Raw genomic sequence first — 144,179 nt, forward strand, 5'->3', positions numbered from 1 at the left:
AGCCTGGATAAAGGAATATCATAAGACAGTCTGCCATATTGTTACTGTGGGCAAAATAAGTATCATAGATGCCTTCACTACAACTTGTGTTGCTTCTTCTAGGCACCATGACCACTGAAATATGGAGAACATTAAACAAATTTGTATGTGTGTGTTGTGATAAACTATGTTAGAAAAAAATAACTAAAGTTATATACTTACTGGTCTTTAACTAATTTAAACTCCGAGCAACATCTGTAGATTATGTATACTAACTTTTTCAGATGCCATGAATATAAACTCTATTTTCTGAAGATTTTTTAAAATCCTTACCGTATTCCTTCTCTCACCTAACACTAAAACCCATCGTCTGGCTCCTGTGAGGCTCTGGGAATGTGGGCCTGAGCTCCAAGTGGCCGCTGCGTGCAGGTGTCCTCCAGAGTGAAGCGCAACCTCTGGCTCTACTCAGCCAGCGACACTCAGCCCCATCACCTGCTGGCCTCTGGAGGCATTTGGGTTCTGCAGACGCTATGTTCTACTAACTCAAAAGAGATATTAAAAATGTTTAATAACCAACAAGGTATGGGAGATAGAGTGAGGACCTAGAGGTCTCATGCAATGAGACCTTAACCAATGGGTTAATGTGAGGCATTAACCCATTGGTTTCTGTACTTGTGACAAAGACGCGAGGGTACAGGGACATGGGGACAGAGGGAGGTCAGCACAGTCATTACCCATGTTATAGAAATATCAATAATCAATATCTGAACAACCTGGATGGTCATACAGATCCAGGTGTGCACTTTAGGTGAAGAAAGTGTGTGTGTGTGTGTGTGTGTGTGTGTGTGTGTGTGTGTTCCTACCCACCCACCCCCCCAAAAAAAACAACCAAGGAAATCCAGTAGAGTTTAGAAAGAATATTGTGTCTAAGCTTTGAGCTATATAAAATGCTAGACCTACAAAACAAAGACCTCTGTTTTAAAATGGATAAAAAAAAGCAATGACTCTCTGAGCCTGGTCCCTGGTATTGAAGGCCTGAACTAGAGCAACAGGAACCTCTGTCAGATCCCTTATCCACTAATCCATCTCCTTCTACTGGTGTGAGAGTTTCTTTTGTCTTTGTATCTTCCATAGATAAGACAGTACCTGACACATAATGTGCCTCGTCCCACTCCCTTCCAACTTCAAGCCATTGGGGAAATGGGGGATCACAATCTGCAAACTAGAATCTCAGAGGGGCTCTGGGTTCCAGGGGAGGGATTGGTCTGAAGCCAAACAAATTTGCTGAAAATGTAAAGGGAAGAGGTATGCAAGTAAAATTCTCCTCGCTCCACGTCCCTCACTGCTGACATTTGCAAACCACCTGGGGAACTAAGGTAGCTGATGTATCAAATGGCCCATCATACTGGCCCAGTGAAAATATCACGAGTGACCAGTCATTTTATCCTTTGGGTCTCAAGTTTTTTCTTCTTCAAAATGAGGACATGTAGTGAGTAATTTAAAGTATCTTCCAGTTTTATCATTTCTTAAGAATGTATGTGTAAGTTATCTATGTATTTTTTGTCAGCACTAGAATAGTGAAAATGAAGCTAAACATCCACAAGATGGCACTCTAAGTCCAATTCTATATAGAGATGTGGCTTTTTTCTTTTTAATTCTCCTAGTTTTGCTGGCAGAAATTACAAAACATAAAGAACAATGGAAATACTTTGAGGAAAAGTTCAGGAGGACAAGTATCACCCAGAGACCAGGCTTAGCTCTCCCCAATCTTCAAGCATTTACTATATTTCTCCAACGGCATGCGAATTGCATGGCCACAAGTCATAGCAGCCTGAGTGTTGAAGTATTTTCACAACAACAATCAGAAAGCCATACTTCTCTGGTTTGGATCTCCACTGCCAATGTGGGAAGTTCAGTCAGCTGCCCACTACTGTACCCCACAAGCTATTCTGAGATCCCTGGGGCGTGTGTCAACCAAATCTGTTAGCACGTTCATTTCTGTACCTGTCGGCTATGACAGAAACGCTAGGGCCAGTCTTTTAATTCATGTTTTATTCATTCATGGAACAAATAACTAGTGAGTGCTTACTATCTGCCTGACTCCACACCAGACACTGAGTACACAGCCAGGAACAATACTACATACACCGAAATATGTCTATGCCCAGATTGTCTCTGGAAGTAATCACAGCAAACTCACAACAGGGATTGACTGCAAATGGAGTGGGCCATCATGGCATTGGGTGGCAATGAGATGTACCTTGTCCTATGTTCAGTTTTATACTCTTTAACGTGTATCTGATGCATGGATAAGCATGCACGTGGTAAATATGGATAGCCAGTTTAAATTGGTCAGTGAGGATGAACATTTTCAGAATTAGCTCAATGGATGTATGTCTTGGAATAGAAATGACTGTCTTCCAAGTGTTCACGAAGTGCTCACTCATTACAGCAGGTGGCAGTACTGTACATGATTTTGGAGGCTCTGGAGAAATGTGGAAGGTTGGTAGTTCAACACATTCTGAAAAGAGCTGGAAACTGAGGCTCTGTGCCTTGTTGTTCATGCTTGAAACAGGTGTAAATGTATACTTGGTTCTTAGAATTTTAAACTGAAAGGGACCTTAGTGATCATTTAATCCAATATCCTTGCTTTATTCTCAAAGAAGATAAGGGAATTAGCCTAGTATCTAGCAGGTGCTGTCTAGCAAAGCCAGGCAGAGCACAGACCACCTGAATGTTTTGTGGTAAGGAGGTGGTATGACTGAGGAAGGCAATCAAGCTTATCATTCTTACTTTTACATTTGAGAGTCCATCAGTCTGATGTTTAAAATGTAGGCTTGGACCACATCCGTGTTTTCAAACTGACACAAATTCGAGCATTGCCTAGGGCTCTTTTTAAAAATACAGATTCTGAAGTCTCTCCCTTCAAGATTCTTATTCATAAAATCTGGAGTGGAGCTAAAATTTTGTATTTTTAACAAGAGATCATCAATGGTTCTTATTATCTGGAAAATGTCAGATGATTTTTTAAAAATACTCCAAACCCTTAAATTCTATGATAATTTTCTTCTTTTGCGATTGTTCTCATTAAACATTGTCCTTCCTCTACATCAGTGATTTGCATCAGAATCACGAGTCCATGTTATTCCCCATCTCTAACTAAATATCACTGGCTGATGAATAGCATCTGTTTGTCAATACTATTGCTAAGCAAGGGGTTTCCCATTTGCCCCTTCATATCCACTCTCCACTGTTATCCACCTGATCTCTGCTGTTGGAGGTAAACTTTATTGACCACTTCAATGGGCTCCTTTGCCTTCTGACTTTCAATTGGGTTTATCCAATGGGAGGATTCAACAGGAGAGTAGAGAATGGGAGAACAACATTAGAGGTATTTTTATCCTGGCCTCTAATCCTTCCTACTTACCCATGGCCTATTTTTACCCTGGCCTCTAATCCTTACTACTAACCTATAAGTTAGCTGTGTCTCTCTATTGAAAGCTATAGCCATCTCAGGGCGTCCTCTTATAGTTAAAGTAGACCTTTGGGGTACCTTCTGGCCGCGGGTTGGTAATATAGTTACTAAAGTACCTTTCAGATACTCCTTAACCTTTCCCAAGCCTTTGTAAATAATCCCTTTGTTCTTTGTTAAAACTTCCTCAATTACTCTTGAGTATGCATCTCTGCTGCCAGGACTTGGACACAGACAATGATTTATCTTTATCTCTTTCATATGTGCTGTTTACAAAATAGAGGTTTTCTTGTTCTTTATTAGAAATAAGATCACCAAGCTGGCATGGCTCAGTGGTTGAGCGACGACCCATGAACCAGGAGGTGATGGTTTGATTCCAGGGCAGGGAGCTCGATCCCAAGTAGGGGGCATGTAGGAGGCACCCGGTCAATGATTCTCTCTCATCATTGATGTTTCTATCTTTCTCTCTTTCTCTCCTCTCCTCGCTCTGAAATAAATAAATAAGAGAAATGATAGAATTTAGGAGGAAAAAGAAAAGAATTCTAGAATTCAAATGGGCTTTAACATATATATTCTAGCTTACCACTAAATGCTAGAATCCTACATGAAATAGGTCTGCTTCGTCCTGTTCATTATAACTTTTCAAATATTTCCTGGGAATTATCATTTTCTCCTCTAGGTTAAATATTATCAGTCTCTTCAATCGTTTTTCATGTAATGTGGTTTCTAGATCCTTCTCCATCCTGGCCATTGAAGATGTTCCATTTGGGTGCATCCTGTTTGTCAGTGCTTATTGCTTCATGTTTACAGAAACATTTGCAAAGTAAGCCAGATGTGGACAGAGTCTCACCCACAGCTGAAGAACCCAGACCTCCCTATCTGAGAGGCATACTTGGATGAACAAATACAGACCAAAGGCTCTGCTATCAGACGGAGCTTCTGACTGAACCCGGATGTGTGGGTGGAGGCAGGAGTCCCCGCTGAAGGGGACATACACATTACCACCACGTTCCTCGCAAGTCATGGTTCCACTTTAGAATTTATACCTCACTTTTTCTTTCGTACTTTACTTTCCATGAAGGAGGGAACAGTAATGGAATTCTAGTCAGGCCAAGAGCTAAAATAAGAAATAGGAGCACTTTAAATTCCCATGGTCTGGAATTCCTCAGTTTCCTTAACCCAGACCAATCCAGATGTGTTTTGTAGGCACCTAGTTTTCTGGCCCAGAGGTAACTAGGTCATTTGTGTGAAATGGCATAGAGTCTGCAGCAAAAGAGATTTTCTTGAGTGTTGAGCCTCTCATTTCCTTGTTCAGACTCTGAGGACCTCAAAGTCACAGAATGTATTGCTGCCATGAACCTTAGGTTATCAAATTTAGGCAAATTGGAAGATCCAGAGGGTAGAATCTTTGTCCAAAATTACAGAGCAATTTACTGGTAGAGCCATGAATAGAACCCAACTTTCTTTCCTCTCCATCATTCTGTCTCTCTTTTCAGTTAATTTACTCCATTCTTTTACCAGATTACAAAACCGAAATGAGGAAATTAATACAAGTACCCAGAGCCTCCAAGTCTGACAGAGGCAGCATTTGAATTGCACAATTGCCTTGGAAATATTGGGGAAAGACAGCTATGTGCACATTATATTTGACACAACTTCAGGGGTGAAGCAAACCGTCATTTTATTTTGAGAGCTCAACGACCTAGCCTTTGCATCTGAGTCTAAACTTTCAAGAATATAAATGCGGACAAAAAGGGGCCTGACTAACTTATGGAAGGCTTACATGGCAGCCTTGCACACCACAAAGGATGGTCTGAAATTAAAACAATTTTAATTAAGAAGCAGTCTATGGTGGATAGTCATGTCCTAGGCCAGTATTTTCTCTGACAAAGATCAACTTTGATCTTAACTGAGTCTATTGTCTTTTTGCATCTATGATTACATACCTTTGGAATGTCAGGGTATCTTGTAACTTCCCTTTTTCCGGATTCCTCAGGGCACAACCAGTGGTCAGGGCACCAGGGCAGAGACCACAAATTCCCTCACTGTTATTGTTGTGTTAATTGTTGACTGTCAACTATCCTGTACCCACTTATGTAAAAGAAGCATGTGCCTATTATTTTATTTTTTACCCAACCCCAGAGGTTTCCCTGCTTTGCTTTCTCCCACCTCCCTAATCTATCACCTGTGGATTTCATTTAACCCACTTACCTCTCCTCCTTTGCTAGTAATTTATAAAATTAGGTGGAAAAACCGCCATTCTCTGGAGCATTAACTCAATACATTGAGATTCTACTTCCCGGTAATTGTCGACAGTTTGGGTCAAATAAAGTCACAAAAATTCTTTACAGGTTTGAATGTTTCTTACATTAACGTGAATCTTTTCAATCAACTGAATCAAGGCACTGAAAATTGGGCTCCCATAGTTAGTCCTGACTTTAAATCTCCAGTCTCCCACCAACTTAGAGCTGTATCATTTAAAACTTCAGAGGACTTCAGGGACAGCCTGGTTCAAAGAAACTTAGACCCAGAAAGGATGTGTTTTACAAACTTACAAAGAAGAATAAGAATTTGACTCTTAATCCTATGGTCTTTTGCATGCACTCTGGTTATTTCCTGTATGACTGTGCCTTCTGTGTTTAATTTTCTTTAGAACAGGGCACCAGATATTTCGTTAGAGCATTTAATAAACTTCATCACAAGAGTCAAAGTAAATATTTTCTTTATTAAATGAGAAGGGGAGGTGAGTGACATAAATGTTATTTTAGAAGCCTATTACTTACTAATCATAAAGAATGCCTAGCAAAAATAGGCATTCTGGAGGACATAACAAACAAATATTTAGAGAAATATTTATGACTTCGCACAGCTGATAGGAAAATGTAGTCAGGTTTGAAATGCCCTAACAAAAGTTGATGTTTCCCCACTATTCTGAGCTAAACTGTACTCTATGAGAGAGTCTGACACTAGAACTCTTAGTAGAAACTTATAGGAAATGACTGCATAGGAAAAAGGAGCCACTTCTGAACAAGACTGCGTTTCAAGACTCAATAGGGAAAAAGAAATCAAAGTTATAGCAGATGCTGTTGAAAGTGCCTCAGATGATCCCAAACTGAGCAAGCTCATGCAACTCCAGGTGGCTGAATGCCTCCCAAGGGCAAATCACTGTAATATCTGCAAGAAAGGGAAGAAGAATTTATAAGTCAGCCTCACCCCCAGGAGAGCCTTTTCTGCTCAAAAAGACATACTTCAGGCAGAAGATACCTTCTCCTCTCTCCTATTCATTGTCCAGGTGACTGGGAAGTTATCTAAAATGGCCCTGAGACCCAGAGGATCAGACCAATTGCTTAATTAATCCTTTGAGGGCTCCTATGGCCCCAGAACACACTCCTCCAGATATCTTTGTTGGCTCTATTCTGCATCTTCTTTTGGGCAAGTGACCCAAGGCTTTTGACTGGGGCTACCTTGTAGGGGTACATCTCACTGATCACCCAAGACCTCCCCAAAGCACAACCACTAAGGAGGGACCAGAAGTAGAATTCTAGTCAGGTCAAGGGTTAAAATGAGAAACAAGAGCGCTTTAAACACCCATGGTCTGGAAACCCATAGCCTCCTGACTCCCTACCAATCCAGGTGGGTTCCTTGGGCTTCTCTGACTTATTCCTCAGCTCCTTTACATTTTGAAATGCCTACATCCAACTCATATTGAGAAGTGATTTCAAGGGATCCTCTAATCCAGTCCCTTGAATCCAGAAATAAATTATTATTGTCCCCAGGTCACCGAGAAGCTGGTAGATACCCAGAAAGAGTAAACATCTAGCAAAAAATTGCACATTTGCAGAAATGGGACTAGAACCAAATCAAAGGCTTCAACCTTCTTCTAGTGTAAATCTCTTTCTATTATTCCAAATATGTTAGCAGAGTTAAAGATATCTTCCAGAGTGGATTTACTAGTCTTAAATATATCTGTTCAAAATATAGAAGCAGTTGATTTAGGAAAATAACACATGAGCTCTATAAAGTGGCTATAAAATTTATTTGAGATTCCAGAAGTAACATTTAATTGCAAAAAGCAAGTACACTGAGAATTGCCTGGTAAGGACACTCATTGCTATGAATACCAGCATTTATCAAAAGTGTATTGGAGATCTAGATGGTTTGATTCAGTGGATAGAGCATCAGCCTGTGGACTGAAGGGTCCCCGGTTTGCTTCTGGTCAAGGGCACATGCCCTTGTGGGCTCAATCCCCAGTGGGGAGCATGTAGGAAACATCCAATTGATGTTTCATCATTGATGTTTCTCTCTCTCTCCCACCCCCTTCCTCTCTGAAATCAATATATATATATATATATATTAGAAGCCCAGTGCACAAAATTAGTTCATGGGGAGGTGGACATGTCCCTCAGCCTGGCCTGTACCCTCTCACAATCTGGGACCACTGGCTCCTAAGCACTTGCCAGCCTGCCTGCCTGATTGCCCCTAACCGCTTCTGCCTTCAGCCTGATCTCCCCCTAACCGCTCCCCTGCTGGCCTGATTGATGCCTAACTGCTCCCCTGATGCCCACAACTACCCTCCCCTGCCACGGCCTGCCTTCTCCACTGGGACCGGCCTCCTCTGTGTTGCATGGAGCTGCGGGACCCCCCAGGCCTCACCACGCAGAGCAGCCACTGGGCCCCACCTCCACTGTGCACAGAGCCATCTTGTGGTGGCCATCTTGTGACAATGTCGTGCACAAGGACCACCTAGGCTTTTATTAGTGTAGATTTTTTTAAAACAGTGTATTGGATGAACCCAGGTCAGTGTAGCTCAGTGGGTTGGAGCATCATCTTGTGTACCAAAAGCTTACAGGTTCCCAGTCAGGGCACATATCCAGGTTATAGGTTCGATTCCTGATCTGGGCTCGTATAGGAGGCAACCAGCAACCCATTGATGTTTCTCTCTCACATTGATATTCTCTCTCTCTCTCTCTCTCTCTCTCAAATCAATAAAAAACAACAACAACAACAACAAAAAAAAACATGTCCTCCAATGAGGATTAAACAAAAAGTGTATTGGATGAGTTGAAAACTCATGTCTACACAAATACCTGCCCAAGGATGTCTATATCTGCTTTATTTATAATTGTCAAATCTTGGAAGCAACCAGGATGTCTTTCAATAGGATAAATAAACTGTGATACAACCATGCAGTGAAATATTATTCAGTGATAAAAAGAAATGTGTTATCAGCCATTTAAAGACATGGAGGAACCTTAAGTGAAAGAATACTTCTAACTGCAAGAAGTCTGGAAAAGCTACATACTGTATGTCTCTAATTATATGACAATCTGGAAAAGGCAAACCTATGAAGACAGTAAAAAGATTATTGGTTGTTAGGCGTATTTGGGGGGTGGGGATAAACAGAGCACAGGGGACTTGGGGGACAGTGAAACTCTTCTGTATGAACCTGTAATGTTACATATGTGGCATTGCGCATTTTTCAAAGCCTAAAGAACTGGACAGCAACACGGAGACTGAATCCTATTGTAAGCTATGGACTTTAGTTAATAATAATGTGTCGCTATTGATTCATCAATTGTAACAAATGCAAGTCATTAAGAATAAGAAAAACTATGTACAGGGGAGGAGGGGAGCAGAGGGTGTGTATAGGAACTCTGTACTTTCTACTTAAATTTCCTGTAAATCTCAAACTGCTCTAAAAAATAAAGCCTATTAATTTTTTTAAAAGAATAGGCAGTAATTTGCATTCATTATTCAATGAATAAAAACGCTAGGCAATGAAAAAAAATATTGCATTGTATACTTTCAGTGTGTGGGGCCCTGTTCTGGGTGCCAGAGAATGTGTGAAAAGAGGAAGCAGTTGAGGGAGTGGTTGGCCTGCCAGAGTAGAAATGCTCTCCGGGCCCCACCCTCGTTTCCAGTACCTCACTTGTGGCCTCTGATTGTCACTTAATTCCGCTGTGTCTCAGCTTTCTCTTCCGAAAAATAAAGAAGCTGGTCTAGACTAACTGAGAATCTTTGTAACAAGTCTGCAATTCACCATTACAGTCTCTCAATAGTTGTTGAACAAGACAAGAGAATTCATTAAACAAACATGGGGCCTAACCTGATTTCTTTCAGAGTGTTTGCCTCTTGGCACACACATTCTAACTACTACTTAGGAGATCAAAAATAAAACCCCGCATTTTTCGGTCTTCAAAGGAACTGCTGCCTTAGATTTTTCGGGTAACTTTCAACTGGCCTGAAGCAGATAAGAAGATGCAACTTCAAGTGTAATGTCCTCACTTTAGTCTCTGAATGGCTCACCTGTTCCCAGCCCTTCCATGCCTGGAATGTCATCTCCAAACCTATGGAAAAAATAAAAATTAGCTGAGATCAGAACAAAAGGGTCCTGGAATGACTCATGTGGAAAGTTTCCTAACTCAAGGAGGGAAGAAGAGGCTTAAGCTTTTATATTTGAAAAACTTCTTATGTTTGCATTGAATTAAGGTAAAGAAAATAATACTCAGGCAGGTTTTAAACAGTGTGTCTCATGGAGAGATATTTCCCCAGGGTAAAAAATTAACCTGAAACAATCAAGGGCCAGAAAGAATGATCAGTGGGGCAATTTTAGCCAAGCCTCACTTTTAAAAATAGAAATTGGAATGAAAAAAAGCAATATGAAAGGAATTAAACTGATTAATTTATTCATTTGTTTAGTTACCCGAAAGTATCGTATTAGGCATCTTCTATGTGCCAGACACTGTGTTAGGCTCAGGGAGGAGAGAGAAAAAATAAATAATTTTCTCTGAGTGAGCTCTGTCTCAAGAAACAAATGAAAACAAATAAATGTAATACAAAATAATAAACATTATGATAGCTGAATGTACAAAAGGCAAGCAAGGAATTAATGATAACATTTGTCTAAGTCAGTAACAGCTTCAAAAAGAAATTAACTTATGAGTGTGTGTTGAAAAATAAGACATTGCGAAGGAGAGAAAGAGAAAAACAAAGAACTTAAGACATAAGATTGAAGCCATAAAAATAAAGTGTGATTTCTGGAAATGGCCAGTGGTTCTGTAACCCTAATGAAAACATGGGGTATATTGGTGAAAGGGAGTGGTCAAGAAGAAAAGCCAGGGAGGTCAAGTCAAAGGTCATTGTGAATGGCTCCATTTGCCATGTTATATTTGGCCTTAGACCTGAGAGCTGAGAGAGAAAGTATTCCAGGGCTAAAAGTGTGACTCAGCAAAGATTGTGGCAGAGAGGAAAATAGAAGATGGGGTGGAAATTTTTGTAAGTTTGCTTAATATGGTGAGCATTAAATCTCAAAAGTAGATGTGGCACATATACACCATGGACTACTACTCAGCCATAAAAAAAGATGAGATCCTGCCATTTTGAGACAACACAGATAGACCTTGAAGATATTATGCAAAGTGAAATAAGCTTGGAAGAAAAGGCTAAGAACCATATGATTTCACTCATAAAACTGAAACTCATGGACACAGACATCAGTGTGGTGGTTGCCAAGGGAAGGGGTGGGAGGATGGGCGGAAAAGAGGGCCTAATATAGGGTGACAGGAGAAGATTTGACTTGGGTGGTGAGCACACAGTGCAATATACTTGAGACCTATATGATCCTGTTATCCAGTCACCCAATAAATTTAATTTAAAACAACAACAACAAAGTAGTCTTATGGGAGAAAAGGAACAATAGGAAGTCTTATTTTTCATCCTTGTCTTACCCTTTCACACCTTTCTTAGGAGGCTTGCTCTTGAATTGGCGAGTCTGCCTCTGCTTGAATTTTGGGGGCCCTTTGCGTGGGGTGGTGGGACCCTGGTTTGAAGCTGGAGGAACCAAAGTAGTATTGTCACTCATTCTTATGGTCCTTTGGTGGCCGATGTTTCTTCTTCAGGCCCCTTAAACTGTGAGAGAAGAAAAGACCCTTCAAGGTATGAAGACAGTTGCTTAGTAGACGTTTGCTGTAAACTGGGAAAGAAAAAACACCGTGATAAAGAAGCTTAAGTATTTTGTGTTGGCCCAATAGGGGAGAAGTTATCATCTTTTAAAGATATTTTAAATAAATCACAGTATAAATTGATGGAGACACTCAATATAGTGGAATACAAATTGACAACCAATAGATTTCAAGAATCTAGGTAGATACGTTGTTCTAGTAAATCAGCCACTAGCTTTCCATGTGATTTTCTGGAATGGCCTACTGCCGCTCTGCGATCACCAGTCTCATTATATGTAAAGGGAGGAGAATGGACTAAATGATATCTACAGTCTTTACAGCCCTGACATATTATCATATTATTTAAGCTTTACACATTTTTCCACCCAGCTGCAAAATAATCAGACTCTAAATGTTTGCTGACCCATTGTTATGGCCTTTGTTCTTTATAGTCTTTACTTTATTTAATCCTCACGTGATCTAGAGACTTCTCTCCTAGTTCAGAGCTGGCAGGGAGGAGGCAGCGATGGTGTGGAAATGTAATTGTCTGGACAGGTGTAGCTCTGAATCAGGGTTACCAATGCCCATGAAAGTATGCAATACATCCCAACACACACACACACACACACCACACACACACACACACACACACACACGAAAATCGATGCAGAGTAATTAAGTAGTAAGTTTGTGATTTAACTTCATATCCAGACATGAGGTTCTTCAGCTACACATTTCTCAGAAATTTTTGACATTTTTTCCTATCCAAATCATGGGCCTATCTAATATGGTTTTCCCAGACTTTCATTTTAGCTGTAGAAATGTGCATTGTCACTCTTCAAGTATAAATCAAAGAACATGATTAACAAAGGTATATTTAAAAAACAAATGTGCTAAGCTAAAATAATTTTTCTTTTCCATCAAAAAAGTTGATAATATTTACCTTAGGAAGGAAGATCCTAAAAAGCTCCAAAGAACTCCCAAATAGCCTTAATCCCTCATCTTGAGCCAACCCCTTTCATAATCCACTACCTGGAAGCTTTGTTTTCATTGAATTCTTTGTTTCACCCATTATAGATTTATGCTAATATCCTTAGCTTCAATTCTCCTGGACAATCTTTGGCTTGTGCTAGCCTTTTATTTCTCTTTCTACCACACTGCACATCCCTCAAATATTATGTTGTATAACTTCATCAACTTTTTCTTATTACTTTCAAAATCATTTTAAATCCTTACCACCAAGATATTTTTTTTCCAACTTACTACTTTCATCCTGTCCTGCCAATTTTCAAGTTGTTCAAAGAAACACATTGACTAGTTTGTGAGCTGGAACCAGAGATGGTGAACCTGGCCAGACCCCTGGATGACCTACTCATGACAAGGATTTTGTCTTAATCCCCCTTTGGAATATGGGCTGCTTTTCCAGTTTTTGTTGATTTCTGTGATCCCAGAACCGACAACAGTACCTGGCCTTTACTACGTATGCCATGTATATTTGTCAAATGAGTAAATAAACAAATGAAGAAATTGGACTAAAACCCTGAATTGGACTAAAACTCTGCCCCCACAGAGTCTGACCCTGTGACCTTCTGCATCAAACCATAGAGAAGGCATCAGCGGATCTTCACTTTACAAAGCCCCCAGTGGCTTAGGAAGTGCCCTCCCAGCTCCTCTGCTCACTGAATCCAATTCTTGTGCTGTGGGCACTCCCCTGCCCCAGCAAACAGGCAATGTCGGTGCCTCTCCGAAGTGTGGTTCAGGCCATGGGAATCACCAGTGGCATCAGAGTGTGCCACCAGCAACTGGCACATCCCAGTTCTGCCAAAGCCATGGAGATAAACTAGAGAATTTCTGGCAGATCAGGCTTTTATGACTTCCCAATTCTTTCACAATAGTCAGAAACCACAAACTTTCTTTTCTCTCATCTGGGGAACCTACTAAAATTAGGATTGCCAGGTTTAGCAAGTGAAAATATAGGGCACTCAGTTAAATTTAAATTTCAGATAAACAACAAATAATTTTGGGGTATAACTATGTACCATTAAATATTTGGGATATGCATATACTTAAGATGTTGTTGTTTATCTGAGATTCAAATTTAACTGCGAATCTTCTATTTCATCTGACAATGCTAACTAGGATCCTACTATGTTAGATCCAGAGCCTGTAATGTGAGGGCCTAAGATAAACCAAATTAGTCAAATTAACCTTTGGGGGCAATATAGTGTAAACAGTAGGTGCTTTAGAATCAAATAAACACAGCTTCAAATTCCTGCTCTACAAAACTGGCAAAGTGACCTTGAATAAGTTGCATAACTTCTCTGAGCTTAAGTCTATCTGTAAAATGAATTAAATAATACCTTCTTTTTTGGGTCATAGAGAAAATTAAATGAGATAATGTAAATGGAGTATTTGGTGAAAAGTACCAAAAAAAGAGTAACTAGATACGAGACCTTCTGGGAGTCGAGGAAGCCGTGCAAACAAATCTATGGTTGCGACACAGGTTCAGCTTTTCTTGGGCCACAGGCTGAAGAGCCCTGGTCATGCACCCAAGAGGAGATTGTCATCTGCTCTTACTGAGCGATCCTCTGTGTCCCTCAAATGCCCCAACTAGTAACTTATTCCTGGTTTCTATCTTAGAAGAAATTCTGCCCTCCTTGGATACTTTTGAGCCCCCTAACGTTAATGCCAAAGAATTTTAAAACGGCACTTGACTTCTACTTCCCCCTGATTACACTTATTTTTTCTTCTAAGTTTCTTTTGCATGTTTATATAATTTTGAAGTTGCAACTCTAAGCTTGGACAGAGTTCATGTCTTACTCAAAGTGTGATGCATTATATAAAGAACTAGAGGCTTGGAGTACAAATTCGGGCATGGGGAACAAGGGGAGGGATAGGGGAATCGGGGGAGGTTGGCCAGCTGAGGGAGGTTGGCTGTGAGAGCACATTGACCAGCAGGAGGCAGTTCCGGCATTGAGCATCTGCCCCCTGGTGGTCAGTGAGCATCATAGCGACTGGTTGACCGATCATTCTGGCTTTTAGATAGATATATTCTCACAAAAAGTTACATCACAGTTGCCTGGTTAATCCCTGGATCTTCATAGCCCTAAGGATTTGCACAATGGATCATAATTGTCATTGTGTTTATTGTGTGTGCCTCGTGTCCAATATTTCTTTTAAGTACCTAGGACAATCACAACCCCTAGAGTGTTTCTGTTTGATATCTGCCCTCCAGCTCTCCCTGTAGAACCTTTGGGAGGGACAGAACAAATATGACCATTTCCTATATAGGAAGTCACTCCTGCCTGTCACAGGTATCACGGAAGGCTGAACTTATCCCGACCATGCTTTGCTATGAATTCCAAGGGCATCCCTGGAGCTAAATGACCCTGAATCTAGTATCAGACTTGATTTTGACAATAAGAGGACATTTCACATTTTTGCCTCTAAAAGTATCAAACAATCCATTCCTATGTGAAGCAGAATATATTCCTGTTTTTTAAGCAATGTTTGCCCTCCCACATTTGAAGCTTAAAAACTACTCTTCTGCAGAAATAAGTGAATGGAATGATGTAATATTTCAAGGCAAAATTTTGTAGGGAAGCAGCTGGGATTAGACCAAGGCAGCAGGAAGCTGCAGGAAGCTACAGAGGATGGTCCTCCATAAATTCCAGCTAAGGGAAAACAGTTCCAGAGGCTTCTTGGGTCAACTTTCTGATGCTGCTATTATCACCCCAGACTTCCAGTTTCCTCAGCAAAGGTATGGGCAGATAGGCAATTTCACTGTTGATGGAGTAAGAGATAGGGGGGAAGCAGTAGGTACAGGAGTACTGTTTCCTCCAGGGGAGTTGGGCCCATAAATGTCACCCAGGGTCCTGCTGAAGCAGAGAGAATCAAATAATTTGAGAAATAAGGAAACCCAACCAAAGCCATGAAAAAACAAAAACAAAAATCCATCAAGTACCTTGCTTCACATTGGAACACACAAACACTTTGACCTCAGAGGGAGCAGGGTAAGCCACCCACACTGCACTGCGGTCAGTCATGCCCATGATGGCTCTGGCTCCTTCTCTCCAGCCTCTGGGTGCCTGAGCCAAGTTTTCAAGCACATCCTGGGAGTCAAGACCTGTTTGCTCTGTGGTCATTTAGTGCTCAGATCACTCCTTTCCCAGAAAACTGTTTTCTATGGAGCCACACACACACACACACACACACACACACACACACACACACAAAGGGGGGGCGATTCTTCTAAATAAATTTTGTAATCAAGGTTTGCAGGGACCTTGCAATACTCAAGTTTCTTTTATTAGCTTATCACATGGCATTATGAGGAAGTTTGGGTGCATTTCCGTAACGTTTTCTTCCGTTTTCATTCCCAGGGCCAATCCAGGCCCAGGGGTTCAGGGTGTTCTCTTCTTCCATTCTTTGTTTTAGAGCCCTATCCACCCCCACCCCACTCCCAAAGCCCTTTGATCGTACACCATGCTTACACTTACCAGAAGTTGAGCTGGATGTTGCTCCGAGATGCGGCCCAGTTGCCTTCTTCACAGTAGATGAATAAAGGATCTTTGCATCCTGATTTACTCTCTGTAATACCCTCAGGCCATCTAATCCCACCTTCATCAGATTAGAGCCCCAGCCCAGATGCAAAGAAATGGGGTGAGATGGGGAGAGGCTTACGAGTTCTCTGGTCATTGGATACTCTTACAAAACTGACTTGGGCTCTCTCTCTCCTCAATAAATAGGTATCAAGTTCACAAACACACACAGTGTTATATCCAAGAGTGGATTTGCAATTTATGCTTCAATATCTTTTGGCCATCTCCAGTCCCACCTTTAGTCCTTGCTCCTCTCCATGCCTTCCCTTTCCTGACACGCACTCACCCATGTACAAGGTGGGGCAAAAGTAGGTTTATGCTGGTTCGTATGGAAAATAATACAATAATGAATAAATAATAAAAGAGTAAACTCTATGTTCTGCATAATACTTTTGCCCCACCTTGTATATAATCTCTCTCTCTCTCTCTCTCTCTCTCTCTCACACACACACACACACCATGACATAATTTTATGAGACTTTACTGAAAAGAAGGGAGTGAACCACAGTGCCCCCTACTGTAGTAGAGACACTGAACAAGTGAGCAGTGACACTGAGAAATATACAGTATCTTTTCCTAATTGGTATTGTATGCATTTCCTCAGAGAGGCAGGACCACCAAGCAGAAATAACATAAAACTCAGTAATACTTGACAGAGAAAGAGCCCAACTGATAGCTGGGAACTCGTCACTGTCGACACATATTGGAGAATTGATTGCTGCATGTTCATACCCAAAGGCTTCAGAGTGTGAGGCTCAGGTTATAATCCAGGTCAGTGGAACCCTGGCTTCAGTCCTTCAATTGCATTAAGTCACTAGTATTAATTTGTACATCACTTTGTGTAGTTTTTAAAGGGACCTAGCCCATATGCCAGTATCATTAATGTCTGAAAATTTTGTCATACAGAAATTAAGTGACTTATTCAAGACTGCATATCAAGTTAATAGGAGAGCTAGAAGCAAGGCCTAAGACTGGAAACACCTTTCTACTCTACAACAGCTAAGCAGACATGGACCAAGAAGCATGTGTTGTTGGCCACTCTGATGCCTTGCCAGTGACCTGCAGTGTGCCTTCTCTGAATTGTTACTACTCCTTCCTGGGCAGGAAAAGATTCTTAAGGTGCAGCCCCAACAAGATTACATGGGCAGCTAAAGAGCTTACCGGGTTGTTGTTTTTATACACTTTCCCCATTGGTCCTTAGCAAATTTATGGTAGTTTTGAAGGCAGAGTCTGCAGAGTGTTTTGTCTCTGGATGGGTCCTTTCATGTCCTCCTCTGTGTCTCCATTCCCATTCCCATCTTCCTCTGCTCCTTTCTACACACCAGGCATATGGATATTTACATGCTTACCTGTCAAATCCTCACACACTCTTCATCCCTTTGAGAATGAAGGACTGCAATTCACAAAGGCAGTGGAAACAACAACAATGTTACATTCAAAGTGTAATGGCATCGGCACCACCTGGGCACTGGTAAGAAATTCAGGCTCTCAGACCCTCCTCCAGACTTACTGCATCAGAATCTGCATTTTCATAAGGTACCAAGGTGATTTGTTTGCACATTGATATTTGAGAAGTGCTATTCTAAACCCTTGTGTAGGCTTGGTTTGACCACCTCTCTGGTCTGTGAAAACATTGCCACCTCTTTGAGTCTCAGTCTCCTCATATGTAAGATGAATGATTTAGCATGCCAGCATTCTCAATTTTTTTTTGCTGTTCTGACACTCCTGAGAGACATAAACCACATTTATTTGTAACAGGATTTGTAGCCCAGTGATTCTCAGTTGGGGGGGGGGGGGGGCGGGTGGAGGTGGCAGTACTTTGTCATAGCTCTTGTTCCTCCAAGGGAGATCTAGGAGCGTGGAGAGTGAGGGGTAGCCGGTGTATGAAAAGGTCAAGAATTTCATTTGAAAAACTATCCTAAAGTGAATGATACACAAAGTTCTTGAAATAGTAAGGAAATGATAACAGAAGGAATTTTTGAACATCTAGAAACCAAGAATAGTGGATAGAGCAAAAGTATGAGGTACAAGGGGAAGTATGAAAGCAGGAACTCAACCACCCTCAGTAGGGCTTTGTGGAGAATGAAACATTGCTCAAACCACTGTGAAGTTCTAAAGATCTGGTCATCTTGTACCTTCAGGGAATGCAACCACTGTTCCCAGTTCCAAGTGGCTGCTCATTCTGACACTACTTAGAGGATTTGAGTAGGCTGGCCAATCAGCAGTCACTTTACACTGCCCCTGTTAGACAGAGCTCTTCTACCATTTGTTGCTGGCTAGTAGGTGCCTGGCTTTTGGTCAGTTGTCTATCTTCAATCTCATCAACCAAGTAATGTGGTCATATTGCTCTAAACAAGGTGATGAATCACCAAGGAACTTCTCTGGTAAAACTTTGGGTGTGCTGGACACAAAGATTTCACAGACATGAGAAATAAGCTTGCTCAGAAAACTTGCTGATCCAAAAAGGAAAAAAAAAAGAAGAAAAATAAATTGATAGATATAATGACATAGATGAATATTAAACAGATTTTATTAAGTGAAAGAATCCAGTCAAAAGTCTCTATACTGTCTGTTTTCATTTATGACCTTTGGAAAAAGCAAAACGATAGGGTTAGAGAACAGATCAGTGGTGGCCGGGGTTGACTATAAAGGGAAAATACAAGGGATTTTTGAAGGGTGATGGAACTATTTGGTATCTTGATTGTAGTGGCTGATATACAACTCTATGCATTTGTCAAAACTCAAAGAATGGTATACCACAGAAGAGTGCATTTTACTGTTTGTAAAATTTGAAACTAAATATAAATGCTTTTTTTTAAAAAAGAAATCTATATTCCTTAGCTCTATAATCCTTGGTTTTTGATCCCTTCTGGCAGATGGGAAAGTATTATTAGTTATATACAGGAAAAGAGTTAAAAGGCGGGTACTAAGTAACTAGAACGTGATTAAAACTTTAGCTGTCCTATAAGCTGCTTACCCAAGAGCTAATCTCTAATCTCTCTTTAGTGTTGCTTAAAATACCAGTGAGGGGAAAGATACACATCAAAGTCACATTTCCTCTACATTTGGAACCTCCTAAACTGAGCTTCCAACTCTTACTAAAGCACAGTGGACTCCAGAGGGGAAGGCACTAATGTGAAGAAACAATGCACAAGGCTGGCCCCTCTTCCCCTTCATATGCTACTGTGGTAATGGATGCTCCAGAGCAAATTGTGAATCTTGAAAAAATAACATAAATTAAAAATATGATCTTCTCTTTGAGAATATAGAGAGGAGGGAGGATTTCCTAACTCATTTCATGAGGTCGGTTTTAACAACACGGAAATTTTTGACACCAAAACAAGACAAAGATTGTAATAATACTCTACAGTATTGCACATTTGAAAGTTGCTATGAGAATAGAACTTAAAAGTTTTCATAACAAGAAAAAAATTGTATGTATGGTGACAGATGGTAACTAGGTTTATTGTGGTGATCATTTTGCAATATATGCAAATATTGAGTCATTAATGATGCTGTATACCTGAAATTCATATAATGTTATAATGTCAATTATACCTCAGTTTTTTAAAAAATGAAAGAAAAAGATGATTGAAATGGGCAAATAACCTCCACATATGACAAGTTTGAAGGGGAAACATTTGTTCTCATGTGTAAATAAATTCTAATATATCCTTTTTAAATTAAAAATAACAATAATAAAAGTAGTGCCATTTATAATTGCTCTAAATAAAATAAAATACTTAGGTGTAAATCTAACAGAACATGTACAGGATTTATATTATTAAAAACTACAAAGAGATGATTAAAGAGATCAAAGAAGACCTAAATAATTGGAGAGCTATACCATATTTATTGATTAGAAGACTCTACATACTAAAGATACCAATTCTCTTTTATTGCAATTTCTTATAAAATTTTCAGCAGACTTTTTGCAAAGATAAGTTTATTCTAAAATTTATATGAAAACAGAAACTGTAGAAATAGCCAAAAGAAAAAAGTATAGTGGGAAGGAATTATTCTTCCTAATACTAAGGCTTTCTATATAGCTACAGTAGTCAGGACAGTGTAGTACTGACATAGGGTAGACACACAAGCAATGAAACAGAATAGAGAACCTAGGTATAGACCCACACAAATGTGCCCGGTTAATTTTTGACAAAGGTATAAAATAAATTGAGGGGACACTGACAGCCTGTTCAACAACTGGAGCTGGAGAATGAACAACGAAGTCTCACACTTCATGCACCTAAAACTCCACACCTAAATCTCACACCTTGCATAAGAGCTAGCTCAAAATGTATCAGACTTCTATGGAAAATGTGAAACTATAACCTTTTAGAAACAATAAGAGAAAATCTCCAGGGCCTTGAACTAACCAAAGAAGTCTTAGATTTGCCAGTGAGAGTACAACTTGTAACAGGAAAAAGCGAATATTTTTGGCTTCATCAAAATTCAAAACTTTTGCTATCTAAAAAACTCATAAGAGAATAAAATGACAAATTACATACTGGAAGAAAATATTTGCAAGTTACACACCCAACAGGAGATTTGTATTGAGAAATGAACCTTTATGCCAAGGCTATGAAAACTTGCATGATGTAGTTTAATATGTCATCTATATGAAAAGTAAAGTTGGTGTCAGTAACCCCTGCAAACACATGACCATACTTCTTCTTCCCCAAGGCAACGGTATCACCAGAGGAACGAGGTGGAGGGGGAGGGGAAGAAGGAAGAATGCAGGCAGAAGAATTTTACTCAAAGTCTGGCAGGATTCAGTCAAGGCACTCCCAGGAATTCAAGGTATGTAAGACACAGCCCTTTCCTCATGGGCTTTATATTTGTGTGAACACATAAGCCTAATAATAATTACCTAATAATACAAGGCAGTGTTTACTAAAGCACTAAATTACATTGTATAAACAATGAACACTCTAGGAGTTCAGAAAAAACACACACTCTTTTTTAATCAGCCAAGGGAAGCTTCAAAGAAGGAGGAAGCAATATTTGAGATTTATGCCGGCTGATTGTGAGTGCTTCAATGAAAACAACTCTTCTTTTTCAGTTTATTATTTATGTATTTTTAAAGTTAAATTTATGAGGGTGACATTGATTAATGAGAATACCTAAGTTTCAACTTATTGTAACACAGCATCTGTATATTGTACTGTCGGCTGATCACCCAAAGTTTAGTCTCCTTCCGTCACCATATATTTAACCCTCTTTACCCTCTTCAATCTCTCCCCAGCCCCCTTTCCATATGGTAACCATTTTACCTGGTACTGTTATCTGTATCAATGAGGTTTTTTTTTGTTTGTTTGTTGCGGTTTTTTGTTGTTGTTGCTTTCTGGAAAACAGCTCTTTTCTAGTCGTGCTAAGAGTTGCTCTGCAGAAATAAGGAACAAAATGTGCTGAGAAAAATCATGAAATAATAATGGTGGGAATGATTTTCTTAGCCTGGGCCATTTATTAAGCCTTTGCTCTGAGGTCAGAACTCTGTCAGATGCTTTCTCATACGTTATTTCCAACCTTCCAGCAACGCTACAGGCTGATGCCATTCCTCTTTTGCAGATGTAAAAACTGAGGCTCAGAAATGGAAAAGCACTGGCCCAGGGGCACACTGACAACGACAGAGCCGGGAGGCCGGGATGCCTGCCTGAACTGCAGCTCCTCCCTCCAGCCCAGGCTGCTGTCTGTGCCGCCGCACACATGTCAGAACAGACAGCTTGCAAGGCAGAAGGTCTTCTCTAAACGTTTACTGTCTGCACTTGCAGCTTGCAAGAAATACAGCCGTGCAGAAAGGGGAAGACTCAGGAGTCCGCAGCCCATGTCACTTTTTCAGGCTCACGGCCAAGGAACACCCCATAAAAGATCCGCCTAGAATTTACCTTACTGTGGTATCCTTATAACAGCAAAGAAAAGCTGAAAAAATACGTCAAAGGTTTGATTATTTTTCTGGAAATTCCTATGCAGATTTCCAACTTCTGGTTATTTGCATTTGGTATTAGAAGGCTAAGTAAGTCCTTCCTACCCTTCTTACTACCATGACAAGCATGTTCATGGCATATTGCAGAAGCTGGGCATGGGCAAGGGAGCCCCAGTCCACAGTGCACCTCAGTCAGGATGAGCTGGAAGAGGAGTGTCTGCCATTTAATCTTCTTTAAGGAGCTTCTTAATCTGTTATCCCTCCTGACAAATCCATGTGAACAATGAACCACAGCAGAAGAAAATGAGAAATGGCGATTTCCTGAGAAATGGCAGGTAATCCCTGCCTGGACTGTGATGCTAGTAGATATTTTAGGAGAACGGGGCAGTCGTCCTCCAACATACTGAACCTCCATTGCTGCATCAGGAAGAGGCTCTGAATTAGCAATCCTGAATCCTTTCAAGGTCCTGGGCCCCTTTAAGAACTTAGTGAGAGTTATAAATGCTCTCTTCTCCCCCAATAAACACACACTCCACATGTACATTCTGATTCTGTAGGCATTTTAGGGGCTTCTGTACCTTCCAACGTTTGTGCCAAAAGCACTGGATTAAGAAAAATTGTGAGGAGGATGGTGATTACCTGAGGGAAAGGGGGTGGGGGAGGTTGAAGAGGATAAAGCAGGGATAACTGGTGATGGAAGGAGACTTGACTTGGGGTTGGTGAACACACAATCCAATGTACCGATGATATATTACAGAATTGTACACCTGAAACCTATATAAGTTTAACCAGCGTCACCCCAATAAATTAAACTTTTTAAAGTAATTGTTAAAAAAAGAAAAATTGTGAGGACATATTGGGCTTAGCAAAAACATTAAAAAATACTCCTGTTTAACTTTGTGAGACCTTTTCCCCTAATCACATGGAAAATGACAGGAGAAGCAGCACATAGGTCACAAATCGCATTCCAATTTTTAAATCTCTCTTGTTTCGAATACTTTATTCCACCTGTGCTATTTGTTCACGTCTGTCTCCTTCCACAAGAGCACAGAGATTTTGTGTGTCGTCCACGGCTGTGTCACTGGTGCCGAGAACAGCAGTACCTGGGAGGAAAGAGGAGCTCAGCCAGTGCTACCGGAAGAAGAAACGTGTCTCCTCTTGAGAGTCCTGAGCTGCAAAATTGACTGTCTTCTGTGTAAGCTTAGGTTTGCTTTGATCTATAATACAGTAGTCAAATGCTTCCTTTCAAGGGCTATCTCCCACCTATACCACTTTGAAATGTATTACTAAATTTGCATTTGCTTTTCAATGCTTTTACTGATTTTACTTACATACTGTTTTCCTTTTTATATTTTTATAGATTAATCACCTTCCTCCCACCCAATGACCACCTTCTCCTTGATTGTTTCTGTTCCATTGACTACAGATAAAGTATGTCTGGGGGCATCAATTTATAAAGCCAAGTGAACAAAATGCAATGCATTTAAATGACAACAAAACAAATGTCAGTCTCTCCAAATATACCTGCTTAACTAGTCAGCTTTAAACGTATTGAAACGATGCAAATACTGAATACTGAGATATTAGCATGAATAAGAATTTATCAATGGTGGCTGCTATGAAAATGTGTGGAGTCAATGTGATTTGGGTGTTTAAACCCTGCTTGCTCCCTCCCATGGTTTAAATATGGCCCCTGCAACGTCTTCTCACTTAAATCACTTCACAAACCATTTCCTCAAATATGGTACAAAGTCAATTTTAGAACTTGTGAAATTCTCACAAATTCTGGGTTAGAGAAGTATGAATTAAAGACGTTTCACTTTACTTTGTCATCTGCATTCCTAGGTTTAATCAAAAGCAGTGCTTTAGCATTTTTTTTTATTTAAAGGAAAAATATAGTGAAAACGACAACAAATGACATTTGGTTGCCCTGCAATACAGAGCTACATCTTGAAACTATGTCCAACAAACCTCTAAAAATCTGTTTGAGGACACATTTTAAAATGTAGGGCCAAATATATGCAGTTAACGTTCATAACTTCCTAGCACCCTACATTCGCTGCCAGCAGACTCTCAACAAATCTGGCTGATATAAAGGAGCTGGCAGAGACCCCGCAGGAACAGACGTTAGTGATACAGAGTGAAGCCTGTGGGAATTATTGCTGCTGGTTTTAGACCAGGAGCCTCAGTAAGCGCCTGCACTGAAATGACTTGATTTGTAGCCGCATCGCTCAATTATTCATAGCACTCCCGGCTGCAGCCTCCACACCCTTGCATGAACATTCATGCATATCCATGTTCACATGGGCGGTCATGCTCCCACATGTGCCATTAAGGGACAAGAATGCTGCTCAGAGTTCGCTGATCAAGAGATATGCCGTGCAGAACAGGATTTGAGACAGCCCAGGGTTTCCTCTACTAGTAGGTTTAAAACATTTTTTTTTTTCTCAGTAACTTCCTTCCTGTTCTAACTGCCAGTGCTCAGAAGTCAGAGTTGAGAGACAGAGGCACCCCGGACAGAGACGTGAAGCACATTGAATGTAAGTTGAAATACTGGGGGATTGGGGGGGCTCCAGGTGGGCACAGAGAACAGGCTACAGCCCTTTCCAGTGTATTCTCTTTTTAGAGGGGCAGTTCCTCTTTAAAACAAACTTTATGATAAGAATGTACTAAGGAGGCTGCTGGAACAGTTCTGCAGAGAAGGGGAAGTCAGAGCCAGGAATGGTAGCAATGACTCAGGAGGGACAGCGCGGTGAGGGAGGAGAGAGTGCGTGCAGCCCAGGAGACCAAATCCTGAATGTCCTGGACAAGGGCTGCGTGTACAACCCCTGGGGAGTGTCCGGAGGGGTTTCCACCAGGTGGGAGCAGGCATCTGGCCAGGCTCAGAGGCAAAAAGACTATAGATCCAAACTGAAACGGATGGTGCTGGAGGATGGCGGGGTGGTGCCGGGGTGGAGATGTGTGGTTTCCTGTTTTTAAGTAGACTTAAAGAGACTGGTTGAAAAGGGGGAAAAAAGTGGCTCAAAGCTGTCAAACATTAAACTGCCTTCCACTAAAGAATGTTCTGGGGATACAAGAGAAATGCATAGGGAAAGCCTCCCTTAGCGCCTACAAGGGGATCTAACTATAAGGAGGAAGCACGGTGGATAGAATGCACAGTTATTTACTCGTCAGTCCTACAGGCATAGGATTTCTACCACGCCCAAGCACCTCTTGTTAAATTCCTGTGGTGAAATGGGTAGAACGAAAGGTTATTGCTATTGTTGCCAAAAATAAATAAAATCTTTATATCTGAGAGAAACATTGAATAGTAAGAGCTAGATTCTAGAAAAATCCAAGTGGACCCAGCTAGGACACCAGGTCCATGGGCTTTCAAAATGAACTGGTCTGAGCTTGGCCGCCATTAGAAGTGCTTGAGGCATGCCCTGAAATACTGGCTTCCTTTTTCAAGGATGTCCCCACCGGCATGTTTTCTAAACAGAGTCTGTAATTAAACTCTAGCTGTAGGGTAACTTGTGGGATGATGGGATGGATAAACCCTGAGCTGGTCTCCTGCTCAAGGTGGGGGGAAGGCGGGCTGTTCTCACATGGAGTTCCTATAGTCACCCCTTCCCACAGAGCCCAAGAGCCCCTGAAATCAGGGCTAGCCTGTTGGGTTCTCACGGCAGGAATGACCACGCAAGGGGCATCGAGGGGTCAGTCACAGGCAGGTATCATTCTTGTTTGCCATTGCTTTGCTTTGTTCAATTTACAAGAAAATATCCCTCCCGATCCAGCTATGACACCAACACAGGAAGGAGATCATCTTACCCTTTGGTGAGATGTGTGAAATTCTCAGAGGACGGTGCAGTCTCCATCCGTGCTACACAGGCCAATATATGGGAAATGACCGTGTCACAGCCAAGCCAAACCCGGCTGGCATCTTCCTGGCACTGAAATTGGTCTCTTCCTTGTTTGGGGGAGCATGCGTTTGCTCTTAGGGAAGCATGCTCTGAGCAACATCAAGGTTCTGCTCTCAGTGGAAGCTCGGACGGGCAAAGTCAATGTAGCAGAAAAATTTGGGCCAGTTTGTGGGAGCACAGGACGAGAGCGGCCCTGGGGAGGAACAAATATGCCCACTGAGAAACAGAGCCAACCTGTGTGGAGTGCCTTCCATGAGTCGGGCCTGGCGTTAGAAATTTTACATTTGAATCCTGGACACAGGGAGGACAGCAAGCCTCGGAAGTGTTTCGTGATTCGACTAAAGTCACGTACTGGTATGTGTAGGGGTTGGGGGTGGCGGCACAGCTACAGTGCCTCCGAAGGACATTTGAGGAAATGTCCCATGGGAGCAATTTCCTTTAACCCCACATTCGGAGCATCCTGTTCCTGGGTCAGTGGTATCACCTCCCAGGATTCTAGATTGGAGTCCACACTGGCAAACCCAGAGATGGGTCTGCTGTTGCTACTAAAACTTCGACATCGATTCATTCAATAAGCACTCGATTGCTCTGTGCTGTGTTCCACTCTCTGGTTTCCACAGCCAGAGCTGGTAAAAATTCACGTGGGTTTTCTTAAAGGGACATATTCTAAGCGCAAGTGGTCATTTAAAAAAAAAAAAAGGCTTTACTTCTGTCTACTTTTTCATGCTTCATTTAAAACGGTAAATGTGTTGAGATACTACAGTATAGTCTTTTGCCTAATAATGGCTTCCTTAATGCAGTTTTCTTTAAAGATTACTTAAAATAAATATCTGTGAAAATGCCTAGCACAGTGACTTCACACGGTAGACACGGAGAAAAGTTTAAGGAGGATTCAGTTCTCCCTCCTTTTGCATATGAATCTGGGTCAGAAGAGTATATATTACTCTGAATGCACGGACAAGAAATAATGTACTGTTTCCCCCACCAAAGGAAATGTTAAAGAATTCTGTTTCCAGTAATTTGGACCCTCCTCGGGATTGATTGTAGTGTTCGTTGTATCTAACCAGGCCTTGTCCTCTCAGGCGCTGGATTGGTTCTTTTCACACAGCTTTGCAGTTTCAGATGTTCTTCCTGGAGCTGAGATGGTAGAGAGCAGCCCTGAGGACCCCAGAAAGCAGCGATTCCTCCATATCACTAGGTTCCTCCATGTCACTAGGGAATACAGAGACTCCAGGGAGGACTCCAAAGCGCAGAAACTCTGAGGTCCCAAGGGTAGACTTGGATGTCCTGAATAAGCCCAATCACCAAGCAGGCAGCAAAGCAGACCAAATCCCTGACTGGCTCTTAAATGTTGGCAGTCCTTCAGAGGTGGCCCGACCCTCCACGCCCTGCTCCAGAGCTGCAGCCCCAGATATGGGGAAAGTAGGGCTGAATCAGTCATCCAGTCATCAGGGAGTAGAGATGATGGGGGGTGGGGGGGCGGGGGGTGGGGAGGGGGATTGGAGAATGCTGATGCTTACTTCCCTAGGTCCTTCTCCGATGGAAATCCCCTCTGTCTGGTACTTCCACATTTCTCCCCCACCTCCTTGTCTCTACCTCTTTTATCTAATATCTGTGGTCTGTGCTTCTAGATGCACGATCTGGCAACTTTGGGACACGAGTCAAGTCCCCACAGTGTTTTGCTCCAGAGTCAGAGGGAATTCTCTCCATTAGCTGTGCCTTTCTCATCCTTGCAGAGTGACCTCTGGCTTCAATTATGATAGGGAGCAAAAAATAGAATCTAAAATTAAATTGTTCATGTGGAAGCTTTTTTAAAGAAATAAAATAGTGACAGTCCCATGTTAAGGTTGATTCCGTTAATAAACAATCTTTGTAATTCCCAGGACTTCATGTCTCTTCTGTACTCCTCAAAGAAACAAAATCTATTTTTAAGGAGGAAGGAGTGGACAGGGTCAACACTGCAGATAGAAGGGAAAGCATTTGGTGCCTGGGCAGTCAGTTACCTCTTCATCGGAGCTGAGCAACAAAACAGACAGCATTGCAGGGGAGGGAGGAGCGGAAGGGAATGGATAGTTATTGGACATCTACTATTGGTCAGTATTGTCCTAGAACTTTTCATATATTTTCTCCTACTCTTCCACCCCATAAAGAAAGATGAGTACTCCCATTTACTGATGGTAAAACTTGGGCTCAGTGAGGTTAATAACTTGCTTAAATTCTATACTAATTCAAGACCAAACCAAAGTTTGGATCTCTGACCCATCAGACTCAAAGTCCATGCTCCAGGAGATGTGAAACTTACCTTTCTCTGAATTTACCAGGTGATTTGTTTCCTCTAAACTCAGAGAGTTTCACCTTTCCTTGCCCTCATATTATTTGGAACTGCATTAATGAACCGGACAGTGTGCTCTATCCTGAGATTGTTGCCAGTTCGTAAGTATATTTCACTTTCAGTACCTTGGAAATTCCACTGAATCTGCAAGTGAAAACATCGATTTGTGCTATGTCATACTCATGCCATGAGTAACCATCTTAATTTAATTAGGTGTTTTAATTGAGGAGGAAATGATTAAGTCTCCACCTCACCACATCTAATCCTTGTCATTGTTTCACTGAACAGCAGGCCTGGAGGTGTCAAGTTTCCACTGTGAAAACTCATCAGTGTATAGGATTAATTATACCAAATGTAGAAAATAGAGATAACTCAAACAGTAAGCACATTTAAAAAGCCATAATGTGACACAGTCCACCTTAACCTCGTTAAATATATATAATTGTTAATTCTCCATTTCACTTTTCTGTGTAAAGAACCGAAGTCAAAGACAACATCAATGAAACAAGCAAGCAAAACCCTGTTCTTTGTGAAACAGTGGGCAAGCTGGAAGGTGTGAAAACCCCGGCCAGATGTTCTGCTGATGGGCTGGGTGCTCCCCCACCCCACCTCCACTTCCTCTTTTTCTTTCTCATTTCATAGACTTCTTTACATTAGGAAGCATTCGAATCATTGGACTAAGAAGGGGCCTCTGAGACCTTCTAGTGCAAAGGTTTCATTTTGCAGAGGATGAACATGGAGCTCAGAGGGGTTCAGAGGCTTGCGCAAGGTGACACGGGGCAGAGCTGCTCTGAAACCTTCCATATGTGCCACTTCCTTGCTTTGTGAAAGCCATCCCTGCAGAGTGGTGCAAAGAAGCATTTACCTCAGCCTGTGCACCCCGGGTGGATTCCCAAAATGACTGACGTGCTTTATAATTTTATTGTTACTCCTTAATAAAGATGACGGAAGCAACAGAGCGAAGTAGCTAAAGGTCAGACAACCCACACTCTGCCCCTTACACAGTATGTCTTCTTGGGCACGTTATGTACCTGAATCCGTAGAAGGGTTTCCTGATCTGTAGTGAGCCCTACATGAGGTGAGGTAAACCTCATGAAAGCATTTAGCACTGTAAGATAGTTATGATAATGATCATCACCAATAAATTCAATTATTCTTTAGATGATGAGATTAGAAAATGGCCTATAGCATTTCCATCAAATTTTGATTTAACTTTAATAAGCACTTGAAAGAAAACTGACATTTGTGGCTAAATATACACAAATACATAGCTTGGGAAATGGTCAGCAAACTATATAAACCATTTATGGTTTATAGTTTGGGAGAATCCAAGTTTCCCCAGAGATAAACTGCGAAATTTAAAATGTAGCACCTTGGAGGAATTCACATAAATCTGAAATACAACACAGAGATATAGTCTCTTAAATACTCAGTAACAGAAATAAGGTAGCTGAATGCCAGCCTCACTGACTTCAAGTCAGTAGAAACATGTAGATAGAGGCCTTAGAAAAGGAAAGCACCGAGAGATGGCCTGCTCCCACCCCTCACCTCCCAAGAGGCGGAAAGAGATCCATAGTGGCTGGAACATTTGCTCGGTGGGGTCACAGCTAGTTAGCAGCAAAGCCAGAACCCAAACCCATGCCTGATAAGGCTTAATTCAGTGTAGAGATCAGAATCCAAAATCAAGTAGATGGACCACAGGACTCTTCTCCCCAAGACCTGCTCCCTGGGCACCTTTGCTCTCAGTCCAGGCTTTGCAGTCATGTTCCCTCAGATGAAGAGGCTTCCTGATATCTCTTCCTGCTTCTATACACCCAACGTTTTGTGTTCATGAACTTGATCCTTAGCTTGAGGCCAAGTTGTGTCTTTAATCTACCAGGTCTGAGAGAGAAGGAAACTTTCTCAACTCTTTCTTTCATATTTCCAAAAGTTACAGTTTCAAGGTCATGTTCCTAACCTTGGACTCCAGTGAAGTCTATGAAGTACCTTGGGGGTCCATGAACCCCTGGATTGCATGCGCAATTTCATTGGTTTATTCCTTCCTTTTTTATGAGGACCATGACTTTTATTATATGTTTAAAGAGATCTGCAATCTCCAAAAATCAATCAAACCAGCTGGGCCGTTTTCAGTATGATTAGATTGTTCATCCTTCAATCCCTTCTCCACTTTGTTTGTCTCTTTGTTTTAAATATGTTTTTATTGATTTCAGAGCAGAAGAGAGAGGGAGAGAAAGATAGACACATTAATGATGAAAGACAATAATTGATTGGCTGCTTCCTGCATGCCCTCCACTGGGGATCAAGTGTGCCCTTGACCGGAATCGAACCTGGGACCATTTAGTCCACAGGCCAAGGCTCTAACCATTGAGCAAACCGGCTAGGGCTCCTTCTTCACTTTGAAGAGTAACTTCAGCATGTGTTAAAATAGTGTCTTGCAAACAGTAGGTGCTCACCAATTTTTTCTGACTTTAATTTTGCTTCAAAGGGGCTTTTCCTGAGAACTACTTCTCCAGTTTGTTATTTGCTATAGTAAGATATTTTCATCTTTTTCTAATCAGCTTACCAGAGAGAGCTGGTTTTGGATTGTCTCTTTTTCCTATGCTATATAATTAAACCAAATTATTTTTGGGGTGGTCCTGAATATCCTACTTTTGACTACAACAAGTCAAACAGTAACCCCACATTATCCTCTGCTCTTCTGTGTCTTTAAATAAATTGGTGTCTCATTTTTATAGAACTGATATAAGTCTCATATTTACTAATGAGAAGATCAAGATCTAGATGACAGATAGATTGACTTGTCAATGATCATCATACTGTTAGAGGTTAGCAGTTCCTGTCCCAGACCAGATTTTTCTCTGTCTCCATCTCTCTGCTCCTCTCACTTTCTCTCATATTCTCATTTCAAAATTGAGATTCTAGGATATAGAATTACAATTCCCTGTAGGTTATTGAGATAGCCTTGAGCTAGTTAGAGGCTGGGTGGGAAGTCTAATAGTTAAGGCTTCAAGCAGATAACTTGTTAGAAGCAAACAACATATTCCAGAAAGGCCTGTCCATGGGGCTGAGATGCCCTTTTGTGCAGATGTTTCATCCACAGGTTTGTTATGTGACCACCACCGTGGGGATCTGGCCAGGCTTCTGGGTCAGAAGAAGAGAACATGTCTCATCTGATTGGTCTCTTCTGGGTTGCTCTTCATCTGCCCCTTAATGGTTGTCCTTAAACTATCCACAACCTACAATCTCTATCCACTGCATCCTTCATTGTTTTCCAACCAGTCCATTCATTTTCCCTAAGTGTTATTTGGAACATGAGCTGAGTTGGTCACTGTGCTTATTGTGCTGTTCTCTAGAAGCTCAGCTTTGAATGGTGCTGGCTCTTCAGCCAAGGCAAAGGTTGCCATAGGAACAGGCCTACGGGTTTCCTTCCTGTACAGGAAGTGGACCTGGGCATTGCGATACTGTTTGCAGAGTTGATCAAGGCTCGTCGTGTTTGACTTGTTATTTTACTGGAAGAGAATCAGTGAGCCAAGAGATACCATTTTCTTTCTTTTTTTCTTTTAAAGTTACTTTTTTGGGGGGCTTTATTTCCAAATTATTTCTCTTCCTGTTGCCAAGGATAGTGACCTTGAAACTAAAAACCACAACTGATTTTGGCCAGAGATAACTTTACTGTCAGGGCACCTAACAGGAGTTTGCAGAGTCACTCAGGGTGAGAGGTGACAGGTATTGTCTTACTTTGCGCCATTTTGGAGCAATGACACCTTTACCCACAGGCAGAGAAGGAGTTACCCTCAGGGTAGAACTGATAGAAATCAGAAAATGATCTGTTTGCCCAAACAGCTCCAGCCACTGGGCCCGTCATGGAGCCTGAACTTCTTCCAGTAGACTTCTTCCCTCTCTATGAGGACACTGCATCTCATCCACCCATGTGAACTTGGGCAATTCTCTTACCTTCTTGGATTCAACTTTCTCAATGATTAAATGAGGGGTTGGAATATGTCATCTCTAAAGTTCATTTCAGCTCTGAAAGCTCTAACTATACCTGCCTTAAGAGGAATAAATTTTAAGCCTATTATCCAGTCATTAACACTTAAGCATGAATACTTTTATTAGATCTGTCCTCCCTTTTTTTTTTTTTTTTTAACACAAAATGAGTAAATGTAGATGATGATGGAAGAAGACAGACTCCAGGGTATGCTCAGGTGAGGTCTTGGAGCATAAGGTCTCTGGAAATCTGGGGAGGGGTGGGAGGTACTAAAGGGGAAGTGGGTCCAGAAAAGGGAGATCAGTGGAGGGATACAAAAGTCATAGCTGCAGTTTTGTCTAGAAAAATTTAGAGTCCTTTGCTATTTTGTGTCATTTCAGAAGAACCGAAGATCTTTAGATATAGAACCTAGTAAATCAACTGATGAATGTTTATAAAATGCCTGAAGTAGTCAAGTGTTATTGAATATTCACGAGAAACATAGAGCCTAATACCAGCTCAAGAAATTATTAGCTGTGTTGAGTGGAAACCACTCAGACACCTCAGGCAGGTATCATCGGGGGGCCTACAATTTCTCTTTGAGGTTTTGCAGGAGTTCGGGGAAGAGTCAGTTAATGGAAAGAAGCCAACTTCCTTTGGCAAGCTCTCCACCTGTCTCAGGAAACCATCATATGCAGGATTGTACATGCTGAGAGCTTCGACACTAGCAAGGCTAGCTGGATTTGGAGGACTGTGATAATTTCTATAACTATTCAAACAGATGCTATTGGCTCATTATTCAGACCCACTTGTGCTATGTTGCTTCACTTGTAGCCTTTAATTCACAAACGAACTTTTCTTTTGTCTGTTTAATTCAGTGAATAGGGGGTACTCATTATAATACCAACAAATTCAGGCGTGGCAGGAAAAAGACTGGAATGCATTATATTCATAATTCATGAAATATAATTAGGTGAAATTAGGGGAAAATCACAACTATGGAAGTCCATTAGGGCAAAGATAATGCTAACAGCACCCTCACAAATGTTGTTCAGATCCACTGACTTGGCTAATGGACTATCATTCTCTCTCTCTCTCTCTGAAATAGATCAAAATGACTGAAAAGGCACCAGAACCACAACTGGAGGAGGAGGAGGATGACCTGGACGGGAAGCTCAATTATAAGCCTCCACCTCAGAAGTCCCTACAAGAGCTGCAGGAGATGGACAAAGATGACGAAAGTCTAACTAAGTACAAGAAAACGCTCCTAGGGGATGGCCCTGTGGTAGTAGGTGTGTGTATGGGGTTGGGGGTCAGGTGGAGGGTCCCAGAGAAGACATACATTTCAGCTACTCAGCAGCAGGGCAAAGGAAAGCATACCAAGTGCCTCCAGGGTTAAATGAATGAATCACGATCTACATGTGAATAAAGTGATAAACTGTATAATTAAGTCTTCTTTGGAGAAGAGTTGCAAGTTAGCATTGAAACAAGAAAAGATAACACATGGGGAGGATTTAGAAAGAATTTCAGTTTACCATTTAGAATTGTATTCTCTCCATTCTCACAGTTTTCTCTGTCTTCTAATCATTCTCATTCATACTCCTTACCTAACCATTCATCACTTCCACATACGCTGTAGCAGACTAAGACATGGCCCAAATACACGGATGAACAGTGCCCAACTAGCAGAGTACCTCACCCACAATCATTCAGAAAATATTGGCTGTTTATAATTAGGACCTACAAGTGCCCAAAGCAGAGAATAACATCAATGTAATTTGTAAGGCTATTGTGATGAAGCATGGTAAGTCTACCATATACACTTCTATTTCTACTTCAGATCAAGTTCTCACCTTTCTTTTTATATTCTTCCTCTCCTACTTGAAATGCATGCACACACACACACACACACACACAAAACACAAACATATAGGCGCGCACGGGCACACACACACACACACAGATACATGTCTCTTCCCTATACTTACCTTTCCTTTTGAATCCTGCAGACCCCAAAGCCCCCAATGTCACTGTCACCCGCCTTACCCTGGTTTGTGAGAGTGCTCCAGGACCAATCACCATGGACCTCACTGGTAAGTGGACACATCTGTGCTGTTCAAAGGGAGCTGATGAAATCACTGGAAAAACTTGCTCTTTGTTCCCTATCCCAGAAAAAGGAAACTTGTAAGGTGAACCCCTGACATACATGTGCTGGGATCAGTTCACAAACCCCTGCTCTCGGGGAACGCAGTATTGACCATGCTTGGTGACAGCCAACCTCTGTCTCTAATTGAAGAGAGTGCAGGCGTAGGCACTGGATATATTCACTTGGATCAGGTTTACTTCAGATTTTCATCTGCACATGATGGCAGAATTCCTATGGAAATTACTAAAAAGATGGAAACGTTAAGAAGCTGTATGCTTCTGAAATTGTAATATTTACACAGTCTAAACGTCAGAGACAATATTGATCTTATAGCAGCAATTATAGCCTGAAAGCAAGAAGCAATCTAAGGCCTCCTGAATAATGCTAGGAATTCCACTGCCAAATATATATTATTTTAACTTAAAACTCTGATTCTTTTAAATAAGCAACTCCCCAACCCCTCAAAAATATGTACAAATTAAGATGTTATTTTCTTTCACTTTACTGTAAACCAGGGTCAAGGCCTTTTCCGAGACTTAAGTCTTGAGCAGAGGAGAGGCTGGGAAGGCGGGTATTAGGTGTTGGGGGGGTGGGGAGTGGGGATCTGAGAGAAATAAGGAAAGGGCCACAGAGCTAGGAGGTTGGACGAGTAAAGGCAGGTCTTTAAGGAAAAGAAAAAAAGTATCACCAGATTTAAAAAGTGAACCCTTGAGACAGAGCAATGCATGGCTCTGGAACAGAGAGGCTTAGCAGCAAAGCAGTTCCCCTCTCAGAACATACCCACTCTTTGCCTTATATGGGCTTGTCAGAGAGAGGAAATCAGAGGCTGAGAAGATACTTCCTCTTCAACCGAAATCGCTAGAGCAGACACACAAATTCAACTACCCCCACGGTCTAGCATCCCTCCAGGAGAGACACTTGCGTTCTCTCTCTCTCTCTCTCTCTCTCTCTCTCTCTCTCTCTCTCTCTCTCAGACTCAGGCCTCTTCCTTTGTGCAATTGTGTAATGTGACCAGATACAACATTCATTTTGTAAGATAAGGCCTGAATGAGTGTGAAGGAAACTTGTTCTTTTTTTTTAAAAGGTCTTGCTTGATGTTATTATAGGGAAGAGTTGGTCCTTGTCCCTTTTCCCAGCACCAGGAAATCCAAATTTGGTTTTCTGTCACCAAGAAGCTACTGAGGTGAATCGCAGATATATATAGGGTGCTGGTACCAGCCTGTGCATGAAGCATGTGCACAGAGCAGTGCAAAACACACACACGTTCACTCCTCAGTGTCCAAGGATACAAGTCCACATCGGGAGAAGTACAGACAATGATTATCTTCTAACCAGGGTGCAGGGATTAAGGGCAGATCCCAGTTTTATGGAGCCCAAAGCTTTTATGACTTAAGTGATCTCCTTAGGACAACAAACATGAAATTGCAACAGCAAATGCAAAATTAAGTACAAAAGTAAACATGTATTTGGAATGATAGAAAGGAATCAAAACAAGCACATTTTTAAAAGCTAGAAAATGCCACAAACATGACCAAATCTAAAAAAATATAAGTAGCTAGTATTCTTATACAATACTTTTCCTATATTTCTTTATTTGAGGTGTAGGGGTATATCTTTAATTCTTTCATCATTTTTTTTTGTTTGGTCACGTGTATGCAGTGTCATGTTCAATAGTGAGATTAGGCAGGGGTGGGCAAACTTTTTGACTCGAGGGCCACAGTGGGTTCTTAAATTGGACCGGAGGGCCGGAACAAAAGCATGGATGGAGTGTTTGTGTGAACTAATATAAATTCAAAGTAAACATCATTACATAAAAGGGTAAGGTCTTTTTTTTCCAATAGTTTTATTCATTTCAAACGGGCCGGATCCGGCCCGCGGGCCATAGTTTGCCCACGGCTGGACTAGAGAGATAGTCCAGTCTATCCTCTAGGGTGGTTGATTAAAACTTGTTTTCTATTATTGAACAATTAGAAAAGACATTTTTGTACATAACTCATTACTGGTAATGCTTTGTATCTTCTCGGGGTTGTTGTCAAACTGAAATGCATTTCTTTCATATCTGCCTGTAAGTTCAGGCATTTCAAGTGTGTGTTTGCACAGCCACTAAACTCAAATATCCTTAGAGTTGAGGACCAAATAGACCATGATGCTCTGATGGGCCCAGCAAATAGCTCTGGAGCTTGAACTTCATCAACTTTTGTGCCTCCTTCTGAGGAGAATAAACTCTTTCTAAATCCACTTCTACAGGGGACCTCCAAGCCCTCAAAAAAGAAACTTTTGTGCTAAAGGAAGGTGTTGAATACAGAGTGAAAATTTGCTTCAAAGTAAGTATCGTTCCCTACATGTTTGACAAAGTTTAAATCCTTCCTATAATCAAAGAAAGAAAAAATCAAATTTCTTGCATTATCATGTTGGCAAACTTTGTGTTTTCTTTTTTCCCCCTGGAGGTAGATTTTCTTCTCTCCAACTCTGGGCTCCACCCATTGAGACTCACCTTTCCTCCTGCCTTTTCCCAACCAGAATCTCCTTCATTGATTACTATTAGGAGTTCTCTCTGTGAATTCCTAATACTCCCATCCATAAGGCACACACCGCTTTGTATTGTACCATGTATGTCATTTCTCCCCTATACTGCCTAAGCACCTTGAGATAGGTAGAGATTTTATATCCCTTCTTTCAAACCATTTACACAAAACTTTGTAAATGGTAGATATTTAGTGAATATTTATTGAGAGATAGGTGAATTAATTAATTAATAGGAAAAGAAAATAGAACAGCTCTAATTGCTCAATAATTATATAAAGCCAGGGAGTATGGGCCCTGATAAGTAACTGGAAACTACAATTTAGTTATGGAGCAGATAAGCACAAAACTAAATAGGAGATAAACTGACATATAATGAATAGGTACATGTCCCAGGGAGCAGCCAAATCAAGAAGAAAAATAACCTTGACTTTGGAAACAAATAAGTCATAAATTCATTGTTTGCCCTCAATTGCTTATATTTCCCTTGATTGCCCTCATTCTCACCCAGTCATACTCTCCAGGGCCTGGGCTCCACCAAGGAAAGCCCCACCCCCACCTCCTTCTTTATTTGCACACCAGGCCCTTCTTCCTCCTGGGTGCAGGGTGTAACTTGGGCCCCATGAACAATCACTCTCCACCACATACAAATATATCTCAAAATAGTTTCATTCTGAAAATATTTGTTAATGCTTACTCTATAATAGGCACTGAGCTACAGTTCACTCCCTGGTTTCCTGTGTACTATTTATTACTAACGCACCTGAGAGTTTGGTAAGGCATTGTATCTCAATGGGCCTAAAATAGGTTACACAGTAGTCCAATTTTTTAAAATATATATATATATTTTAAATTGATTTCAGAGAAGACAGGAGAGGGAGAGGGAGAGGGAGATAGAAATATCAATGATGAGAGAACCATTGATCGGCTGCCTCCTGCACGCCCCACACTGGGGATCAAGCCTACAACCCGGGCATGTACCCTGACTTGGAATTGAACTGTGATCTCCTGGTTCATAGGTCGATGCTCAACCACTGAGCAACAATGACTGGGCAATCCAATTTTTAATCATTAACACTACTGCCTTAATCTGCCAATTTAGTAAGCCAGTTTTTACCACATGAAATGAATCATGACAGGTAAATGGTGAATGAGATGAGAAAGAAAGGTGTGGAACATGCGCTTCTGCTCTGTGGGGAGACCAAGGGGGAAACCGGTGGTGGGGGCCTCAGTAGTCAGGGCTACACATTAAGGTGATGGAGGAGGAGGACACAAAAGGGGAGTCTCAACCCCCATCCACCTCAGGGGTGTGGCCTTGTCTCTAGAAGTAACCCTCATGAAGTTGAACCACCCCGTGGCCATTCCAGCATGGAGCTCCAGTTGTAAGGAACACCCGTTCAAAATGAAAAATAATTGAAAAGCAATTTAAGCCCTAGCTGGTTTGGCTCAGTGAATAGAGTGTTGGCCTGCAGACCAAAGGGTCCTGGGTTCGATTCTGCTAAAGGGCAGGTACCTTGGTTGCAGGCTCCTCCCCTGCCCTGGCCCTGGTTGGGGCTCGTGCAGTAGTCAACCAATCCATGTGTTTCTCTCACATTGATGTTCTCTCTGTCTGTCCCTCTCCCTTCCATTCTTTCTAAAAATCAATGGAAAAAATTATCCTCAGGTGAGGATTAACAAACAAATAAAAAATAAATTAATTAAAAATAAAAAGCAATTTAATTCTATGCTGATGTCTCTTGAAAACTGTCCAACAAAGTCTGCATGTATAACACCAGCAACATATCCTGAAACCCTCCTTTTTTATGTCTCTTAGTTGCTCTCGGTGTTCTCTTTCTCCCCCCAAATTTTACAGCACTCTTCCAAAATTTGGCCTGTTATGGTTCTTTTAGTTTCTGCTTTTCTTTCTTCTGTCTCTTAAGGAAATGGTAGTGTGTCTGACTTCCACAGCTCTCACTTCCATTCTCACCCCGAAGGCTTCTTCTTCCTGGTGTGGAGAGACATGGGGAAGGGGGTCCAGGCAGAAGAAGAGAATACCAGGAATATTCATATTTTTTATCCATATCAAACATTAAAATGGACATTTTATGAAGCAGTAGAAAAATATGAAACTCTTTGTTTTGAAGTCCTTATTCCTTTGCCACCATCATTCCTGATTTTAGGTCTTATTTCCATCAGACCAATTTCCCATGAGGTCTAAGGGACCAGCTTAGAGGCTTCTAGAAAGATCCATTCATTTTCCCTATTCCTATGAGCCACATGGGGGAGTCAGAGTCATTAGAAAGGTTGGGTTTTGTTATATCACAATTTCTTCAGCATGTTTTCATTTTATCTGCTTTTGATAGATTTATACGACAGATTTTACTGAGTGACAGTCTAGAACAGTGATGGCGAACCTATGACACGCGTGTCAGAGGTGACACGCGAACTCATTTTTTTGGTTGATTTTTCTTTGTTAAATGGCATTTAAATATATAAAATAAATATCAAAAATATAAGTCTTTGTTTTACTATGGTTGCAAATATCAAAACATTTCTATATGTGACACGGCACCAGAGTTAAGTTAGGGTTTTTAAAAATTCTGGCACGCCGAGCTCAAAAGGTTCACCATCACTGGTCTAGAACCGAAGCTGGCAGTATGCACTGCAATGCTACCTCATTACAAACAATGAAGCACTGCGAGATTGATTTCATTATTCTGTCCAAAACAAAAAGGGAGCCATAATTATTGTTGGGGAGAAATTATTCAAAGATGCTTACATTCTTCATATCGATGAACAATTAGCCAAGCCTTCCAGCCAATGACTCAATGACCAATTTAATTTGTTTGTGTAAACATGAGCACCATATAAAATGAAGAGACAACCCAGTTCAGTCCGAGGTAAAATGACTAATGGAAAAACGAAGTACTTGGACTGTTTATATTTTCATTCTGCCTTAGTGAATTTTCTTTGAAAGGCTTGGGAAAGTATCACCACCCCAGACAACGTCTGAAAATGACAGACATCCAAAATACCTGCCAGACACCAGTGGCTTTTACCCATTATTTATCTATAGGGAGGATGCTTTTCTGTGGCCCATCTTTCCAGCTCGAGACCTCGAGTTATACCTACATTACAGGAACAACCACCCCCTGGGCTTGAATTTCCATTACAGCTTTTCTCCTTGTTGTTTGGTTTTCATGGGCTAAGTGGATCATTTCTCAGGTTGGGATTTTCAGATATTTACACAATATTTTCCATTGGTAGCATTGTAACCTTTCCTAAGACAAGGACGTTCTCTGGCTAGTAGAATCAGGGAGAGGGAGCTCACGACCATTCTTTGGGCCATTGAGGGAGAAGTGTAATGAAGAATATTGAGACGGTGTTTTAATTAACCACTCCCCTTCACAAACCCCAAAATCACAGTCTTCAATGATTAAAACCAGATTGGCAACACTGAGTCTTGTGAACGCCTCTCTTCAACTCTGCCACACCATTACACTAAATCAGTGATGGCGAACCTTTTGAGCTCGGCGTGTCAGCATTTTGAAAAACCCTAACTTAACTCTGGTGCCGTGTCACATATAGAAATGTTTTGATATTTGTAACCATAGTAAAACAAAGGCTTATATTTTTGATATTTATTTTATATATTTAAATGCCATTTAACAAAGAAAAATCAACCAAAAAAATGAGTTCGTGTGTCACCTCTGACACGCATGTCATAGGTTCGCCATCACTGCACTAAATGATAATAATAACCCTTACTCTGAACTCAATCTTGAGTCTTCTTATGCTCAGAGAAGGCAGCTAGGTAGGATCAGGCTAGATAATGAGGAAAAATGAAAGAGCCCCTTTAATCTGAATTGCTTGGGTCCTTCCCACCTACAGGTGAACAGAGATATTGTGTCAGGCCTGAAATATGTTCAGCACACCTACCGGACTGGGGTGAAAGGTAAGTGACCTATACTTTATACTGTCCCCAAATCTGCTTCTCACTGATACTTAAAGTTCTGATTATTAGCAAGTTTTAGGCATGGACTCATTTCAGAATCTGATAAAAAGCTGTGGACTCTCACCCTAGGCAAAGGCACACATATACCTTTGACCTAGATGTTAATGGCAAGACCTACCTTCAGGAGACATAGTTTAGATGAGTCAGCCACTCACCTTCGGCATTCAGCTTCTGGCATTCAACTTTATTGCTCATAAATGAAAAGAGTAACCAAGATAAGATTGAATAAAATAAAGTACATAAAAGTACTCTCAAAAGTAAAAAATAAATAAACAAATAAATAAATAAAGCAGTTCACAGGTATAAAACCTGAGTGTCAGAGAAATACAAAACAGGAAAGACGGAAGGACCCATCCACTGGCATTTTGTGTTTAATGGGAATGAGAGTTGGTGGAGTGGTGGAGGGATGAGGTTGCGGGAGGGAGGAGGGCAGTGCTTAATTTCCTAAACAAAGAACAAAAAAATTTTTTTCTGGGATTGAGAAAAGCTGTCTAATCGAAACAACTAATATAGCATTGCTTAATCGGCAGCCATTCTTGACAAGTTGTACCTAAACTGTACATGCCTTGGGAACCTGCCCTCAGGTCTCTTCCATGAGTATGGGCAGGGGGAAATGAAGAGTGAAAACCTGGTGGGAGCACACTGACAGTCCTTTTCTACTTTAGGGGCTCTCTTCCCACAGAGGTGTGAAACAGTAATGCATCCATTCCACCAAGTCCATAAACAAGAGAGAGGGAGGAATTGTCTGATAAATTTGCACAGAGAAACACTCCGTTACTCAGATCCCACAGAAGATTGTTGATCTGAAAGATTTTAATTGGTCTTTCCAATACCTAGTCTCATGAAAAATAGAGTTCAGTTTCTCATTTTCTTTTGGGCATGGAGACTATGTTGCCTCACTGAGGGGAGAGGGCTAGGATGTGCCTGTAGCTGTTCCTTCAGACTTATTCACAACACTTAACAGCTAACTAAACGTTGCCTGCCTACCTACATACCTACCTATCTACCTGTATTTACACTTTCTAATTCCCTACTGATTCTTAATATACATTCCAGTTATTCACCTATTAATAATGTTGGTTAGCTATTTGTACCATTTGTCCCAATTCTTACTTTTTAAAAAATGTATCTTTATTGTTGAAAGCATTACAGATGTCCCCTTTTTTCCCTCCATTGACCCCCCTCTATTTCCTCCCATTCAGGAAATGTTAAAGGGACTGCTGTAATAAGCATAAAGAATAAAAATGGCAATAAATAAATACCTATCAATAATAACCTTAAATGTAAATGGATTAAATGCTCCAATCAAAAGACATAGGGTACCTAAATGGATAAGAAAACCAGTTCTTACTTTTTTAAATCAAATTATTGATTTTCCCCTTGCATTCAAATTATTCTATCCATGATTTCTGTTCATTCTGGTCACCAGCTGTTACCTTATCTGCCCCAATTGGTGTGTTTATTAAATGATCATCTGTAGATAAAAGATCCTTGAAGTTCATTATATAAAAAAGAAATGGAGGTCCAAAATATTATGACTTAGAAAAGAACTCAGGTCTCAACTAGTTTGAATTTTTTTGGTTGAGATATAATTGACATATAACATTAGTTTTAGTTGTGCAACATAATGACTTGACATATGTATATATTATAAAATGATTACCATAATAAGTTTAGTTAACATCCATCAACACACGAAGTAACAATTTTTTTCTTGTGATGAGATCTTCTTAAGATCTACTCTCTTAGCAACTTTCAAACATACAGTATGATATTATTAACTATAGTCACCATGCTGTACATTACATTCCCAGGACTTACTTACCTCATAAGTGGAATTTTATACCTTTTGACTACCTGGGACTTTTTTATGGTATAATCTGCTACATCTCCATAAAAACATTCTTCATCTCCATTGATTTAGGGCACTGATCCCGCAATTTTTCTGATACTCGGAATCAGCTATTTTTTAAAAACACTGATTCTAGGGACCCACAGCAGGTTACTGAACCATAGTGTTTGGGTCAAAGGAAACTGTAGTATTAAAAAGCACTCAAATAAAAAATATTTTTTTAAGAAAATAAAACAAAAATGGTGCCTCGGTAAACCTGATGTGTAGCCAGGCTTGGACACCATTGCTCTTGGCTTTGATCCCTGTTGGCAGTGCTCCAAGTTCTCCAGTCCGCAGTGTTTGTTTTTCTCTCTCAGACACTTGCCCTAACGAACTTCCCTTTCTTCCCAGTGGATAAAGCCACATTTATGGTTGGCAGCTACGGGCCTCGGCCAGAAGAGTATGAGTTCCTGACTCCGATTGAGGAGGCTCCCAAAGGCATGCTGGCCCGAGGCACCTACCACAACAAATCTTTCTTCACCGATGACGACAAGCACGACCACCTCACCTGGGAGTGGAACCTGTCCATTAAGAAGGAGTGGACAGAATGAGCACATCTGCCCATCCCTGTCCCTGCCCTGCCACCTGGAAGAACCCTCTACATCGTGTTCATCGCCCTGTCCTCCCCCCTCATCACAGCTGGGCCCCTCCCCAACACCCCTCACATCCTCTTGTTGACGCATCTTCTCCCGCTCTCTCTCTTGGAGTGATCCCTAACACTGGACGCTTAAAACCCAGGCTTCAGTCCTGCCCACTCTGATCCCCCATCATGGCCAGATCTTCAAAGTTCTGTTCCTCAATGCACAGTCATGAAAAATGTCTTCTCTTATTCCCATTTGAGGAGTGAGAGGCCAGGAATCACTAACAACCCTTCTGCCTTGGGTTCCAGTGCTCATTCCCACCCCTGGATTGTTCTGTGGTTGCTGCTGGCTCAGTGAACGTCCCTAGCCACATTCCCTGCCACGTGGGTTCTTCTTTCCTGGGAGACACTTAAACAGCACAAGAGAGTGAGAATAAAGCAATTGTATGACCTGACTGAGACTCTCATTTCCTTGCTTTCCTCATTTGAACAAATATGCTAACTGGATGGTTCCTGGGAGGGGGTGGGACAGGACATAGTAGAGGAGACATTTACATGCCTGGGAACAGTTTGGGTGCCCTGTTCCTGCAATGGGCAATGAACCTTCAAAATAAGAACAGAAGAAAATCGCAATTTGTTTTATTTTATGGTATTATCATATGACAGTTTTTTTCTGATCTTGAGATCTATGTCTCCCACTGCCTATGGGGTCTCTTGGAGTTCCACAGTCATCTTGGCCCCAATCAGACACTGTTTCTCTCCTGTTTAAGATCTTTCCATGGATTCTCATCACCTACAAAATAAAATTGAAGCTCCTAGGCTTCGTTCATAAACCCCTCTGTGAGCTGGTCCCAGCATACCTTTCTGCCCGTAATGATCATTTCCTTCCCTTTGGAATACTCAATCACTAATAATTCTCTCTCATGTTACATTTGCATCGCTGGGCTTTGTCTCATTACATGAAACTCAGGTTCCATCTTTGTTGTCTGGCAAAATTACTTACTCAGGCCTCTGGTTGGGCATCCCCTGCAGGGAACAAAACCTTCGCTAACCCCACCACTGTCCTAAACATCCTTCGTCTGACCTCTCACAGTGCTCTATGAGTTCCTCTTTTTTTTTCTTTCACTTTTCATTTTATATTTAAATGATGTTTATTTGTCCATTTCTCACATTAACAATCTAAGCTGGGAGAGGCTAGATCACATCATAGTTACCTTTGTATCCCTAGAGCTTAGGTCAATACCTGGCATAGAACATTGTTTTCTTATTTAAATGAATTGACTTGCTTCTGGTTGGTTTTGTGCGGAGGCCCTGTCACTAACCTCGGTCTGTTATCTCAGAAGTTGAAGGTCCCCCTAGAGCCAGCTGCAAGGTTCCCAAAGCTCTAAGAACACCACAGCCCATGAAGTACAGAGTAGGCTGCCCTGAGTCCGTGTCCCAAAACACAAAGTCCAGGGGTTGGATCAGGAGCAGAAGAAGAAGAATGGAAGCGACACCACCCAGATGCCTGTTTCTGTTATTTCTCTTCACGTGCAAGCTGTCCCCAGATGTTGCTGCAGAAATTCAAGAATCCTCAGGTAAACAAAGAAAAGCAAACGGCACTTGGGTGACCAGAGGGCGAACGTGTCGTTAGGAGAAGGAAAGGGAACAGGGCCGTACTCTGAGTACTTTTCCTCTAAACCTAGAATATTCCCCCAGGAAATGGCTGTGTTGCCTGGTGGAGAAGAGAGGAGTCTGGCATTATCCTTCAGAGAGTGGCCACAGAGGGGGTCACCCTCCATATGCTGGCTAAAAAAATGAAGCTTTGCAATAAGCATTGCACCCCTAGCGCTCCTTGCCTGAGTGTGGAGAGAAACAGGGTAGATGCCCCTATTATTTAGAGATGCTGCTTCTCTTAGGGGGCCATCACCCTAACACCTTCTGCTTCCCTCTGTGTGTGTCTAGATGGCTCCAGTGCTCCCCAGGAACCTGTGCGGCTCACGGGTGTCCCAGCTGCCATGGAATTCATTGCTGCTGCGGAGGTGGCTGTCATAGGCTTCTTCCAGGTTTGTCAGATACCCTGCTTGTTACGCCCCCCAAGAAGCAGGAATGCTGGGCCTCAAAGGAGCCATGACTGCCACCGGCTGGCCAGGTGGCACTACCTTAGAAGCCAATGGGGCTCAGAGCTTGCTTTCAGCATTTTCATTCAAGAACTCTCCATTTTTAGGCATGTCCAGTCTCTGAATTATGTCTTTCTCAAACGTTCTGAGATTGCGAAGGAGGCTCCGGGTCTCCTCATCCATGGGTGCTTTGAAACCTAAGTCAGTATCTGATTGCTGAGTCAGGGGCAGAGTAAACCCAACTTCTACCATCCAGGCAATGCACGAGTCAATAGTGACTTTCGTCTAACTCCTTACCAAACAGGTAGTCCCTCCCTCCTTCTTCTGTATCTTTGTTTGCTCTGAAATGCTGAAGAAGGATGGCATGTTATACATCGAAGGTGTTAGCCTCGGTCTTTCAGATTGGCTGCCTGGCTAATGAAAGCAGCCCTAAATGAGAGACCATCGTTCCAGTATTTTTATCTTTCTCTGGAGGTAACATCTGGTGATTCTCACAGCTGATCAAGTCCCCTGCTCTCTCATTGCAGACCTTGTTGTCAGTTTCCACTCATTAATTCCAACTCATCATCACCCTGTGGATTCTGTGTGCACAGCTGGAAATAGCTGTGAGGAGATGTATGGGAGTGAGTGGGGCGTGGGGCGATGATAAGAAGGGAGCACATTTTTCAGTGATGAGAGCTCTGAGCTGTAGGCAAAAGCAGCCACCCTGGGGAAGGCAGGGAGGGGCAAAAAAGTGGAACTGGAGGAGTGTGCAATAACTTAGACAGCCACCAGGTGCCGTCATTTGATCTGTGAGCAATTGCATTTTAAGGGGAAGTCTAGATTAACAATTGTTCACAGTCTCAATGAACTCCACACATCCTTTCAGACGAGGAGGGTGCCAGCCCCCTCTGCTTGACCCCGGATGCAAGGCTAGCCATTTTCTTTTCTCTTTGCACATCTCCGGCAGACCAGAGAGATGTCAGGGAAGAATATGTTCACTGTTTATTACTTGGAGCTGTTGTGGACAACGTTCCTGTGTCAGCAGGGAAAATGGTGTCAGCTTGCTATAGTAAGACTGGACTCGACTCAAGTGGCTTCCCTGCCCCCTCCTGCAGGCCTGGGATCCTGGGTTGGAGCAACGCATAAACAGTATCTTTCATGGGCAATACCTCCGGCTTGCACACAGTAGAAGGAGGACTATTCTTTCACACCCTGCACTGACCTTTGTTAACAAAATTTTAAGCTTCTATATTTATTTTTTATTTTTGGCCCTTTTCATAACACTTTCTTTTTTAAAAAAAAATATATTTTATTGATTTTTTTACAGAGGAAAGGAGAGGGATAGAGAGTTAGAAACATCGATCAGCTGCCTCCTGCACATTCCCTACTGGGGATGTGCCTGCAACCAAGGTACATGCCCTTGACTGGAATTGAACCTGGGACCCTTCAGTCCGCAGGCCGATGCTCTATCCACTGGGCCAAACTGGTTAGGGCTCATAACACTTTCTTATTTTTGCATTTCTTTTTGCTTCCACCAATTGTTCCTAAAACTTTTGCCTTCTCAGGTGTATCAGTGACAATGCCGTCCACTTGTGCAGGGCCCTGTGATTTTGAGGCCCCTCTCAGCTCCTAATAAACTGCAAGTTCTATGGTAAGACCAGGCAGGAGTCCCTGGCTTAGCCACAATTTTGTAGCTATCAATTAACCCACACAGCTCAGACTCTAAGTCAAGTCTCTGATTTCTAGTTCGATGAGCACATTTCAATTCCATGTTCTGTTTCCATGTCTCTCTCCTCCAAAATGACCTCTGTCATTTCTCCTTGCTTTTAGGATTTAGAAATACCAGCAGTGCCCGTATTCCATGGTGTGGTGCAAAAATTCCAAGACGTATCATTTGGAATCAGCACTGATTCTGAGGTTCTGGCTCACTACAACATCACTGAGAACACCATTGCTCTCTTTCGTCTGGTAAGTTGGGTGGGCAGCTCAAGCCTTCTCCCGGTTTTTACTAACTAGTACCCTAGGTTGTGAACTCACGAACTTGTGAGACTAGAAAGATGTCTATGTCTTTAACACTAATGATAATGTCAGGGACAATGGTGACAAGGATGATGGCTCAACTCAAGCTTCCCCAACAGATGCTGTCGTGAAATGGAAAGAGGTCTGGACTGAGAGTCAGGAGGTGAGAGTTGTTGCTGACCAGTCATGTGACTCAGGCAGATCACTTAACATTTCTTAGCCCAAATTCTTTCATTTCTATAAGGTAAAACGGTTCAATCATGTCACCCCTAAGATCATTTTGAGCTCTAAAATGTATACTTTTATATTTTGGGGAGTTAACTTACATTTGTAAAAATATATTAAATGACTACTGCATGTCTTATGCAAGATATTAACAATGAAAGCACATTAACTGTATTCTCTTCTCTCATAGAACTTAAAATATAGTAGAGATTGTAAACATAATACACAAGTATCTATAATACAAAGAGCATCATATAGATAAAATATTATAAGGGTTCAAAGGATAAAAGCAGTATAGATATTCTGATCAAAAAATTATAAAAAAGAAAACTTAATGGGGATTTAACGCATAGGTAAAATTTGGACAAGGTGGAAGAGAATTCATGGCTAAAGTGGGAACAAAAATGTAACTTAGAAAACAATGATCAGGCCAATTTGACTGGAACTCAGGGTACATGTTTTGGGGAAATGAATATAAGACAGAGAAGCTTGACTAGAATCATATTGTGGAGGAATTTGAATACTAGCTTGACGTGTTTCCAGTTCATTTGGTTGGCACAGAAAAGGCACCAAGGCCGTTCGATCAGGGGAGTAACATTAACAGGAATGCATTTCAGCAATGTTATGTTGGTATGTGGGTAGGATGGAGTGCCAGGCAAAAGGATAAGAGTGGAGAGAAATTTTGTGAGGCTGGCAAAACAGATCAGGTACGAAGGGTCTGTAGTCGAGAAATCACATTAGAAAGTGAAGAAAAGGCAGGGCTTGCAAGGATGAGATGTCAAAATGATGGAAGGCAAAGGAGGCCAAGCTTAACGTTAAGGTACCTAGGAATAGTGGGGGCCTATTCAGAAATAGGGGTTTCTGATGCTGTGGTTAGTTGTTGAGTTTGTATTACTGGCAGAGTATCAAAGTAAAGATGACCAGAGCCCACTGGAAATGAGGAATTGGGCAAAAGATAGTTTCAAGATGTCCTTCCCCTTCTCACCTCCATCCTATCTATTTCTTTTGCTTCTCATCCAAACCTTTCCTTACATGCAGTTTATATTCACTATCTCCAACTTTCTTTAAGCTCTTAAATACACTGGTGTCTAGTTTATACCCCGCACTCCATTAAAACTGCTTCCGTCAGCACGTTTCCATATTTCCAAATCCAATGAACACTTTTTAGGTCTTATTGTCCTGAACATCTGTGCCAGTGTGACATGTTGACCACTTTTCTCTTGAATCTCTCTTTCCTTAACTTCTAGGATCCTGCTTCTCCCGGTCCTCCTCTTCTTTCCTTAGTCTCCGTAACGCCTTCTCTTCCTGCATCCATACCACTGCCTGACACAATGCTCTTCCCAATCTAGGTTATGGAATCCAAGCTTTGTGGGACACTACTTCAACCAGAGCCTGAAAGAGTGCCTGCCGTGTATCAGGTGCTCATTAAGTGTTCATTAAGTAAATAAATACGTGTGTGAATGAATGTGCAATCCTTAGGTAATATAATTCTTTCTCATGTTAGACTATTAAGTGTTTGCTGAGGATTTGGAATGTTTTATCTCCAGCCTGGACCTCCATTGTAATTCAAATGCTTGCTGGTAGAAGTCCCTCATAAGCAGTACAGTCTCAATGTGTTCAAAACTGACTTTATCATATGCACCTGCTGAATCATGGTCTTCCCTCTAAAACTTTTTTATTGAATGGCTATGTTCATTTGATCTCTAATTTTTTTCAAATTGGGTCTCCTCTCTTACTGAACCTATATTCTTTTTCCCTATTTCCACTTCTTTCTTCTTTTTTAGATTTTCAGCATCTTTGGCACAGACAATTCCATAGCTTCTTAATTGATCTCCCTTTTAGTACTTCATAAGTAATTTCTAGATTGGTATCACCATGATGAATTTAAAATGGAAACTTGACCATGACACTCCTTTCTTTAAAACTTTTTAATATTTCCCACTTCTTACAAGGTAAAAATCAAGACATTTAAACATCTCATCTTTTATGATATGGCCACTAGCTGCTTCTCTATTCCCTTTTCTAGCACATTCCTACCTTGGGCTGTACCCTCTCAACACCCAACTATCTTATATAATAAAGAGATAATATGCAAATTGACCCTCACTCCATCACCCCATCACAAGATGGCTGTGCCCACAGAGGAGGTGGGGCTCCCATAATGAGCGATCAGCAGGGACCTGAGGTTGCGTGTTGCTGGGCAGGGGCAGGGGACCTGAGGCCCCACCCCCCCAACCCCAGCACTAGACCAGGGGACCTGAGGCTGTGCCCCCCAACTGGCAGGGCTTAACAGGGGACCTGAGGCTGAGCGCCCCCACACTCGGTGTGGCTTGATGGGGGACCTGAGCCTGCACCCCCTGGCCAGCACCAGGCTGGGGGACCTGCAGCTGCGCCCCTCCCCCCCACCCAGCTGGACTTGACAGGGGTGGGGCCAGCCAGGTCTGGGCCTCACGCGATTTCAAGGTGCACGCGGGTGGACAGGGACTTGACTCTGGGTCCTGTGGCATGCCCCAGACTCTGACAGGAGGAAGGTTTTCATATACATTTTATCAATTTTCTTTCATCTCTGACACTTCTATTATAGAGAAAGGGCAAATAGCAATATCAAAATATTTTCTCTAATGAATTCCCTTTTAATGTGCATGAATTTCATGCCCTGGGCCACTAGTACATAGTATAATGATCCAAGTTCACTGTTTCACATGGCTATTCCTCTGCCTAGGAGGCTACTGCCCCAAATACCCCCTTTCACTTAGCCTTACCCAGCTAACTCTTTTTCACATTCCAGTGAATCAGTCAGGCATCTTATCCTTCAGAAAGCCTCCCTGGAATCCCCAAATTGGCCTAACTATCCCTCCCTGTTTGCATATCTCTATTTTCATTTACCGCTTTGTAATGCCGGTCATATATTTCTGTGTCTGTCTCATCTTTTCCCCCATTACTCAAGGGCAGAAACCACGACTTCTGGTATCCAGAAGACACAAAGAGTTTGAGGAACGAACTCACCTCCCAAAGTATGTCTCTGGGTGCATGAATACCTTCAGCAGCCCTCTCCCCACCTGGACAGCAGTTGTAGGTTTGCATTTTCACCATCATGAAAAAAGGATTAAACCAAGCTCCTTTGTGAAAAGCTTTGGTAAGAAAGAGATGGAAGGTTAGGTTAATGCCTTTCATGTTCTTGTTGAACCGTTCATAGTAACCCTTCAATTGGAAAATTCTAATCAAAGACAGCTTCATAAAGTACTTCCTTGCCGGTTTGCTGTTTTTAGATCTTACGAAGGCCTGATTTTAAAGTCAGTGCTACCAAGATGCACACGTGAGGAAGAAAAACAAGTGCTGTTACTTCCCACGTCTCTACATGCTTTACAGCCTCGAATGGGTGCATTAACTGCTTACAATTCATTCCTTATACAGTCCTGATGATGACTTCCCAGAGCTGTTCCCTCTTATTTAGCATGTTTTTTGTTTATCACTAGTGACAGACCTGCTCGGAATGAACTCTTGAGACCTCTGGGAACAGGATTACTTTGTGCCATACCAAAAGCAAACACACTGGTCCTTACCCTGCTCCATTTGCGGGTCTGGGAGAGGTTCAACTTGTGCCATGCCAGCTTTTAGATAAACATTTTTTTTTCCTCAGTTTATTCTTTCAAAGTTGAGTCCATATTTTAGTAGAATTATTATTCAGGAGTTTGAGATACCAGAGAGGGGGGGGGGGGAGTCAACCAAAATTAATCTACTTTACATTGGGAAACATGAAATGCTGCAAATTTTCTGGTACCTACTTTTATCTTAGATTTGCATTTTGTTGTTTGTTTGTTTGTTTCAGTGCCTAATTTACGATAGGCACTATGCGAGATGTTTTCCGTTGTTCTACCATTTAATTCTCACAAAAATTAAATGAAGTAATTACTGTTATCCTTGCATTATCAATAAGGAAACTAAAGTTCCATGAGGTTGATTCAGTTGTCCAAAGTCTCACAACTATAACACGACAGATATCTGATTCATACTCTGTGTTGCTGTCATCAAAGCACACCTTCTGTACCATACTACGGCGACTTTCTAAATCACTTATTCCTGAAAAAAAAATCTTTGCTTTTTTTGCTTATTTTTGTTGATTTCAGAGAAGAAGGGTGAAAGAGAGAGAGATTGAAACATCAATGACTAGAGAGAATCATTGATCAGCTGCCTCTTGTACTGCCCCCACTGCAGATTGAGCCACAACCTGGACATGTGCCCTCGATGGAAATTGAAGCCAGCAGGGCGACGCTCTATCCACTGAGCAAAACCGGCTAGGGCAAACATGGTTTGTTTTTACTCCTAGATTCACCTCATTCAAAAGCCTGTTTTTGTAACCACTTTCTCCTAAAACATTTCTCTATCCCATTGGCACTACTTATCAAACCCCAGGGTTATTTCTCAAGATTTAATCTAGACATTACATATTTTGTCAATAAAATTTCAGAATTTAGACATATATTATTTTCAACTGCAAGAACATATGTAGAGGTAAATTAAAACAGTAATAAATGAAGACATGATAGGACTATAATGGTTCACATTACCAGACGCTTGAAATATTGGTGCATAAAAATGAGAGACCAGCAAATGCTATCTATATTCATGGAATGCATCACTTTCCAGAAATAATGCAAGCTGATTAGATAAATATCATCAGGAAAAAAATTATGTAAAATGGGACAATAACAAGTCCTGTGGGTGATGTATGGCAGCTTGCCTTGTGTGAGTGTGACTGCAGGGCCTCCACACAGGTAAGCTGCCAGGCAGCACAGGAGGATTAATCTGCCGGACACTCAGAGAATATTCAGAAAAGTTGCCTTTATTGCAGATTGCACTAGTGCCATGACTCAGGGGAGTCAGTCTCCAAATCCTGAGTGATGAATAGGGACGAAGCTTTCCCTTTATACTCTTAGTTCCTTTGTCCCCAAAATATGGATCAGGCTTCCCCATGAGTTGGGAATGGGGAAGTGAGATCACAACCAGAGGCTTGCCAGCACTGGCACCGGCCCCTTTGGGGATTGTATATGGTTCATGGTGTATGGTCTCTGTACAATGGGAGTATTCTGGGAAACAGGTTCTGCAGGGCAGGACAGGCATCACAGATAAGAATAGAGTTTGATAAGAATGGAGTTTATCGGCAAGCAAGAGTGTACGTCTATCGGCAAGCATGGGTGTATGTCAGAAGGCAGGTTACCGGCACAGATTCAGATAGCTAGCCCCCCAAATGTCTTATTTTCCCCTTCACTCCAGCAGAACTTATTGTTGTCCTCACAGAGACATAGTCTTGGTACTAAGACGGAATTTCAGATATTATTTGAACATTTAATCTGCTTTGGGTTTTCTCAATCACTTCTATTTTTAAAAAACATATTAGCCTAACTTTGCTCCACTGGGATAGTAATGGAAACACAGTAGAGGCATTCTGTTATTCCCTTTACAGTTATTTGTTGGATACTTATGATAAGAAATGCACCTTGCCAAATAATCAGAAGGAGGACTACATAAAAATAAAGTGATAATGAATGCAAGAAGTAATATATGCCAAATGATTAAATGTTTTTCCAAAGAATATATGTATTCAACATAATGTAAGCTAAGCAGCTTATAAAAAGAAACCGAGACATGAGGGCATTTGTTTAACAAGTGACTTCTCAGTGCGATGCAAGATATTTAATATTGTAACTGTGGTGTAAAAACTAAGATGACTTTAGTACATTTTATGAAAAACTGGGTTGTTAACTAGAGAAATGCACGGCAAGTGAAGGGAATATTGCTGAAATACTAATCAACAGAAAAGGAATGATTAAATCTATTGGTATGATACTAGTATAAGCAGTATCTAAAACATAAAATAATTCATTTCAAATACTCTTAGGGAAAACTCAAAATTATATTTTAAGGTGGTAATCCTTCTGGTTTACTGTTTCTATTTTTCTTCTGGTGTCTCTTTACTTGGAGAGAAAAAAATAATATGATATCTCCAGTAAAATTCTTTCCAAAAACTGGAAAAATACATAAAAGGGTTTTTGTTTTTTTTTCTCAACTCTTAGTTCCAGAGTCAGATTTTTCTTTCCAGAACATTATGCAAATAATTTCCTTTACAGAAGGGAGATTTCCTGTTCAAATGTTCTTTCCAAGACCCCTACACATGAATGCTCCAGAGTTTATTAGTTTAAGAAATAATGAAATAATCAGGCATGTTTCCGTAAAAGGAGTGCTACAAACTGGATAGACTTCAGGAGGGTGGTTTTTAGTAAAGCTCTGGGCTTCTTAGAGAATGTTATCATTTAATATCTTCTACCTCCAATATACTGCGCTCCTGAAGTCCAGAAATTCCTAATGTAAGTGACGCTTCCTGTTTTCCCTGTTCTGGGAAATGCGAGGGACTGCCTGGAAGAGAGTGCTGGAGGGAGGGGCTCCTGGCCCAGAGCACAGCCGTGTCAGCTGAAGTGCAGGCACCAGATCTCCAAGTTCCTAGAAAAATAATCAGGAAGTATTTAGACATATTAAGTAGTAAAAAGGCCCTGATTATAATAATGATGATGAGTTTGATGTTTGTAATTAGCAAAAACGTAAGTAGGAAAGACATGCCTGCTGGCAAACCCAGCCTTAAGCAGCAAAGATCAATGAGCTCATTTTATTTCTCTCCTCACTCTTACTGACTTGGGGATGGGAATGGTAGTAGGGTGGGCAAGGACTCCACCTAAGAAGACTTTTTCTCTTGCTTGTATATTTCTGCCCCGAGCTTTCTACTCAGAACTTTATGGATTTTAAAGCAATTAAAATATCCTGTGGTTTTGATGATTTTTTTTCTGCACCTCAGCATTCAGTTGATAAACTGAAGTTGTGAAAACAGTCCCCTCCCAAAATCAGTAAATTAAAGTGATTAAAAAACTGTTTAAACTGGTTTTGGACCTTTTTAGTTTAAATAAATAGAATAAAAAATAAATAAAATACGAAGAAACTGGAAAAAAAAAACCGTTGCAAAGGTAGGAAGGAAAGATCTCTTACACCCTTCATGAATTAAGTGATTAAATTGCTATTTGAGTGAATGTCAGCATGTCTGTGCCTCAGTGCCTAACATATACAAGACGTTCAACAAATAATTTGCAAACAGATTATAAAAGAATGACCAGATATTCCAAGAATTCATAAAATTGATCATAAAGAGTGCATTGAGCTTTTTGGAGGTCCATATTGCTTTTAACTAACTCAATGGGAAGCCAGCTTGAACAAAAGAAGTTAAAAAACAAACAATAGAGTCATCATAGGGATGACAATAAAGAACAAACTTGGCCTCTACTGCTCAGTGACTTTAATTTACCTTTGCTTGAATTCCCTCATTTATAAACTAAAATAATACTTACCTTTGGCTTTGCTGGATAGATTGGGAGAACATAATTTGAGGTAATGAATGATTCTGATCCTTGGCAAGATCTGATTGGGTAGAACCTACATAAGATAATAGATGTAAGGGAAAGAGATAAAAGAGATTCCAAGGGCTGAGAGCCCAAAGATCTCAAAAGTGGCCCAAATTGTTTTAGGAAACAGAATTGTTCAGGACCTAGCCCTGATTATTTTTATTTGTAGACATAGTTGCTATGGGTGATGAAAGCATTACCTTGTGTTTTTATGTGCATGAATAGACTGGGGGAGATGAATGAGAAAATCTGGGAACAATGATTGACCATAGAAAGCTCCATCTTTTAATATATCTGAGTATGGTGGAAAGGTAGTTCAAAAATGTAAATCTAGGATACTAGATCAGGTAACTAGACAATCCCTCCACCAAATCTGGGATAATAGATCCAGTAAGTAGACAATCTCTTCCACCAAAGGCAATTTTTTAAAAAGCTGGGCCAGAAAATAAGGGCTTTAAAGAATTATCAAGAAGCAGTGGTTCTCAACCTTCCTAATACCGTGACCCTTTAATACAGTTCCTCATGTTGTGGTGACCCCCAACCATAAAATTATTTTTGTTGCTACTTCATAACTGTAATTTTGCTACTGTTATGAATCGTAATGTAAATATCTGATATGCGGGATGTATTTTCATTGTTCGTGACCCACAGGTTGAGAACCGCTGGAAACTCAAGAGGTAAATCATATATTTGGGGTGCTTTTCATCTGGGAGGCTTTTGCAAGTTCTAGAAGAAGCAGCCGAGAGACTTAGAGCTTTACTAGCATTTTTGAGACCCTCAAAGAGCCCTAAAAGTAAATGCTGAAGTCCAGAGCTCAGAAGAAGAAGTAGGAGGTAGATCTAGTAAAATACCCTTTGCTCCACTTAGATGCTAAAGAACAATACCCTAAAGATAACAATGAACCAGGGGGTGCAGCACAGATTCAAGTTACCTCAATTCCTGAAATTAGATTAAGATTATCAAATATAAATATAAAAATATACATACACTTGCAGACATACATATATTATATATGGTATGGCTAATCTTCTCTTAGCCATATCATAAAATGGCTGACTCTCAAAGAAAAAAAGAAAGATCTTAAATCAGAGAAAAGAAATTGTCCTCAAAGTAATCTCAAAGAAGTAATATTAAGGTTCACAGATGACTTCTCAAAAGAAAGAGCAGGACGCAGAATATAAAGAACTATATCTTGCAAAAAACTGAAGGAAAATTGTCAACTTAGAATTCTACACCCAGCTAAAATAGCCTTCAAAAACAAAGGTTAATTAAAGATATTTGAAACAACCAAAACTGAGAGACTATGTCAACCAACAGAACTGTTTCATGCTAAAGGAAATATCAAAATGTGTTCTAGGTTAAGAGAAAAAATTCCAAATAGAAGCAAAGCTCAAAAATGCAGGAAGAAATGAAAAGAAACAATATGTAAAAATATGCATGAATGTAAATGTATGTTGACTATATAACAACTAGAGACCTGGTGCACAATATTCGTGCACTGGGGGATGGGGGGGGGGGCGGCCCCCTCAGCCCACCTGTGCCCTTTAGCAGCCTGGAAGCCCTTGGGGGATATTTGACTGTGGCTTAGGCCAGCCCCCCAGGAGTGGGCCTAAGCTGCAGTCAGACTTCCTTAGTGCTGCTGTGGATGCTGCTGCGCTCACCAGCCATCAGCCCAGCTTGTGGTCCTGCATTGAGCGTCTGCCCCCTTGTGGTCACTGCATGTCATAGTGACCGGTTGATTTGCATATTACCCTTTTATTATATAGGATGATAATAATGTCTTGTGAGATTTAGAATTAAAACACAACTGGAGTGGAGTTGGAAAGAGACAAACTGTGCTAAAATGTTCTACTGTACATTGCCCAAGAAGAGGGTAAAATTTCCAATTAATATTAGGTTCAGGTAAGTAAAGAATGCATATTGTAGAATGCAAGCTGGTAATCCCTAAAAGAATAATTAAAGCCTGTGCAATTTCCAAACCCATAAAGGGAAAGAAGGAATAATACAAAGCACTCAACCAGTTCAAAATAGGCAAGAAATGAATCAAATGAATTTGGAACTGGGAGAGCCAATGGGAAGTGAATATTTAATTAAATATAGCAATTACATTACAAAAAGAATCCAATTAAATATAGACTGGATTTTAAAATATAACTGTGCTTTTTATAAGGGATACATTATTTTTAAACATAATGACATAGTAATATAAGTAAAATATAAAGAAGATAGAAATATACCATGCAAACATTTCCAAAAGAAAGCTGGAATAAGTATATTAATATTAGACAAAGTAGCCATTGAGACAAGCATCCTTAGAGATAAAGAATGACCTTCATAATGATAAAGTTTCAACTTACCCAGAAATTTTAAGAATTCTAAATTTGCATTAATCTAATGCATCACCTGAGAATATACATACAGAATAACTGGCAGAATTGTAAGAAAAATGGTTAAATCTATAATCATAGTGGAAGATTTTAACATTTCTCTCTAATAGAATAAACTGGTTTTAAAAAATCAATAAGAATAGAGATAACTTGAACTATACAATTAACCATGTGACCACAGGTGCATATACAGAATAGTACACCCAAAAACTGTAGAATATACACAATTTTAAGCACATATATAATATATAGAGAAGTTGACAAAAGATATAAAATGTAAAACTTAAGCTGGAAATTAATAACAAGTAAATAACCAGAAAATCTTACTTTCAAATTATAAAATATACTTCTAAATAAACAGAAGTTTAGAGAAGAAATAAGAACAGTAATGTTAACATTTTGAACTGAATGATAAGATATTCTATATGTCACTTTTATGGATGCCTTCCAATGGAGCTACCTCTTCCTGAAAGCATTTCTGCTCTTCCTCAGATGACACATGGGCCTGTGATTCCCCTGTGATGACACTTGCTACCTCCTGTGGGACATGTCTGTTCACTTTGTATCCCACAGGACAGGGTGTTCTTCAGGGCAGGGAACATTTCCTATTTACCTTTCTGGTTTTGGAGCTGTAGTCAGTGCCTGTCACGTGGTAGATATTCCAGAAACATTTGTCAATGAACAAATAAAGAGAACAGTGACAATTGTTATTTCTGTGTTATGCAGGTGGATAATGAACAACTGAATTTAGAGAGTGAAGACATTGAAAACATTGATGACACCAGATTAAGCCGTTTTATTGAGATCAACAGTCTCCGCTTTGTGACAGAGTACAATCCTGCGGTAAACAATAGTCCTAAAGTCCCTGTGTGTGTGTGTGGGGGGGGGGGGGGTGGTGGAGGGGAGGTAGAGAGGGGGGTGACTTGTCTTCATAGCAGAGATCTTTTCTTTCAGGTTTCTGATCCTTTGACCAATAATAGCTGCAATCAGTTGAACACCTAATTGTTTATGTTGTCATCCTTACTACACCTTTCAGGTTGAGAGACTTGACCCTTTTCAAGAAAGAAAGAAGCAGAAAAGTTAAATGCCCTTTCACATGATTAAGAAGGAAGAAAGCCACAGTGCAAAGTTAAGGTGACTGATTCAAAACCTCTGAGTTTTGCTGCCTGAGAATGTTCCACGAAGGCAACTCTGATCCCAGCAACACTCTATCTAGACCACACTCCCCAAACAAGATTGCAATCTGTGTTGAAGGTCTATTTTTTCCCCTACCGCATCAGGAGCCAATACTTTCATAAAATGTAATAAAATAAATTAATAGGCAAAAACCTTTTTTAAAAATATATATATTTTATTGATTTTTTACAGAGAGGAAGGGAGAGGGATAGAGAGTTGGAAACATCGATGAGAGAGAAACATCGATCAGTTGCCTCCTGCACACTCCCCACTGGGTATGTACTACGCAACCAAAGTACACGCCCTTGACCGGAATCGAACCTGGGACCCTTGAGTCCGCAGGCCGATACTCTATCCACTGAGCCAAACCGGTCAGGGCAGCAAAACACTTTTAAAATAAAGCCTATTGGTCACATATTTGGGTGCCACAGTTATATAAAATTTCTATAAACGTTTTTATGCATTTCTTCCCTTTTTTTGTGCCTACCTCCTGGTGGGCCAGTAATTAACAGTTCCAGTTCTGGCACCACCTGCATCAACCCAGAAGCTCATGGGTTTGAGGGTACATAGATCCTCATGGTGGCTCAGCTTTCTTTCTAGGTTTGTTTTCTCGTAGTGTTGCATGCTGTATGTAGCCTGGGTAGAGGTGTTGGTCAACCTGTCCTGATAATCTTCTGGCCTTCTAACACTCTACAGCTTATAGAATTACTTTATATGACCTGACTTTTATTTTCCCCTACAGAGATCATGGAGTGATGGAGTATTAATTTCTAGTGATCTACATCAGCTTAGAATTGCTGTGCATTCTCTAATCACAGTATTATATGTGCATGTCATGATTTTTAGAATTTACAATGCCCTTTCCCACCATATTCTCATTTGATCCTTACATTGATTTTTTGAGGTAGAAGAGAGGGAATTATTATGCCCATTTTATAGAGCAGAACATTCAAGATCCAACTGACTTATTCAAGATCACATAGTAAGTAGAAAAGGCATAGCTAAAGGCAGAAACTTTAATTCATGATGCATTCGTTCACATTGTCTATTTCCATTTTACAGGGCAGGAAATGGGAGTTCAGAAAAGTGAAGTAATTTCCTCAAAGCCATATGCCTAGCAATTTGAGCTTCAGAGACAGCCTTCTGCACTTGCCCCTGCTTTTCTCTTGACTGGTCTGTCTGTGTCTGACTGATTCCTGTGTTTTTTCCATTGCCCTACACAGCCTTCAGTGGAAAACACCCCTTTTCCTGTTGACTAAATTCCTGCCCCCCTCTCGCACCATGTTTGTCTCCATGGAGTGGTGACGTGGTGACTCCATTTCCACGTTTGCTAAGATTTCAAACACATGTACCCAGGGTGTGTTGGCAGCAATAATTAAAAGGGCGTTTTTCTCGACCTTCATCGTTCTCACCATGTGTCTACAGAGATTCCAAGAGTGCATGTGGAACCAGAAAATTTGATTTTATGGTCTCTGAGTTTATGGGCTCAGGGTCCTGGAGTTCTGCAGGCTAACTAAGGCAGGGGCCTTAGTTAAAAATCATTATTATCTTAGAGAATAATACCCTTTTTTTTAAGTTTCACATTAGTAGTGAAGGCAATCCACATCAAGAAGAAATTAAATAAGAATTTCTTTAGAGAAGCAAGTTTAACTTTTATTGTAATGTCTTCATTTCTCAAAAGCAGTACTTTTCTCACTTAGAGACCTGCCCACACTACATAGCTATTTCTTAGCTGTTTCCAGTGCAAGGTTTGCATCAGTAGCAACTGGACAGAAACTCACAGCCACATGTCTGGCCTGCCATGCACTTTTAATGCACATACTCAATCCTTGGCTTCAAGGCGAAAAACCAGGCTGTGTCTATTAGAATTAAACTAATCACTTCTGATATGTCCAATCCTTTCTGCTAAGACAACGGTACCTTTTAACTCCTTAGTTTTGATTTCTTGACTCTTCCCAAGAATCATCCTCTATGTATGCTCTAGGAGGATAGATGCATGCTCTAAATTTAAGTAGCAGAATCTAATCAAACAAAAGACAATTCTTTAACACCAAGTCTCTCCAATTTAAAAATCTAAGAACTGGTTTTAAACTATAGGGAGAAATTTGAGGAAAAGAACTCATTGGGCCTCCTTTGTCAACATGTTGGCCAAGAGAGCTAGAGAATCTCTATGGAGCAATGTACAGCTTCCAGAAAAATCCTACCTAGTTGCTCCCCGTCCCACTGTCCTGGGACTCTGCCCAATGGTTCATTAACCCCCATACTCTCTCTTCCTGTGTACATGCTGGTTTTACAGCAATGCTTTCTGTATTTTAAAGGAAGAGGTGGAAAGGAATGGGATTCATTTAAAATAAAGACACCTGTAGCACTATTTCAGGAAAGTGAAATGAAGGGAAGCAGTGCCCTGGTTTCACCCCCTCCTTTCCTCACTCTGGCTCAGGGCTATCCCACCCCCTTCATCACTGGCAGCTTCCTGGTGAGTCAGCAAAAAGGGGCCAACACCTCTGATCTCCTGAAAAGCTCATTGTATTGCTGACCCAAAGTAGACTGATTCAATCACACTGAGGATTGAACTGGTTCAGATTGGGGCTTTGTAATCAGCTGTGGATGAGGCAGTACATCCTGATGGTTAAGAGCACAGACCCTGGAGTCAGACGGCTTGGCATTAATCCAAGTCCACCATTTATGTGACTTTGGTAGAGTTTTTGCTTCAATTTTCTCATTTATGAAAATGGGACTTAGAGGATTAAATAACTTGTTACGTAGAAACCTGAAAACAGTGCACAGCAAATAATAGGCACTCAAAGAATGCACTACTAATATGTAGTCAAAGTGACTAGTATAGTACATGGTATATCTGCTGTCTATTGATACATAATAGATTATCCCAAAACTTGTTAGCTTAAACAAGTAAAAATTTATTAGACACAGTTTCTGTGAGTCAACAGTCTGGTAGTGGCTAGACTGAGAGGGAGCAGCTAGGTAGGATTGTTCTGCTTTTGATCTGGATGTCTTGTGCAGTTACAATCATTGATCAGGGAGGCAATATCATCTGAAGGTGTGACTGAGGCTGGAGAGTCTGCTTCCAAGATGGTTCGATCACAAGACTGGCAAATCAGTGCTGGCTGTTAATAGGAGGCCTCAGTCCCTTGCCCTGTGGATCTCTCCAACACTGGGGCTGGTTTTCCCCAGAATGAGTAATATAAGCGAGAGCAAGGCAGAAACCATGATGTCTTTTATGACAACACTGGAAGTCACACTCCATCATTTCTGCAATATGCCCTTGGTTACTCCACTCAGCCTTACTCAGTGTAGGGGAAAGGGATCAGCACAGTTGCATGAGAACCAGAGGGTGAACCTTACTGACAGCCCTCTTAGAGACTAGTTACCATTTGTGTTATGGATGAACAGCTCTCATTTATGTTGTAGTTCGCCTAGTCCCTGGGTGGCCACTAATGGTTTTTGCTTTCTCCTTCTCTCTTTCATTCTACTATAATGCATTTCAATTTTCCAGACTGTGATTGGCCTATTTAATAGCATGGTTCAGATTCATCTTCTCCTGATGATGGACAAGGCCTCCCCAGAGTATGAAGAAAGCTTGCACAGATACCACAAGGCAGCTAAGCTCTTCCAAGGGAAGGTAAGTCTGCTTTGGGAGACATCCTTTTGAAAACTCAGCACCAGGCCAGTAGAAAAAGGAAGACAGGGTTAGGGAAAAGAGATAAATAAGGAAAACTAGTATGGTTAAGAGATAAAATATTAACTGGGACATAATAAATCACATTACTCTGATTTAAAATTAAAGATGTTATATTTTGTACTATTTAAGACCTGTATAATTATATCTTCCATTAGTGGTAAAGTCTATTGGGTTTTTTTTCTACATTGAGAAGTGAAAATAAAAATCACCTATGTATTACAATATTTTTCTCCTTGCCAGGATCCCTTACATTTTTAGACCTCGGGACTTATTTCTCATATCGAACACCTTTCATGTACTTGGTGCTTAATGAATGTCCAGTACCTGGTGCCTAGTGGATAATAAATATTTATTTATTTCTCTTCCCTACTCTGTGCGATTCTATTTAATATCACTTAAAAGGAAAACTTCAACACCTTCAAGGTTACTATATTGAACTACATGACCTGTTCAATGGTAAGAACTGTCTGATGATTAAAGCTGACTTCTGGTGGTCGTTTCTATAACACTGTAAGTTTTCAGTGTTATTGAATACAGACAATCCTCTAACCAAAATATTATAAAGAAGATTTCTACTTTTGGTAGAGGGTTTCATTTTATCATAAAAAAATATAGTTAACATTTGTCAAGAACTTGCTGTATGCCAAAAACTGTACTGGAAATACTAAATGCATCCTCTCATTTAATGTCCCCCAACAAAAGCCCACTTTGCCCATGAGAGCACTGAGTCTCAGAGAGGCTGAGTAATGTGCTCTGAGTCACACAGCTAAAAAGTACCAGGAGCAAAATTTAAAATTTATTCTCCACTTTTAACCATTAGGTTCTACTTAGTTAATCACTAAAGTTAATCACTGAAGTATCTTCCAAGTCTGTGTTCTTAAAATTGAATCAATATGGTCAAAGGGGTAAAATACTTAAGCAATTCAAAGCAAGAACAAAGCCATTCTGAGTCCATTGATATTTAAATTGTGTGGCACAAACCATAAATTCAATCAGAATAAACTGTTACCATTACAAGGTACCTCTTTCTCCTCGGGGCCTCAGATAGATCTTTCTCTTTCAAACTTCTCCAACTGCAGATACTTTTTATTCTGGTGGACAGTGGTGTGAAGGAAAATGGGAAGGTGATATCATTTTTCAAACTAAAGCAATCTGAACTGCCCGCTTTGGCAATTTACCGGACTCTAGATGAGGAGTGGGATACACTGCAAGTGACAGAAGTTTCAATAGAGCGCGTGCAAAACTTTTGTGATGGATTCCTAAAAGGGAAAAGGCTGGTAAGTGTGAGGCTACAGGGAAGGCAAGTTGAATGTTCTTCCTTTCTACGTCTCTATTATTCCTATTGAATAAAAACTCTTTGGGCTCCACTGGATTTGATTAAGAGCAAAGGCATATGAGGACACAGTAGACAGAGTTTGGATGCTTTTTAGGAGAGAGTCGTGGAGATAGAACTGCAAAAGCGTTTTGGGAAGGGTCTTGCCTATTCAAAAGAGCTGAATTCTGTGTTTCACCATTCTGTGTACAATATCAATAGGAAACAAATTCCATAGAAAGAGTTCATAAGACAAAAACTGCAGGTAGATTTAGGACTTCCAGGGGTGGACTCCAAATCTAAATATCATGTCTTGGCATTTTTCAGAGTGAAAATCATGACTCAGAAGAAAAGACTCAAAAGGTGGAACTCTAATTTTTCCCCAGTACTTCCGCATACCAACAAGCATCTACTTCATGCTGAATGAAGAGGGGCAACTCAAACCTCAGGGACACTAAACAACAAAATCACCAGGCCCTACACACACACACACATACACACACACACACACACACACACACACACACCTCTATTTTGTTCCTTAAAATCTCATTTACTCTCCTTGTCCTCTCTTTTAATTTGCCTATATTCTCTCACTACCCATGCAATTTTCTCTTATGCATTCATACCATGTAGACCCAAACGCTGTAGTACCACTATGATACCACTGGGTGGAGGCTTTAAGAGGAATACATACTGTGACACCAGCATGAAGAGACATGGCTCAAAGGAAATTGTCCTGATTTGTCATTTAATATTGAACTTGGACACTGCACATGACCTACACACAACATAGTTTTCTTCTCTATAAGGGTTGAAACTCTACTTTCCTCATAAGCACCTATCCCCCTGGGCCCAAGAACAAAAGGGTTTTACACACCTTTGTGGAACTGTCTTTTTGCCAGAAGTCAAATGGTGTTCCCAAGGTTCTGAACTCAGCAGAAACAGACCATGTAAAACTCTTTGCTTGTTTTGTGTTCCCAACTCCCCATGTAAATCAACAACTGCATAATAAATAAAAGGCAATGATGTTATAGGAAAAGACTGGCATCTCTTTGCAAACCTTTTGTCAATACCCAGCTGCCCAGGCTAAGCAGTAGGTGCCTCACCCTTTGGTGCCTACTGTTTGGTGTCAGGCTATGAGCCACTCCGTGGGTGGGATAGGAGGTAAGTAGAGACCATCCTGCGTGAGGATTAGTATAAATGTGGCCAAATTGCTCCGACTCATATCAGGTAACAGGTTGGGGAAGGGGTAGGAGGAGCGGGGCACTTGGCCCTGGGGCAGGCTAGTGCTGACTAAGCACGGATTATTGCAGGTGAGGTGTGCAATCCAGCCTTGTGGTAGGGAGAGCTTGGCCAAGTGTCTCTGGCTCACAGGCTGTTACTGTCAACACACAGATGCTCCATTGTTCCCAGGAGGCCCTTGGCTCAGAAGGAGAGCACCTAAGTGCTCAAGGGCTGAAAACCACAGTATACTCCTAAGGACTGGTCCAAGGGAGGAACAGGGAGTGAAAGACTTAGTTGTTCCTTCAGACCCTGAGCTGGGAGTCAGCAGCTGGCAAGGACACTGTGAAGGCAGCTGTGTTTGACACACCTCTCAGCAACATGAGACCCGCGGAGTCTGAGCAGGCCATCCAGTCTATCCACAGGCCTGCAGAAAACCACCCAAACAGTCTCTTGCTTGAGGCTGAAAAATACTCCAAGGACAGGCACATCCCAGAAGCCTGCCTTTGATCCTGAAAACCAGAGCTCTTGACATTTACAGTCAGCAATTCTTCCTGATATCCAGCTGAGGTCCCCCCGGCACACAAGCTTGTTTTTTCTTAGCCACACTCTGTGGAAATTCTTAACAGCCGCCAATCACCATCTCCAAATAGCAACTTCGACCTCCTGTTGGTTGCTCTTCAGCCCCCTCATCCAGTTCTCTTTTCTCCTCATTCACAATCCATCTCTTTCGGCAATATTTTTTTAAAGTTCCAAATCATTTGACTCACTTGATTATTTCTCTCTCTTCCTTTCCTCTTTCTTGTATAAAACAGTGAAATTCCAAACTGTTATATAGTAATTTGGTAAATGCTAACAAATTTTCACCAACTATATTTTGTTCAATATTGGATTAATTTTTCAGTTATTATACTTGAAGTTTTCTTCCCATTAATTGGTTAACACTGACCACATAGGTTTTAATATCTTTTTAAAAATATATATATTTTTATTGATTTCAGAGAGGAAGGGGAAGGGAGAGAGAGAGAGAAACATCAATGATGAGAGACAATCATGGATACACTGCCTCCTGCACACTCCACACTGGGGATTGGACTCCAAATCCAGGCATGTGCCCCGACCAGATTGGGCCCCAAACCCGGGCATGTGCTCTGACCGGGAATAGAACCGTGACCTCCTGGTTCATAGGTCAATGCTCAACCACTGAGCCATGCCAGCCAGGCAAGTTTTAACATCTTTATGTACATTTTGCTGCTTGATGGCATTCAATAGTACTTTATGTTATCTTTTGTATGCTTATTTTCATCTTTATGGTAGTGAATTTCAGTGTTTATTTTCAGTTTATGTTTTTCCAAAACTGCAAGGTGTTTTTCCTGTCTTCTCCTCAGCCAATCCTGTTCTTTGTAGCTCTGGGGACTCGTGACCAAAGAATGGAACTTCTTCAGAAAGAAAATTTGTGAGGGTTCTAATTAATTCACTAAAGGTCAGACTTAGTATTATAAACTCCTGTAATTTATAGATCATCTCTGTTTTTTGGTAATATCTTCTTAAAACTCTACATTCATCTCCCCAAGACTGGATTATTATTGAAAGATTTAGATATAGCTCATCCGTATTTTTTATTGTGGAATCATTTATTGGCCCAAGTTGGAAAGACTGCCATACTTTCTCTTTCAAGTCTGAAGGAAACAGTGATGTTATGCAAGAAAACTTTGTAAAAGATATTGGAAGTTTTGGAAGACTATGATAGAGGAAGGAGTGGGAGCAGAGCCTGAGTCAGAGGACTGCTGGGAAAGTTTGTGTTTGAGTCTCACTTCGTCTGTGTATGTGGCTCTGTGACCTTGAGAAAACCACTTTGTATCTTTGAACTTCAGTCATTGAGAAGAATACAATAATTCATAGGCTTTTTTGAGACCCCAGGATGATAATGTATATTAAATAAAGTCTGTAATTATTTTTATGTTTTATTTAATACTACACTGCCTTCTCCGAGTAAAAGTCATTTCTCTAATTTCAGAATTTATGGAAAGGAGATGCTTTCTTCAGGCTCTTAAAAGAATCCCACTTGAGCCCTACCTGGTTTGGCTCAGTGGATAGAGCGTCGGCCTGGGGACTCAGGGGTCCCAGGTTCAATTCCGGTCAAGGGCATGTACCTTGGGTTGCGGGCACATCCCCAGTAGGGAGTGTGAGGGAGTGTGCAGGAGGCAGCTGATCGATGTTTCTCTCTCATCGATGTTTCTAACTCTCTATCGCTCTCCCTTCCTCTCTGTAAAAAGTCAATAAAAATATATTTTTTTTAAAAAAGAATCCCACTTGAGATTAGTGAAGTAGTTGAGGTAAGTTTTAAAAATGTAGGTTTTATTATTATTAACATGTCAGGAGGAAAATGCCATTGAAAAGACAGTTTTTTACAGTTCCCAAGAGGAGAGAACATGTGATGTTCCCAGGGCAGTGTGGTTGGTCAGGAGGCAGAAGGAGCAGAGAAAAAATATGGGCCTTTACCGTGGTTTCTGCAGAAGGAAACAGGCAGGCCGGCGTAAGCAAGATTGGCTGGTTTGAATCCTTTCGTCAGGCTCTGAGTCCTGAGAGCTGTCCTGAGCTGTCTGGAATCTGGGCCTGGTGATTAGGGCAGGTGGATGATGAACCAGTGTGCGAGCCCTGTGAGAGCTCAGTAAAGGAAGTGGGTGGCATATGGGCTATGGATTGGTTGGTTTGCATTTGAAAGACACTCACAAGCATGTCAAACTCATGGCCGGCGGGCCACATGCCTGCCAGCTGCAAGTTTGACATGCTTGCTCTAACAAGTGAGTTGTTTACTCTCTCTAGGAATTGGCTAGCTCTGGGAAGAACAATCTCTCTAGCATCAGCAAGGCCCCAGATGTGAAGCATCAGAGGTGCATAGTTAATAGAATACTCTAGCAACCACCTGTCGTGGGACTCCTCCCCCAACTCACCTAGTTTGGTCATGCTGTAAAGGAAGGTATGCTGTTTTTATCAGGCCCCTATTGGTGTATATATATATATATATCTGGGGTGGTGGAGGTAAGAGGGATGCTAACTGGTGTATTGAGAGAGCAGTTTATTTATTCATACACTCATCCACTGAAGTACTTACTAATCAACTACAAGAGTGCCAGGCAAAATTGTCTCCTAAGAGAGCAAAGCGGGCCTTGGGTGATGAGCAGGGACATTATATTATAGATCAGGGACATTTCTCTTGTAGTGACAATAGGCAACATGGGAGCCATCAAACTGGTTCTGGGTCATGAATGGAGAACAGCAGAACAGGGAAAGCTGAATGAAGGAGAAGGGTGCTGAGAGGAGGGGTGGGCAGGAAGCTGGCAGTGAGCTGAGAAGGCCCCAGAGTTGGGGAAGAGAAACCACAAAGGGAAAGAGTCTACCACGAAAGGCTAGAGGTTCATCATGAACAAACTTTATTTCACAACTGAGTTTGGAACCAGCCCTATTTATTTCACCTTTCTGAAAGAACTGTATGTAGTTTTCTCAACAAAGAAAAATAAAACAGGAAGTAGGGTGTGCTAGTATCTGGCCTATCCTCCTAATGACAGTACCTTTGCATGGAGAAACCTAGAGAATTGGAAAAGGAGAAAGTTAAAAACTCCTTTTGAGTTTCAAACCTTCAAAGAAAATGTACTCTAGAAATCAAAGAAACAAATGAATTTAAAAAATCACGAAGGTTCACCCTCATTCAAACCATTTCTATGGGAAACCAGTATATTATTCTTTTCTTTTAATTCTGCAAGCAGAGGTCATTATTTCTGTGGGTTTAACAATGAAATATCCGAGTCACACTAGGAGAGGAAGTAATGGAGAATGAAGTGTTAAGGGATTAAGCTACTTGTATAGGTTAAGAAAAGTTGTGTGGAATCCAGACTTTAATGTTCTATTGTCAAAAAAAAAAAAAAAAAAAAGTTCACCTAAGTCTTAATAGCAGGATTCAATTTCTACATTAAGTCCTCTGGTCTAAATATGGTAATGTGGTATTGGTTTAGGCTTACGGAAGAAAAAATAGATGAGATTTGACATCATTCTAGCTCTGGTGAACTAAGAGTTTTAAAATTAACAAACATGTTATGTGAGAGGTTATGCTTCTCCAGAAAACTCTGAGACTAAATTTCCTTGCAGGTAGTTTAATGGGGGGTATTCTTGGGGCCTGTGGGGAAATGAAGAAAGTAGGATAAAGCCGAAGGAAAAGTTTGGCTCTGATGTAGTCACAACAAAGGCTCAGATTATCCCATGAGGATATTTGGTGCTGAAATGTCCTTGCAGAGTTGTCCCAAATTGGAGAATGGTGGCTAAGGCTTATTCCCTCACATGGAATGTCTGATGCAGGCTGCAAACAGGAAAAGTGTGTGATCACTCAGCAAAGGGCAATGGCTGGGTTGGAGGTTGGTGAGTGGGATTCAGCTAAGTGCCATCATCTGTTGGCACGCCCAGCAGCAGTGGTGCTCTGGTCTGGATGTGTGTGTATGTCCCCAAAATTCATAAGTTAAATCCTAATGTCCAATATGATGGTATTGGGAGGTAGGGCCTTTGGAAGGTGATCAGATCATGGAAGTGGCATCCTCATGAATAAGATTAGTGCTTTTATAAAAGAGACTCAGGGAGATTCTTTCCCCTTCTACCATGTGAGGATATAATTACGAGTCTGTAACCCGAAAGTGGCTCCTCCTGCTGACCATACTGGCAACCTCATCTCAAACTTGCAGCCTATGAAACTGTGAGAAATAAATTTCTACTGTGTATAAGCCACTCAGTCTGTGATATTTTTTATAGCAACTCAAATGTGTCTTCTTTCATGTGACCATAATCACCGCACCAATGTTACGCAAAAGAATGAGAAAAGAATACATTCATTTTATCAAATAATAAAATGTAGCCCCTTTATTGAATTGAAGTTAATGCACAATAAGGTTTCCAGGGACAGTACTAAGTGCTCATTCTTGCCGTCATTTATTCATTCATTCTTTCATCAAGCATTTATTGAGTACTTCTACTGAGATAAAGATGTATCAGAAGACAGAGCAGACGCCACGAAACATAATGTTAATGTCAGCCCTTCCCATCCTCAGTCATCTGGCTCCCCAGTAGAGGACAAATATGAAGTTAACTGAGGAATGGTATGCAAACTTGGGAGTTGCCTGGGTGAGATCTAAAATTGGCACCTTACGCAGAGGGCCAGAAGAGATGAAAAAAAGAGGAAGACCACTTCAGATTGGTAGGTAGAAGTTTTATTAAGCAAGGGAATTTACATACAAGTCTTGTCTTGGGCAGTCACAAGATGAGTAGATCTTTGCACCCACTCACCACAATCTTAAAAGTTTACATAGAGGCTATAACTAAGTTTAATCATGTATTCATCCTTAGAATCTTACTCTCTCAAAGGTGTGTCTTTCAAACAGCTTCCACAATGGGAAATTGTGGGCAGCACGTACATTCCAAAGACAGGGAGGGAACAAGGAGACTCTAATTGCCCAGCTCCAGCTCGTAAGTCATGTCCTCTCAATGACCTCTTCCAACATGGTCTGAATTTCTAATGTACTTAGTAGATAGTCAAGTATTTTAATGATGATAATGATGTATATTCAATAAAGAGAAAGCAAAGACGAACAGTAATTTGTGAGTGAATAAAAACAGATGTTAGATTTAACTTTAAATTCTGACCATAATGCTTGTGTATACCGACTAAATTTTATAGACCCTATCATATTTCTTGTTAAATATCACTTCCTTTTATACCCAGAATGAACACTGCCTTACCTTCCTGTCACCACATCCTGCTGCTCCTCACTCTTTCTGGCATTTTCACCTTCTGCTAATAATCACCCACCCTGTGGTCCACCTTTCATACTTTCCTACCAACTCATGGCCTCTGTCTCTGCTTCTTCCCCCATCTTCACCTCTTCCTAGGATGTTGCTCTAGTTACTACTTGGGGCAGAGGTTGAAGCAGGTTGAGTTATAGTATGAAGGCTGAGCACCAAGGGACAGAAGTAGCTGAAGGGAAGTGAATACACACTGAACACTACATTGAAAGTTCTAGCCTTGACCTGCAACCTCTACTTTTTCCACCATGACCATGAGAATCTTTCTAGTTCCAAAGAGCACTTCACCACACTTTAGCAAACATGCCACAGAATGAAAATGGGAAATGCTTGCTTGTGATTTAACTCACACCTGCAGCCTCTCTGGGACTGACTCATCCTGTGCACTCCACGTGCTCTTTTCCCTCCACGCCACTAATGATATGCCGGGGCGGAGACGGGAAGGGCCTAGGTCAGTCAACAAGTGGAAATGTTAGGTGTTCCTGCAGGCATGTGGTTTGTGGTAAGGTATTTACATGATTGTGAAATGCAAGAATGGTAGTGGCCAATAATGTGATGTTGATTTGTAAGGTGAGGACTAAAGGGCAAAGAATCATTGCTCAGCTGGGGCCAGCTGCTGTTTGGAAAAGAATGGTAGCCAGTGAGTTTCAGGCTGAACATAATTATGGGAGCCAGAGCAAGTGCTAAAATGGAGAGTTACTAAGGGCTACAGTTTTAGAACTGCCATCAGCTTATGACCCTCTAGCTTTTCTTCCACCTCCTCGTTTTCCAATTTGCTAAATTATAGAATACTCAAGTTTATCAGGGTTTCCTCAAGGAGAAAGTCACCATTTTCCAATCTGTGTGATTGTAATTACATCTTTGTATCTTAGCCCAGCCATTTCCAAACAGCCCAAGTCACAACACACAATTTCCACATAGTTCTTGAAATGTTTAGTTTTAAGCACAAGGGTTTCAAGTTCCAAGTAGAGAAAGAAATTTTACCAATAAACATAAAAAGGACTGTTGCCACATAACCAATGAATGAATAAGGAAAGCTGTGATAACCATCAAGCAGCGCCTTAAAAGGGATGCATTTGGTAGAGGAACTTTATAAGTTACAGTTATTAGTCACCAAAAACAAAATAGAACCTAAACCATAGCAAATGCTTTGTTGATTTTGGAGCTAATATCAATTTCTCATGCACCTCCACAAATTCTTGACCATGTTTCTGTAAGGGGCATACCCCTTGAATAAACAGACACTCAAAAATCCATCAAGATAAAAGGTTTGTGTGTTGTTTTTTTCTGTAAAGAGATCAAGCTACTAAGATCTGAACAAAGTGGTCACAGTTGTATGAAGGGAAATACTCGAAGGGACTATGGAGTCTCCTAAGGAAAAAGTCACATCTCCAAGCAGCTATCCCTTTCATTAGAATTATTTCTCTGCTTAGCACATAAAAGACTGTCATAGAGTTTCATTTATCTAAGACATCTAGTCTTTTACAATGTCTTAATAAAATGATTGAACATTAGAAGAGTCAGGCATGGAGTACTGTTCATCACAAAAAGGCCAGGAAAGATTCTGTCTCTTTAGGCATGGAGAGCTAAATCTATATAATAAAAGCCTAAGCAACCTTAATGATGGAAGGACCAGTTGCTATGATCGCACTGACCACCAGGGGGCAGATGCTCAGCACAGGAGCTGCCTCCTAGTGGTCAGTGTGCTCCCACAGGGGAAGTGCTGTTCAGCCAGAAGCCAGGCTCATGGCTGGCGAGTGCAGCGGCGGTGGCGGAAGCCTCTCCCACCTCCACGGCAGCGCTAAGGAGCAGTGAGTCAAGCGGTAAGGAGCAGCGAGCAGGTGGGCAGTAAGGAGCGAGGGGTCCCAGACTACAAGAGGGATGTCCCGAACTGTGAGAGAGTGCAGGCCAGGCTGAGGAACGCCCCCTGCCCCAGTGCATGAATTTTGTGCACCTGGCCTCTAGTTTTAAAATAATGGTATCACAAAAAGAAGTGACTCTTATAATACCAAATCCCATACATCTCTTCAAAATTAACCCAAACAAATTAACTAGAAGCATCTTTTGTGAAAATGAAGTTATGAGTTCGGCTGGTATGGCTCAGTGGTTGAGCATCGACCTGTGAACCAGGAGGTCACTGGTTCGATTCTCCGTCAGGGCACATGCCCAGGTTGTGGGCTCAATCCCCAGTAGGGGGCATGCAGGAAGCAGTCAATCAATGATTCTCTCTCATTATTGACATTTCTCTCTCTCTCTCTCTCTCTCTCTCTCTCTCTCTCTCTCTCTCTTTCTCTCTCTCTCTCTCTCTCTTTCTCTCTCTCTCTCTTGCTCTCTGAAATCAATAAAAATATTTTTTAAATAAAGATAGGAGCATATGTTCCTTCCAGTATTCGTTTATCATACAACTTCTCTGATTCATACTAATAGAAGAAGAGGTAAGAAGGTGTGGCCTGCTGTTTGGAAAACTAAAACAAGAGAGAAGATATTTGGGTTCAAATCTGGACTTCCCCATTCAATTCATCATGTCGTCTTGGGAACATTACTGTGTCTCATTTTTCCCTACATATGAAATGGAGTTCCTTTTAACTTTCTATCTCCTTGCAAGTATATAGTAGGGATAAAATGAGATGCAGAATGGAAAGCATTCTGAAATGTAAAAATACACATTGACTTTGGCCTAAGCTCAGAAACTCCCATGAACCAACACTCCCCAAACACACACACGCACCCCTTGTCTAGATGCCAAAACACCATACAAGGCAGCTTAAATGGGAGAAAACTGGATAATCCTCAAACACAGAATCTAGCAATTAATAGAGTTGACTCTGTGAATCTATGCTCACATGTATGTAAAATAAATTTTTCCCACATTATTTTTCCCAACCCAGAAGAGCCAAAACTGAACCTGCCCTTTGGTAGGTACTGTCAGGTAACTTAGCAATACTGTGTTTACTCTAACACTATGACTGGAAGAGGGGAACATCTAACTTCTCTGAGTCTCAGTTCCCTCCACACAAAATAAGGTGATGGGAAAAATGACTATAAGGGTTCATTTCATTTTGAATTTTGAAAATTGTAGGAAAGGGAAGGCAAAACTGACAAGTTCATGTCCTGGGCCCTAGGCCAGACATGTTGCCTCCCCATTGTTTCCTCATAGTGAAAATGATTTTGGTTCAGTTAAGGCCATTGCAGCCTTAATCTACCAGTGGTTTGTAAATCGGCCACTAGTCTCAACTCAAAAGCAGCTGATTCTATTTCTGTCTGACTTTCAATGCCAAAACTCAACCCCCAGTTTGTTTGGTTTTAATAAATTTATTCTGTTGTTTCGGACATTGTGTAAAATGGAAAAAAACAAGTCTAGACTGGTTTGAGTTCAGGAAGTTAGGGCAGGGTCTCTTTATTAAAAACAAACATCCTCCTCCTTGCTTCCTTCCCACTCATTTCTCACAAATCCGCTCCCAAAAGCCCTTGGAATCAGGGGCCCCACATGTGATTATTGCCTCAGATCCATGTCGAACACCTGACCCCTTGTGAATAATACAGCCAAGAATACAAGAAGTTCTTAAAGGCAGCTAACAGTAATACAAGCTGAACATGACAAAAAATAAACTACCTGAACTCTCACAGGTTCTTTTATCTTCCTTTTATAAAAGTTGGCACATGAATCCCAGTGAATGAAACATAATTTTGTCTGAATCCTCCATTCCACGTTTTTTGGCACTCGCTGTCCTTCAAGCTTAATTAAGGATGGTGACCTTTATCACTTCCGTCCCAACAGGGTCTTCAGATCCATGATTATATCCAGGATGGAGTTTGTTGCATCATCTTCCTTATATCTTTTAAAGTTTTTCTTTCCTATTGGCGTCTGCCTCTTCCTTTTCTCCCCATGGGATTTTGTCAAGTGCTATTAAAATATAGGGGTTTATAATTAATGCAGTATACAGGTGACCTGAAAAAGGAACCCCATTAATAATTATTTCTGTTTCTTGAGCAAACATGTGGAAGAGCCTGATAGAAGACAATTAACATGGAGGTTAGGCACATAAGCTCTGGGGTTAGACAGCCCGTTCTACTACTTCATCACTGTGTAAACGGGGATAACAGAACTAATCTGCTAGGTTTATTATGAAGAGTCAATGAAATGGCACAGGTAAGGACTTGGAGCATCACTTGGCACAGAGTAAGCGTCAGTTTTATACTTGAGGAGTGTCCCAAAGTGGGCAAGATGTCACACATTTCACAATCTTGCTTTGTTTTTATTTTTCCCGCTATTTTGCACTAAGGTACTAGCTGTTCATTCTGCCTAGAATATTCACCTACCTTCCCTAGCTGGCAGTTTCTCGTCAATCATCAAGGGCCCCACTCAAATGGGTCTCTCTGCCTTCTTCAGGCCTCTGGGCTCTCGTAGCACTCGGTACAGGCCTCAGCTAATATAGCATTAATCACATCTTATTGCCCCTATTATCACATTTTATACACACACATGTAACTTTAAGAGCATATAACACACATTCAGTATATCATTTGAACATCTCTGGGGTGCATCCAAAAACTTGTTTCCAGTAGTTTCTCCCCACCTGATGGTCTATGCTGATCTGAAAATGTATGCCCACATGGCAGTGACCAGCCAGAGAAGGCCGACTGGTCCTCCTGAGCCACAGAGAAGCTTGTTGAGCTCAGAGTTGGAGGAGAGCCAGTAGGGCCTTCTAAACAGCTCAACAACTCCACAGAGTTTTCCTTTTTAGTTTAGAAAATTAGCTTGGTTGCCTGCAAGAATAAATTTGCTGAAACCTATTGGTTTTCTCCTCTAAGAAACTAGATGTAACAACACCCCCACCCGCACCCTCTCCTGGAGGCCATGCATATTAGCTGCTGCTAGACAAATTAACCTTTTGGAATTTAGCTAGTTACCTAAAAACCTTTGGAAAATTGCAAGCATAGATTAGACTTGGCATTTACTGAGGGAAAATTATATCAGGGAGGCAGGAGGAAAAGCTGAAGTATAATATAAGAAAACTCATTTTTTAATAAATGAGAGTTTATGAATAAGGAAAAGGACAAAAAATAGTGGAGGCAAAAGAGAAGAAAAATGAAAGCCAAAAAGGAAGAAAAAAAAATACTGAAACTTTTCTCATATGAAATTAGGAGGCACAAAGCATGCCCCCTTCCTCCCCCCCCCCACCCCCACCCCCACACTTATGCACGCACGCACACACACACACACACACACACACACATTCTGGTTTCTGTGTAGACTGGCTCTGGAGATGGTCACAGAATCTCTGGGTGATGAGGGACATACACTATACAACCAAAAATTCACATCAATCAAATCAACAGCTACCCAAGGCAGCTTGGAGGAGTGAAGAGAGCTCAAACCTGAGTTTCCATCTCAACCTCAGCATCAACTGGTTCAATCTTTGACCAAGTTAACCTTTCCAAGCCAAAATGGGGATAACAGGCATACCTGGAAGGACTTTTATGAAAATTAGAAATAATATAAGTGAAGTGTCTGAAATATAATTGATACTTAATAAATAATAGATATTATTATCAAGTACTAGAGGCCTGGTGCACTAAATTAGTGCGGGGGGGGGGGGTGTCCTTCAGCCCAGCCTGCACCCTCTCCAAATCCGGGATGCCTCAGGGGATGTCCAACTGTCGGTTTAGGCCCAATTCTTGTGGCAGCCGAACATCCCTCTCACAATCCGGGACCGCTGGCTCCTAACCACTCACCTGCCTGCCTGCCTGACCACCCCTATCCACCTCTGCCTGCCTGCCTGATCCCCCTAACTGCTCTCCCCTGCTGGCCTGATCACCCCTAACTGCCTCTGCCTCAGTCCCCGCCACCGGAGCTTTGTCCGGAAGGATGTCCAGATAGTTGCCGGAAGATATCCATTCTAATTAGTATTTTACCCTTTTATTAATATAGATATAAAACAATGCAAATAAAAAATGAGCCCTAACCTAAAGCAGGTCTATAAACAGTAAGTATATGATATATTAAATTTAAAAATATGGCTAAAACATCAAAAATTTCCTGTAAATAGAAATTTTTTTAAAGCAAAAGAGGAGAAAACTCTCAGAGTTCTTAGGAAAGAAAGAAGTATGCTTAGAGTGACATAAAAGTTGCAAAATTTACCTCCTAAAACAAACATGCTACAATGATTTGACATTTTTATTAGGGAATGGATTTTTACCCAATTATTCCCAGACCAATTAAATATCATTATCATTGGTCATACAAGAATTTGAGCTGCTCCACAGAAAACAGAAAAGATTTACACAGATGAAGGGAGAGGCAAGAATTCCAAAAGGGAATGATGGGAGGTAAAGGGACACAGGCGTCTGAGATGATCTTGAACTTGTAAATGCCCCACCCTCCCAGCCCATTGAAAGAAACTTCTGACACCCTTGCTTTATCCAGAGCTATGTTCTGGAAATTTGTCCATATTCTTGATTCCTTGCTTCCTGGCACTAGCTCAGAGAACTATTGCTGATTATTTGACTTCTTGCCACCTTTTCCCATGCACAATCTGAAACTGTACCCTAGGACCCAATGTGTAACATGATTCCTCTGGTTCTATCCCTTGACTCCCTTTCCCTGATAATAATTTGAACTTGGCCCTTAAATAGTGTCCTTTTCTGGTTCCTCCAGCTGATTACTCAGCCTGGTCCCAGGTGGCTATTAGCGCTAAAGTTCATACCCAGTCCTCGGTCCCTAGAGAGGGAATGGAAAAAGACATGGAAAATACAAGGTATTTGTAAATGAATTCGACTGAGGGAGAGTATTTGGGAAGGTGAGTGGCTAAAAACATTGGCAAAATCTTTTTAAAAATTACAGAGTTCTTTCCACATTGCCTGTCTCATAAAACACTTCATGTTTGCCAAATTATATTAGCTGAGAGGGCCCATGGCCCACCAAAGGCTGAGTGACAGACTGAAACTTTGGTTGTGAGGTTATGCCAGGTCACTGAGCTATGTAGCCAAAGTCAGACTCTCCAGAATGGGAAGGGCTTTCTCTTGTCTCCTTAAAGGGGAGTCTAAAAGTATCTTTGGTAACAGTCATGTTTCTTATAACAAACTCAATTGTAAACATGATTTAGCAATACTTTTAGTGTGAGTTGGAAACAGCAAATACGTATCGATCGCCTACTCTGAGCAAACCCTCCCAATAAACTTATGTGGTTTAACCTCTCTATATATAACTTAGTTTTGTTGAGATTATGCAATATATTGTTTGGTTTTATTATTATTACTCATGAAGGAGTAAAAAATAGTAAGCAAAATAAAGTGACAGACACGTACTCCTAAGGACTCATCCCCTTCATATATCCCTAAGCACAAAGCAGTTCATTCTATGGAGTATACAGGGACATGTGTCTTCTTGTTTATTTTTAAAAATAAATGCAAGTGTTTTATTCAACATTGTCTGAATACTCTCAAATTTTTATTGCCAAAGAACCTAAATAGACACTTTTTGAAAGATGACATACAAAAGGCCAACAGACATATGAAAACATCCTCAAAGTCTGAGAGATGCAAATCAAAACAACAATGAGGTACCATCTCACACCTGTCAGAATGGCTAACATCAACAAACGACAAGGACTGGAGAGGATGAGGAGAAAAAAGAGTCCTCGTGCACTGCTGGTGGGAATGCAGACTGGTGCAGCCACTATGGAAGACAGTATGGAGTTTCCTCAAAAAATTAAAAATGGAACTCGCATTTGACCCAGTGATCCCACTTCTAGGAATATATCCCAAGAAATTAGAAACACCAATCAGAAAGGATATATGCACCCCTCTGTTCATAGCAGCACAATTTACAATAGCTAAGATTTGGAAACAGCCTAAGTTCCCATCAGCCGATGAGTGGATTAGAAAACTGTGGTATATCTACACATTTAATACTATGCTGCTGTAAAAAAGAAGGAATTCTTATCATTTTCAACAGCATGGATGGACCTGGGGAGAATTATGCTAAGTGAAATAAGCCAATTGGAGAAAGATAAATATCATAGGATCTCACTCATTTGTGGAATATAAGGAACAACATAAACTGATGAACAAAAATAGAGCAAAAGGAAATAAATATTTTAGAATATAATAGAAGTAATCCTGTTATTTGCAGATTTTTAATATTTCCTATAACTTTTGTGGTATTGTACTATGTTAATACAGCTTTGGTAATATTATTATATTTTAAATCTTTTTTCTTGAAATATGAATTTTTATTGCATGTAATATTATATTTCAATTTTTTTCTTGCAATATTGTTTATTGCATGTAACATTATTATATTTAAAATCATTTTTCTTGAAATATTAATGTTTATTGCATGTAACATTATTATATTTAAAATCGTTTTTCTTAAAAAAATAATTCATTAGAGTTTACTGCTTTTATTTTTAATGAATGATTTAGGAATAATTTCATATTTACAGAAAAATTGCAAAGATAGTAACTACAGAGGATTCTTATATATCCTACATCACTTTTTCCTGTTATTAACATCTTATAATAGATTGATACATTTATCATAATTAATGAGTCAATATTGATACACAATTACTAACTAAAGTTCATACATTATTCAGAATTCCTTAGTTATTAGTCTTATATCTTTTTTATGCTCTAGGATCCCATCCAGGACACCATTTAATATGTATTAGTAATGTCTTCTTTGGCTTCTCTTTGCTGTAACAGTTGTTTCCTGCTGTTTATCATTTTCATCCCACATCAGTTCACTGTGGGATGGGAGCAAAACCCCAAGGTAGTAGCCATGCCCAGGATACAGAATCAGCAAATAGCTAACTCTAGCTCTATTCCCCTCTCTCTCCCCCACCAATCCCCCTTCTTCAAGCACCCTTCTCTTCTCTTGGTGCTCTGCAGAATTCTCTTCTCTCGGTGCTCTGCAGAGTTCACTCGGTGCTCTGCAGAACTCAACCTAGCAATGGTAAGTCTTCCTTTGAAGACAAAGGCTGCTTTCTAGCCGTCTTTGCCAGACATTGGGATTATCCCCTAAACTAAATAGATCCACTGATTAAATTTTCCCTTTACCCAGGGAGCTGGCTGGTTTTCTTGATGATTAGTGTCTAGCACAATTCCAAGCAAGGAGCTCTTCTGGTATTGGAGAGGTTGAGGACTATTATTGTCGAGACAAGGAAGTTGGCTTGGAGAGCTGGTGGACTGGGGAAGTTAATGCACCTGGCTTGTATGTGTCTCAAAGAAAATTAGAAATACAGCTTTTGTACACCTATGAGAGGTCAGTACTTAAATAGAGATTTGAGAGTTGTCTGCTGTTGGAGGTGGTAGGAGAGTGAAGGAGAAGAGTAGAGGGCAGCAGAAAGAACCTTGTCCGCAGTCAGGGCCAGGGCAAGAAGTCGCCATGGAGGAGCCCGGGAGGGCCTGGAGCTGGAGAAGATCATAGACAAAGCAGTGGTATAGAAACCCAAGGAAGAGAGAGTGTGAAAAACTAGGGTGAAGAGGAGAAAGGGGCTTTCAGTGGAGGAAGCACTGGAAAAGTTCTTCAGTTTCTGAGCTCAACTGCAGAGGAGGGACAAGAGGACTTGAAACCATGGGGTATAAACTGCTTGACTCAGTCAACAGTGAATGGAAAGGAAAGACATCATAGAGCAGCTACAAGTTGCAAAAGGATGAGGATATGGTTCTCCTATCATCTTTGAGGGCAGAAGGAAAGTAACTCACAGGGCGACTTATTGAAGATGATAGAGAAGAAAGGGAGGCCAGTGAAAGTTAGGGTCTGGCTTTTAGTTTCCCCGCTTCACTAGGATGTAAGCCCACAAAGGCAGGGATTTCTGTCTGTTTTGACTTCTGCTATATTCCAGGAGCCTAGGACAGTGCCTGTGACCTGGGAGGAATATAAAACATATTGCTGAATAGTGGAAAAGAACAGGAATTACTAAGTCTAGGAGGAGAGGCTGGCTTTAGAATGAAGGGTAAATAATCATCTCTTTCCCTTAGACCACAGGGGAGACTGAGGAGTTAGAAGTAGGGAAGGAACTCAAGCTTGAAGCCCTAGGCTGAATGAGTAGCCCCTGGGAATGAACTTCAGGAAGGCAGGCCTGTTAGGGAACTGAGGGCCCAAATCCCCTCTTGTACCCATACAGGACAGCCAGGAACTGGCCGAGACCTCAGCTGGGCACTTTCCCAGCCCTTTGCATTCCAGCTGAGTCTTGTGCATAATGAAGAAAGAGAACGGAAGGGTGCAGTGACATGATTTAGGTTAATGAAATACTGACTACCTGCCAAGCGGGTGGGAAGTTGTTTTTCTTTCTTCCCACTTTTGTACAATTTTTTTTTTATGAATGATCCATTTTGTCTCATGACTCAGAGTGAAAATTTGTGAGCTGATAACAAGAAGTTAAAACCCAGGGAGAACACATCCACCCCGCACCCCTACCGCCAATTTCCAGTGGATTTCTATGTTCACTATCTTGATTGTGGTATTTCATGGATATGTATATCTATATATCTATATCTATATCTATATCTATATCTATATCTATATCTATATCTTATAGATATCATATAGATATTATATAGATATATACTGTACATATATATCAAAACTGTCAAATTGTATATTTGCATTTGTGCATTTGACTGTATGTCAATGATACCTCAATAAAGCTGTTAAGAAAAAGGAAAAAAAGAAGAAAAAAATTTTATTGCCAGTTTAGATCAGACACTGAACCCCAACCCAAACACCTACTCTATAGTTCTATCTAGATAATACAAAGCATACCAACTCATTATATCCACTTTTATTTCTCCTTGCAAACTGAACTACTCTAGGTTAGTACCAATTGTGCAATCTCTAACACCACACCTTTACCTCTACATTCATTGGTTCAACATTACCTTCTAAGTAACTTTCATATACCTCCTCCTTCTTTTCCCCCATTTTAAGCATCATCTTAGTTTAAGCTACCATCACCTCACACTGAGCTACTACTCCCTCAACTGACCTTTCTGCATTAACTCTTGCCCATTTCTAATCTATTCTCTACGTTGAATCCACAGTCATTTCTTCAAAAACACATCTCTCTTCTCTTTCTTCAGTTGTTTACAGTTACCCTTATGATTTAAAAAAAGTTAGAACGTTGGCATTTTCATATGAGTCTGCCTAATACCCTAACATTGTCCTGTGTCTTTTCTTTCCAGTTTTGTTGAGGTATGATTGACAAATAATAATTGTATATATTTAGGTTGCACAACATGAATTTTTAAGGCATACAATGTGGTGATTTAATACACATTGTGAAATGATTACCATAGTCAAGTTAAAACCTTGTGCCTTTTAATACACAAAGCCTCGTTCTACCTTATAACTTATATAGTTACCTTTCCTTCAGCTTGTAAGACTTCCTGTTCTTACTTCCCTCTTTATACATTTAACTCTTACTTTCACCTCAAACTTCAGGTCACACCTTCTTCTTCAAGCACTTTCTTCCCAACTCCCTACTCTAAGTCTAAATTCTCTGTCATGTACTTTCTTAACTGGCAGTAATTTTTCTTCATGTTATTTATCAAAATTTATTATGCATTTTCATAATTATCACATTCCAGCATAACTACATGTTCTGCAAAGGTAAATTATCCATCTTGTTCATTAGCGTAGCATAACACATGGGTAAACATGTGTTAGGGGGTGAGTTCATCCCAAGGAATATCCAAGCCTGAATGAGTGAACTGCAGGTAAAGTGGAATAGGTGCAGAGCCACATAATCCTTTTGTTTCCTCTTAGCATCTACCACTATCTAATCTAATAATAGACAAGCATGGTAATTGGCCATACCTTCGCTACACCTCCCATTGGCTAATCAGTGCTATATGCAAATTAACCACCAACAAAAGATGGCAACTAATTTGCATACTGCAGGCAGATCCCGCTGCGCAGGCCCAGCACGAGATCCTGGCCTGCAGTGTGCGGGGAGCAATGGGTGGGGCAGGTGGGGCAGGCGGCAGAGTGATCCCCAGCCTCTGCCCACCCCAGTGCGGGATCCGGGCCTGCCATCTGCGACCGGGGGAGATGGGGAAGACACTGCAGGATTGGGCGTGCCATCTGCCACCCGGGGAGCAGGCCTAAGCCAGCAGGTGGTTATCTCCCTAGGGGTCCCAGGCTGTGAGAATGTTACAGGGTGTGGGACTGAGCCATGGAAGGGTTTACAGAATGTTACAGAATGTGCTAAGGGGAGGAAATGAAACATGAGAAACTGAATGTGCTAGGAGGGGGGACTGACGTATGGAGAGGGATTGTGTCAGGATATGGAGAAGGACTGTGTCAGGGTTAGGAACCATGGAAGAAAAATTGCTAGATTGTCTTAGAAAAACAATATGTTATGATATGCTCCAGCCAGGTGTGACTCCATTTACCTCCCCTTTGTGCTTATGAACTTTCTGTGAACTTCTAAGGTACAGCTAATGAAATGCTTTGTATTTTTTTCTAACACTGTTTTGCTATAAAGGATCATACTGCACCCTTGATCTCTGCCACATGCTCCGAAGCTCCCAGAGTGGGAGATAGGCGCTGTGGTCAGCTGGCCAGCTTAATAAAGGCTCTTAAATTTAAATTCTGAGTTGGTAGTCTATCTCGTTGAGCCAACCCATAACAAGAGGCACAGGTTGGGCTGAGGGACCCCCCTCCCCTGCCAGTGCACAAATTTTTGTGCACGGGGCTTCTAGTCTTACATAAAATGACTTACTTATTTTTATTAGTTTACTGTTTGTCTGCAAGAATTAATCTCCTCCATAAGATTGGGATTTTTGCTCAGTGCTATATTCTCAGTGCCCAGAACAGTACTTACACATAGTAGGGGGGTTGATAAATAGATGGTTTGAAAAATGAATGTCACAATAACATTAAAAATATTTTAATGAACCCACCCAAGAGAAATGACTCATATCCCAAACTGAATTCATGCCCCAGGGTAGAAGAAAATGATATCTATAATGATAAAAATCAGTATACATGTGTGAGAGTGGTTAATGTCTAAGAAGTATATGTACGACTGGAAAGTGGGGTTGAGAACATTGAAAATCACCTATAAAAGAGAACATTAGGCATAGGAAGGATCTGTGACATGTGTGATTACACTATTACAATTGAATGCAACTTCTTGAGTTATAAGCTTAGCTCACTATTTTCTTTTTTTTTTTTTAGCTCACTTATTTTCAACTCCGTTTGTTTTCTGATTAATGTATGCAAAGCTATGCACTCTTAGCACTAATTTGATATGTAATTTGTCTCTCACAAATTTTGATATGTGGTGCTCTCATTCTTTGTTTTTAATTTTATTTATTGAGGAGAACCAAGATGGAGTGTAGATAAACACCAGTACTTGCTGTCTCCCACAACCATAACAACTAAAATACAGAACAACCATTATTCAGATCTGGCTGAGTGGAAATCATACAAATAGAGAAGTAAAGAAGAAAACACACGAGACTGGGAAGGGAGGAGGAGATGTGGGAAGGGCTGGTCCGACACCCACTTGTGGCAGTTTTTTATTCGGGAAGAGCCTTGTGGCTGTGGGGGCCTTCCATGAGGAGCAAGGGGTCCCAGCCCCACACCAGACCTCAGCCCAGGGTTTCAGAGGTGGGAAGAGAAGACCCTGTAACTTCAGGCTGTAAAAACTATTAGGAATTGTGGCTGAGTGACACCCAGGCTGCTGGAGACCCAGGCAGTTTCTCTTAAAGGGCCGGCACAAGGACTGATTCGGAATCAATCCCTCTGGGATCCAGCACTGGAGCAGCAGCTTGAAAGGAACATGGGACATTTGGGGAGGAACTGGATTGTCTGGCATCAGGGCAAGAACTCACGGGCGGCTTTCACTCAGGGGGTGTTCACAAGGGTTATTGTTCCTGTTCTGGGACCTCCCCCATCACAGGTCAGATAAAGAGCTTCACAGATAAGAAAAAGCTAAAGGATTTATCACCACCAAACCAGTATTACATGAAATGTTGAAGGGTATTCTTTAAGAAGAGGAAGAAGAAGAAGAAGAAGAAGAAGAAGAAGAAGAAGAAGAAGAAGAAGAAGAAGAAGAAGAAGAAGAAAAGGGATAAAATATATGAATAATAAAATGGCAATAAATACATATCTATCAATATTTGAATCTAAAAATCAAAATAAATAAGGAATCTAATGAACAAAATAAGCTGATGAATAAAATAGAACCAGAGGCTTGGAAACATGGAACAGACTGATGAATCTCTGAGGGAAGAGGGGTGGGGAGAGCAGGAAGAGATTAACCAAAGAATATATACATATATGCATTATCTATGGACACAGACAATAGGGTGGTGAAGGACTGGGATGGGGCAGGAACTGGGTGAAGGGAGGTAATGTGGGCGGGAGGGAAAGTGGGACATCGATAATACTCTCAACAATAAAGATTTTTTAAATTTTTATTTATTGATCTTTAGAGAGGAAGGGAGAGAGAGAGAGAGAGAGAGAGAGAGAGAGAGAGAGAGAGAGAGAAACACTAATCTGTTGTTTCACCCATCCATGCATTCTGGACTGCTCCTGCATGTGCTCCCACTGAGGATGGAACCTGCAACCTAAGCACATCTGGAGGAGGCTCCAATCAACTGAGCAACCCAGCCAGGGCTGCAGTGCTCTCGTTATTATTCAGATCTAAGCATTCCTCTATTTCCTTTAATCCTTTATTTCACTTTATCCTAGGGATTCTTTGGTAATATATTTTAAATTTCTAAATGTTTGGCTTTTAGTTATCTTTTTTACAGTAAATTCTAATTTTGTTGCATTAGGATTAAAAAATATAGCCTTCATTACATTGATACTTTAGAATTATTGAATCCTTTGTGGTATGATATAGAATATTTTGAAAATATAGCAGCAAAATGAGTATTCTTTGTTTGGTTAGCAGTTTCTGAATTTTAAATAAAGGTATGTTAAAACACCCAGTTTTAGAAATAACTTATTGCTTGATTTATTCTCAGATTGCAGGTGGCATGCACATGTGTTGAAATGTTAAGTGTGCCCCTCATGATGGTTAATGATGATTATACTTTCCTTTTCTATTGGTGGTTTTTCCATTATAGAACATACTCCATTGTCTTTTTTGGTATTTTTCCTTGACTTCTATTTTGTCAGACATTAAGATTGACACTCCAGTTTTCCTTTGGTTCAAACTTGCTTGAAATAATTTTTCCATTCTTTTATGTTAAACCTGTCTATATCTTTTGTCTTAAATGTGCTATTGGTAGGTGCCTTATAATCATAAATTATTAGATTTCTTTTTAAAAATATGTACTGATAGTCTATATTTAATTGGTGAGTTTGGCCCATTTTATATACCCTAGAATAACCACTCTATGAAGGACTATTTTCTACAGTATGATGTTTTATACAGCTGATTAAATAATTCTCTTAGTATTTATAATTATTTGTTTACATATATTTCCATCCCTCTATAGACTGTAATTTTGTTGAAGATCAATATGAATTCTACTTAATATGGTTTCTGAAATAGAGTAGGCAGTTTATAAGTGTTTGTAAAATAAATGAGCAAGAGAATCATTATCGTGCTTGGAAATTGCCATGTCACTAATAATGTTAACTTGTTTTTATAAATTCTATTTACCAAATAATTATTAATTACTTGTTGCATGACAACGTGCCATGGTTTACATTAGAATACAGATAGGAGTTGAGCACAATCTTCACTCTTTAAATACCTATAACCTAATGTAAATTACATACAATCTAGTACAAATGATATATGTGCAAACATATAAATAAGTACACAGAGAACTGTTCTAAGGCAGGTAAAACCCAAAACACATAAGTCCCTGGTATTTCTTTGAACAAGTCAGTTGACAACTCTGAGCCTCCATTTGCCTGTAAAAACTTCATAAAAATAAAGTATATTCTCTACATTAACATAATAAGCTATATTTTTATATTCATATGCATATATAAATTTTATTATAGATTTGTCCAGCTGTTTACATATCTTTTTTCCTTGTTCGCTTTGAAAAGCAATAAAAAAAAAAGTGCCTCACTTATTCTTTCTTTTTTTTTTCAATTTTGGTGCATACGGCCAGTGGGGATTTTTTTCTTAAAGTATCATTTAAGCCCCAAATAGTTTACATAAGGCTATATGCCATGGACTGTATAAAGTTATTTACAAAATCATTGAAGTTTTTTTAGTATTTTTTTCATTCTTGATCTTTTCTTTCAGGACACTCGAAATGCCTTAGGGTTCTTTAACTGCCATGTGTTTTAATAATTAATTCTAATCTTACACCATATGGAAGTCATTCCTGCAAGGCAGCCTTGCCAAATCTATTCATGGCAGCCTATGTTGTTGCTTTCTTTTGTGCAGCAGAAAGACTCGCTGGCAAGAAGAACAGTGAGTCAGCTTTTGTACTATCTTTTAGCATACACAGGAAAAGCCCCAGCCGGATGAACTGAGCCTGGCCTTAGAAGGGGTGAGTCCAGGTACAAAACACAATATGAAGACCAAATGTGGGGGCTGAGGAATCCAGGTTAAGCTTGCCAGAATAGTTAAAGTCAAAATTGACCTCTGGTTGTTCCCGGAACATTTTTGCTTTTTCACCATTGTCTATTTGATTTATTTCTGGCACCAAAACATTAGGGTTTAAGCACTGCATTTCTCAGACAGTCAATATCTATATCCGAGTTCTTCTCTTTCCCAAGAATCTTTGGCTTGAAGACATGTATCCCCACAAACCCTCCAGCTCTGGCTGCTGACCTTGTGAGAAAGTTCATGTCTTCATCATCTGAAGAGGGGAAGAAAGTTCTGGAATTCATTCTAACAAATACAGAACAGCTTCTGGGAAAAGCGAATGATACAAAATTTTCTTCCTTTTAGTTCAGTGAATGTAAAAATTTTGCATGTAGAGCGAAAGAAGAAGCTTTTGGATAGCCATACTCTCTCTTTTCCATGAATTAACTTCTGTACATTACTTATAGGTAATACAGTCATATTTGTCCTTTTCAAACTAAAAAATGTGCTTTGTGTGAAAGCCATTTGGCACAGATGACCTTTGGTGGAAAAAAGTGGAGAAAAGAAATAAATAAAACACAACTTAATAAATATTAATTATTCACTCTTAATTTAATGAATAATCAACCAATCAATTAATTAATTCTGCCTTTTGGCAATCTTTCAGATAACTCTTGTTTTCTTTCCCTTGAACTTCTTATGTCTCTAATCTGCAAACATTTGGTGCTGTACATGGAGTTAGTTTCTCTAAATGACCTCAGTTGCATACACATGTCCACTTTGGTAGAACAGTATCTAATCTAATAAAAGAGAAACATGCAAATTGACTGCACCTCTGCTTGGGGCATAGCAGAGGTGCTATGCCCCATGCCATGTTCACCAGCCAATCAGAGCAACTATATGCAAATTAACCCAACCAAGATGGCGGCTGGCAGTCATGGAGCTGGAGCAAGCAGGAGGCTTGGTTGTCCTGACAATGGAGGAAGCCAAGCTTCCCACCTGCCCTGGCTGGCTGTGGCCTCTGCTCAAGGCAACAAAGTTTTAATTATAGAAGATAAATAAATCCCAGATACCTGCTTCCAGCCAGCCTCCACTGGGAGCTTGGGTAGCTGAGGGCCGTGGCCAGCCTGCAAACAGCAATCAGTCCCTCACCCAGGCTGGCCACACCCTCATGGAGTGAGGGTCCCAGCTGGAGGGCTTGGCCAGCCTGCAAACATCCATCAGCCACTCACCCAGACTGTCCAGGCACCCCAGCGGGGACCCCCCCACCCTGAAGGGGGTGTGGCCAGCCTGAAAACAGCCCTCAGCCCCTCATCCAGGCTGGCCAGGCACTCCAGTGGGGACCCCCACCCTGAAGGGGTGTGGCCAGTCTGAAAAAGGCCCTCAGCCTCTCCCCTAGGCTGGCCAGGCACCCCAGCGGCACCCTCACCCTGATCTGGGACACCCTTCAGGGCAAACTAGCTGACCCCTACCCATGCACCAGGCCTCTATCCTATATAATAAAAGGGTAATATGCAAATTGACCCTTACAGCAGAATGACTGGGAATGACTGGTCACTATGACACACATTGACCACCAGGGGAAAGATGCTCAATGCAGGAGCTGCCCCTGGTGGTCAGTGTGCTTTCACAGGGGGAGCTCTGCTCAGCCACAAGCCAGGCTGATGACTGTCAGCACAGCGGTGGTGGTGGGAGCCTCTCCCGCCTCCTCAGCAGCTCTAAGGATGTCCAACTGCAGCTTAGGCCTGCTCTCTGCTGGCAAGTGGATGTCCCCGGAGGGCTCCCGGACTGCCAGAGGGATGTCTGACTGCCAGCTTAGGCCCAATCCCCAGGGGAGAGGGTCTAAGCCAGCAGGTGGACATCCCCCAAGGGGTCCCAGACTGCGAGAGGGCACAGGCCAGGCTGAGGGGACACCACCCCCCCCACCGAGTGCACAAATTTTTGTGCACCTGGCCTCTAGTGCTATTATAAAACTCTAGAAGTAAAGTCATGTTTATAGGGGGGAATTTACATCCCACACATAGTAAGAGAACATTTCTTGTTTTATTCTTCCAGAGGAATTCTTGCTATTCAAGTGGTTTTCTTTGGAAAGAAATGTATTTACACTGTAATTTAATTTTACAATGTTATTATCTGGAAACTTTGGGGGAATATTGCTATTTCACTAAAAGAATAATAGGCTAATTTAATAGTTGTATTGCTACATAAACCAAAGGTGGAAAAAATTATTGAATGAAATAGCATTTTTCCCTTCTTTGAGCATACTTATAATTATTTAGTTTTTCAACTAATTAGAACAATTTCCTAACTCATAAGAAATTAAATTTATACTTCAATTAAAGGCCGGTGATATTTTGAGCATGTTTTGACCCTGCTGGAGTACATTGTTAAGAGCAACTTCATTGAGCTCTATGGTTCGCAAGCAGTACAATAGGTTTGCAGATAAGATAATATATATGGAACTGGGGCTGCAACTATGAATAGAATTCAAGTCTGACTTCCATTGAGGGCTTAAAATTGAATGTGTGACCCAGTCATGTAAACAATTTCAGTATTCTGTAATAAAATTAGGTAAGATTTATGAAAGCATGTCCTAGAGTTACTCTGAGAACACTAGAGAAATTTAACTCAATATGTGAATTCAGCTAGAGAATTCTTTTTTCTTTCAGCAATTCAATCTTTTTAGACATAAGTTTCCTAGATAACAAATCAGATCCTGGTAGATAAATGTGTCTGGGATGGAGGAAGAGGGGGATACCATTGATTATATAAATGATAGCTAAGGAAAGGTTGTGTGGCAAGATGGAGAACAGAAATGCCCATAATTCAAAAAGGAAGAAGATATGTGCTAGTAAAGGATTAAGAGTGCTAATGGAGTGTTTAAAAGATTGAGAAATAACTGTGTTGGGAAGCTTACTTGTGTTTACATGCTGAAAAATAGTGAAAGCAAAGTATTCAAAAGACAGCTGGGAACATATGGACAGAAACTAACATTTAATGAGCAACTACAATCTTAGAAACACTGGGTAGTTTTCAAAGTTGACCTCATTAAATCTTTATAATAATGTATGTAACAATTATCATCACTCAGATTCTACAGTGAGAAATCTTACCTACCCAAGGTCACATAACTGATTAAAACAATAATAATAGCTGCTTTTATGGAACATTTACCCTATGCCAGCACTGTGCCAGCTAGATGCTCATATCCATTATCTCATTTAATCCTCACTACAACTCTATAAGCTACATTCCAATATCACCCCCATTATTTTTTTTGCTTTTACACTTTTTATTTTTTATTACAGTTGACTTACAATATTATATAAGTTTCAGGTGTACCCCAGAGAGTAGACATTATTTAACTTACTAAGTGTTCATCCTGATAAATCTTGTATCCATCTGACATCATACATAATTATTACAATATTATTGACTATATTCCCAATGCTGTACTTTACATCTCTATGACTATTCTGTTACTACCAATTTGTACTTCTTAATCCTGTCAACTTTTTCCTATACTCCAAAACCCCCTCCCATCTAGCAACTGTCAGAATGTTCTTTGTATCTATTAGTTTGTTTCCGTTCTGTTTTTTAATTTATTTTGTGTTTTTTAGAGTTAATTGTTGATAGATGTGTATTTATTACCATTTTTATTGTCTAAAGTTTTACATATGCCTCCTTTTTTCCTGATTGACCACCCCCGCCCCCCAGCCATTCCCAACCCAGGGCAAGTCCCCATCGCCCCAATGTCTGTGTCCATTGGTTATGCTAATATGCATACATACAAGTCTTTTGGTTGCTCTCTAACTCCGCCCCCCCCCAAACACACACACACACACACACACACACACACACACACACACCTCCCCTGCCATTTGTCTCTGGATCTATTTTTGTTCATCAAATTATGTTGATCATTGTATATGGGTGAGATCATGTGATATTTATCTTTCTTCGACTGGCTTATTTTGCTTAGCATACTGCTCTCCAGTTCCATCCACGCTGTTGCAAATAGTAAGCGTTCCTTCTTTTTTATAGCCATGTAGTATTCCATTGTGTAGATGTACCACAGGTTTTTAATCCACTCATCTGCTGATGGGCACTTAGGTTGTTTCCAAATCTTAGCTATTGTAAATTGTACTGCTATGAACAGAGGGGTGCGCATATCCTTTCTGATTGGTGTTTCTAATTTCTTGGGATATATTCCTAGAAGTGGGATTACTGGGTCAAATGGGAGTTCCATTTCTAACTTTTTGAGGAAACTCCATACTGTCTTCCACAGTGGCTGCACTAGTCTGCATTCCCACCAGCAGTGCACGAAGGTTCCTTTTTCTCCACATCCTCACCAGCACTTGTCATTTGTTTGTTTGTTAATGATAGCCATTCTTAGAGGTGTGAGATGGTACTTCATTGTCGTTTTGATTTCCATTTCTTGGATGATTAGTGACTTTGAGCATGATTTCATATGTCTCTCAGCCTTCTGTATACCCTCTTTTGAAAAGTGTCATTTAGGTCCTTTGTCCATTTTTTTATTGGATTGTTTATCTTCCTTTTGTTAAATTATATGAGTTCTCTGTAAATTTTGGAGATTAAACCCTTATCTGAAATAGCATTGGCAATATGTTCTCCCATGCAGTGGGCTTTCTTGTTGTTTCTTTTCTTTTGCTGTGCAGAAGCTTTTTATTTTGATGTAGTCCCATTTATTACCATTTTTTTAATCTTTTTTCCTTCTTCTTCTTAAAAAAGACCTTTTAACATTTCATATAATACTGGTTTGATGGTGATGAACTAGCTTTTTCTAGTCTGGGAAACTCTCTTATGTTCTTTGATTCTAAATGATAGCTTTGCTGGGTAGAATAATCTTGGTCACAAGTCTTTGCTTTTCATTACTTTGAATATGTCTTATTGATCCCTTATGTCCTGCAAAGTTTCTGTTGAGAAATTAACTCACAGTGTTATGGAAGCTCCCTTATAGGGAATTAACTGCTTTTTTCTTGCTGCTTTTAAGATTCTCTCTTTGTTTTTAACATTTTGCATTTTAATTATAATGTGTCTTGGTGTGAGTCTCTTGGAGTTCTTCTTGTTTGGGACTCTGCACTTCCTGGACCCGTATGTCTATTTTGTTCATCAAGTTAGGGAAGTTTTCTGTCATTATTTTTTCAAATAAGTTTTCAATTGCTTGCTCTCTCCCTTCTCCTTCAGGCACCCTCATGATGCAAATGTTGGTGTGGGAACCCTTAGAACCCTCCCTCCTCAGGGAGAACCTCTGCAGTCAAGCTATCCCTCTAAATGTTTATGTCACTCATGGATGTGGGACTAGCCCATTCCTTATCTCCACCCCTCCTACCAATCTCCATGTGGCTTCTTCTTTATATCCTTAATTGTAGGACTTCTGTCCAGCTAGATTTCAGGTGGCTCTGAATGATAATTGTTCTGTAGTTTCATTGTAATGTTGATGTGGTTGTGGGAGGATGCAAGTATTGCATTTAACTACCATCACTCCCACTTTTTTAATAAAGAAAACGAGAATTAGGGAAATGGCAGCAATCATTAAGTGGCAGAGCAGAATACATATTCAGTCCTGCTGATTCCCAAATCCAAGCTCTTTTTCATTATCAGTAATGTCATCAGAGAATTGGGGGTGCATATAAGAGGTATATTGGTTTAATTCAAGCAATTAGCTGGCTGCTATTGTATGCTTTTAAAATGAATATGAGCCAGAGGCTATCCTCAAAGACCTTCTAGTCTGGTGGAAGAGCAAAATAAACAAGCATTCATGTCATCATTACTAACCCCATGCCCTAGCCCATATCCATTTCACATGCCTTTCTATTGTTCTATCCAAACAAAGCAAAAATTTCATTATATCTTGTTCTAGTCAGTTTATCTCCCTGTCTTTTTATCCCATTCTTACTTCCACTCATTTATCTTCTATCAAAAGCCAGAAAAAGAACTCCAATAAAAAATCCTTTTATTCCATTAACAAAATAAAAGCCTTTTTCAAAATTCCACAGAGTCAGGAAATAAATAATCTAGGATTATGAGAAACACAGAAAATGATAAATTGGAAGAATCAGGATCAGGGGTGAGACCCCCCAAAGATTCAGACAAGCACTGGTGTTAGGACTGCTGAAGTGAATAGCATCAGGCAGGGTTGAATTAAATTTCCACAGGTCATTCCTACCCACATGTCACTGTATCATTTTCCATTGCAGTTCTACTCCAAAGAAATTAGATGTGGAAATAACCCATTTCTCAGTCTCTTCACTTTGTAGCTTGATTAGCAAAGGCATATTCTGCACTGTACTCTCCCTAATATTAACCTGAAAAGTTTTTCTTTGTCCTCTCTAAAATTTTTTCCTGAATGTCCTCCTATTTTCAGAGTTTACAATGACTAGATGATGAAATAAAGAGAGGAACTGCAGAGTTTCAGATCTCTTCCACAAGATTGTTCTCTCACTGACCAAACCCTGGATAAAACGATTGCCGTTCTTGTCCGAAGGATTTCAAAGCATATCAACGTCCAACTTTAATGAAGCTATCTGACTACCCTGGGCAACAACAACAGATAGGGCCTACTCATCAGGCAGTTATTTGAATGGAGCCTTCCTAGTGGTTTTCAGGGCCACTGATGGACATCCAAACACCAGTCAACAACTCTACCCCTAAAAGTATTACTTGCAAAATAGCATTAAGAACAGAGTGCTCCTTCAAACACTGGATTACACAATAATTTATCTTGTTTATATATTTAAAGGATGAGATCATCTAAAAGCACAAAATTATAGAAGTCTATTGAAACTCATGTTTAAAAGAGAATTAAAATTATTTGTTCAAAAGCCACACAGGCATTGCCTGGCAATGTCAGAACTAAACAGTTCTTTCAGGTCTTCAATTGGCTCCCATTGTACAAGATCCCGCTGATCCAATCACTCCCACTTTTGCATTTTCTCCTCTGCTTAGGTCATCCTCAGCAATCTATTATTCCTATGCTTCTAGGAAAAAATGTAAATAATACTAAACCAATAGAGGTAAATTATATATATTTTTTTAAAATATATTTTATTGATTTTTTACAGAGAGGAAGGGAGAGAGATAGAGTTAGAAACATCGATGAGAGAGAAACATCGATCAGCCGCCTCCTGCACATCTCCTATTGGGGATGTGCCCGCAACCCAGGTACATGCCCTTGACCGGAATCGAACCTGGGACCCTTCAGTCCGCAGGCCGACGCTCTATCCACTGAGCCAAACCGGTTTCAGCAATTATATTTTTTGAAATAACATTTGTTGTCTGTGTGTACTCTACAGAATTACATGCCAGCCATTAATCTAGGAGCTCTACATTTATTGTCTTACTTAATCCATCTAACATTTCTGAGTTGGGTTTAACTTACTACCTCACCCAGAAGAAGTAGCCAGGGTCTGATGAGTAAATGGCCAGCCTTCCCTAACTTCATCTCCAGTCAGGAGAAGAAACTTGCTTTGAGTTGAAGAAGCATGTTGTAAATTGAGCCTTGATTTCCAGTTTTCCTTGCGGTGTAAGTAACTGTAGAAATTGACTTTGTAGACACAGCAGTGCCTGTATTTTTATTTTTTAAATATTTTTATTGATTTAAGAGAGGAAGGGAGAGGGATACAGAGAGAGAAACATTAATAATGAAAGAGAATCATTGATTGGCTGCCTTCTGCATGCCCCCTACCAGGGTACGAGCCTGAAACCTGGGTATGTGCCCTTGACCGGAATCAAACCCAGGACATTTCAGTCCGCAGGCTGATTCTCTATCCACTGAACCAAACCAGCTAGGGCAAGCCTGTATTTTTATACCAAACCAGAGTTAGTGCCAGGTGACAGTCAACAAATATGAGTGTTCATAGACTAAGATGAGACTTGGTGAATCCTGAAGTAAACTTAGGGGTTTTGGCAATCTATCTGAGATGGAGCTTGGTTGAACAAATAACTTAGTATGCAGAGTTCTGGATAGAGAAAGGGGGACTTGGGTTCCAATTCTAAATTCATCCCTTTTTCTGATTTTTTAAGTCATTTAACCACATGGGTTGAAGTGGCAATATGTTAATATTTTAATCCTATTATCCTATTTTAAATGATATTGAAGAAATTAGCATTTTATTTTTAATTAAATTTGGGTGACATTGATTAATATGATCATATAGGTTTTAGGTGTGGGTTTCTATGTTACAAGATCTGTATATTGCATTGTGTACCCTCTCCCCAAAGTCAAATCTTCTCCTGTCACTTCCTTCCCTCTGGCAACCACCACACTACTATTTGTGTCCACAAGTTTCAGTTTTATATCCCATACTAGAAGTCCTGGTGCACAAAATTTTGTGCACTCAGGGGGGTCCCTCAGCCCAGTCTGTGCTCTCTTGCAGTCTGGGACCCCTTGGGGGATGTCCACCTGCTGGCTTAGGCCCACTCCCCAGGGGATTGGGCCTAAGCTGGCAGTCAGACATCCCTCTGGCAGCCCGGGAGCCCTTGGGGGATGTCTACTTACCAGCAGGGAGCAGGCCAAAGCTGTAGTCGGACATCCTTAGTGCTGCTGAGGAGGCGGGAGGGGCTCCCACCACCACCGCTGTGCTGGCAGCCATCAGCCTGGTTTGTGGCTGAGCAGAGCTCCCCCTGTGAAAGCACACTGACCACCAGGGGCAGCTCCTGCATTGAGCGTCTGTCCCCTGGTGGTCAATGTGTGTCATAGTGACCAGTCATTCCCAGTCATTCTGCTGTTAGGGTCAATTTGCATATCACCCTTTTATTATATAGGATAGAGGCCTGGTGCATGGGTGGGGGCTGGCTGGTTTGCCCTGAAGGATGTCCCAGATCAGGGTAGGGATCCTGCTGGGGTTCCTGGCCAGCCTAGGTGAAGGGCTGAGGGCCATTTTCAGGCTGGCCATGTCCCCTGGCGACCCAAGCTCCCAGCCTCTCCTTTCTTTCTTTTCCCAGTGGGCAGGCTAGAAGCAGGTATCTGGGATTTATTTATCTTCTATAATTGAAACTTTGTAGCCTTGAGCGGAGCCCAGGGCAGGCCAGGGCAGGCGGGAAGCTTGGCTTCCTCCATCACCGGGGGCAACCCAAACCTCCAGCTCACTCCAGCTCTGTGGCTACTGCCATCTTAGTTGGGTTAATTTGCATACTTGCTCCTGATTGGCTGGCGGGCATGGCTTGTGGGTGTGCCAGAGTAACAGAGTGATGGTTAATTTGCATCTTTCTCTTTTATTAGTGTACACATGAGTGAAATCATATGTTTCTAAGCTTTTTCTGACTGACTTATTTCACTTAGCATAATATTCTCAAGGTTCATCCATGTTGTTGAATATGTCAGTATTTCATCTTTTCTTATTGGTGAGTAGTATTCCATTGTGTATATATGTAAGAAATTAGCATTTTAAATATGTATATCTTTGTATAATTTAACTTTATCTCTGAAACCAAGGACTCAGGAATCCCTATAGACACAGTTACAGAATTATTTGAGCAGGTGTCAAAAACTTGGGAAGTATTGCATGATTGCATCAATGGTTAAAGTTCTATCCTTTGAAATCAAACAACCCTGTGTTTGAATCCTGCTTTTCCCATTTTGTTGCTGTGAGACCTTGGATAAAATATATAACTTCTTTGAGCTTAATTTTAGCTTACATATATGTGGGTAATTATACTCAGTTTGTAGGACTATTATAAGAAGTAAATTAACACAATGAATAAAAAATGATTATCATGGTACCTAGTACATAACAAGCACTTAATATATGATAATATTATTTGGATAGTTGTATAATTTCTATTTGATATTTACTGTATTATTTAAAACTTGAAGTTTTTAATGGAAAGGAAAAGGGTAAGGAAATTATCTATATGAGAAGGAAAGAAAAATTACAGCTGTTCCCACTGGGAGCTCAGTTTATTTAATATCCAGGTTTCTCCACCATTCATTTTCCAGAAGTTTCTGTCCATGATTCCCTAGATGCTCTTCCCTTACCTGAGTTTGATAAACATTTATTTTCACTTAGTTCAACTAACACAAATTAAAGAAAGGACTGAGGGGTTAGGTGTGTGGGAAGCTATGTCAATAAAAAAAAATCTGAGATGTAGAATCCATTCAAAGGGTTTTCCTTAATAGAAAAGAACTAAGGGGTCTACACTGTGCCATGAAGTTGACTGGATTTGTCTATCATATTATTGTCTTTTTTAAATATATTTTTATTGATTTCAGAAAGGAAAGGAGAGGGAGAGAGAGATATAGAAACATCAATGATGAGAGGGAATTATTGATAGGCTGCCTCCTGCACACCCCACACTGGGGATCAAGTCGCTACCTGGGCATGTGCCCTTGATTGGAATCGTACCCAGGACCCTTCAATCTGCAGGCTGACGCTCTATCTACTGAGCCAAACTGGCTAGGGTGTTATTGTCTTTTGATATCCTAGAAATGATTTGTTTTTATTTTCAAGGCAGCTACTTCCTAACTCCTCTCCTTTGCCTTTTTCCTTTACTGGGAAGAGTAAGGGTTTTAGTGCTGCCAGTAAAATAATAATATAAACTCCATAAAACCAATATTCTATAAATAAAGGAGAATCTCATTTAACAGAAAAAAATTTGTGACTGAAGACAGGAAAGTTCCTCAAAGAGACAAAATGCCTATCAGTCTGAAAAAAGAATAGAGAAAGAATAAGCAAGGGCAGAGAGGAGGAAGTAGAATTGGTGGGGAAGTACAATCACTTTATTATCACTGTGCTATTATTATTTTAGTCACAGAAATACTATAAAAAAGGGACAACTCTTTTGGTATATCCTCCTTCAAATATGTTTTTCTGAGAAGCTTATCCCCATGGTAGTTCCAGGCAGCTCTACCAATATTTCCTCTTCTCCACTCTCTCCCTGAAGTCAGAATTATCTGAGCTTGTCCTCGGTGCTTTTTGCAATGTTCTGCAAAGATATTCCTGAATGCCCATAAAAAAGGTGAGCCCAATGAGAATGCATTTCATTTGGCCTTCTCTAGAACCAATTGGATACTGAAACACATTTTTTAAAAGTCATGATGTCTATTTATTCTCCACACATTACTCTTCTCACCATGGCTAGCACTCAAGAGTTAGGGCCATTTGCCAAGTGTGGCTGGTGGAGACCCTTCTTTCTATAAGTTTTCTATAACACAGAGCACTGGGTCAATCTTGAGGACCACCATGGAGCCTCCAACACTGCTGTCAGTACAGGGGAACTCAGCAGACCTTCCCCAAACCTCCTTCCCAAGCAGAGGAGGCAGGGATGTCCATAGGGCCTTGCATTTGGTGAAGAGGCGTCACTAATTAAGTTTGTGAGCTAAGAGCATACTTGATTCATGAGAGTAAGTTCCATACCTTATTTACTATACTTCCAGCTTATAATTGGCACAAAATAGATGTTCAATAACTTTATTGGATGAGTGAATAAAGAAGAACTAAAATCATGAGACTACTTCTGGCTCTGAAAGGAGTAGTTATGCTTCTCTTTTATTATTAATGGCTGGTGGAATAAGTGATTTTATATTATTCTGCAGCTTTTATTGCCTAGGTTATACCACATTATCAATCTCATCTGAGATTCTGTATAATTTAAAAAAGCAATTGGCAATCCTATCATTGTCTCTCTCATACCTTTGTTATCACTTCTGGGAGGGTCTTCAAATATTTTCCTCATTAGTTAGGTGGAGATATCTATGTAAATGTCTTTAATAATTATCTAAAATTCAAATATAAGTCGGAGCTTCATGTGGTCTCATCCTTACAAGATACCCCAATTAAGAAATACAAAATTTCCTACTATATTAGGCTACTCTACCAAGCCTGGGAGACATCACAGCTCTACCTAATACATAGAAATAAATATAGAGAGGCTTCCAAAATGAGGAGACAAAGAAACAGGTTACAAATGAAAGAATAGAACAAAACTCCAGTAAAGAATTAAACAAAATGGAGACAAGCCATCTACTTGATGCAGAGTTCAAAACACTGGTTATAAGGATGCTCAATGAACTTCAACAGCATGAAAAAGTGCCATTCAGAAATAAAGGATACTCTAACTGAAATAAAGAATAATTTACAGGAAATCAACAGTAGAGTAGATGAAGCCAAGAATCAAATCAGCTATTTATAATATAAGGAAGCAATAAACACCCAATTAGAAGAGCAAAAAGAAATAAGAATCCAAAAAAATGAGGATAGTGTAAGCAGCCTCTGAGACAACTTCAAGAAAACCAACATTTGCATCATATGGATTCTAGAATAAAAAGAGAGAGAGCAAAAAATTGAAAACCTATTTGAAAAAAATGACAGAAAAGTTTCCTAACTTGATGAAGGAAGCAGGCATACAAGTCCAGAAAGCTCAGAGAGTCCCAAACAAGTTGAACCCAAAGAAACCCATACCGACACATATTGTAATTAAAATGCAAAAGGTTGAAGATAGAGAATCTTAAAAGCAGCAAAAGAAAAGCATTAGTTACCTACAAGGAAGCTCCCATAAGACAGTGAGTTGATTTCTCAATAGAAACTTTGAAGCCAGAAGGGATTGGCAAGAAATATTCAATGTTATGAAAATCAAGGATGTACAAGCAAAATTACTCTACCCAGCAAAGCTATCATTTAGAATTGAAGGCCAGATAAATAGCTTCTCAGACAAGAAAAATGTAAGAGAGTTCATCATCATTAGATCAGCATTATATTAAATTTAGAGTCTTCTTTAAGAAGAAGAAAAAAGATTAAAAATATAAACAATAAAATGGCAATAAATACATATCTATCAACAATTGACTCTAAAAACAAAACAAAATAAAAAGCAGAACAGAAATAAACTAATAGATACAGAGAACATTTTGACAGTTGCTAAATGGGAGAGGCTTTGGAGGGATTGGTGAAAAAGGTGAAAGGATTAAGAAGTACAAATTGGTTGTTACAGAATAGTCATGGGGATATAAAGTCAGAATTGGGAATATAGTCAATAATATTGTAATAACTATGTATAGTGTCATACGGGTGCAGAATTTATCTGGATGATCACTTAGTAAGTTATGTAATGTCTAATCACTGGGATGTACACCTAAAGCTAATATAATGAATGTATGTCAACTATAATTGAAAAATGTTTAAATGATTTTTTAAAAAGAAAATACAAACTAGCAGCAAACATTAAGTAAAAACAATGTCAATATTTTCTGTCAGTTCTCAAATACTGTCTAACTACCTCCAAAAATCCTATTTATAACCAAAGCAACTTTTTATTGGTCTTTTTCTATTTCTCAATTTTAATCTGTCTCACATCATATAGCTAGCTGCCTCAAAGTTTTTCTCTCTACAACTCAGTCTCCACCCAAAACTCTCCCATTCAGCAAAGCTAATATACAAGACCCTACTTATTTCTTCCCCTCCACCTTTTTTCTACTTCCTTTTTTTTTTCCTCTTCATAAAGGCATAACTGGATCTGCCACTCACAAAATGGTTTTTGAAATGGGGAATATTAAGGAAGGAGAGAAAAATAAAGTCTCTGGATTCTCACATATATTAATATTTTTTATGAATCAGATATAAGTTGGGATTTAGCATAGAAGAACTAAGGAACAGATGGAAAACAGTGGAAAGAAAAGAAGAGTGACTGGTAAGAGACATCTTCCAACAGAAAGTGTTAGCTTTACTAAGAACAAGATGATACAGAGAAATGCTTAAAAGTTTAGGAAGCAGTGATTAAAAATGACATAAAAAAGGCAAAGTTTACATTGGAGAGAGAAGTGTAAGACTTTCAAGTTTGGATTCACGGAGTATAAATAAACTGAGAGGATAAGACTGAGCGAGCCCAGTTATCATCTGAACTTGGGAGTAGAGGAGACATCTGAAATCTGGCTAGAATAGACATCACAAAGCACATGTTTGTACCTGGAAAAAAGGGAATTCTCTTTAATTCTGAAGATGGGGTTAGGGGAGGTGAGTAGCCTACTCATTTTAGGGGTGCAACATTAGAACTAAACTTGTTTCATATTATGTTAATTGGGAATTACTGATTGAATGCATATAAAATGCTATTTGAGCAAGCCTTGGCTAGCTTGTTTCCCCAAAACCATGCAAAGTAGTAAAATGACTTTTGCACTCTATTTATTGACAATATAGCGATTTGATTACCTATCTTTAAAAAGCAAGTGTGTGATTTAAAGAGAGGAACAACCACCAGTCTTGTGAATAGAAGTCATGATGACTGAATTTATCAGTAATTAACATACTTTGTCTTCCTTTTGAGGTCTTCTTTAAGACTTTATCACAAAGAATACATCTCAACATGAAACTATCTGAAAGGAATACCTGAATTTTATTGGTCCTTCCAAATTCACTAATCCTTCAGATTGCAAATGAATTATTTCCTTTAACGGGGAATCCTTTAGTGTCTACAAAAGTTTTCAGAGGGTGGAGGCTGGCAGGAAAAGTCTATCCCAATAAGACAAGAAGAATGAGGTTCCACCTAGCTGTCCATCACTGCTCCTTGAAATAAATCCTCACTGATAAGTATACCCACCCAACCCCAGCCCAGCCCTTTTGCTGTTCCAGTCTGAGTCAGAGGTCCTGAAGGTTTAGCTCTTCTATAATCTGCTACTCTGTGACTCAAGTCTATTTGTGGGCTAAGAAGATTTTGGGGTACCCAGGCAACGGAGAAACATCTGATAGAAAAGTTTTACTAACTTTTCAATAAGAAAGAAAGAAAGAAAAAAGCTCAGTCTAGAGGATTGCTTAAAACCAAATTGCAATCCTCATCCTGTAAGAAAAGAAACAGCACTTCTGTTATTAAAGATACAGCAGAAATGTGAGTTTGTGAAAATCTGTGTTTGAGGATGCACGACAGCTGTAGAGCAAAGTGAATAGTATGTAGCTATTACTTACCTCCTTAGGGACTTGTCTTGTTTCTCAGTAGATTCCCCCATAGCCCCTAGCACAGTACCTAGCATCTCATCCGTCACTCACTAAAAGCATACTGAATTTGTTCATTGTCAGGACAATGCCTTCAGAAAGTGAGAGGTGGGTGCCCTCTTACCCTGGCTGCACTCTAGATCAGAGATATCCAGCCCTGAGAGGGCACTCGGGCACAGGTTTAGACTCAAGTCACAAAACTGGATGAGCAAGTTATAGCGGAGTCAACTGAGGAAACAGAACTCACTCACAGGGTCACTGAACATCTCTGTCCTACTGAGCACTTGAAAAATGCAAAAGGTGCATATCATCAGGCAAACGATCGTTTGGTCCAGACGGATAGTTCAGCCTTACTGGAAACATAACTCACCGGTGTTTCTATCTTTCTCTCCCTCTCCCTGCCTCTCTCTGTAAAAATCAATAAAAAATCATAACTCTAAATTAAATCGGCATAAAAATGAAGTCCTTTCTTCCCAGAACCACTCAGCCACCCATTAGGGGAGCGAGCAGAACACTATGGCTCTGTTTGGGGACCAAACCTGAAAGGCCCACAGTCAGGACCAGGAGGGTAGATCAGAGAAGAAATTAGGAAGGCAAACACGTGTTTGTGGCAACTCCCTTCTCTGTGGACCGTTGCCCAGATCTGGCCCCAAACCTAGGGCGGCCACAGCTTCTGTACCAGCGCAGCCTCCTGCCATAGCACAGTCACATCCAGGAACGAGGGAAAACTGCCCACCCAGAGAAGATAGTATCTGGAAGGAATGAATATTTGGGAAAAGTCCCAGTGCTACTTTAGTGCCAGCCAGTCCCCACCTTCTTCGGCCCCCACCCACTGGTTCCTCCCCTTTCAGCTGCTCAAGTTCTTATAAAAACCCCACACAGCCTTTCCTGAACAGCCTGTAGGAGCCTCTTCCACACCGTGCAGCACAGACAGTGAGGCCAACCCAGGACCACGGAGAGACCATGAAGAGCCTGCTGCTGCTCTCCGTTCTGGCGGCCCTGGCCGTGGCAGCTTTGTGTTATGGTGAGAAATCTTTCTCCTGCCGTTTCTCTGGATTTTCTTGTCTGTGTCTGACTTCGGATTACTTCGACTTTTCTTCTCCCTCCTCCTCTTCTTACCCCTTTCTCTGTTATAATCTTTAAGTATCATTAACTTAACATATCCCAAGTTCCAAGCCCCACGTCTCTTCCATCCAGTCTTTTTTATATCCTAACTACCCAGACTACATGCTATTTATCAGGTCATCACTTTTGATGATCAGTCACTGTACACCTGGAAATTTGGCTATTTCAGAAAAAAAGATATAAATTCCCAGCCCTGGAGTCTCATCTTTAAGGATGTTTATTTAGACTTTGGTAACAATTGGTTAAGGATATTGGTCAAACCACTTACCTTTAAAAACATCAGTTTTCACATGATGTGTTAGGTACAGCCCTCTCTAGAGACCGAGCAGTCTCATGAATTTACTACGTGTGTTTGGTGAATTCACTAAAAATCTGAGTTTTACATTTAAAAGATCTCAGGGAAAAATAGATGTCATCCTTTCAATTGTCAAAAGATAAAATTTGCCTGGTTTCCGTATGTTGTTAAATATATCTGCCTGTTCAAAGCTTGTGAAAGGAAATCTGAAGCAAAAGTATTTAGATTATTCAGTCTTATGCTTCAATAATCTGGATATTTGAACTATTCTTAAACCTAAATTATATTAACAACCATCTGTGGGGTTTTTGTTGTTTTTTTTTTACTTCTGTCTCTTGAAATGATTCATAGGTTCTCTGTGTCAGAGGATTTGATTTCTTTACCTCATTTTGAACTTTTCAAGCAAATTCACTTGTTTACACATCTAAGACTCTTATTGCCAAATTTCCCTGCTGGGAAGGTAGAAAGAGGGAGAGTGTTAGAAAGAAGAAAGCTTCTGCTTTGACATCATCTCAATTCTTTCTCTGAACTGGCATTGTGCCCAGTGAGAGCTGGGAGCTGGAGCCAGTGGTTTCTGTGGCTGCCAATTGAACACAGGTTCTTAAGAGCCTGTCTTGGTAAAGCCCCACAGAGCATCTGCCCAGCCGCTTGGAGAAACCTGGTGTCTTCTAGGCCCGTCTGTCCCTTCCTCAATCTTCCTCTCACGTCCCAGATTAATCAGAGAAGACAGCCCTCTGGAGCTTGTGAAAAGCACTTAAATTGTATTAATTCACTGGGTTGAGAACCCCAGAGCCTGGAGAAAATTTTAGCCAAGACTGTATTCACCAGCTTCTTCAGCATCAGAGAAACTGAAGTGTAGACATATGTACAGCGAGGGCACAGCTAGAGAAACAATGCTCAAGTCAGAAATGCCTGAAATGTGTAGTAACCATACTGTTAACTATATTCTTCACATCTTTTTGACTCTTCCTTCTTCTTCCTTCACTATGTTTATACTATTTCAATGTGTGGTAAATAATAATAAAATGAATCTTTTTTTTTTTAATTTCAGAATCTCATGAAAGCATGGAATCCTACGAAATCAGTAAGTGAATATTTGACTTCCTTCTTTAAACTTCATGTATTCTAGAATCTCTCCCTGTTCCTAATCACCCAAAATGGTAATATGTACCACAGGGAGGAAAAAGAGGGCCTCTTTTGGAAAACTGAAGTAACATTTTAAATCCAATGACTATAAGAATCGCCAAATGAGCAATTTTTTAAAGCTTGAAGCAGTATAATATTGCCTTTAAACTGCACTCAACCAACTTAGGAGCCATAAAACCTCATTTGGAAATTTTATGTTGGCACCAGGTCAACCACAGAGATGGAAAACAAGGAGTAATGACAAATGGCAAAGTACAGAATTGGAGGCTAAGTCAGCTGGGAGACCACAGATGTCAACATTGCTTAAATGCCACTGAATTTCTAGACTTATAAAGACTGAGTATAAGAGGAAGTAACATATCACTCTCATTTTTAATTTGTCCACTATTTCTATCATGATTAAATTTTCATTTACTAGTAAACTAAAGACACGCTTTACAAGTCATCATCACAGAGAGAATTTCTCCTCAAAGGAATGTTAAAAACCCACTGAAAGAGGAATACCAAAATTGAAGAAAAATAAGTTATTGCCCAAGATCAAAAACCAGCAAAATGTCAGTGGCCAATGTGACAATTCTCAAGACACATGTATGGGTAATTACTTTCTTTGGATCAGGCAAGTTATGAAATATGCTTATCTTCCCCTTTAATTGTTGCATATCTCTAGTTACATGAAATGCATGAGTTATTGAGCTCCCAAACATATTTGTGTTAGTGATTACTCATGGAAATATTTTCAGCTACTGTTTCCCTAAAACTGCATTATTTACTTCTGTTTTGAGGTCCCTTCATTAACAGGAGATACGCTAATACCTTCATATCCTCGCAGCAGAGATGGAGAGCTAAAGCTCAAGAGAGGTGAGTAACAAAACTTGATGGGGAAGTCATTTTTCCCAGTGTAGAAGCCCAGATCAGAATGGAGTGAGAAACCGGTTTCTTTACAAAATAAATATTATTTCTAATTGTATCCTCAAATCAAAGAATTTAAAACAATATGCAGAAAACAACTGAATTTCTAGACTATTTTGTGAACGACGCAGAAAGAAGAGGAAGAGAGGATGAAAAAGAGGACAGAAAGAAAAGTTCTATTTTTACTTAAAATATTCGCCCTAAGAGAAAAAGAAACATGCCCCTTGTTCCACCTCTCCTTTCTCTTCTTCAAATATCTTTTTTAAATATATTTTTTTATTAATTCAGAGAGGAAGGGAAAGGGGGAGAAAGATAGAAACATCAATGATGAGAATCATTGATCAGCTGCCTCCTGCACGCCCCCTACTGGGGATCAAGCCTGCAACCCAGGCATGTACCCTGACCAGGAATCCTAACCTCCTGGTTCAGGGGCCAAATGTGCAACCACTGAGCCACACGGGCGGATCAAAGGTCTCTTGATATGGGCTTGTGATAAATGGGATCTCTCGCCAATATTTTCTGATATTCTTTTCTCCTTTTGCTTATTTCTCCGTTCTCTTTATACTTCTCAATCTGGGCTTCTTCCCCACCCCACCCCCTACTTCCTAGGATCCGAGAACGCTCCAAGCCTGCCTACGAGATCAACCGGGAAGCCTGTGACGACCACAAACTTTGCGAGCGCTACGCCATGATTTATGGATACAACGCAGCCTACAATCGCTATGCCCGGCAGCTCAGAGGGCGCAAATGAGATCAGAAAAAGTAGTGTCCTCTCCAGTGCCCGGCGCCTGGTTGTGTACTCCCTTACAGTAGCACTGAACCATAGACACATATACGAATTGCTTGTTTCTTAAATGTTCTCATCTGGCCGCACCCTTCCGCCCTGCTCCCAGATCGATACTTAATGAAAGCACAGTGTAGTGAAGGTGGGAGAGGAGTTGCGATGTGTGATTATTAATATAATAAAGTTCTGGTTGGATACTTCCATTTCGTGAGTCTGATTTCTTCTGAGAACATGCTGAGATGTATAAATCATGGCCCATCCAGCCCCGCATAGGCGATTCTGTTCCTCACGTTCTAGCGTTGATTAGCTCAGCTGCATAGAAAGAATGAACCTTAGAAGACATTCACTCAGCCATCATATGTCTCTAGACTCTCGGGAGGGGGGAGGGGGGGGGCGGGGGGGGGAGTATCAGTGAATGATTGCTTCCTACAGTGAATGATTGCTTCCTATTAGGTATTTTCAAGGATTTTCAAACATCATAGGAGATTAATCATATCATTATCCTGCTTTCTGACTTTAAATTGCCCCTAAATTCCTTGTGTGTGTGATTTCTGACTGCTTCTTAGCTCATCACCTTCACTTGAATGTTATCATTTCTTAAGATGCCACAGTTTTGACTCTTACTTGAGCCAAGAAACTATGTTTACTTTCATAATCACCAGAGATTTTTAAAAAAATATTTCTTATTTTTAAATTATAGTTTATATTATATTAGTCTCAGGTGTGCAACCCCATGATTAGACTTTTATGTAACTTACAAACTGATCACCCAGAAATCTCACACCCATCGGACATCACATGTCGTTATTACAGTATTATTGACTTATATTCCCTAGGCCAGTGGTCGGCAAACTGTGGCTCACGAGCCACATGCAGCTCTTTGGCCCCTTGAGTGTGGCTCTTCCACAAAATACCATGTGCGAGCACGCACGTACAGTGAGATTGAAACTTCGTGGCCCATGCGCAGAAGTCAGTATTTTGTGGAAGAGCCACACTCAAGGGGCCAAAGAGCCGCATGTGGCTCACGGGCCGCAGTTTGCTGACCACTGCTAGGCTGTGCTTTACATAACCCTGACTTTTCTATAACTACCAATTTGTATATTAGCCTTTTATTATATAGGATACAACACTAGATTCATAGTTTTGATCTTGCAAAGAGTTCAGCAATAACCTAATTCAACTCCCTCATTTTACATTGAGAAATTTGTGAGTTTAGGGACTAAATGACTATTCTAAAGGCAGATAATTTTATTTTCTTGAGAAATTCACTTGTACTAAACTCATTAAATCTAATTTCTTAAGCCAACTTTTTAAAAGGGTTATGTACAAATGGTCTATGTATTTGTACCAACTTCCCATTGTGAATAGTTGCACTTTCCAATCTGATAAGTCAATGTTTAATGTAGTTTCCACCTTAGCCAAAATTTTAGGCTAGCCACCTGCTCAGTTCTATTAATTTTGTGATATATTCTGTTTTTTTTCAGATTTAGTACACATGAAGTGCTAGGTCACAAATCTTATTTTCTTTTCCTTTTATAATCTTGGTAAGGCTTTCGCAGACTGTTACATCTTAGGAACCTAAAAATGTTTAATTACAGGTAGAATGCTCTGCTCCCATCTCATAAAAGGAATTTAGCATTTTAACATAGTGTTTGAGATTAAGGACTTTGGAAATAGGTCTCCCAGCAACACCACTTAGAACAGTGTCATTCTTGGGCAAGTTAATTAATCTCACTAGATCTTAGTTCCCTTTTCTGCAAAATAAGATGATTCTAGTACAGATCTTAGAGTTGTTGTAAACACTAAATAAATGAGTACATGTAAAGTGCACAAAACACTGTCTAGCATAGAGTAAGTGCTTAATAAATATTAGCTATTCTCACTGTTATTTTCTATTATATTACCAACTAGAGGCCTGATGCACGAAATTCATGCAAGAGTAGGCCTTCCTTCCCCCGGCTGCCAGCATCAGCTTCCCTCTGGCACCTGGGACCCAGGCTTCCCTCTAGTCGCCAGCAGGCACCCAGCACCCGGGCTTCCCTTTGGCTGCTGGCTTTGTCCAGAAGGTCATCCAGAAGGATGTCTGGTCTAATTAGCATATCACACTTTTTTTATTATAGATATTATTGTGACATACTATATTTTTTATATTAATAAATGACAAGACATTACCTCTATGGGGATTTCCACCTTTGCCTTAAAAACAGTCAGCAGAACATATAGCTAAAAACTATTGATAGTACTGGTCTACTTGTACTCACTCCATTCTTTCTTTCTGCTCCACCATGACATATCTGCCTATGCTGATGAAGCATGCAGTTTCAGACGACCAAGCCAGGGAAGTACATTTTGATTCAAGGATAAATCATTATGCTAACTTTCATGTTTTACTGGGTTTGGATTCATGCATTCATACTTTTTATGCAGTCATAAAAGTATTCGTATTAGTCCTAGCTGGTTTGGCTCAGTGGATAGAGCGTTGGCCTCTGGACTGAAGGATCCTCGGCTTGATTCTGGTCAAGGGCACATGCTTGGGTTGTGGGCTTGATCCCTAGTTGGGGGTGTGCAGAAGGCAACCAATCAATGATTCTCTTTCATCATTGATGTTTCTATCTCTCCCTCTCTCTTCCTCTCTGAAGTCAATAAAAACATATATTAAAAATAAAAAATAATTTTAAAGTATCTGTAATACAGCGGAGTTAAATTTATATACTTATCTAGTAGTAGTAGTATATTTAAGCACCATTTCATCCCTATCTCTACCTTTCTTTTTTTTTCTTTAATATATTTTTATTGATCTCAGTGAGGAAGGGGGAGGGAGAGAGAGATAGAAACATCAATGATGAGAAGGAACCATTGATTGGCTGCCTCCCATACACCCTCCACACCCTGGGCTAGGGATCTAGTCCACAGCCCAGGCATGTACCTTGACTGGGAATCGAATCACAAGGCAACCTCCTGGTTCATAGGTTAACATTCAACCACTGGGCTCTACCTCTGACTTTTCAATAAAGGAAATCTCAAGTAATCTATTGTTCTACATCCAAATTCTTTAGTAACTTGATTATACACCACTTATGGCTTTCCCTTCAATTTCTTAATCCTAATGTTTTAGACCCACTTCTTTGTCATAATACAGAACTCTCATGAGAGTAAATTCTACCCTGAACTCATTTTGATTTGGAACCCTGAAACTTTGTCTACATTACCTCTATTTTTTAATTCATGAATTCGGGTTCTACTGTATCCTAGATGGCCCTCGTCTGAAACCCAGACATTGTTACCCATCTGACTATTGCCAGATATGCCTTCTGCCATGCCCCCTTTACGAGTAAGAATCCCTGGCAGTTGATGTTAATTCAGAAAAGAACCTGTCAATCCACTCTACTTTTCCTACGAGAATAGTTACCTATCCATGATGTGTTATTCACCTTAAATTATCAAGCATTACATAGTAGTATGTTCTCAGTAGATAGAATACAGAGGTCTGAAAATTAAGACATGGAAGCAGGAGTGGCTCTATTTATCATAGTTTGTAGCCACATGAAGAATTTATATTTTTCATCCCTAAAATTATAACATCTGTTGGCCTGGAAATCCTGGCTCATACAGAGAGAACACTCTCATCATTGGACATTGGAAGACTCCCATTTAAGCTCTAGATACTGCCCAATTACTTTCAATGCTTCTTCGTCAAATTTTTTAAATGTTTGTCAAAAGATCAAGACTCTTCATGCTAAGAAACTAACAAGTAAAGAACTCATCTTTCATAACGGGGGATAATTAAACATAATAACCAGGAAAAGGTAGGATTTCTGAATCTAAGGAAGAAAAATGGATTTGATATCCAGGTAATCCATTTGGAATATCTCTTGATATTTCTCTGCCCAATCGTGATAGTGAATGGACAAGATATAACCATGGTCTGAGAAAGGTGTGGTCACGAGGAGTTCACAACTCGTAGGATGAAAGTCTATTCCACTTACCAAGTTGGATGCCTAGACCACCAGATGTGCTAAGAGTGAGAGAGCCTAGAATGGACTGTTGGGAAAAAAGACAATGAGGATTAGTAGTGGACTCACAACCAGCTGCAGAAGCATGGGCTGTAGCTTGTCCCACTAACCTTCCCCAATATTGTGGCCTGCCCCCAGGAGCGGACTTCAAGCAGGAGACTATACCAAAGGAGAGATTATAGAGCTGGGAAAGAGAAGAGTGCCATTACAGTAAAACTGGGAAATTACATTTCTATAAAACAGCCACAACATCCAGGAAAGGGTGACTAGAACCTATCTAATATAGCAATTTTCCTGGAAAAGTGACCAATCCGATCCTGCAGAAGCTGCTGCTGACATATTGTGTGAAGCAAGTGGATGTCACAGTACAAGTGTGGATGGTAATTGACATTGTGGTGCTTTGTCCAGATCCCATCTTTCACCCATTCCCTCGGATACTGGTCGCTGATGGCTTTCAACTGCTGAGTTTCTCTCTTAAAATTGCTCTTAGCTGAAGAGAGCAACTTGCCCCAAATCACATCCCTTTTCAGAAATAGCCTACATCCAAAAACCGGTCAGTGCAGGTATATGAAAACCTAGCTCCCTTTTCTGACACTGGCATTTGTCAGTCTTGTGATTGCTTCTTTCTTATTTCCCTTTTCCTTGCCAGCACAATGTTAAAAAGCCAGAATATGTCATGGCTTAATTGCACAGTTTATGAATATATGTATATGTACATGTACACACACACACACACACACACACACACACACACACAAACATGCATATATATGTAAAGCAGAGTAGGAAGGTAGAATTGTGCGCCTCCCAGTGGTCTCTAAATTGATCCTACGACTTAACTTGGTTTCAATTTTTCTCATTTAAAAATGCAACCCCCTACTATCCTCAAGTAAGTCAATGCTAGAAACTACATTATGAGATTCATCTGTGAATTTCTTTAGAGAAATGAACTGGGTGACCTGTTGGGGGTTTTTTCCATGTTTCATTTCTCTGAATTCAGGCATTGAAAGCTAACCAACAAAGAAAGCCAGGAACATAAGTCATCTGGGGTTGTTAAAACATGAGGTTAAGCTTTGAAAATACTGTTCAAGAACTGTACTCTTTCCTCAGTTAATAGAGGAGATTTTTATGATGTTTGCCTAGAAACACTCTGACTCCTTTACTTTGGAGGGAGCAATACACAAAATTTGTCTCTATCCTTTCCGTCTAAGGATAATGACCACTGCTTTTGACCACAGCCCTATAATAAAGTAGGAAAATAATCTGCATACATTTGGATACCTGCTTTTAAACATTCTTAGAGAGAGAATTTTTCTTTTTACGGAGTTTTGGAAAGATTCCTAAAGGATAATGATTTTTTATAATAAAATCGTTCTAAGGAAACCCTAAGTGCTGTGACTTAATGCTAGGAGTGAATTAAACCTCAAACATGAAAGTATTCCAAAGAAGACATTGTAGAGCTAAGAAAGAGGAGATGCATTTTCACTAAACTGGTAAATACATTTCTATAAAACAGCACAGTATCCAGGAAAACGTGACTAGAACTACAAAGTTTCATAGAAACACATGGCCAAGAAAAAACATTCATCTTTTTTGAAAAGATTTTTTGTGGTGTTAAGTATTAAGTAACCAAGATCCCTCATTTTTAATCCAACTACCAATGTGACAAAATAACGAGGGTCAGAAATTCAAAATGGTTGTTAAAGATTAAACACCTTCAATTCTTTACTGCTTTCTGATTACATGCATGTGTTGTAAATCTTCCTTATTTTAGAATTTCCTAAATTTTTTACTTCCAAGACCTTGAGTTAAAATGCTCTTGAGCCCAGCCGGTGTGGCTCCAGGGTTGAGCATCGACCTATGAACCAGGAGGTCATGGTTCAATTCCTGGTCAGGGCACATGCCCAGGTTGTGGGCTCAGTCCCCAGCAGGGGGCATGAAGGAGACAGCCAACCAATGTTTCTCTCTCATCATTGATGTTTCTCCCTTCTTCTCTTTAATCAATAAAAATATACTTTTACAAATACATAAATAAAGTGCTCTTGAAATCATGGACCCACTCAGAATTCAGATGTTAAAAATATAATTAGAAATGGAAATCTAGGTCATAGAAGCTTTAAAGTGTTGTGTGTTTCCACCCCCCACTCCCCCACCCCCCAAGAAATAAACTTTCATGGCTTAGTATCTTAGAAGGGGACTCACATTAAAAGAGGTTACCTTTTATATTAGGTAGGATATATCCACTGTTGTTTAATACCACAGTTTATAAAAGCAATATCTAATGAAATTGCCATGTATTTAACATCTGACAAATATTTATCAGGTACCTATTCTATACCATACAATATGGCCACACAGTAGCAGATGATTATTCAGTTTGCACTTAATACTCCAGTGTTATAAAGTTCTCTGTGTCACATGATTTCTCAGTTCATTTGGATAACTAATTGTTAGGATAGAAGTTTTTGATATATTGAATCAATTTAAACATTCAGTCTTAATTCTTATCTCTAGAAAAAAAACAATTAATACGTTCGATTGCCTTATTTCTCTTCTTTTAAAACTTCCAGATTTGATCTGTTGCTCAGACATCTTCACACACCCAAGTCTCTCCTCTCCCTCTCTCTCTCTCTCTCTCTCTCTCTCTCTCTCTCTCTCTCTCTCTCTTTCGCTCCAAAAACACAAACTTTATTTGTGAAATAATCTCTTTTATTTTTCTTATGCATGATGGCCTGGTATATCAGCCATGGTCTGAGAAGGGCATGATGACCAGGAGCTCACAACTCTCACTTAAAACATTTGTACACTTAAAACATTTTAAGACAGTAGATCGTGTGTTAAGTGTGCTTAACAGAATAAATTTTTAAAAATTAAAAAATAAAATGCATAGTTTTGCTGTCTTAGAATAATGGCAAATGGAACCTATGGAGTTGGGTCATTTTTTAAAAGAAAATTTTAATTTGTTTCTGGATTTCTCATGAGGGGAATTTGTCTGTAAATTGTTGCTGAATTAGTGTATTTGCGGGAAAGAAGAGGCCAGGGCTTTGTACTTCACTGTCTTGTTTATGTCACCTTCCCCATGCATCATTTACTGAATATATTCTAGCTTATCAACATCTGTCCTGTAGAATCCCACACATTGTCTCCCATCCTGTTCTTGTGGGCACATTTCATCATCTAAGTATATCTTATTCGTTTTTAAATGTCATCTTGTTGAATTCCATAGTTGAGATAATTTTGTTATTTTATTTAGCTCTTTCTATAAGATTTGACTCATCTGGAAATTTAATGAGAATATCTTCACCTATGCCTTTGAACAAAATATATTGACCAAAAGGGATTAGAAACAGATTTATCTGGAGAAAAGAGCCAAAGGGGGCTGAGTAAGGAAAGGTCTAGAAAAGCAGCACTAAGATAAAGAGTGCTTGGCATTTAAATTCACTTCAAAGCTGATTGTATCACCGCTGTAGTGCATGCATCCCCACTAGCTAGCCTGCTATATTGGAGATCTCAATGCACATTTAGGGAGCCAACAAGTTTATTACATGTGTTATCCGGGGTCAATAACTTGGCCCTGTTTCCTTTATTCCCTTATCATTCAAAACGCCTAACTGAGTTATCAGGTGCTACATAATGATTAGGTAAAATTAATCCAGTATAGCCCAGCTAACTGGGTCAAGAGGACAGAAGGCAAACATAAGTTCATCAAAAATTTTACAATGAATCAGATGAAAGTCTCCTGGATGAAGTGATATGTAGTGGATCCACCAGGCCAGGCCTTCCTCATTCCTCCCCACTCCAGAGCTTTGAGTCCACGTTAGGCAGGTACTAACAAGAGCATGGCATAGAAAGTTCCGAGACCAGGGCAGAACTGTGACAAAGAAGGAAAATACTGTCTTCAGCATCCACACTTTTCCCCTCCAGTTTCTCTTTTTCTATCTACTCCCTCCCCATTGCTGATGGAAACAGGTTTGCCTTTATCAGTCCAAAGGAGATGTCTGTATTTTAAAAATAGAATTTGGAGAGGACTATGTTAACCAAAAAACTTAGTCTCAAACAGTGACCCTAAAGGAAGCAAGATAAGCTGCTAAAACAAGATGTTTGGGGCATTGCTCCAAGAGTATCTCTCAAATCACATTCTAAAGTAGCAACCTTGTCTGACAACAAGGAAAGAGGCTCTTCTTTGCCAGCTAAACATCTAGGTTTGTCAAGCTGTGAATCAAGTGTGAAGGAAAAGAGGCCCAAACCAACTTCATGCCAGAAAGATTCTCTACATGAGGAGGAAGCTGAAGCTCATCTGAACTCCTGGGAATCACTAGTTTCTGGAGCCCCTGCATGTTCCCAGTATCTATAAGAAGTCAAGCTTGGTTTGAAGAAAAAGCATGCTAGACCTAACCTCTAAAACAGTGGTTCTCAACCTTCCTAATGCCGCGACCCTTTAATACAGTTCCTCATGTTGTGGTGACCCCCAATTTCATTGTTATAAATTGAACGTAATTAAAGCATAGTGATTAATCACAAAAACACTATGTAATTATATATGTGCTTTCTGATGGTCTTAGGCGACCCCTGTGAAAGGGTCGTTCAACCCCCAAAGGGGTCGCGACCCACAGGTTGAGAACCGCTGCTCTAGAATGTCAGCTGTGTGTGTGTGTGTGTGTGTGTGTGTGTGTGTGTGTGTAAAATGAGAGAAAGAGGAGAGTCAAGCTCAGTGCAGATAACCCTTCTCTGACCCAGCTCAATGCAAACCCAATTCAAGGTCTTCTCCACAGAAGTTCTGTGCTTACTTCTGCCCTAGGAACCCCAGATGGATGGTATTCATTTTCCTTTTTTATAAATGGGTTTATTATAAATGCTTTCACATACATACATACGTACTAACATACATACTCGTACTAACAGGACCAATGGGTTGGAGGTAAAGCAAACATTATCATTCATAATCAAGAGCTGTGAAAGCTGGACGTTAGCTAGGTTAAAGTCAAGAGTGAGATAAACCAGCACTGGAACTCAATTTTCAATACCTGAATATCCCCTTATCCACTACAGGTAAGAAGTTCAGGGGTCTTTTTGCAAAGGCAAAACTAGGGTTGGAAAATGTTTGCAAACTGACCAAACTTTGAACAGCTTAGAAGAGGGAGGACACAACCCTAAAGCTAGAAAAAAATGTTGAAAATGAGAAAGTCCTTTGAAGTCATCTTTCACTTTCTGATAAGACTTCCTTGGGAATCATAAAGCCACATGTTTGAAATCAGTCTAAAAAGCATTTCTAAGTGAAAGAGAGTCGGTCTGCTGTCTTGGAACAAACTAGATCCCTTGGACCAAGTCAAATAATTCCATTTTAGTTTTGCAAGAGAGGGAAAATAGACCTGTGCTTCAAAAAATATTAGTGTTGTTTTTTTTTTTTTTTCCTTTGCACTCAGTGACCTGGAAGATGAAAAGAAGGCTCCAAGCCAAACCAAAATATGTCCATGGTTTTTCACAAGCTGAACTGGGTTTGCAAATGTTGCCGTTAGAGAGCTTCAAAGTCATAATTCAAGTCTGTGCCTGCCTGGTGTACACATACCTTACAATTTTAAACAGTGACATGATTTATTTCCTTCGCATTAAAAACAAACATATGACTCGCAGAGGCTAAATAAGATCTTGACGAGATTAACTTGAGATTTTTATTTAGATGTTCAAGTTCTAAAGCTAGCCTTATGTATGCTACAGTATCCGTACTTACAAGCCTCTGGTTTTCCAAGATCTTTTGTGAGAGGCCATTCTGGTGTATAGTTTATCTACCAAAGAAGCTTTCCCAGCTTTGCTAACCCTGGTACACATAAACCTGGGCTTTCAAATAGAATGGACAAAATGCCTTTTTTCTGGCTTCAACTACCAAATGAAATGCAAGATAAGTCAAGAGATGGGCGGGTGCCCTAAAGAGAAGGCCTTTGGATGTTCCCTATTTAATGGCGACACTGCTTTGTTTCTGCAACTCAACACTGGCCAACGTTTTCCTGGGCATGTGACTCTTTAGGAAGGGTGAGTTGGAAAGCATATTTCTTCCTGAGAGGGCATGAAATGTAAGTCACCTCCACCCCACCTGTACCTCTCTAAGCTTAGTTTTCAGTATCCTTCTCCATGTCTTTTTGTGTCCCAATATCTAGAAACAAACAGCCAAAAATTAGAAGAGTGGCCCCCTCCTTTGTTTGACTTCTCCTCATGCCATAATCTCACATGACCCACCCCTTAGAAAGCTCAGATGTATGTGTCCCTTCAACCAGAATGGCTATCTTTATCCTGGTTCATTTTATGGCTCTATTTTTTAGCCAATGTATGGGCTCTGAAGATCAGGGGCACTCTGTCTAGAGGAGAATAAATATGATAAGGAAAGGGACTTAAAACGAAGCTATATAACCAATGGTTGAAGAAATGAGAAGTTTGGTTTGGAGCAGGGATGTATGTGTAGCATCCAGGTACAAACTTGCAATGGTATAACATGAGAGTAAGGAAAAAGACGTTTGTGTTATCCTAAGGCAGTGATTGCGAACCGGTGACACGCGAACTCATTTTTTTGGTTGATTTTCTGTTAAATGGCATTTAAATATATAAAATAAATATCAAAAATGTAAGTCTTTGTTGTACTATGGTTGTAAATATCAAAAAAATTCTATATGTGACACGGCACCAGAGTTAAGTCAGGGTTTTTCAAAATGCTGTGACATGCCGAGCTCAAAAGGTTCGCCATCACTGTGACCTAAGGGTAGGACTGTGAACAAAGGGTAAAAAGCGCAAGGAGAAATTTCAGCTTCAATGGATGCAAAATCTGAGAGACAAGTGCAAATTTGAAAAGGGCTGTGGAGTAGCTTTTCATCTTGAGATTGTTTAGACCTGGGGATAACACTGCTTGACAGGGACAAAGAAAAGGGGATCCCGGAGTGGATTGTCAGAACAGATGAAACTTCAGACCTTAATAGTCTATGTTTGTATCTATGTTCAAAGGGGGGAGATATATGAAGCCAATGCTTAAATCCAAAACACCAGCTATTGGCCCCCCTTTCATTCAGAATGGGGAGAGGATTGTACAGTATAAAATGCAAAAAAAAAAAAAAAGAAAGAAAAGAAAAGAAAAGAAAAAAAAAACAGGCTGAATAAACTGACAAATAGAATGAGCATGCCAGGATAAGCAACCAAGTGTCTGATTATAACTGATCTATTAGATTGGTGAACAGTCACAGAAATTAAAGTAAGTAAATATTTGACATTTTAAGCTCAAAGCTTGGCTCTTCATTAATATGCACAGATAACATATTTAAGGTGACAATATTTGGAGCTTGGATTTTACTTTTTGGACAACTGATATAATTATTTAGTTCTCATTGTAACCATAGCCCTGGGTTGTGAATTAAATGCAGGTAACAACTAAGAACTTCACAAGGAAGGAAGAAAAGAAAGAATTTCTATTACTCTCTAAGTAGCTCATGTCTTATAATCTCGAATATAATTAAACTAATATAAACATGTATTACACATTTTCTTTTGCTATGGTCCATGTGATATAGTGTAAATAAATGATGTGGGACTTTAAAACAGTAGACAGTAGATGTGGGTTTTATACCTAGTCCTAACACATACTAGTTTTGTGTTACTTAACAATGTCACTTAGCCTATTTGACCCACAGTTTCCCTCACTTAGAAAATAAAGTTAATATCTGTTCTACCTACCTGGTAGATTATTGTGGGGATTAAGTTGGAAAATGAGAATTTTTGAACTGCTAAGTGCTTATTTAATACGTGAGGGGCGGGGGGAACATACATAAAAAGAATTCCTGACTCAGGTTAGATATTTTTATCTACACTATTACATACTTCTATATATATAACTTGTAAAAATATATTCTATGCCCTGACCAGTTTGGCTCAGTGGATAGAGCATCGGTCTGTGGACTGAAGGGCCTCAGGTTCGATTCCGGTCAAGGGCATGTACCTTGGTTGCGGGCACATCCCCAGTGGGTGGTGTGCAGGAGGCAGCTGATTGATGTTTCTCTCTCATTGATGTTTCTAACTATCCCTCTCCCTTCCTCTCTGTGAAAAATCAATAAAATATATTTAAATATATATATATACTCTAGTCAACCACTTTTTAGCAAATCACAAGTCACTTTTTTAAAAAAAGTTATAGGGGGACCTAATACACGGTGACAGGAGAAGATTTGACTTTGGGTGGTGGGCACATGGTGCAATATACAGATCTTGTAATATAGAAACCCACACCTGAAACCTGTATGTTCATGTTGACCAATGTCATCCTAATCAATTTCATAAATAAGTAAATAATTCTATTGATAATTTTTAAAGTAGGAACTTCCTATATGCTATACACAGAAATGTAAGAATATACTGATTTATGTACATCGGTGTTTTCCTATAACTTAATACCTCTAACCTAAAACTGAAAATGGAAGACTCTTCATTATATAAAGAACCAACTCAAGGGAAAAATCCTAAAATAAGTTTGGTTTTCTCCAATATCTCTCATTTCTCTTTTGTTTGACCTTCCTTCCACCACCACCCCTTCCTTCTGGGTAAAAGGATGACCCTATGTCAGCCTTTTCAACCCATACCCCAACCCAAAATCTCCTCTTTAAAAGAAATCTGCAGTCAGTCCTGTGTACTCTGATCCATGAAAGTCAATGTTTCATCCTTTCCACAGACAACTGCCTTTCAGATTTATCCCCAGATAGAGCCACCAGCCTAGCCCCCATTTAACTTAAGGAAGATGAGGTGTAAGGGAGCAAGTAGAAAAGGACATGTGCTTAGTTGCCCTCTTCCCTCATCTGCCCCAGTTGGCTCCAGAACCTCACAATTCAAATGTTTAAGAGAACCTTTTGTCAATCCTCATCCGGGGATATTTTTCCATTAATTTTTAGGGAGAGTGGAAGAGAGAAGGAAAGACAGAGAGAGAAACATCAATGTGAGAGAAACACATCCACTGGTTGCCTCCTGCATAAACCCTGACCAGGGCCCTGGCTGGGAAGGAGCCTGCAACCAAGGTACGTACCCTTGACCAGAATTGAACCTGGGACCCTTTGGTCCACAGGCTGGCACTCTATCTGCTGAGCTAAACAGGCGAGGGCTCTAAGAGAATCTTACGAAGTTGCTCTACTAGGCGAATAAGAGAACAACGCTAACCTGAACTTTTGGTGTGACTAGCTATTTTCCTGGTGATTAATCACAAAATGTCAATGTTTATGTAACTACAGTCAAAATCCAGAGGTACCAGCTTGACCAAAACTTTCCTTCTCAATATTACAGTACAGTTCTGTTTGAGTACACAATTTACTAGTACATCAATGTAAGACTGTGTGGTTATATTAAGCTGGCCAGAAAATTATGTTTTCCTTGACAGCAATTAAGGTTTTACCTAAGATCTTCCAGCCTGAAACAATATTCAAAGGTGCATTTTTTAAATTAAGGGAAAAAATACTGTTAATTAAGCAATGAAACTGTATACCAGGTCCAGAAAACCTATGTTATATGTCAGTTAAAATATTTTTATTATGCTCTACATTTGAACAATAATGAGGTGTTTACCAATTAACAGTTTTATAAATAACTATATTAAATATACGTTGAAATTTCAAAACATCTATTTGCAAAATGTGCAGATATTTTCTTCTATAAGAGAAAAATAATAATCTTTACAACATTCATAATTGCTTAAAAAAAGGAAATGTGAACAATAATGAAATGTTGAGTGTTTGCAACTTAAAAATTATATAATTTAGACATGGCTGGGTGGCTAAGTTGGTTGGAGCAGGGTCCCATACATCAATAAAGTTGTGGGTTCAATTCCTGGTCAGGCCACATACCTAGATTGTAGATTTGATCCCAGACAGGGCACATATGGGAGTCAACTTATCAATGTTTCTCTCTCCTTCTCCATCTCTCCTACTCTCTCTCCCTCCTTCTCTCTAAAATCAATAAAAACAGCCCTAACCGGTTTGGCTCAGTGGATAGAGCGTCAGCCTGCGGACTCAAGGGTCCCAGGTTCGATTCCGATCAAGGGCATGTACCTTGGTTGCAGGCACATCCCCAATGGGGGGTGTGCAGGAGGCAGCTGATCAATGTTTCTCTCTCATCAATGTTTCTAACTCTCTATCCCTCTCTCTTCCTGTCTGTAAAAAATCAATAAAAAATATTAAAAAATAAATAAATAAAATAAAATCAATAAAAACATATCCTTAAGTGAGGATATTTTAAAAAATTACATCACTTATCATTAAAAAGAAGCCTAAAGGACCTTCTATCTGATACTTAAATCTCTTTTCCCTCTACCCTAAGGTCTTTGCTAAGCAGTCAACTAATTAAATACAACTGAAAACACAGACATATGAAAACTGAGACCCATTGGTCAGGAAACTATTGTGCATATAGATAATTTTGACTGGTTTGATCTGATGATTAGCCTCGAGTGCTAGGCGCAATAAAGATATCAATTTGGATGTAGCCAATTTCCTTCTAAATAATAATCCTATATAATAAAGAGCTAATATGCTAATTATACTGAACAGCAGAATGACCATCCGGATGACCTTCCAGACGAAGCTGGGTCTGTGAGGGCCAGCCAAGGCTGTGAGGGGCTTCGAGGGCCAGCCGAGTCTGCAAGGGGCAGTGAGGGCCGGCTGCGGCAGCTGGGGCTGCAAGGGCCGAGCCCCTTGCACGAATTTCGTGCATTAGGCCTCTAGTCATAGTAACAAAAACTAAAGTAGTAATTGCTATTCATTGAGAGTCCTTGTGTAACAGACTCTATCCTAAACACTTTACAAAATTGTTCTTTCAGTCCTAAAAATAACCACCTAGGATGGATAGTATTAGCTCCATTTTTCAAAAGAGTAAGCTGAGAGACTCAGAGAGAGTAAATAGTATGCTTAATGTTACCAGACCAAAAAGAGTAGGCTCAGGAGTGAAGCCCATGTCTGCCTGTTTCTAAAACACTGTGCTCTTTGATCATACGGGGACTAGAAAGAGATAACACCACTGAGGACTACAAGGCTGGTCAAGAGATGTTAAAACTGCATCTAGAATTCATCTAGCCTGGATCAGAGATACTAGATACTACTAGTATAATTTCATCTGGACAAGAATCAAACATAGAAAAATATTCTAGATATAGAAAACAGTCAGGCTTGTGCAAACACTTCAGGAAAGTAGATTCAGGCCGCAAGGGGTCATAAACACAGTCAGGAGAGTGAGGACAAAAAGACCAAACACGTCTCCACTCCCTTCAGCCCAACAAGCGATCTGGAGAACAAGAGATAATAGACATAGGAAGGAAGGGGCAAGGTTAGTTTAGTTAATTTAAACCGAAGTTTATCAGTAAACTGGGAGTAATGATAATACTCTTACCACAATAGTTAGTTGGGGAGAATTAAGTGATATTAAACATTTATAGTACCTGTATGTTTATATCTGGCATATATAGAAAGTATTCAGTAAATGTGGGTGGTAGTTTTGTTGGTCTAGAGCAGTGGTTCTCAACCTTCCTAATGCTGCGACCCTTTAATACAGTTCCTCATGTTGTGGTGACCCCCAACCATAAAATTATTTTCGTTGCTACTTCATAACTGTAATTTTGCTACTGTTATGAATCGTAATGCAAATATCTGATATGCAGGATTTGTTTAGGAGACCCCTGTGAAAGGGCCGTTCAACCCCCAAAGTTGTCGCGACCCCAGGTTGAGAACCACTGGTCTAGAGGATCCGATATAGTTCAGTTTAGTGCAAATGTTTATTGACTGGGAGTCAGAGACTGGTTTAAATCTTTTGTTTGCTTTGTACTAACTGAGCAATGTTGGACAAGGCACATTGCCTATCTGAACATCAATGTGCTCATCAGAGAAATAGGGACTATAATATCTACTCACAAATGATTAGGAGGATACAGTAAAAATATATTAGAAGATGCTTAGCATTGTCTTTGGCAGCATAAATGTATTCACACACACACACACAAAATGTATTCAAGAAAAAATCTATTGAGGGCCTGTTTCAGTGACAGCTGATGTCTGACTTAATAAAAGAAATTCATGTGGGAATGACTGATTATTTCTAACAGGTGTAAATTTAGTGAGTCAAAAAATGACATAATTGCCTAAAACAGTGGTTCTCAACCTTCTGGCTCTTTAAATACAGTTCCTCGTGTTGTGACCCAACCATAAAATTATTTTCATTGCTACTTCATAACTGTAATGTTGCTACTGTTATGAATCGTAATGTAAATATCTGATATGCAGGATGGTCTTAGGCGACCCCTGTGAAAGGGTCATTCGACTGCCAAAGGGGTTGCGACCCACAGGTTGAGAACCGCTGGCCTAAAGAAACTGCTTCACCTTAGTTTGGCGTCAGTGGAAGGAGAGTGTTCAGAACAAAAGAAGCTTTTACTCCCATTGATTAGACGTATGTGCAGTGTCCTGTTGCCACATTTCACAAGGAGAAAGATGGCCAGGACGATAGAGAGTCTGAGGAATAGTTAAGTCAGAATGTTGGGTCAGTGGATAGAGCATTGGCCCGAGGACTAAAGGGTCCCAGGTTCAATTCTGGTCAAGGGCACATACCTCGAGTGCAAGTTTGGTTCCCGGTGTGCAGGAGACAACCAATCGATGTGTCTCTCTCACATGGATGTTTCTCTCTTTCTGTCTCTCCCCCTCCCTTCCACTCTCTCTAAAAAAAAATCAATGGAGCCTAGCCAGTGTGGCTCAGTGGTTGGGCATCAACCTACAAACCACAGTTCGATTTCTGGTCAGAGCACATGCCAGGGTTTCAAGCTCAGTTCCCAGTGGGGGTGTGCAGGAGGCAGCCAATCAATGATTCTCTCTCGTCATTAATGTTTCTATCTCTCGCTCCCTCTCCCTTCCTCTCTGAAATCAATAAAAATATATTTTTTTTTAAATGCATGAATGGTTGGCTACTCCCTTGCCTGGTACACTCAATCATTCTGATCCACTGAAGTGTTGAGATGGTCCCAGAGTTATATTGGATCTCCTGCTGCCTATTATGTACCCAAAACTATGGACAGACTCAGCCATAGTTCTTGGACCTATGCCTTGCATGTGAGCCTGGGTCTCCAATCCTCTTCCGAACCACTAGGAATTCTGTCCCATCTGTCCAGCCCAGGCCCTTTCTGCCTTCTCCTCTGCTCTACGTTTTCTAGTCATCAATCTTCCATCCATTGCTGCATCCTCAAAGACACTATTGTCCCAGTCAGAGCAGGCACATGTATTGGCAAAGAAAAAAGTGGGTAAGATTATAGCACCTTCATAAAACGCTGTCTCCGTAAATTTTTAAAAGTTATCTTTTGTTCATTTGTTTCTTTTCTGTTACTTTTCTTTCTTTTTTCTTTTTGCTTCCTTCTTTCTTCCTTTCTTATTTACTTTTTTTATTTATTCATTTTTTATTTTTTCATGTTCCTTGAAATAAATGAACTTGAATAGATGACTAGAAGTTTGTTGGGAATGTCAGCTCTTCTCATTTGCATTTCCAATGAAAGTATTAGCTTCCTGGGGTGATGAAGAACACCCAATTACTGAAAGTTTAAAAGCATTCATTCATTTATTCATTCAACAAGCACTTACTGAGTGCCAACAGTTGTGTGAGAACCGTAAAGGAAAGCACTCCTCCTGGGCATCTTCTTACTCTCAATACTGTGTCACAACTTCACTTCTGACACCAGGTTTCTGGTTTTCTACACTTCAAGCAATTCCACAACACGAGCTGGATGTCCTACAATTTAGCTCAATCCACCTGAAGTCTCTACCTGGAGACAGTGTCCGATCAAACAGGGTAAGAGTCAGTCCTACTAGACTGGCTCCCCCCACTTCAGATGGCAATCAGACCTCCAGGTTATTACCTGTGCCTTTAACTAACTGGCTATATAAATCGGAGGTTCCTACAACCCTTTCTTTGGGTTTGGTTAATTTGCTGGAGTGGCTCACACAACTGAGAGAAGGATTTTGCTTACATTTACCAGTTTATTATAAAAGACAAAGGTAAGCAGCCAGATGAAGAGATATGTAGATCAAGGTCCATAGGGTCCTGAATACAGGAGCTCCTGTAATGACATGTGGATGTGTACTCCAACCTGGAAGCTCTCCAAACTCTGTCCTGGCAGAGTGTATGGAGGTTTCATTACACAGGCATGATGGATTAAACCATTGGCCATTGGTGATTGATTCAACCTCCAGCCCCTCTACCCTCTCTGGATGTGGTGGGACTGAAAGTTCCAATCCTCTAATCCTGGCTGGTTTCCCCAGTAACCATCTTTAGGGGCATCCAAATGTCATCACATAAACCTAAACTCAGGTCTGGTTAAAAGAGGCTTGTTACAAATAACAAAAGACACCCATTTCACCTTCATGGCTCTGGTGCTACTTGAGGAACTAGGAACAACAGATGCCCCTATAGTTTTTATCACTCAGGAAATTACACAGTTTTAGGAGTCTTGTGTCAGGAACCCTGGACAAGACCAAATATATACTTATTATAAGTCACAATGTCACAGAAATGCACACAGCAGAAGGTGCTCTGTCAAGAATGTTGAGGAGGAGTTTCACAGAGGGTGGCAGATGATGAAAGCAAAGCGCTTTCCCAACACTAAGGTTCTATGCTAAGAAAAAAAGACAGGGAATGAGGATGACATGTGTCATATTGAAGCAATGGATGCAAAATGCCTCCTAACTGTGAATGGACAAGCATCGCTTCTGTGATTTCCCTGCTGAAACTGCACAACCTGAATCTAATTATCAGGAAATAATAGACAAACCCCACTTATTCTATAAAATCACCGGCCCATAATTTCCACAAATGTCAAGGTCAAAAAGCAAAATAACTCCTGAGGAAATGTTCCAATTTAAAGACTAAAGAGACGTGACAACTAAATGCAAATCGTGATCCCAGAAAAGAGCTATAAAGGATATTACAGGGACAGTTCCTGACATTTGCATATGGACTGTGGATCAGACAATGGTATTGTATAAATGTTAAATTTTTGATATTGGTAATTGTATTGTGATTGTGTAAGAACATGTCTTTGTTTTTAGAAAATAAATTCTGAAGAATAGAAGGGTAAAAGGTATGAAGGGTAGCGGCATACATCCCCTCCCCTCCAAAATCCCAAATGTGCCGCTTTGACATAGGGATTATTTTTGAGTTGAAGGCAAACAAGACCCAGCAGACTCAGGAAGAACTCTCACTTCTCTCTTAACTGCCTAAAATAATTTAGATGGGGAGCCTGTACTAGAAGAGCTATTACCAGAAATAACATTTTTATCTGAAAGACTTCCCTGCATGGCAGGACAAACATCTAATTACCAAACATTTTCTCTTCCCTTCTTCCTGTGAATTTCTGTTCTCCCCCTTTAAAACCCCCATCTCTATCCCATTCCTTAGTTCAAGCCTCAATTGGCTAACTGCCTTTGGGTTTCACATTTTTATGGAGCTTCTGTATATACAAAGTTAAATTTGGTTTCTTCTGTTAATCTGTCTTATATCAATTTCATTATTAAGCCAGCTGAAAAACCCAAAAGAGAAGAAAAAATTTTCCACTCTACCAGTGTTAAATTAATTAAATGGGAGGCCATTGGACTGAAATGATTCTACTGCCTATTAGCCTACAAAAGCAAAGCAAATTTAAACCTGTAAAGGCCTTAAGAAATCAAAACCTAAGGCCAACCAATCAGGCCAACCAATCACAATAAGCCAACTAGGCAATATATATATATATATATATATATATATATATATATATATATTATTGATTTCAGGGAGGAAGGGAGAGCGGGAGTGAGAGATAGAAACATCAATGATGAGAGAGAATCATTGCTCTGCTGCCTTCTGCATGCCCCCTCACTGGGGATCAAGCCCACAATCTGAGCATATGCCCTGACCAGGAATGGAAATGCGATGTCTTAGTACATAGGTTGATGCTCAACCATTCAGCCATGCCAGCCGGGCTAAGCTATTTCTTAAATAAAGCAAATATTTAATCTACAGTCCATCAAATACAGTTGACCCTTAAACAACACGAATTTGAACTGCATGGGTCCACTTATATGCAGTTCATACATATATTTTTTCAATAAATATATTGGAAAATTTTGGGGGATTTTCTTAATACCATGAAGCAATCATATCAATTATGTGAGGCTACCACAAAGCAATCATATTGCTGCTTCTTCATTATCACTGCATGAATTTGATGAATATCAATTCACTGCTCAATTTGAATTGATTTTTGTTCAAATAAGCTCTTAAAATGCCTCTATTTTTTATCAAGGGGCTTGGTGTCTGCAACTAATTGTCAAGTGGCTTAGAAAAAAAGAGTGTGGGGAAAGTATAAACAATCAATGAATGTGGATAGTGCTATGTGAAGTTCCTTGGATATATATATGTTCCTTGTACTGAAGCTTGCAATGTTTTTGTAAGTTTAAAATTTTACCCTAGTAAAAAGTTTTATATATATATGGCTAATATACAAAGCGTCCCCTGGGGAGTTTGATAGCTCGCTATGATGTTTGCTGACCACCAGATGGGGGCGCAGAACAAAGGAAAGCCCCGGCCAGCAGACAGAAGGCCCTGATGGGCCTTGATCACCAGCTAGGCCTAATAAATTCATAATTCTTCACCCCTTTTAACCTCATGGGTTCCTTCAGCGACCCTAACATTACCCTTGAGACAGCATGGACAGACCTGGAGGGTATTATGCTAAGTGAAATAAGCCAGTCAGAGAAAGACAAGTATGACATGATCTCACTCATATGTGGTATCTAATGACAAAATAAACTGATGAACAAAGTAGCTTCAGAGTCATAGAAGCATGGAACAGACTGATGAATCTCAGAGGAAATGGGGAGAAGGGGCAGGAAGAGATTAACCAAAGAATTTATATGCATATATGCATAACCCATGGACACAGACAATAGTGCAGTGAAGGCCTGGGGATGAGGGAGTGGGGGAGGGGCTCAATGGGGAAAAAGGGGGATACTTCTAATACTTTCAACAATAAAGATAAGTTTTAAAACAAAAGAAAACTAGAAATTGGACCAAGGTGTCTTTCTCAAGAGCCCACATTCTATTCTCTAAACCATCTGCTTCTGAGACAGTGTAGTTCAGAGACCTACAGATATTTTATAGAGTATTTCAATTACATTGTCAACACAGCCCTGTAATATTGGTGTTATCATCCTCACTTTTACATACAAAGAAAATGAGGAGAAACCAAGATGGCGGCATAGGTAAACACTGGAGATTGCTGCCTCGCACAACCACTTCAAAAAATACAACTAAAAGACGAAATGGACATCACCCAGAACCACAGGAAGGCTGGCTGAGGGGAAATTCTACAACTAGAAGGAAAGAGTAAAGCATACCAAGACTCAGAAGAGGCGCAGTGTGGAAGTAAAATACAAAGGTGCAGAGGTGCGTGCGGAGCGGGCTGGCGGCTGAGGGCGCAGTTGTTGTTTTCAATCAGGAGGGAGTCTCAGGACACTGAGAGGCAGAGCCTCTGGGGATGGGACTGAGAGCAGCCATAACTGCTCACTCCACCCACTCGGTTGATCCCCTGGGACCTGCCCTGCCCAAGCCTTGCACAGAGGCATTTGCGGGACAGCCTCAGGCAAAGGCTAGATTAGCACCTCCCTAGAGGACAGAAGTTCTCCCACTGCAGACACAGCTGATTCTCACAGCCAGTTGGCCTGGAGGTCAAATCCCCCCTAGTATTACCTACAACAATCAAGGCTTAACGACAACAAGACTGCGCACAAAGACCACAAGGGGGTGCACCAAGAAAGCATAAAAAATGCAGAGACAAAGAAACAGGACACAAATGACAGAAATGGAGTATATAGAGTTCAAAACCACACTTGTAACGTCTCTCAAAAACTGTCTAGAAGCCGCCGATAAACTTAGTAAGGCCCTCAAAAAGACTGGTGAGACCGCCGATAAATATAGTGAGATCCTCAAGAAATCTAATGAGACCCTCAATGTTGTGATAAAGAACCAACTAGAAATTAAGCATACACTGACTGAAATAAAGAATATTATACAGACTCCCAACAGCAGACCAGAGGAGCGCAAGAATCAAGTTAAAGATTTGAAATGCGAAGAAGCAAAAAACACCCAACCAGAAAAGCAAAATGAAAAAAGAATCCGAAAATACGAAGATAGTGTAAGGAGCCTCTGGGACAGCTTCAAGCGTACCAATATCCAAATTATAGGGGTGCCAGAAGATTAGAGAGAGCAAGATATTGAAAACCTATTTGAAGAAATAATGACAGAAAACTTCCCCTACCTGGTCAAAGAAATAGACTTACAAGTCCAGGAAGTGCAAAGAACCCCAAACAAAAGGAATCCAAAGAGGACCACACCAAGACACATCATAATTAAAATGCCAAGAGCAAAAGACAAAGAGAGAATCTTAAAAGCAGCAAGAGAAAGAAACTCAGTTACCTACAAGGGAGTACCCATACGACTGTCAGCTAATTTCTCAACAGAAACTTTGCAGGCCAGAAGGGAATGGCAAGAAATATTCAAAGTGATGAATACCAAGAACCTACAACCAAGATTACTTAATCCAGCAAAGCTATCATTCAGAATTGAAGGTCAGATAAAGAGCTTCACAGATAAGGAAAAGCTAAAGGAGTTCATCACCACCAAACCAGTATTATATGAAATGCTGAAAGGTATCCTTTAAGAAGAGGAAGAAGAAGAAAAAGGTAAAGATACAAATTATGAACAATAAATACACATCTATCAACAAGTGAATCTAAGAATCAAGTGAATAAATAATCTGATGAACAGAATGAACTGGTGATTATAATAGAATCAGGGACATAGAAAAGGAATGGACTGACTATTCATGGGGGGAAAGGGGTGTGGGAGATGAGGGAAGAGACTGGACAAAAATCGTGCACCTATGGATGAGGACAGTGGGTGGGGAGTGAGGAAGGAGGGTGGGGCGGGAACTGGGAGGAGGGGAGTTATGGGGGGAAAAAAGAGGAACAAATGTAATAATCTGAACAATAAAGATTTAATTTAAAAAAAGAAAATGAGACAGAGGACTAACATGATTTGTTCAAATTCATAAAAGCTAGAAAGTCATGGAGGCAAAATGTCAACACAATCTGTCCCTTTTACCCATCCAGATAGCATAAATAGATTATATTTTGAAGAATTGGGTATAATCAAGAAAATAATAAACCCCCAAGATAATATTAAATGATCTCATGAGAACTTTAATAAAATAGCCCTCAAGGCAAAAGATGGCTTTTTAATGGTTCTAAACATTGTCAGAAAACTTTTATTTTCTTTCATTTTAATTTAAAAATGTATGCACACTCACACACTAGGTCTCTGGCCTTTTCTTACCCCAGTTTATTGTTTGTGTTCTCTCTCTTCCCTCCATCCCTCTCTCTGTCTCTTCTTTCTATGCGCCCCCCCGCCCCCCCCCGCCCCCCCCACCGCTACCCCCTTTCCCTTTCTTCCTTTCTCCCCTGGTATTAAAAGGTCACAAAGTTTCCTGCTGCCCCCTAGTGGTTTCATCCTGGAAATGGCAGTCACGTTAGGAAACAACAATCTTTATAGACAATAATAAAATGACACTTTAAATCCTTCAGAGTTTTTGAAGACAGTGGGCCACAGGGGTGAGAGGAAAGGGCCCGTTATCAGTGACAAGTTCTTTAACCTTGCAGGGCCTCAAAAATGCACCAGTGAATTGAAAGTTAAAACATTTCCTTTTCACAGCTGCCTGTGGGCTGAGATAACACAGTAAACAGTCGTGAAGCACAATACACTCTTAATAATAGGTAATTATTATTTACTTTTAACAACTCTAAAAAGGTGAGTAAACTGAGGCTCAGCACAGCTTACTGATTTTTTTAACTTAACTCAGCCAGCAAAGTATAGAACTAGACCCATAATCCAAGTTTTTCTACTCTAATTCTAATTCTCTTCATACCTCAGTATCTCTAAGTGACAGTTGATAAGGAGAAATGTTAAGAATTTTTAAAGTCTTAAAGGGATATTTTCATACACTCTTGTGTTTTCCATTAAGTCCAAAAAATATACATTTCATTGGTCAGTGATCCATCTTTAGAATGTCTTAAAATTGCAAGAAGCACAAAAAGATTTGTGTCCAAAACATGTTCGCAAATCATTACTTATCATAGTACTAAGTTGAAATAAACTTTGGTAAAAAATAATAATTGTTTGTCTTTATTGAACAGATGTTGTTTTAAGGGTTATAAGTACATCAGAGCATTTAATGAGGTAGGTAGTGTCATTATCTCCACTTAGCATTTGAGGAACCTGAGGAACAGAGAGGTTAAGGGCCTCGCCCACTGTCAAACATTAAGGAGTAGTAGAGCCAGGAATTGAACTGAGATATTTCTCAAGAGTCCATGTTCTACTCACTAATCAATCTGCTTCTGAAACAGCATCATCCATGGACCCACCCCATATTTGATTGCATAGTAGCACTTATGGTGGAATGTTGTGCAGCCATAAAAATTAGGTTTTCAATAAGTATTAAATTATATGTATATACATTAAAATACTAAGGGAAAAAACAGTCTGCAAAATTGCATACCATATTATATCAGTCATAGAATGTGTGTGTGTGTGTGTGTGTGTGTGTGTGTGTGTGTGTAAAACCAAATCTAAATAATATCTTTCTCTAGGCTATGGGTTATGACTAATTCTGTTTTATAGATAGCCTGAACTTGTGTAATGGGACAGAACTACTGTGATCATCAAAACATTTAGATTAAAAAATATTTTAGGGTGGCCCTGCCAGGGTAGTTCAGTTGGTTAGAGCGTCCCTGCCAAGGTTGCAGGTTCGATCCTGGTCAGGGCGCATACAAGAATCAACCCATGAATGCATAAATAAGTGGAACAACAAATCCATGTTTTTCTCTCTCTCTCCCTCTCTCTCTAAAATCAATAAATAAATTAAAGGTGCTTTAAGAAATACCAGAATTTCCAAGAACAGGATTCAGTTTCCCTTTGCAGTAAAATAATGAGTCAGGGAGTGTGAATGGAAAAGATTTGCACGAAAAACAAAGATTGGGAATAGAGGAAGGATGTTCAGACCTGAAGGGAAATGCGTAGGAGAGACTGTTTATTGGAATACCACTGCTGGGTTAACTTAGCACTGGAGCCTGCTTTTGACTGGTGTCAGCTGTTCAGAGGCTGTCTTCTGACAGTTGTCAGGATTCACTACAGACTGAAGTAGTATGGATGGGGGGTCTGAAGACCTATGACCCCAACAAGTATAATTTCTGATTTGGAGAGGCACCATGGAAAAACAGCAAAGACAGCCCTCTTTGGGACAGTAACACTAAAAGGTTCTCTGCTTTCTGACAGCCACCTCTGGGCAGGGCCTATCAGCAGCACCAGATGGGGCCCATCTTGAGGTGACATCTTCCCAACCACCTGCACGAGCCAATCATATCACTCCCAGTGAAAGCCCGCGGCTCAGGATCATAACACTTGGCCCCAAACACTGTACGGTGTGTGCCTTCTGCCTCACTAGCAAGTTGAGGTTGAGCTGCAGAGCCTGACCTTCAACATTCCTTTCGAATTCCTCTGCATACAGGTCAGACAAGGGTTGGTTTTAGGGTTGCGGTTGTGGGGGTTTTTTTCCCCATCGGAAACTCCCAATTACTTTAGAACTCCTTCTTTAGTCAGATATTTCAGTTTTGCAACACAAAGTTGGAGCTGATCTCTTCCCTCATAAAAACTGCTAGTTGGTAGTGGTCAACAGAAGTCTTTGCATAAACATTAGCAAGGAAGGTTCTTGCTGAGACTCGCATAGAAAAGCCCAAAGGAAAAATCGGGAGAACTCGTTTCAGCATGAAGCTACAAGATGGAAGAAGTACATTTAACTCAAACAAATGCTGTCCCTTGACCAACAGATGCAGGAAGATTTTATTCCCAATAACTACAGTTCCTGCAACAGGAATCTGGCTCCTCCGAACACAGCTTCCTCTCCTGCTGCTGATTGCTGGCCTGCAGAGACCCACGGTGAGTTCCCAGGTCGGGCACAATTGAGGAGGTGGTCTCTGTCTGATTAATGCTCCAATAGAGCGTTCTCCTGGTGACTTCACAATGACCTTTCGGCACTGTGGGATTGGCACTGTGTTTCATTCAGACACAGTAAGTTTTGCTGGCGAAGAGTGTGGAAAACAAATTATTTGAAATTGTGAAATTCTTTAGTTTATAAACCTGACATGGATGCTAGAGGTATGGCATTATTTTCTGGGTTGTCCACAAAACTTAAGTAAAACTGCTTCTGTAGGACAAATAATGCAAAATTAACCAAGTCTATGTGGCTTTTGACTGTATCCTATGGATCAACTCAAAAGAAGTATTATAATTTAAAGTTCCACCTAAGGAAAAACAACCTAATATTAAAAAATAACAGACTACATATTTGACATCTAGTAATATAATAAAGTTTTAGAGTTTACCATAACAAGGGTTTGGCAAAATGTGATATTATTGATTTGTTATTGTTGTTTTGGCTTAAATAGATTCTCTAGATTTACTTGTAAAGTTGCTATACAGAGTTATTGGTTGAAATTATTTAAGCCGTCTTAAAAATTTTTTCTAATTTATAACAACTAGATGATTTAACATAAATAACAGTAAAAATACCAAATGGTATGTTATTTTTAGTTTCAGCCACAAATCTTTGGTATTGACTGGATGCAATTGTATCTCTTAATATATTCCTTAATGAGTACAGTTCATTAGAAAAGCATCATTCCTTTGTCAAGCAGGAAAAATCTTGGGATTTAGATCATTGAAATATGGCTCTCCGTGATGGGCTAATGGCACTTAGTGAAGTTGTATTCAAACTATAATCTTAGTTTAATATGCACTAGATATCAATAAGTAATATTCAATTGGTTCCCCATTAGAAAATGTGTTTTTCCCACTCCTGATTTCCAATAGGAGTGACTTTCCTAGGCACACTCCCGACCACTGTTCACTCTTTACTCACTACACTACTGGAGGTGGGAAAATTTACTTGATTGGTAATATAAGGAAGGAAAATTGGGTATGCTGAGTTTGACACTGCTTTTCTTCCTCCGGGGAGCTAGCCTGATGGCAAAGGCCAAGAGTTCTGTGTTTCTCTGTGAAAGGAATCATACCCGGGTAGGCTGCAATCCAGCACTATCTATAGCTGAATGGGCAAGTCTGCCTCACTCTGGGGTTTATTTCTAACAAGTCCACTTGCCATCAGATCTACAGATGTGAGCCCCAACATGACATGATTCTGTTATGCCCAGATTTCAAGATCCCCAAAAAACCACGTCAGGGAGCCAGTCCGATGCAAAAGCAGAGGGTCTCTTATACAAGCTCACTTGGTCCCCCCCTTGCCTCCATTACTGGGTGCAAGAGAGAGCCCCGAATCCCAAGAGAACAAAGAATTTATAGGGCTTGGGGTCGGGGGCAGGGTGCAGCTAGGGTCTGGTTACACAAAGACAGGGTGGTGGCCAGCATACTTTTGGCCTTGGGCTAGTTTCCCCCGCTTTCCCATTGGCCGAGATAAGGGCAGGCTGAGTAACTGATACACCCTGCGGCTTTTTCTTGGAAGAGGGGTTAAGGACACAGCCATCAGTCCTGCTCTGTCCTTTCAGATTCATAAATGAAAATGATATTTTAGCCTTTCAGATTTGCTCTCTTTTTTTCTCAATTTTTTTCAGAGCCTGAATAGGGGAGAGGGCTGTTATTACTGGGAATCCCCTGGAGGACCCAACTTTATTCATCACTTAAGTCTTTTATTAAATACACTTCAAAGGCTTAATATAGCTTTTAGGTATTTATAAAAAGAGATAGTTCTTAAAACACCCACGAAGAAATGTGAAGGGAGTCAGTAGATGAAATAGAAAGTAAAACTAAACTTTAAGGTTATTAATTGTTTTCTTCAACATACCCAATGTGCAAAAATAAAAAATACCATGATTTTGGTGAAACAAAGAAGATCACTTCCTCCATGGGGAGATGCGCATTTTTGAGCTCTCAGTGATATGTATCAAAACAAATTCAATCTCTAACACAGGTCACTGACACAGGAAGGACTGGAGCAGTGTAATGATTATACGTGAAACTTCAGCAAATACTGGTTTTGAGAAGACGGTCTTATAGAGTATAGAAAATCTGCTATCAGATTCATCATCTGATTGGAAAAATTATAATCAAGATTTTTCTTTTCTTATAGGCTGCAATTAAAATCAACTTTGACTTGGCACCAGATTCCTTTGACGATCAATACCAAGGCTGCAGCCAACAGGTCATGAAGGAGCTAAGTCAAGGGGATTATGTCGCAAAAGAAGTAGAAGCCCAGACAAATTATTACAAGATCTGGAATAATGCCCATTTAACCTGGCTGAACCGACCTAAAGCTCTCCCTAAGAATATGACGATCACACATGCTGTGGCCATCTTGGTTTACACATTGAACAACCATGTTCGCTCTGAATTCACTAGAGCCATGGCCAGTGCTGCCAGGTCTCCATGGCAGTATAAACATTCATTCCATTTCAAATACCTACATTACTACCTGACCTCAGCAATCCAGCTCCTGAGGAAAGGGATTGCCGTGAAGAATGACTCTCTGTGCTACCAGGTGCATCATGAGGCCGATTTCTACTTGAAAGCCTACATAGGTGCCACCCTTCGATTTGGCCAATTCCTGCCCACCTCCCTCCTAAGAAAAGAGGCACAGAAGTCTGGGAACCAAACTCTATTTACCATACTTACCTGCCTGGGTGCACCTGTACAAGACTTCTCTCTCAGGGAGGAGGTTCTGGTCCCTCCCTATGAGTTGTTTGAAGTTGTAAATATGAGCTACCACCCAAGAGGAAATTGGTTGCAACTGAGGTCAACTGGAAATCAGAGCACATATAACTGTCAGCTGCTAAAAGGTATTATTATTGATCTAAATTGAATTCACCCTTATCAGGATCACAGGCTATGATTCTTTTAAAGGCCAAGAACAGAGAAATCGGCCTTCTATAATGGCGGAACTGACAGATTAGAGGGGGGAGGGGGGGGGAATATGTCTGATTTATTGGTTTCTCCCCTCTTCTTTCTCCTTAACTACCGCTAGGAAAATATATTTCTGCAATGGCACTAAGATAGGGGGGCATTCTAGATGGGAGAGTAAACCTCTACTGGAAAAGATAGTTCATAAAATATAGCATCTTTTCCTTCTCCCTCAAACTCACTTTCTTGTTATGATCTTTTCATAAATAAGGAGTGCTACAAGTAAAGCAGGAGGTATGACTCATTCATCCACTCTTATCTATTGTCTGCTATGTTCCAGGAACTGGCCTAGTGGGCCCCAGGCAATATAAAAGGAATAAAGCAGAACTACTCTGCCAGGAAGATTTTAAGTTCAATGAGAAATGAAAATATGAACAAATATCTACACACAAAAGTACAAAGTTACGTACCCAATGTTCAAGCAATGGCTGTAGCTGCTCACTGTAGGAAGCTATCATTCTCTCTGGGGAACGTTGAGGAAGACTTCATAGTAGAGGACCACGGGGAATGGGGATTTTCAGTGAGAGAAGGAAGAGTCATTTCAAGCACAAAACAGTACATACTAAATCACAGAGATTTAGAACAGCCTAGTGACTTCAGGGAATCTCCAAAATTCTGGACGGCTGCAATGTAGGATGTGCAGGACATAGAAAAGGATTGGGAATAGAAAGAGTAGGAGAGTGAGTGGATCGGTAGAGTTCTGAGGGGGACCAACTATAAAACTCGTGTATTCCATGCCCAGGACTTTTGAACTACATGCTGTATGTAGGTAATGAGAAGTCACTAGAAGTTTTTATAGAATGGAGGGAGCATTATTTAGATCAATACTTTAGCAAGAGCTCTGATGATATTGGGGAAAATGAAGTGAAGCAGGAGGAATTAGAGTTACCACAATACCAAAAAAAATATTAAGCTCTTTTTTAGAAAAACACATGGCTGATTCCATTTTATCTTTGTGTGTTGCCAGCCATAGTCAATTCACAGAGTAATAGTTCTGTAGCAAACGCTGTGTCCTATTTGATTTAGGGGGAAGGGGAATGTTCTTATCCATATGTGCAGTTGTTTACTCTCTTTTTTAAAAAATGGCTTTATTTTTGAAAGTATTACAAATGTCCTCCTTATCTCCCCAAGAACCCGCCTTCAACCCACCCTCACCCCATCCCCAGACCTTCACCACACTATTGTCTGTGTCCATGGGTTATGCATATATGCATGTAAGTTCTTTGGTGAATCTCTCCCCACCCCCTATCCCCCAACCCCTGCACCCCCCGCCTTCCCTCAGAGATTTGTCAGTCTGTTCCATGCTTCCATGTCTCTGGATCTATTTCATTCATCAATTTACTTTGTTCATTATATTTTACATATGAATGACATCCTGTGATACTTGTCTTTCTAGCTTATTTCGCTTAGCATAATATTCTCCAAGTCCTTTCATGCTGTCTCAAAGGGTAAGAGTTCCTTCTTTTTACAGCTGCATAGTATTCCATAATGTAAATGTACCACAACTGTTTTATCCACTCATCTACTGATGAGCACTTAGACTGTTTCCAGATCTTAACTATTATATATTGTACTGCTATGAACATAGGGTGCATATATTCTTTCTGATGGGTGTTCCTGGATTCTTAGGATATATTCCCAGAAATAGGATTGCTGGGTCAAAAGGCAGTTCCATTTTTAATTTTTTGAGGAACTTCAATACTGTTTTTCACAGTGGCTGCATGTTGAGTGAGTTTCCTTCCACGTCCCGAGTGGAGGAGGGTTCGGTATCTGAAAGAGGAACCGCACAACAAATGAGAGAAAAAGGCACGAGATAATTTGGAAATGTTTGGGGAGCCAGGTGGGCAAGTCCAACTCAAGGAGAGAGACTTCCCCTGATGCTCGGGATGCTCCAACCTTTTATTTGGTCTGGGGTAGCCCTAGGGTAAGGAGGTTTCAATGACACACAGACTAGGTCGTAGGGAGGTTGCTTCAGCTATTTACATGATTAAAGGTAGGGAGGTTGCTTCAGCTACCATTATCTAGATTAACTGGGTGGGATCTAGATTAACTGCGTGGTACACAGCCCTGACCTTTGCTAGGGCTTCAAGGTTACTAACTTTTGGGGGTTCTCTGTCTATACTCAGCTAGTGAAGACAATAAATGGATTCCTGCATCTCCCCCTTATTTTTTCTTTAAAAAATCAAGTATCTGTAGACTAGAAATATAAGAACAAGTCCCAATTTCAAAGTCCAACAGTTCTGAGTCCAAATTTCAATTTCCAACAGTTCATGTGTACATGCCAGCAATGAAATGCTGGTTCTGGATGGTGGACAAATGGTGGTAATGCAGTTCCGGTCCTCTCTGGTTTGGTCCTGGGCACCCTGCAGCAACGCACAGCTGCTGACTGCTAGCATGGCAAGGCGTCTTCACCATCTCCATCTCTGAACTGTCTCTCCTGTCTTTGTGGCTGGGGCAATTTGGTCAATTTCTCTCTGGGATCTGTTGCAGGAATCCACATGGTCTTGAAGCTGTTCTCTGAAAGTATACAAACATATTCTCGACCAAAGGTTAATAAAAGAAACCTTACTTGGGGTTTTTTTCTTTAAAATGATCTTTCCCTGGCTTACCCTGGCATCATGTGTGTTATTCCTGGGTGTCTCACTATTAGCATTATAAACAAAAAAATTTTATCTAAATGTAATTTAGTTACAGGATCTATTTCCTTACATGGCATTTTTCCACTATATTTTTCCACTACCCCCCTTTTCTTATTTAATTAGGAGAATTTTTGGAAAATTTATAATGCAGTCTAGATAACTTTTTTGCACAAAAATATGACTGCTTTAGGTTCATAGCATGTTAAGCAATTTTACCATGAAATGAAAATTTTGGTTAATACTTTTTGAATAATTATTTCAAATTAGCCAAATTTAATTAATTGAAAACTTGACTTAAATAATTTGAAAACTATTTTGCTGTCAAATTTAATATTTTAACAATAATCTTAATTTACACTGTAAATATTAATGAAAAGGACCACTTTACATCCTTGTGAAGGCTCTGAGCATTCCTGTTGTTAGGCTAGGTTTAGACATAGGGTCTGGTAGCCAAGCCTCCGTTTATCTGGATTCTGATTTCAGCTGGACCAAATCTCTTTTGTTATTTGGTGTCTGATCTGGACTGGACATGGGAAGCAAGCAGCAGCCATGGGGACAGGAGACCTTCCTCAGAAGGGGCGAGTGTTCCAAGCCCCTGCACAATTGGTTTCTTCCTTTGTTAAGTTGCATGAATTCTTTATATATTTTGGAAATTAAACCCTTAACAGATGTATCATTGGCAAATATGTTCTCCCATACAGTGGGCTCTCTTTGCATTTTGTTGATTTTTTTGTGTGTGTGCATGTACATGTCCATGTTATACCAACACCATTTATTGAAGAGACTGTCTTGACTCCATTGTATGTTCTTGCCTCCTTTGTCAAGTATTAATTGAGCATAATGGCTTGGGTCAATTTCTGGGGTCTCTATTCTGTTCCATTGATCTATGTGTCTGTTCTTGTGCCAGTACCATGCAGTTTTGATTACAGTGGCTTTGTAGTATAACTTGATGTCTGGTATTGTGATTTCTTCAACTTTGTTCCCCTTTCTCAAGATTGTCATAAATATTCAAGGTCTTTTTTTGTTCCATATAAATTTTTGGAGTATTTGTTCTAGATCTGTGAAATATGCTGTTGGTATTTTAATGGAGATTGCATTGAATCTATAGATTACCTTGGGTAGTGTGAACATATGATGCTAATTCCACCCTCCACGAACATGGTATATTCTTCCACTTGTTTATATCTCTCACGGAAAACCCCCATTCCTACTTCAAGTTCCCTATAGTCCTCTACTAGGAAGTCTTCCTCGCTTTCTCCAGAGTGAATGAATAGCTTTCTGCAGTGAGCAGCTACAACCATTATTTAAACATCGGGTGTGTTACTTTGTACGTTTGTGTGCAGAGAAGGCTGCTCCATCCTTGGTTCCACTACTAAAAAATGGGGGGGGGGGGGGAGGGTTTTGATTAGCTTCAGAATACTTTCAGCTATTAACTGCATTGTGTTTTTCTCAATGAGTAAGCTATATCTGAGAATTTTCTTAAAGTCATTTCTGTCAATTGATAAATAATACTCTATTTACCCCAACATCCTAGAGCAGTATTGGATTGATCCATACATGAACAATGGGAGGAGGGAAGTGATGTGTTTTCTGGTCTGGGAGTCTTTCGCTGGGATGGACTGAGATCAATGTGCTGTAGGAGAAGAAAAATAATTTTCCCTCTACCCTTCTAAGTTCTTGGCTGAGACCCACCCCCTCCCACCATAATGAAAAGACAGATTAACAAGAAAAATAATAATTTTATACATACAGGAGCTCCATAAAAATATAAGACTCCAAGGTAGTTAGGCAATTGAAGTTTATAATGTTCTTGAGCTAAGGAAAAGAATGGGGGTCTGAGCTTCAAAAAGGAGGAAGACAATTCATAGGAAGATGAGAAGAGTAAATATTTGGTAAGCCAGTGTTTTCCCTGCCATTCAGATAAATCTGATATAAAAGGTTATCTCTGGTAGTAGCTCTCTTCCTCTGCAGGACCCTCTAAATTCTTTTAGGCAGTTAAGGAGGAGGTAAAAAGCTTTTCCTGAATCTGCTGGCCTTGATTGCCTTCAGCTCAAAATAATCATTATGCCAAAGAGGCTTATTTTGGGGTGACATGTTTTGCTTCCTGATTTTCTAGATAATTCCTATTGCCCACTTAAGTTTTCCCAGTCACCTGGACTGTGTGATTCACCTCAGCTTAGAGAACTCACCAATGGTGTTCTGGAGTACTTACATCCAATTCCTCATGAAACTGGAATCATCTCAGGAGACTGTTTCTTGTCCTTTTCTTTTTTTTTTATTTTTTTTACTAGCGAGCCATAAGCTAGTCAATGTCCCAAAAAGTCCCTATGAGCCAGTAACTTATGCTTCCTCTCCAGTTCCCTCTTAACTTGGAAGATATGATATTTGAAAGCCAACATAAACACATTTAAAACTAACCAGCCAGGATACTGTAATTCTCCCAATAAAGAGACAATAGATTAAACAGTATTCCAGCCCTTCAATGTATTTCAAAATTGGTTCAGTTAACTTGCAACTGCAGTTCTCAAGTTCAAAGAGTTCCCATGAATCTGTTGCTTTCAGAGAGTTGAGGGGTCAAATTAGTAGCATAATATAATTAGGGAGTGAATTTGCAAAAGAAAAACTGTTTAAGACATTCTAAACTAATAGCTTTCCCTTCTAATTCTTCTCTCCTCACATGGCCTATACTGGTTACTATAGAAACAGATGTTTTCAGGCCCATGGAAAGACTCAAAGTATTTGGCAAGCTAGTGTATGTTAACTATTTGCCCTTAAGTGTTGCTTTTTCAGCAAAATAATCTGTGCCAAAAATCTGTAGACACACAAATACATACTCTGTTCTGTATCACTGAATTCACAAAGGAGAGGGATTTATTTGTTAAAATGTTTAACATAATCAAAATTCTTAAGCATGTTTCTAGAAAAAAATATAGTCAATTGTAGTTGCTAGCAGTGAAAACATGGGCAAATGGCTTAGTCTGTGCCTGTTTCTTACAGGTAAAATAGAAATGATTTTTTAAATAAAACCCACCTTATTTGATTCTGAGGAGTAAATACACTCAGAATAGTATCTAAGTACTCAAAATGTTTTCACTACTATTACCATTATCATTATTATTATTTATTTTATTTTATTAACTTCCTGTTTCCTGCTTTCTTTTACTCTGGGTTTTAATTTTCTCAAATTAGTTTTACCTATTTTGGCATCACATTCACCTTGAAGTAGAATGTCTATCTCAGACAATTGGATGAAAGAATGAGCATGTAATTGAATGAATCTAAGAGAGCACATGGCGTGGAAAAAAATAGACTTCTGGCCCTAAATGGTTTGGCTCAGTGGATAGAGCGTTGGCCTATGGACTGAAGGGTCTCAAGTTCAATTTTGGCCAAGGGTACATGCCCAGGTTGTGGGCTCAGTCCCCAGTAGGGAGCATGTAAGAGGCAGCCAATCAATGATTCTCATCATTGATGTTTGGATCTCTCTCCCTCTCTCTTCCTCTCTGAAATCAATAAAAATATTTTTTTAAAAAAAGAAAATAGACTTCTGAGCCAGTAAAACTGGGCATATGTTAGTAGATATGTAAATGACAAAGTCTGAGCCTGTCCATTTATAAAATGGAGGCATTGCTTGCCTAGAGGAAATGTTGATAGCAACAAACACAACTGAAAAACTCCAGGAAAGTATTGTGGATATGGAAGTGGGATAGTAGTTCAATGGAGCAAATGTGTGCTTCAGTAATATTTACAGTAAGAATAGAAACAAAGGGTTATTGGTGGGGCTCCCCATTTGTCCCCATCTATTACCAGTGGAAGTAGAGTTCTTGCGATGTCACAAGAAAAGGTATTTCCTGAGACTGGCATGGGAGGATGAATGGATCTTTATTTCCACAAAATTAAACCCCTGGGTTTCCAATATCCCTCTACCCCACCTTGGAAAAAGTTCAGTCTTGTCTTCAGCAGGTCGAGAATTAAGGGCACTGCCCAGGGTCTCCTCTCCATATTAAAACACAGTTCAGTCTAGCAACTGGCTAGCTTAGCTTGTGTTCCCAGCTGCAGTCCACCACATTTGGGGTCTTCAAATTTCTGTGTCACAGTTGTACTCAACAAAATATGAGGATAATGCAAATAACTACCTCAAAGGATTGTTGTGAGGATTGAGTTTATTTATAGCAAGTGCTTAAAACAGATTCTAACACAGAATAAATTACTTAATCAATGTTAGCTTTCATAATGGTGATGAAGATGATAATTAAGATGGGGGTGATGGGGATGCTGATAATAATAATAAAGATAGAAAACCAGGAGATCTCTACCACCAACCAGCTTGGTAACTTGAAATAAATGTATTAATAAATGGTGCCTCTTTCATCATCTGCGAAATATGTAAGCTGAGTTCTGTTAATTATAAATATCTGAGAATACTTTTTTCAAAGTAGCTAACTTTGAATACTTTTATTATAAATTTTCTAAGTTAAAAAATTGAATCAAAGAAGAAATTAGGTAATTTTTTTCAATCTCTGCTACCTAAAATATCTCTCTTTTGTTTGTTTTTACAGCTTCCAGCAAAAAGTGCATCCCTGCTCCTGTAGTTATTGCTGCTCTCTCCTTTTTGACCATTGTCACCATCTCTTTAAAAAGTGGAGTATAGCCCTAACCAGCTTGGCTCAGTGGATAGAGCGTCAGCCTGCAGACTCAAGGGTCCCAGGTTCGATTCCGGTCAAGGGCATGTACCTTGGTTGCAGGCACATACCTAGGAGGGAGTGTGAAGGAGGCAGCTAATCGATGTTTCTCTCTCATTGATGTTTCTAACTCTCTACTTCTCTCCCTTCCTCTCTGTAAAAATCAATAAAATATATTTTTTAAAAAGTGGAGTATAAAGGAACTTTGTCATTTTGCTTTTCTTGTACCCTTTGGCTTTATTCCAGTCAAGGTACCCTGTATATCCTTGCAGAATAACTCTGTGTCCCCCACCCCCATCAGCTAATGCAGAGCTGACTCAGACCACTGCCTTTGAGTGGACCAGTAACTCAGTATGTTCCTTCTCCATGGACACAGAGATCGTGCTGGAGTAGAAAATGACACAATCAGAGTTTATGAGATAAATTTGGGACACTTCTTTGGCTTTGGGAATTGGATGGGCCTTTTTTGTTTGTTTGTTTGTTGTTTTTTTGAGTGGAGATTAATACCTCCCTGAGAATGGAGCTAACACAGTAAAGGAAGAACTAAGAAATGAAAAAAACTGAGTCCGGATGAGAGTGAACAAGACCCGAGATCCAACTGTTCCTGAAATTGCATACTGTAGGCTTTTCATTATATAAATCAATAAACTATATTTTTGCTTAAATAATTTGAATTAAACTTTTTATTTCAAGCAATTGGAGGAGTTGTGATGAATATAAGGATACTCCCTTATTTTTATTCCGTAGTCCCATTCATTTCCACGTGGATCCCCCCAGCTGTTGAAACATTCTGAGACACAAACTACAACCAAGAGGAGGGAATGAAACCCAGGACACAGACAGGTTCCAAAAAAGCAGCAAAGTGAGAGCAGCACCTCCCTACTCCCATTTATATATATGTATTTTTGAGGGGAGAATAGCAAATGAATCAGCTCAAGATTTTCCTCAATATAGGACACCAATTAACGGATATCTATTGCAAATGAACGAGGTTTCAGCTTTGGAGCTGAGACAAAATGCAGAATTCATGTATTAAAATGCATGCTTTTTCCAAGCCCTCTAAACCCTGGAAATAGTCAAAATCTCCTTTACCCTCACCACTGGATATTGTGATGGTCTTATTGTTAGGGAGCAAGGAAAGAATGCCTTAGTTAAGATTACAGTGGTAATTACAATGACAGCCTTGGCTTTGGAGCTGACAAAAGTGCAACTTTCTTGGCTGGGCTAACAAAAGTGCAACTTTCAAGCAGCCATAAGTAAGGAGGTTATCTTGGTGGAGTGACTGCATAGAAGACTAAAAAGTACATAGAATACCTTCTTCTTCCCTCTTCATCAAAAGCTCGCAAGTAATTTCTTTCCCTTTCAGTTT

The 144,179-nt window shown here is 40.2% G+C and overlaps 6 protein-coding genes across 12 annotated transcripts in view; 4 read left to right on the plus strand and 2 right to left on the minus strand.

Annotated features, from left to right (window-relative positions):
- Positions 1-6,157: 6,157 nt before the first annotated feature.
- PDE6H (phosphodiesterase 6H) lies at positions 6,158-25,852 on the minus strand. Its single transcript, XM_081084272.1, has 4 exons — positions 25,729-25,852; positions 11,179-11,359; positions 9,758-9,798; positions 6,158-6,625 (listed from the first exon to the last, which is right to left on the minus strand). The coding sequence occupies exons 2-4, from the start codon at positions 11,310-11,312 to the stop codon at positions 6,549-6,551; spliced, it is 252 nt and encodes an 83-aa protein (XP_080940398.1). The 5' UTR covers positions 11,313-11,359; positions 25,729-25,852; the 3' UTR covers positions 6,158-6,548.
- On the plus strand, positions 20,960-43,708 carry ARHGDIB (Rho GDP dissociation inhibitor beta). 6 transcript variants are annotated; one of them, XM_081084267.1, is made up of 9 exons: positions 20,987-21,021; positions 22,963-23,113; positions 23,279-23,349; positions 24,370-24,458; positions 33,228-33,411; positions 34,129-34,212; positions 36,513-36,589; positions 40,659-40,722; positions 43,025-43,708. In XM_081084267.1, the coding sequence occupies exons 5-9, from the start codon at positions 33,234-33,236 to the stop codon at positions 43,222-43,224; spliced, it is 603 nt and encodes a 200-aa protein (XP_080940393.1). In that variant the 5' UTR covers positions 20,987-21,021; positions 22,963-23,113; positions 23,279-23,349; positions 24,370-24,458; positions 33,228-33,233; the 3' UTR covers positions 43,225-43,708. The 6 variants fall into 6 exon arrangements, with proteins under 6 accessions (XP_080940394.1, XP_080940393.1, XP_080940396.1 ...); XM_081084268.1 differs by lacking the exon at positions 23,279-23,349 and having other exon boundaries at positions 20,960-21,021; XM_081084270.1 differs by lacking the exons at positions 20,987-21,021; positions 22,963-23,113; positions 23,279-23,349; positions 24,370-24,458 and adding an exon at positions 24,039-24,339.
- A 947-nt stretch (positions 43,709-44,655) lies between these two features.
- Positions 44,656-63,973, plus strand: ERP27 (endoplasmic reticulum protein 27; the record flags this gene model as incomplete). Its single annotated transcript, XM_081083856.1, has 7 exons — positions 44,656-44,830; positions 45,198-45,298; positions 47,165-47,302; positions 58,137-58,253; positions 62,101-62,226; positions 63,366-63,563; positions 63,926-63,973. The coding sequence occupies 7 exons, from the start codon at positions 44,656-44,658 to the stop codon at positions 63,971-63,973; spliced, it is 903 nt and encodes a 300-aa protein (XP_080939982.1).
- A 38,853-nt stretch (positions 63,974-102,826) lies between these two features.
- On the plus strand, positions 102,827-106,589 carry MGP (matrix Gla protein). Of its 2 annotated transcripts, XM_081085201.1 has the most exons (4): positions 102,827-103,152; positions 104,600-104,632; positions 105,477-105,552; positions 106,213-106,589. In XM_081085201.1, the coding sequence occupies exons 1-4, from the start codon at positions 103,092-103,094 to the stop codon at positions 106,352-106,354; spliced, it is 312 nt and encodes a 103-aa protein (XP_080941327.1). In that variant the 5' UTR covers positions 102,827-103,091; the 3' UTR covers positions 106,355-106,589. The 2 variants fall into 2 exon arrangements, with proteins under 2 accessions (XP_080941327.1, XP_080941328.1); XM_081085202.1 differs by lacking the exons at positions 102,827-103,152; positions 104,600-104,632 and adding an exon at positions 105,212-105,310.
- A 25,448-nt stretch (positions 106,590-132,037) lies between these two features.
- On the plus strand, positions 132,038-143,472 carry ART4 (ADP-ribosyltransferase 4 (inactive) (Dombrock blood group)). The gene is made up of 3 exons (XM_081083788.1): positions 132,038-132,462; positions 134,666-135,371; positions 142,688-143,472. The coding sequence occupies exons 1-3, from the start codon at positions 132,292-132,294 to the stop codon at positions 142,777-142,779; spliced, it is 969 nt and encodes a 322-aa protein (XP_080939914.1). The 5' UTR covers positions 132,038-132,291; the 3' UTR covers positions 142,780-143,472.
- Positions 143,308-144,179, minus strand: part of LOC308513621 (uncharacterized protein C12orf60) — a gene marked incomplete at its 5' end in the record, with an annotated part of 2,781 nt that continues 1,909 nt past the window's right edge. Inside the window, one exon of the mRNA XM_081083789.1 lies at positions 143,308-144,179. This exon is cut by the window's right edge and continues 1,909 nt beyond it.

The sequence above is a fragment of the Myotis nattereri genome (assembly GCF_964212035.1).
Source record: "Myotis nattereri genome assembly, chromosome: 2".
Taxonomy (NCBI): domain Eukaryota; kingdom Metazoa; phylum Chordata; class Mammalia; order Chiroptera; family Vespertilionidae; genus Myotis; species Myotis nattereri.

Bases quoted from the DNA above. Each gene is read 5' to 3' on its own strand.
- PDE6H (XM_081084272.1), bottom strand. From the start codon at position 11,312: ATGAGTGACAATACTACTTTGGTTCCTCCAGCTTCAAACCAGGGTCCC. The intron at 9,799-11,178 runs GTAAGACAAGGA...TTTTTTCCATAG, and splicing joins CCTAAGAAAGGTGTGAAAGG to GTTTGGAGATGACATTCCAG. The intron at 6,626-9,757 runs GTGAGCCATTCA...CCTTTCTTGCAG, and splicing joins CATGGAAGGGCTGGGAACAG to ATATTACAGTGATTTGCCCT.
- ART4 (XM_081083788.1), top strand. From the start codon at position 132,292: ATGAAGCTACAAGATGGAAGAAGTACATTTAACTCAAACAAATGCTGT. The intron at 132,463-134,665 runs GTGAGTTCCCAG...CTTTTCTTATAG, and splicing joins CTGGCCTGCAGAGACCCACG to GCTGCAATTAAAATCAACTT. The intron at 135,372-142,687 runs GTATTATTATTG...TTGTTTTTACAG, and splicing joins TAACTGTCAGCTGCTAAAAG to CTTCCAGCAAAAAGTGCATC.
- MGP (XM_081085201.1), top strand. From the start codon at position 103,092: ATGAAGAGCCTGCTGCTGCTCTCCGTTCTGGCGGCCCTGGCCGTGGCA. The intron at 103,153-104,599 runs GTGAGAAATCTT...TTTTAATTTCAG, and splicing joins CGTGGCAGCTTTGTGTTATG to AATCTCATGAAAGCATGGAA. The intron at 104,633-105,476 runs GTAAGTGAATAT...TTCTGTTTTGAG, and splicing joins CATGGAATCCTACGAAATCA to GTCCCTTCATTAACAGGAGA.
- ARHGDIB (XM_081084268.1), top strand. From the start codon at position 33,234: ATGACTGAAAAGGCACCAGAACCACAACTGGAGGAGGAGGAGGATGAC. The intron at 33,412-34,128 runs GTGTGTGTATGG...TGAATCCTGCAG, and splicing joins GGATGGCCCTGTGGTAGTAG to ACCCCAAAGCCCCCAATGTC. The intron at 36,590-40,658 runs GTAAGTATCGTT...TCCCACCTACAG, and splicing joins GAGTGAAAATTTGCTTCAAA to GTGAACAGAGATATTGTGTC.